General features: G+C 38.8%; 21 protein-coding genes and 3 pseudogenes across 22 annotated transcripts in view; 20 read left to right on the top strand and 4 right to left on the bottom strand.

Annotated features, from left to right (window-relative positions):
* LOC146475518 (V-type proton ATPase 21 kDa proteolipid subunit c''-like) overlaps positions 1-1,928 on the top strand; it is a 9,856-nt gene extending 7,928 nt beyond the window's left edge. Inside the window, exons 9-10 of the mRNA XM_085115918.1 lie at positions 71-136; positions 608-1,928. Coding sequence (XP_084972044.1) covers positions 71-136; positions 608-643 — 102 coding nt within the window. The 3' untranslated portion in view covers positions 644-1,928. The remainder of the gene's footprint in view (positions 1-70; positions 137-607) is intronic.
* Positions 830-3,871, bottom strand: LOC146475517 (uncharacterized). Its single transcript, XM_085115922.1, has one exon. The coding sequence runs from the start codon at positions 3,554-3,556 to the stop codon at positions 3,071-3,073; it is 486 nt and encodes a 161-aa protein (XP_084972048.1). The 5' UTR covers positions 3,557-3,871; the 3' UTR covers positions 830-3,070.
* A 4,195-nt stretch (positions 3,872-8,066) lies between these two features.
* Positions 8,067-9,252, bottom strand: LOC146475516 (uncharacterized). Its single transcript, XM_085115923.1, has one exon. It carries the CDS (start codon positions 9,066-9,068, stop codon positions 8,583-8,585), a length of 486 nt encoding a protein of 161 aa, XP_084972049.1. The 5' UTR covers positions 9,069-9,252; the 3' UTR covers positions 8,067-8,582.
* Positions 9,253-10,165: 913 nt separating this feature from the next.
* LOC146475515 (uncharacterized) lies at positions 10,166-14,595 on the top strand. The gene has a single exon (XM_085115921.1). The coding sequence runs from the start codon at positions 13,961-13,963 to the stop codon at positions 14,447-14,449; it is 489 nt and encodes a 162-aa protein (XP_084972047.1). The 5' UTR covers positions 10,166-13,960; the 3' UTR covers positions 14,450-14,595.
* Positions 14,596-16,448: 1,853 nt separating this feature from the next.
* On the top strand, positions 16,449-17,146 carry LOC146475514 (uncharacterized). Its single transcript, XM_085115882.1, has one exon. The coding sequence runs from the start codon at positions 16,463-16,465 to the stop codon at positions 17,144-17,146; it is 684 nt and encodes a 227-aa protein (XP_084972008.1). The 5' UTR covers positions 16,449-16,462.
* A 1,224-nt stretch (positions 17,147-18,370) lies between these two features.
* On the top strand, positions 18,371-19,479 carry LOC146475513 (BTB and MATH domain-containing protein 36-like). The gene has a single exon (XM_085115878.1). It carries the CDS (start codon positions 18,371-18,373, stop codon positions 19,247-19,249), a length of 879 nt encoding a protein of 292 aa, XP_084972004.1. The 3' UTR covers positions 19,250-19,479.
* A 5,978-nt stretch (positions 19,480-25,457) lies between these two features.
* Positions 25,458-27,859, top strand: LOC146475512 (uncharacterized). Its single transcript, XM_085115572.1, has one exon. It carries the CDS (start codon positions 26,420-26,422, stop codon positions 26,906-26,908), a length of 489 nt encoding a protein of 162 aa, XP_084971698.1. The 5' UTR covers positions 25,458-26,419; the 3' UTR covers positions 26,909-27,859.
* Positions 27,860-29,161: 1,302 nt separating this feature from the next.
* On the top strand, positions 29,162-30,260 carry LOC146475511 (uncharacterized). Its single transcript, XM_085115881.1, has one exon. It carries the CDS (start codon positions 29,162-29,164, stop codon positions 29,666-29,668), a length of 507 nt encoding a protein of 168 aa, XP_084972007.1. The 3' UTR covers positions 29,669-30,260.
* Positions 30,261-30,405: 145 nt separating this feature from the next.
* LOC146475510 (BTB and MATH domain-containing protein 36-like) lies at positions 30,406-31,521 on the top strand (annotated as a pseudogene).
* On the top strand, positions 31,304-32,938 carry LOC146475509 (TD and POZ domain-containing protein 1-like). Its single transcript, XM_085115880.1, has one exon. It carries the CDS (start codon positions 31,975-31,977, stop codon positions 32,842-32,844), a length of 870 nt encoding a protein of 289 aa, XP_084972006.1. The 5' UTR covers positions 31,304-31,974; the 3' UTR covers positions 32,845-32,938.
* A 4,507-nt stretch (positions 32,939-37,445) lies between these two features.
* Positions 37,446-38,327, top strand: LOC146475508 (BTB and MATH domain-containing protein 36-like; annotated as a pseudogene).
* A 4,647-nt stretch (positions 38,328-42,974) lies between these two features.
* LOC146475507 (kelch-like protein 6) lies at positions 42,975-44,198 on the top strand. Its single transcript, XM_085115877.1, has one exon. It carries the CDS (start codon positions 43,024-43,026, stop codon positions 43,912-43,914), a length of 891 nt encoding a protein of 296 aa, XP_084972003.1. The 5' UTR covers positions 42,975-43,023; the 3' UTR covers positions 43,915-44,198.
* Positions 44,199-46,519: 2,321 nt separating this feature from the next.
* LOC146475506 (uncharacterized) lies at positions 46,520-48,964 on the top strand. The gene has a single exon (XM_085115571.1). The coding sequence runs from the start codon at positions 46,766-46,768 to the stop codon at positions 47,783-47,785; it is 1,020 nt and encodes a 339-aa protein (XP_084971697.1). The 5' UTR covers positions 46,520-46,765; the 3' UTR covers positions 47,786-48,964.
* A 3,494-nt stretch (positions 48,965-52,458) lies between these two features.
* LOC146475505 (BTB and MATH domain-containing protein 38-like) lies at positions 52,459-57,913 on the top strand (annotated as a pseudogene).
* Positions 57,914-59,988: 2,075 nt separating this feature from the next.
* On the top strand, positions 59,989-61,111 carry LOC146475504 (BTB and MATH domain-containing protein 36-like). Its single transcript, XM_085115883.1, has one exon. It carries the CDS (start codon positions 60,150-60,152, stop codon positions 60,876-60,878), a length of 729 nt encoding a protein of 242 aa, XP_084972009.1. The 5' UTR covers positions 59,989-60,149; the 3' UTR covers positions 60,879-61,111.
* Positions 61,103-62,632, top strand: LOC146475503 (uncharacterized). Its single transcript, XM_085115879.1, has 2 exons — positions 61,103-61,578; positions 61,660-62,632. Exons 1-2 carry the CDS (start codon positions 61,413-61,415, stop codon positions 62,280-62,282), a joined length of 789 nt encoding a protein of 262 aa, XP_084972005.1. The 5' UTR covers positions 61,103-61,412; the 3' UTR covers positions 62,283-62,632.
* A 5,116-nt stretch (positions 62,633-67,748) lies between these two features.
* On the top strand, positions 67,749-68,632 carry LOC146475502 (BTB and MATH domain-containing protein 36-like). Its single transcript, XM_085115570.1, has one exon. It carries the CDS (start codon positions 67,824-67,826, stop codon positions 68,481-68,483), a length of 660 nt encoding a protein of 219 aa, XP_084971696.1. The 5' UTR covers positions 67,749-67,823; the 3' UTR covers positions 68,484-68,632.
* A 2,285-nt stretch (positions 68,633-70,917) lies between these two features.
* LOC146475501 (speckle-type POZ protein homolog) lies at positions 70,918-72,687 on the top strand. Of its 2 annotated transcripts, XM_085115569.1 has the most exons (2): positions 70,918-71,705; positions 72,246-72,687. In XM_085115569.1, the coding sequence occupies exons 1-2, from the start codon at positions 71,516-71,518 to the stop codon at positions 72,383-72,385; spliced, it is 330 nt and encodes a 109-aa protein (XP_084971695.1). In that variant the 5' UTR covers positions 70,918-71,515; the 3' UTR covers positions 72,386-72,687. The 2 variants fall into 2 exon arrangements, with proteins under 2 accessions (XP_084971695.1, XP_084971694.1); XM_085115568.1 differs by having other exon boundaries at positions 70,918-72,687.
* A 2,801-nt stretch (positions 72,688-75,488) lies between these two features.
* LOC146475500 (uncharacterized) lies at positions 75,489-79,027 on the top strand. The gene has a single exon (XM_085115875.1). It carries the CDS (start codon positions 75,946-75,948, stop codon positions 76,939-76,941), a length of 996 nt encoding a protein of 331 aa, XP_084972001.1. The 5' UTR covers positions 75,489-75,945; the 3' UTR covers positions 76,942-79,027.
* A 28-nt stretch (positions 79,028-79,055) lies between these two features.
* On the top strand, positions 79,056-80,135 carry LOC146475499 (kelch-like protein 40). Its single transcript, XM_085115876.1, has one exon. It carries the CDS (start codon positions 79,158-79,160, stop codon positions 80,064-80,066), a length of 909 nt encoding a protein of 302 aa, XP_084972002.1. The 5' UTR covers positions 79,056-79,157; the 3' UTR covers positions 80,067-80,135.
* A 1,266-nt stretch (positions 80,136-81,401) lies between these two features.
* On the bottom strand, positions 81,402-90,549 carry LOC146475498 (GPI ethanolamine phosphate transferase 2, catalytic subunit-like). Its single transcript, XM_085115888.1, has 8 exons — positions 90,249-90,549; positions 89,582-89,630; positions 88,812-89,021; positions 87,039-87,457; positions 85,865-86,352; positions 83,867-85,022; positions 82,786-83,025; positions 81,402-81,712 (listed from the first exon to the last, which is right to left on the bottom strand). The coding sequence occupies exons 1-8, from the start codon at positions 90,536-90,538 to the stop codon at positions 81,469-81,471; spliced, it is 3,096 nt and encodes a 1,031-aa protein (XP_084972014.1). The 5' UTR covers positions 90,539-90,549; the 3' UTR covers positions 81,402-81,468.
* A 194-nt stretch (positions 90,550-90,743) lies between these two features.
* On the top strand, positions 90,744-105,398 carry LOC146475497 (protein KRI1 homolog). The gene is made up of 22 exons (XM_085115896.1): positions 90,744-90,879; positions 91,028-91,107; positions 93,725-93,830; positions 94,370-94,472; positions 94,583-94,631; positions 94,814-94,863; positions 95,367-95,445; positions 96,185-96,262; positions 96,668-96,771; positions 97,492-97,531; positions 97,865-97,942; positions 98,062-98,157; positions 98,248-98,332; positions 98,773-98,858; positions 99,347-99,425; positions 100,012-100,083; positions 100,450-100,478; positions 100,596-100,716; positions 101,698-101,828; positions 102,860-102,924; positions 103,491-103,592; positions 104,710-105,398. Exons 1-22 carry the CDS (start codon positions 90,786-90,788, stop codon positions 105,149-105,151), a joined length of 2,169 nt encoding a protein of 722 aa, XP_084972022.1. The 5' UTR covers positions 90,744-90,785; the 3' UTR covers positions 105,152-105,398.
* A 932-nt stretch (positions 105,399-106,330) lies between these two features.
* LOC146475496 (uncharacterized) lies at positions 106,331-108,151 on the top strand. The gene has a single exon (XM_085115919.1). It carries the CDS (start codon positions 107,288-107,290, stop codon positions 107,825-107,827), a length of 540 nt encoding a protein of 179 aa, XP_084972045.1. The 5' UTR covers positions 106,331-107,287; the 3' UTR covers positions 107,828-108,151.
* An 848-nt stretch (positions 108,152-108,999) lies between these two features.
* On the bottom strand, positions 109,000-115,560 carry LOC146475495 (uncharacterized). The gene is made up of 4 exons (XM_085115874.1): positions 115,402-115,560; positions 111,603-111,875; positions 110,178-110,393; positions 109,000-109,731 (listed from the first exon to the last, which is right to left on the bottom strand). The coding sequence occupies exons 2-4, from the start codon at positions 111,635-111,637 to the stop codon at positions 109,620-109,622; spliced, it is 363 nt and encodes a 120-aa protein (XP_084972000.1). The 5' UTR covers positions 111,638-111,875; positions 115,402-115,560; the 3' UTR covers positions 109,000-109,619.
* Between the last annotated feature and the right edge of the window lie 4,440 nt (positions 115,561-120,000).

The raw sequence follows: 120,000 nt of genomic DNA, 5'->3' as shown, positions 1-120,000 counted from the left end.
ATTTATAGTGCATCTACATGTGCATTACAAGAGTGTTACTACTGCATTGATAGTAACTGTTGTGTTAAAGGTTTTGATTGTGGAAATCTTTGGAAGTGCTATTGGACTGTTTGGTGTGATCATAGCCATCATACAGGTTAGTTCATTCTTTTGTTTACCAAAGGAAAAAAAATGACACTAGCTTAATTTATGGAGAAAAGGAGAATTTTGCTACAATTTCTGTTACTTTTTTGTAATGAATAAGTGCTGTTTTTAACGTCAATTAGAGAGATTCAGAATTATGTTCATGGCAAACGGCTCCCTGTTTTCAGTTTCGCAGTAAAATTGAGTAGTTTTGCATTAGCATCAAAAACTTGAATTGTTCTGCACTATTCTTGTCTATGTACTCATTTTTTTCAAGAAAACAAAAACGCAAATGTCACGTTTGTTGTGTGCTGTAAATGCAATTTAAATCTCTCTAATTTTATGTACTTTAACTGCAAAATTTTAATGTCACCAAATGTTCCTTTTATAACGCTGTTTTGAGCCCTTCCTGTTAGTCATTGTTTTGCGACATAAATTTTTTATATTGTTACTTTTCTTAATTTTGTTCTCTTTTCTTACACAGACCAGCAGAGCCCAGATGCACATAAAACAGGAGTGACATGCCAAACGAATACTGATTTCTGCGACTGAGTGAAGTGTAAAGAAATCCAGAAATATGGGAAGATAATTATTTATAATTGATGATGTACACATGTAGACTTTGTTAGCCATTACCAATAATAGTATTCTTCAACTGATGATGCAAAATGATGCTGGTTTATTATTTTTCAGATAGTTGTTTTAATATGCTCTTACAATGCAATTGCTAAAAATATGTTGTAGTTAATAATTAAATTTAATTGTTCCAACTCATGAAGTGTTATCAACTAATGGGAAACAGTCATCCGCTTTTAACAATAATATTATTTGTGTTTTAGCACTGTGAGAGGAAAAGTATTTTTAATTACAGACCAATTCAAAGGTTATATATCATTATTTTTTTCTTGAAAATATTGAAAATTCCTTACAGCGTTGTTTTTGTTGTTGAATTATCCCTTTACATTGATGGAGAGAATATTAATATTTTAGCGAATAAACCCCTTCACACAGCTGGTATATCAGAGGATAATGCCCAAGGCTGAAAGATTGTCTGAAAAATGAACGTGCATTTTGCTGACGGGCTTGTGCTGGTTTGTTTGTTTGTATCACAATTGTGAAATTTTGTCTTTTTGCCTGACTACCACCCTCTTTTTGTCTGCTCCAAGTTGAATCCTCAAAGCTGAAGTATCAACACAGATTCTCCTCACTGCTTTGTGTATATTTCTTATGGCACAAGTTGGGAGAAGTTGTTTAAGAATCAAGACATTTCATATTAATTTTGTGATCATTTCCTGTATTCTCCTAACCTGTCGTTTGATCAAGTAGTGGTATTGTGAGGAGAAGTTAGATCATGAACAATAATGCTTTCCACAAGAATATGCCTGCAGCTTGTAATTATTGTTGTTATTGTAATAGAAGCTGCTATTGTTTTTAGCGTTGGGGGTATTTTTCTGTTGTTTGTTCTATTGTTATCTAGAAAGGTTGCACGCCAATCACATGAGACCTTTCCAGAGCTGCTACATTGCCCCTTCAGACTTAGGAAAGTGCGTATTCTGCTTATTCTTAAGCTCTATGAATTATTCTGATTAACCAGTGAGTGTGAAAGGGGTTTGAATATTGTTTATCATAGCCGAAGCTGAATGTTGTACAGATAAGCTATAAATATGGCTACCATTGTAGAATTACTCGTGAAAACACTGTTGATGTTGTCATTAACCTCAAATTGCTTGAAAGCAATATAATGTACCGTACTCATGGTTGCCATGGCAGCATATTGATCCAATAAAACAAACACTCTTAATATTGTTTTCAAGAGCCTTCTTTGTTAAAAAAAATTGTGTTAATATCATGATTTGCAATACAACTGTCAGGTTAGGCGGGAGATGTGCTGCCAAGCCTAAAATAAGATGGGATCTTGGCTCTGGACTCTTGAATTGAAAATGTACATGTATTATTGATGTGTTATTGTGGTGTTAAATTCTGACTCTTTGCAATCTTTTGTGATGGTTTAAATGTGGTAAACAAAATGGAAACAAATATCAAAATTAAGTAAAATAGCGCATCTTAATCATTGATATTAAAAATGTTGTAGAAACGATACCACTTGGATTCATGTGATGTCAAAAATGAAATGAAAGGAGCTAAAAAATGTTTTTTATGTTTTTGTTTTGGTGACGAGTTTGCAAAACTAAACTTATAGATTTTAAACTTTAAATAACACTTTGACATTATTGATGATCTGCAATGTGATTATGTACGAAACTCGACGAAGAGATAGCATTTCATTCTAAAACTGTTTTATGACCAATCTTTGAATTCTTATTTGCGAAAATAAGCTACAAATAACAACACTGTAATATGGAAATTTTTTTATTGGTTTATTTTATATGTAAATATTTATGAAAGTGATTGTAGAAGTTGTTTCATCTTCTTAAGTTTTCGATCTTGTCTGAATTAAGACCATGTCGTGACTACTACGTGCATTTTATTTGTATGGAACCGATATTTCTGCAAGTCTTTCCTCTCGTAATGTTTGGTGCTAAACATTTTCTAGTATTAAAGTTTCTTCTCAATAACAAAATGTTCCTTTCCAAATTAAGTGGGTTGTAAGTGCCCTTATACGATCCTGATTAATCTCAGGAAAAATATTGAACTTAACACTAAATTTTACTACAAACTTTACCTGAATAGAAATCTTGAAATGCAATATGAACAGTTCTGACTAGACTGTCGCATATTAGCATTTCGACAACGTATTGTTATTCAATGTTTTGTTTGTTCTTGCAGGAAAGCAGTCTATTGAACTATTAGTTCCCAGAAAGCGCTCTTTCTGGCCTAAACTCTAAATTCTCCTCAGTACAATTCTACTGAATTAATGTATAACGGTTTGAAGAATTCTGTTTGTTGGCATTTCTGGTATTCGCCGTATTGAGTTATGCGTGACTTGTTATTCGACGTGAACCCAGTTTAACCATTTCATCAGCTCCCAGAATGAAATCTTCCCATTCTTGTGCTTATCCAGGTATTCAAAAAATCTTTCCGCATCAACTCCGTGATATCCAAGAGAATCGAGCAACAGTTTAAGCTGCTCCTGGCTCAAACTATTGCTATTGTCCGTGTCGTAAGTTTTAAACAACTCCACCGCTTTGCAAAGAGTTTGAAACCGTCTTTGATCGTGAATAACTTCGAAACGCTCTCCACTTCGGAGCCACGCGAGAAATTCTTCAAACGAGATGCTTTGGTCGCCGTCTTTGTCCAGTAGAAGGGAATAGACCTTCGCTTGATCTTTCTTGAAGCCTAAATCTTGCTGCAGAAGGTCATTGATCTCGGTGGCGTCCAAAGTACCGCTACCGCTTTTGTCGTACTTGTCGAAGAGGCTTCGTATCACGATAGTCGGCGTGTTGTTATCAAAGAAACTTGTTCCTGCTTGCATTGCGAACGAAAGCTAACTTGAGACTTGCCGTTAGCTGAGGTTGCCGTCACTTTTAACTCTAAGCAAGAGAAGCAGGTGGCTTTATAATGCGGTCCTTTCGGTAAACTACTATAAATAAATTGCCGATATTGACGTCAAGTTACGGATGGGTACGCTTCTTTCGCGCCGAAGAACAATGCAAAAATTTATGACCAATCATTTGTTTACCAGAAATTTTTCTTGTAAATCACGCATTTGAGTCGTGAGGCTAACATTTTTGGTAGAATTTTCCCATTATTTGGGAGTTTGTTTGTAGAATGGTATGTTTTATGAGTGAGATGGGATAACGTTATTATATGACTTTGCGAAAACCAATAACTGTCACAATTGCTGTCTTGACGTCATTCACTATCCAGTTCAATTCCGTGTCAATGTCGTTTTCCATTTCATTGGGTCAAAAGAAAAGATAGGCGGTCATTCAGTCATATCATGCAACAAACCACTTAGAACTCGTGAAAGCCATCAACAAAACAAACGATTAAAATTTCCGGGTCTTTCAGGATTGCGGATAAAGCTTGTTTCAGTCTCTACCGAAGAGGAACGTGCGACCAAGATGAAACAGCACATTTTGTGTATTAAACGACAAGGAAAAGCGGGGAGAAGCGAATATTCTGTTCTTGCTCGCCGCTTTTCTTATCGATGACTTAATTTTTCGTACATTTGCATTGCTTAATGAAAACATTAATTTTTAATATGTATATGAAAGATTCGGTCCTAATATATGCTAGTTGATTGATTTTTTTTAAAAGGGAAATAAACAAGTCATTCTACGTAATTTAAAATGCAGGTGATCATCTCAGGAAATTTATTTGGTAGCTTTACAGGAGCATACGCCATGTCTACTTTCAGATCACTGACTTCACGATTAAAAAAAAAAAAAAAGGAAAGAAAAAATATTTCACGCAAAAAAGATATGGTATATGACCGACGCGGGAATATTTAAGCTTTTCTTATTAATGAAGAATGACTTGCTCTAAGCCTGCTTTATTATCTTAAACAGGAAGAGGAAAATAATCAAGAGTCATGAAAGCAAAGACAGAGAAACTAAAGAGTTATGCACCAGTCAATTCCAACAGTGCCCATCCCCCCCCCCCTCCGGGCCGACCCCCGGGAATTAGGATTTTTTGAAAATAAACTGGCAAATACCCCACCTTTCCTTCAACAACGGACACTATTTACAAGTACACGGGACAGCTATGGGAACCCGCATGGCACCTTCATACGCTAATCTATTCATGGGTAAATTTGAACAACACGCCATTGGAAACGCTCCTCTCAAGCCGTTCGTTTGGTGGAGGTTCATCGATGATGTCTTTATGATATGGACAGAAGGAGAGGAACACCTTAAAGATTTCATCAGATACTTAAACTCTATTCACGCGAGTATCAAATTTACCCATGAATACTCAAATTCCTCTCATCAGACACTCCCTTTCCTAGATGTCCAAGTCCACCTCAGCAACAACCACATCCAAACAGATCTCCACACAAAACCCACAGACAAGCATCAATACCTCCTCAAAACTTCATGCCACCCGAACCACACTAAACAAACTATTCCATTCAGCCTTTTCCTGCGAATCCGTCGCATATGCTCTACTGACGCTTTCTTTGATAAACGAAGCAAGCACCTGGTCCAACGTGGTTATAGCCGCTATTCCCTACAAAAAGATGCAAATCGCGTACGAGCCATCCCACGTCACGCAACACTACAGCCACAAGAACAGAAAGCCACAAAAACAGACAGAACACCCTTCGTCATATCCTTCAATCCTGCACTTCCCAAAATCTCATCTATTGTGAAAAAACATATCAACATCCTCCAGTCCTCCGCCAACTGCAAACAAGTTTTCCCTCATCCACCAGTTATCGCCTACAAACGTAACGCAAGTCTACGTGATCTCCTGGTCCATTCCGAGCTACCTCAAAACAAGCCCTCCAACCAACAACCCGCTGGAATTCATAAATGCAACCACCCACGATGCCTAACTTGCTCATTTCTCCAAGAAGGTCAAACGAACTACACTTTTTTCAACACTAACGAATCACGCAAAATTTCTGACTACATATCTTGTAATTCCAAAAACCTAATCTATTTAATTCAATGTAAGAAGTGCCACTCCCAGTACATTGGGGAGACAAAGCGCAAACTTAATGAACGTTTCGGGGAGCATCGCAGATCTATCCTGAATCACCATCAACTACTCAACCCCACTCCTGTCTCGCTACATTTCAACCAACCTGGCCACTCAATCAACGACGTCCAACTAATCCCGCTTGAACTTATACGCAGCAAACGTGACTCAGTTAGAAAGGCTCGTGAAGCTCATTTAATCAACAAAGCTAAAACATTGCACCCTCTTGGTATAAATAGACGTGACGAAACACGCCAATGACATGTCTCACACCTAGTCCTAAAGAACCAATCATTGTCACGCATTTTATATTTTAAATCTTCTTTGTAACGATCCTTTTATGTTTCTCACTTTTCTTTTTCGTTCAGCCCCCGAGGAAGGTTTGTATTGCAAACCGAAATATCGGGCAAAAAAATTTGTTTTTTTAAAAAACAAATATATTTCAGTTATTCTAGCTCTTGTTGTTTGCTCTCTCAAGCTTGTCACCTCCGCCGTTGGGATCAGTCTGCCGTTAATATTTTCTATTTGAGATAATTTGCTGATCCAGGTCTACAAGTGATCCGGCACCACTCATTGGTTTGTCGCTGTGGAATTGCAGATTTTATTGTATTCATTAAATACCCCACCGCCGGGACAAAATAGTTGTTCAAATGCCCCGGGGTGGTGGCTCAAACATGTCAAAAATGTTTTATTTTCTTCGTTTCTCGTCTTACTTTCCGTAAAATCTAAGCTATTTCAGGCCAAATTAAGTCCTGGATGGGTCTTGTTTCCTGTAGTTAGTGGAAAAATAGGTCATTCTACAGCTCTAGCGTCCCATTTTATGTCCTATGTCTCGCCGACCGGTTAGCTCAGTTGATTGAGCATCGGACTACCGTGCGGGAGGTCGTGGGTTCAAACCCCGGCCGGACCAACACTCAGGGTCTTTAAATAACTGAGGAGAAAGTGCTGCCTTTGTAATGACATCTGTAAATGGTTAGAGTCTTCTTGGATAGTCTAGTCTTCTTGGATGAGGACGATAAACCGTAGACCCCGTCTCACAACACTTCACTGTTCATAACCCTGTGGGACGTTAAAAAACCCAGACACTAATCGCGAAGAGTAGGGCATGGAGTTCCCGGTGTGCTGGTCTGGTCTTTGTGCTGTTTCATGATTTCATGGGTTGGGTGGGTAGGATGAGGTCGCCAATGGACATATGCTGATGTAAACCGCATTTGAATATATATGAAAAGAAAATGCGGTATATAAATGCATTACCATTACCATTACCATTACAAGAAACTTACTGTATTTGCCGATGAATTTGTCATTAAGGAAGCGACAATGCTGTAGGGTAAAAAAAGTGAGCTGGTCAAATGCCCTGGGGTAATTGGATTGAAGGCTAATGCCCGACCCCCGGGATCGACAGTGTGGGAAAATGCCCCACTATTGCCCGGGGAATGGGGGGGATGGGCACAGCTGGAATTGACTGATGCATTAAAATTAAACCGCATCTTCTAAAACCATTGTTTCCAACCCCTCGGTTTAAACAAAGAATGGCCATCGGCTAAAAATTATCATTCCTTGGTGTTTGAAATCAAATATTATGAACTGAAATCCTCTTCCAATTCCATATACTCTCATTTTATCGCTATAGAATCTTTTATCCAGTTTTTAAATTGTATTTATTGTGTTGGTGGCATTTGGCAGACAAAAATAGAAATAAATTAAGAAAAAAACAAAAAAACAACAAAAAACCCCAACTATTTATAGGAGCCGGTTACTGATGCATACGTGAGGAAACGTTTTCAAAAGGGATTTAAGCGGTCAGTGACAAAAACATTTCAATGAGCGGCTTTCATTTGCGGCGAGCCGGGTCTGCGTTTCGTGGTAGCATCTAGTCGCGTCAAGCTTCCAAACATTCAATCAAGTGCTTTGATCAGGATTTAGAAACAAAATACAGATGCTATATATATATTCCTTAATTCAAAGTGGTATTTGTTTTGTATTTTTATTGTTTACCTTGGTTTTCTTCTGTATTGTGATTCGTAAAGCTGACATACCTCAAACCAATGAGCCAATCAGGACAATCATAGCAAACAAACAGCCAATCAGGACCAAATTTGACTCTGCGTGCGTTTTCCCGCGCTTGGCAACGGGTGATTTTTTCCCGCGCTTGACACTGGTTGGAAGGTTTTGCATCAATAACTGATTGGCTCGAGAGCTTATATTATCTTCGCTTGTTGTTATTGGTCAAAAGGCAATAACTTTGGTTTTGCAATATTAAACCATATTGCAACCGGAATTACAAATTAAAATTACCCTGAATCTAAACAAGGGGACGACTTGAACAACACACATGATGTCAACAATTCGTACCATTTATTTTTGCGTTCATTTCGAGGAGAGAGCTTACTTTCCCCTTAAATATTATATACACTTTACGAACTCAAATATATATTACAGCAGTAACTGTTGAAGTTACAACATAATAAATAAGAGACCATATATTTCACTGCGATCTAGTTACGATCTAGTTTTCTTTATACACTTGTCATATAATAAATGTTCATCATTATTCCATTTACAACTGTCTTTTCCGAATAGATATTTACATTTGCGGCATAAATTTGAACGAAAAAGCATGAGTAAATGTTATCAATATGTACCAGCAAAACTACAATATATTCTCTTAGTTTGTACAATGCCCAAATAATGTTCAATGTTCATCAGTGACTTTCGTATCATACTGAATTGTCTTTCCTGTTCAGTAGACCAAAGAAACATCTGGCTACGGCTTTTTGTCATCGATTGATCAAGGCAAAGCTCGTACGTAACCTATCGTGACCAAAGCGAGCTTAGTGGTGCGACTTGAGTTATTGAATCGGCGCCCAGTTTAACCAGATCATGAATTCCCAGAATGAAATTTTTCCATCGTTAAGCCTGTCCATAGCCGCGAATGCTTTGTCCATGTCCTGGTCCCCATAACCCAGAAATTTCATTAGCTCTTCAAACTGCGTTCTATCCAAGGTACCACTGTTGTCCGTGTCAAAGTCTTTGAAATATTCGTAAGCTGTGCAGACGCTCTCAAACTTTTCACGATCGTTTAATTGCTGGAATTTTTCTTCGCTTCGTAGCCATTCTTTGAATTCGCCGTAAGAGATTCCCTGGTCACCGTCTTTGTCCACGAGGAAGAAGTAGATCTGGGATTGCTCATAATCAAGGCCCACAGCTTCCTCGAGGAACGATTTCATTTCTCGCTGGTCGAGTTTTCCATCTTTCTTCGTGTCGTATTTGTCAAAGAGGCTGTGGATGGCAATCGATGGACATCTTTTGTGAAAAAAGCTCATACCACCAGACATTTTTTCTTCCAATCTTCTTGTTCACCAAAGTCGAGTATTTTTCTTGACCTTTTTCTTGTAGTGTCTTTTGTTCAATGAGTCAAGGTGATGTCGCGTTTACCTTTATAGCAGGGGGATTGGATCATTTACATTTTAAGGGACCGCAAATTACATTTCATTGGGCAAATCACGTTGCTCAATTCTTGGAAAAATTTTAATTCGTATGTGATGAAAATTAAAGTGTCGCACGTAATCTGTATGTTTCATCAACTTGACCTTTAAAGCACTTCCGGTTGTTGTAAAGTACGTGTGTTGATAGGGGGCCGGGAAGGGGGGGGGGGGGGGGGGGTAGATGTGAAAACAAAGCAAAAACTCTCGATTTCAGCGTGTGCATCAAGATTTTCTCTCCCAAAGCACAAAATAATAGAAGACGAAGTTTTTTTACGTTAGGTGTTTTAATCACGTACTGCAAAAAGCCAGGAAATTCGACACGCCTTGCGATAACCCCGCGCAATAACCTTTCAAAACCAAATGTCGACACGCTTATGCTCATTCAGCTTGGCTTCCTTATTTTTAATTTTGTCATGGTACTAATTGGAAGAACTGATTTATTCAAACATCAAGGCATCTACCATTCTATATTTCTATGACTGCAAAGTTTGATCGACTGAACAGAGATCGTGAGGAGACATAAAAACATGCTTAGTCGCCAGTTAGGCTTGAAGGGTTATCTTGCGCAATTTGGAAGGTTGACATTTCGCGTTTTGCATATAATCAGCATGATGCCTAGATAATTTGTTTTAAAACATCCTGGTTCTAAACAAGATACTTCTTATCAAATATCGGATTGTTTTCAAAACGAAACGTGCCCTGGTACCAGAGATTTTATGCGATTTGCATAATCAACATGATGGCTAGATAATTTGTTGAAAACATCCTTGCGACTTATAATCAAATATTGCTGTTTCTAAAACAAATCGTGCTCTTTTGTCATGCATTTTCTTTCGTCTTTCTCCCGTTTCGCGGCTCAGTCTTGGTTGAGGAGGGTAAACAAATCGCAAAACACAGAAATGTCCCTTAACAGGGAATATTTACACCAGACCCCCCCCCCCCCCCCCCTGCCCACTCAGCCTTTCAATGAGAGACGTGACCAGACATAGCATGACGCCATTTCCGTTTACACTGAAACGTACTCGCCCACACCGGTAGTCGAGAGCAACTCAAACTTCCAGCTTGCTTACATGAATTTCCTCAGAAATTGCCGTTTTATAACTTGAATGATTTTCAATTCTCCTTTTTTTGTGTGCTCATGATATAACTTTTACTCGCCTTAATATATTTTTTTTAATTTTCTAAAATTTGTTAACAGCGCATTTCCTGTTATTCTCCGAAGCAAAGAAATTTCGATAACCACAGACTTACTTACATATCATAACCCGGCTTCTTAATTAAGCGGGAAAAATAATGCGTAACATGCCGCGGCTTACTTGGGGTGCGACCGGAATTTTCAAGTATGTTTATCCGGTAATTTCAAAAAAACGTAAATATTAATATCTACAATTGATTATCGAACAACATGACCGGTCAAGCATTTTATTTAGATACAAAAAGTCTTGCAAGTATTAGCCAACAAAACTCAAGTTTTTATTTCGAAGAAAACTTCAGGGACAGTTCTTTTAAATACGTAACGAATCTTTTGCTTTCTTTTGTCTCATCGCGCTTCAAATAAGCCAGAAGGAATAGAAAATTATTGACTGTATTGTTTTAAAGAAGTGTACGTTGAAATCTACAGCTTCGTGAAGTTTTTTAAAAATCGGCAGTCGAGCAAGGAATTTGATCATTGCGGGTTCATAACGAATTATAAACATTTATTGTTCTTTATTGATTGGAACATTTGTTGGGATTTTCATACTTCAAACTTTGGACTAAACGAGCATGCAAACTGGCTATGCTAGCCATGGTTCACAATTTATTCATTGGATGCAAAGAACTTGCCGGAGTCGATGAAAACAAACTAGGTGAACGATGGGTGAAGTGTGTTTCTTACTATAATAAACAATCTACCACTTTGGCAAGCTGATTAAATAAAAAGATTAGGATTATATAATTAACTTAGTGAGTATTAAACCTCGCTGTATTATTTTTTTAAACGATTATGCTTTGCTCTCAAGATGAAACTTGCGAATTTTGCCAAAACGAGAAGTCGGTAAAATCATGCAACTCTATTAAAATTAATAAACAATATCTGCAATTACTTTCTGAGTTACTTTCCTTCCAATTGATGTTTATTGACGTCAAAAGGGCTGTTCGACCGGGCTTTGCATGCTATAATCCAACTAAACCTTTCTGGGAGGCGTGTGTACTTCTTTTGTGACGTCATAAGCGCTATCACGTAGCCGGCTTGCCGCCACTAAATATTTGCCGATCAAATTGAGCTGGAAAAATGATCGTCGGAGTTGTAACCTTTCAGCTTATACTTCCACACGTTCTAATATAATATCTAGTAAAATTCAGCACTTGTTTATATAGCGCGTATTGATTACAGGATGTAAAACAACAAAAACACGCCATAGATCTTTGTTTATAAATGCACGAAGTTTTTAAGTGTAATAGCGACTCTAGTACAACTCGATATCCTGACAAATCCTAATAGGACACGCTCCGACGAAGGGCTAGCACTCGAAACGTCAGCTTTAGAGTCCCCTTGTGCCATGTGGCGGCCAGTTTACTCGGAGGGAGTCTCAAGGCAGCCATTCTTTTTGTGTGGGGAGGAGCATTGCGTGACAAGCGTTGCGTGACGACACAAAGAATGGCTGCGTGGGCAGTTAGGAGACTACTAGTTTACCTAATCAATTCAGTCGATAAAAGTAAACCAAACATTTGTTTTACTCCCCTGCCGACACAACATCGCAGTTTCTTTAAAAACTATCCGTCTTTGTCTAAATCCTGATTTTAGTTTGGATTTTTTAATTCCTGGGAAAGGAAGGTTGGCGCGAAGACAACCCGGTAGTTCATGGTGTTATTTTGAGTTACCGGCGATCTACTGAGTTCCGCACTGATTCAGTTGTGGTTGAATAGGAAAACTACAACAGAGCTCTTAGAACAGGTCACGGTGGGGAAGAACGGAAGCTGCAACAGTAGAGTAGCAATGAAGAAACAACAGAAACAATGCACCCCAACCCTGAACTGCGTCATACAGGGTGAGGTTCAACGAAATTAGAAGCTCAAAAGAGCTGCGAGCTACGGCTGGAAAATTCAGCCGAAACAGTTTTTGATTCTGCCGCGTGACATCTGACTTGAGAGTTGTAGCAGAGGCTTTTGGGAAATTTTTCTCCAGGTCTTTTATTGAAAAATAAAGGGCCAGTTATTTAAACAGAGTCTAACTTACGTCGCGGCTAAGACAATCAGTGGGCCTCCAAATCTGTTTATTATTGTTTTAAATTAAGTAGATAAATAGTTTTCTAGTCTGGGATGCAAGCCTTCTTGTTACAGTCAGAAACTGACAATGTTCAGATATGACTGTTGGCAAAATTGAAAATGGCTTGGAACGTGGTTTTGTTAAACACCGTCTAAACTGTCTTTTAATAACTGACCCAAAATGTTCCGTAACACAGCTGAGAAAAACTGTAGCCTTGCGCCGGTCCTGTACAGGAGATACAGGATAGTCTTGTTAGAAATATTGATGTATTTTAAAATTGTCAATTCATGACCAGACGTGGAAAGAAGAACGAATAGTTGTAAAACTCTGTCCTAAGTCCTTAAGTTAAAAACATAGGCTCACACAGCTTGGGTGGCCCCATCTCTCCTGATAAACCGGTTATTGTTCGTCAGCGAATACTTCCTTATTTCCTATCGTCCTCCTTTTTGTCTTTCGGAATAGATCCCAAGGAGTTCAAGATATCGCATCATAAAAGAAGCTGCTTGTTACTTTTTCCGTCTGGGATATGAGTAGTTTTAATAGGTCATACTCTTCAAACTCTTTGTAAACGGCCTCCCTGAATTTTGCAATTCTGCCATCATTTCGAACTTTGATGGAGAGAATGGGACTTCAAAATGTTGATAAATGCATCTCTGCAGAGGATTTCATAAGAAGCCAATTTTTATCAAGCGGCCATTATTTCGAACACGCTCTTTCCAAGTACCTCATGAAGTCTAATAATTTCACTCCAAATTCAATGCGACTTTACCAATCCTGATCTTAAGTTTTTAGTTCTCTATTGAGAAGAACTTTCCTTCTATGCTGTTTATTTTCACTTCTTTTCAAGGGCCGGCATAAATGCTTTATAATTTGTAATTATATCTAAAAACTAACACACCGCTTGAGCGTAGAATAAGAAAATTTTTAATGTTTAGCTTAACCAATTTATTCCTCTAACCGATTATCCATGCTGGGACTGAGCACTCCATGTTCAGCGAATCTGAAAGCGGACTTCCCGCTTTCAACAGTTCTTTCTATAAACAAAGAAAGTCACTTTCATTTTAACCATTTAAGGTTACAGAGCTCATATTGACTTAAAGTCCATCGAACCGTAAGTTTTGTGTGATTGGCCAATTTTAAGGCTGGGTTTTGAGTCTATTATTTTTATAATTTTTTTTTTCAATAGACAATGTTTGGGTGCGTTTAAGCGTGATTTCCGATTAAACAGTTTACTGGTCGGGTGTTGGTATTGTCTAATGAACAATGATTTAGTAAATAATTGTTTAAGAGAATTGCGTCAATCACGCCTTTTTACCGAGAAGTCAAGGAAGACAAACTTGATTAAAAAGTCGGCTTCTATTTATAAGATGAATTTTAATGAGTTGTGATGGTATATAATCGAGGAAAGTAAACGCAAGTACGCTCAGAAAACTTAAGTAACAAGATTAGAAGACCTTGATTAGAAGCGTTTGTTCAAAAAGAAACAACTTTGAAAATGCAAGCTGGACTCAGCTATTTCGACAAAGGGGTTCCAGAGATCGCTATTCGCAGTCTCTTCGATAGGTACGATGCAAACAGAGACGGCAAACTTGAGGAGTATGAAATGCAGACTTTGTTGGAAGAAGATTTAGGCCTTGACCCAGAACAGTCATGGCTTTATTTTTTGCTTCTCGACAAGAACGGAGATCATTTCATCTCCTTTGAAGAATTCAACGATTGGCTTCGCAGCGGAGAACACTTCGAGATTTTGAACGACAAAGCAAAGTTTCAGAGCCTTTCGAAGGCGTTCAATTATTTCAAGCGATTTGACACGGATAACAGCGATACCCTTGACAGAGTACAGTTCGAAAGGATGATGATTTTTTTCGGTTACAGCGCCATTAACATGGATAAAGCCTTCGCGAAAATGGATAAACACGAAAATGGAACTGTATCTTTTTGGGAGTTTATGGTTTGGCTCAAGTGGATCCCTCTTCTGAATTAACTGGCTGACAATGCAGACAATGGCGATGTAAAATTTATCAACTCTGCCGGCGCCAAGGGAAAGCGTTAATTGTACTTTTAACCTGTAGTGAGCGTTCTTTTTGAAACTTAAAGCTACTGCAGATCAGTGCGTTCTTCTAGGCTAGCTTTTTTAGTGAAAACTTAAGGCATGATGTGACTGATTAGTTGATTACATTTTCTTTCTTTTATAAGAGTATGGATTATTGTTTTTACGGCCCAGGCTGAATATTCTTATTTTTCTGCGATGTTAGGCTGAAAATATTCTTGTGAATATTCTTAGATTATAGCCATCGAACTGTCGTTAGCATTGAACATTTGGCTAGTGCAGATTTTTATCGTTTTTTTCTTTGGCTAGTTTTGCCGTTTAGAGAAAGGAAATTTTTTTTACGGTTTAGTTAAAAACTTACTTGTATTTATATTCTTTTCAAAATCTCAGCCTCGGATTTATTCTTAAAATATTCTTAAAATTTCGCAAATTTCAGCCTCGATATTCTTATAACATAAACTGATTCTTATACAAAACAAAGAGTGTAATGAGCATGTTCAACCGGAACGTTTGCTCAAGGAGTACCTCTGGGTATTTACAACAACCAAAAATATAGAAGAGAATTGTTCCACACGAAACTGACCCTGTCTAGCTTTCATTTACATTACCGCACTTTAGAATTAGCCTTCTATCATGACATAGTAATTTATTGGAACATGTAAATATAATTTATTGCAAATAGAATCGCTTTATTTTCACCTTATACAATAAAGCATAAACGTGATACGTATTTATTACCAAAAATATGGATGTTATTTATTTTATTATTTAATAATTTTATTTAATGTCAATGTCCAACAGTCTTACGCTTGTAGATAATTCATTCGACTGCATAAGGATATTAAAAATGGAACGGAGTTGCCTTCATTTGTTTCTACGTTTTCTTAGTTTTTTAGTTCTTCTCTTTCTCCCTTCTTCTTCTTCCTCTCCTTCTATTCTAAGACTCCCCCAGCTAGGGGCTTTTCAGGGTCAATGAACAATACTTTGTGGGGGACTTTGCCAGACCGCTTTATAAGGCGCAAATGGCAACCGTGCAGTTTACAATCTTAACTGAATCGGACAGGTAATTTACACAGGTGCCCCTAGAACAGTATAAGTAATGAGTAAAGCCAGACCACAACACCGGGAACTACGTCCCCTGCTCTTAGTATTCGCTAGACTTATGGAAGAATTCCTGTAATTCTCTGCTCAGAAACTGTTTTGCCGACTGAAACAGAAAACTGCGTGACGTCAGAGGGCAGAGGAAATCCCTTCAGTTTGTGTCACGTGGCCTACCATAAATGAGAAAAAATTATCTATTTTTAAAGCAATGCTATTCAGCGAAAAGTGACGTGAGGTTTTTTCCAGTTAAACCCCCAAAATTCGCAGAATCGATGTTATCTTCAATCAGCAAACGTGACAGGAAGATAAAAAAAATACCAATCATTGATGTAGCATGGTTTATCTTTGGTATGTGTTGTTTTAGACCGTTTCAGTGCATGAATCTTTCCTCTGCATCATGAAACTTTCCTCATTCACACATCATCCCATTTCTATTAACACAACGATTTTTTACAGTTAAGATTTCGTAAGATCAGGAGCCTCTGGTAAGATATAATGTTTGAACAAAAGAAAATTCATTCAAATTTTTTGATGAACATTGGAAAGAAAATTTCGATACAACCCATATATGTATACGGCGTTTGATCCAGGCGAAATTCAACTTGAAATCATGCAAAAACTTAAATCTAAAATAAAAGAAAATTAAATAAGAAGCTAGGTAATACAACTAAAATTGTCATGGGTTTTCTAAAGTAAAGAAGAAAGTCTACAAGAGAAGGTTTAAAGGGAATTTAAATTTCTCACTGTTTTTTTCATGTTGTTGCTGACATCAGTACTCATAAAAATTTAATGACAAACACGTGCAATCATGCACGCATGCATACGTCAGCGATCGTGTTGTGTAACATGTCGCACGTGACTCCGATTACGATTGGTATAAATATTTTTAGAAAGCCTGATTATAAAAGCAAATCAAATCGCGTATTTACCTTTAAGCTCGAAAAGGAAAACGAAAACGTGAACAAACATTCATCAAGAAGCAAGAAAAAGTTTCAGTTGAACGAACGCGGTTGTAAATTGTCGAAAATGCAGGCAGGGCATACATACTTCGCCCGCGATGCTCCAGAAATCGTCATTCACAGTCTCTTCGATAAATACGACGTTGACAAAAACGGAACACTTGACAAAGCAGAACTGAAGGAATTATTCGAAGGTGATTTGGGTTTAAGCCCTGAACAATCTTACATTTACGCACTGATGCTAGATCAAGCCGGCGAACACAATGTCACTTACGACGAGTTTTTCAACTGGTTGCGAAGTGGAGAACGGTTTGAAAATATCGACGACAAGTCGAAGTTTGGAAAACTGTGTCTTGCGGTGGAAATATTCAAGACTTACGACACAGACGATAGTGATACCTTGGACGAACGGCAGTTTGAAAATTTGATTTCGTCTCTTGGATATCACAGCGTGAATTCAGAGAAACTTTTCAAAGAGTTGGATAGCCATCAGAATGGGAAATTGTCGTTCTGGGAATTCATGAAATGGCTAAACTGGGTTCCTCTTGAAGAATACGACAAAATACTTTAATGAAATATAAGAGACTCGCGTATTAACTTTATCCCCAGCAAAAATGGAAGCTGATGTACATATACAGTAAAAGACAATCCCATGTTTAAACGGAAAGCAAAATCAGGAAAATTAACACTCATGTAGGGTCATATGTATATTTAAGGCACGAGATACCACTCATGTATTAACTTTATCCCCATAAGGATTATGTACATATTTAAGTTGATCTCAGATCAGTTAAAATTGTTTCGTTAAGTTGCAAGAAATGTTGAAATCATTACTCGTGTTCAAATAAGCAGTTACTTTCAAAGGGTGACTCGTCTCGGATCTCAGTTAATCTCAAGGTATTTTTTACTGTACAAAAATATTTGAGGAGAAAAAGGTTTTTATATGCGGTAGCTACTCCGCAATTGCACGACAAAAAATGACAAAATAAAACTAGGACATACAATGTACAGGAATAAGTATATGTTGTGATTCAATTTTATCCTATCACCCATGATAGTCATGGGTGGCAAATTGCGCTTTCAATCGTGGTCGGTTCCGTCTTGTTTACACACGCAGGCAAAATTGAGACCGCTCAAGTACTTTATCCAACTGCTCAGGACGAACCTTCTCAGGGTTTTTCTCAAGGACATTTTCATCACACCAGTTCTCAAAAAACCCTCACCCAGTTAATTGTGCTCTATTGCGTATTTAGAGTCTATTTAGGTTTTCTGCAGCGTCTTCTAATGCCGTAACTTTTTTCATCCGTAACATCATTAAACCTGGACGCCATCTTAGCACTGAGATATAGGAAACGTTGCCATAGCAATTTTGTGATCAGTTTTCACCTGTTAAATTATAAATTAACGCTGATTTAAGGAGTAATTTGTCTCCCATGATATAAAAATGTTTAACTAATACAGTTCGATCTGGTGCTTCAGCTGAAATCTGATTTAAGCTGCAGAAAGTTGCAGGAAACGGAATTTTAACAATTCCTGAATTTCCTAGCCGTTGTTGGTTCAGTTTTTAACGATACATTTTCCCCTTCGAAAATGAAAATGAAAGAAATTATATTTTCAGTGTTACGGAATTCTGCATGGGCAGCATTTTTGCCGAAGAAATATGCAGATTTTTTGTACGACTATAGAAAATCGGAATTCCTGCGGTAATCAACGCCATACATCCGAACAGTCTCTATCCGCGGAAATGAACTGCTGGTAGCCTGCCAGTGTCCTAGTTATTAAGTTATTATTCCAAATGGATGTGAATCAAAGGCAAGATTTTTCACAGCCCTGGGACTTCAGTGATGTTATTCTTGTCGTGGAGGACGAACGACTCCATGTTCACCGAGCCGTGCTCTCGATTGCTTCGCCTGTGTTTCGTAAGATGTTTACCTCTGAATTTCAAGAAAAAGACAAGAAAGAAATCCCTCTTCCCGGCAAGTCGTCGACTGAAATTAAAGAGTTGCTTTTGTTGATTTATCGTTCAATGGCAGTGGAGCAAATAACGTTGGGAAAGTGTTACTTCTTTGTGAAGCTTGCTCACGAGTATCAGATGGACGCCATTGTTAAGAAATGTGAAGGTGTCCTTGTCGACGAGTTGAAAAGCGGCAAGAGTTTACCGAAAGATCGTATCCTTTCAGACCTGGTGTTTGCCCAAACTTACAAGTTAGAGAAGCTCAGACAAGCGAGTGTTGATCGAGCACAAAATCTTTATGCCCATTGTCTGGAAGAATTGAAGCAAGACGAAATGTACGATCAAATCCAATCAGAGAATCTGAAAGAAATCATGGAAGGTATTATAAGGCGACTGCAGGGAGAATTGGAAGAATCTCAGCGAAAAAATGAAGAAAATAAAAACAAGAGTGATGATGTGAAACTCAAAATAGAGTCTGCTTTACAAGACGTAGATATGATCGCAAACATTCTGTTTGAACATGCTGTGAGCAAGAAACACACACCTTCAAACTTCGAGTTGTCTAGACCGAGTACAGAAAATTGCATTGGTGCATTACAAATGGATGAAACTCGAGGTGTTAATAGCAGCGATGGACAGTATTGGGTATGCTCATCCCTTCGTCAACCCGCTGGTTATTTGAAGTCACTCAAAGAAAAACTTGAGTCCTTGAAAGACTAATCAACTGTAACAGTTTCGAAACTCTGAATCGATGTAAGGTAATTCAAGGGAGTCTTGGCGCTTTTCATTCGGCCAAACTTTCCGGATTGAAGTTGCGTATTGAAGTTTTCTACCCGGAAACCGAAACAACACAACCATCTAACGTCGAAGAAACGGGTCCGAGAAAGAATGGCTGGATGGAACGATATTTTCCGGAACGTCAATACACAGCCCAAGCTCAACATAAGAGAACCGTTGAATTATAATAGTGCAGGAGCATGTGTGATGCCGTGGGAATTTCGTGAAGAAAACAAGCCACTATTCTGAATGTGTTAAGGGGACCCTAAATTACATGAAAAGTTTTGGTGGCAACTTTAGAACTTGCTCAGACGGGTTTTATGGGAGGTCGAAAATGTGACATGAATATCCCAACATGGAAACGAGGCTCAAACATATAATTATCTATAGCTATCCATTATTTGCATAAAATTGAACCAAAATCGCCACAATTATGCTAATTAATGTTTCAAATACTGAAACGCGTTTTTAAGAGGTTATTAGGGTCACGTGACTAAGCTAGCACGAAAACGAGGCTCACGCAAAAGCTGCACTGGAAGGCCCTTTTACGTCTCCTGACAAAGACAGAGATTGAAGAAACTATGGCAGATGGATGTCATCCGTGTAACCAAACATATTTATATGGTAAGGGTTATCATGTACCATGCTTGCATGAAAACGAGGCTGAAACAAAAATCACATTGTTATAAATGAAACCTTAGTAATTTTACCAAAATGACAATGTTTTAACGAAAATATTTTATGAATTGTTTAAAGATAGAAATATGACAAACTTTGGCCAGGCAACCAGTTTAATAAAAAATATTAATAGTCTGACATCTTGTCACTCTTCATAGCAGTGATACAATGTAGCCAAAACATTACAGTAATTCAGATAAACTTTCTTTCCCATATTAGAATCACTTTCCATTGGAGTTTACTGGTTTATCGAAATTTACCATAGCCTTCCTAACAAAATATCTTAGCATGGTTATCAGTAACTGTTACTGGTTGTCCGTGTGGTTCACTCGTGTGTATACAATGATTTACAATGTTCATTTGCACTATAAACTAGTCGACATCATCTGAAATGTCCTCTTCATCTAAACAGAGAAGATCTTCCTCCTAAACATCGTTATCACAGGTCTTCCCATTGTCCGAGCAGGTGCAGAGGTCTGTGCAGTTTAAACCAGCCTTGTGGCACTGACAGCGGTTAGTGGAACACCTTTCTTTGGAGCATCCATTCTTTACAAGTTGAAGTATCGCTTCAGGGGCTGGTGGCAGGTTTGTCATGACGGGTACCCAGTCATCTTGGTCCATTTACCATCCATACTGCTGCGGTGATGGTAGCGCTGGGTTTGTTATTCTGTCGCTGTTCCAGATCATCAACTGGTAATGCGCTCTCAGGATTGTCTGGTGCAATACGGCCTGTGGTCGTGGATGCCTGTCTGATTGTGCTTGTTTCTTCTTGAAAACGAATTATCCTAGCTCTTTAACAGTCGTTATTGTTGTTATCCGTTGATATAGAAGACAGACAAACCTTAAATTTCTTCATTTGGATGAGCAGCTTGCCCAAGTTCTGCAAGGGCAGTGATGATGGATAGAACCGCCTCTGCGAATACCTTCCAGCAGAGAAGCTTTCCCTTTCCAAAAAAAAAACTCCCTGTGTTGTTGGCCCCACTTAGGGCATGGAATGCTGGCAATGCTGCTATCTTCTCTGGCCAAAGAGTTTGAACAATCGATTTCAGCTCAATAATCTGATGGTGTTGCCCTCTTCCCGTGACAAACAGCGTGTTCTTGCACAATTTCGGATAACGCGTAAGAGCAAGGACGAAGACATCTGTATCCGGAGAGTGAATCTGTAGTTGGGTTGCACCATAAGCCGTAGCATCGAGGGCATGCAAGATCATCTTTGTTTTGGCTTCCTCTTGGTTGCTCCGTAAATGCCCCTTGTCCTTGTGTGTCGCTTGACGTTCACTTCCCCATGCTACCACCAGTTGCCTTCCACTACGATCAGCATACTCTTTAAACTTTTGGCCCAAATAGATGGTGAGGTCCATCTTGGCCTTCCTGTGTGACAGGAGTCATTTCAATGGAACTTTGGCAATGTGCGTTGTGTCGGTGATGTGGTAATAGGCTGGAGCTTGGCCTCCCTGCCGTCTAACCCTGGTGGCCGCTTTGAGTGAAAAAGGGCAAATCCTATCTGTCAACAATTAAACGCACTTCATTTCTTCCAGTGTATGTCGGCAAAACACGGTTGCTGAATTGTTCAGCCAGCTGTGCGCAATTTTTGATCCACTCTGGCTTGTCAAGTGACTGAACTTCTGCCATCCCATCTACAAGAGCGACTTGCACTTGATCTTCATTTGGACTAGCTAATCTCCTGTTGTCGTTCAGCTTCTCTCAAGTGTTCATTAGATTACTCTTGGATGAACAGTGAAGCATCGTACCAAGAATAGCAAACAATGATCACAGGACTATCGAAAATTCGTATTGGCCTACAGTCTCCTTAATATCAATTTCTGGCCTGGTCTTGGCACCATCATCATACACGCGAAAAGGGACCTATCCTCTTGAAGCTCCACAATCTTGTCTGCTGCAGTCACCTTTACCATCTTAATGCACTGATATTCCATGTTAGGAGTTTTCTCTTCTTTAAGGGCCACCAAAGGTTAATTTCACTGCACTGGACACGTCCTTTTACAAAACAGTCAGACAGTCTCCTGCCGATCTCACTTTGTTCACAAAAATCTTTCTTTTCCGTTTCTGGAATAACCACCTTGGTCACTAGGTTGAACAGGTCGGTATGTGCAGCAGAGAATGAATTCATGAACCTTTCAATGGTGGCTGTTAGCTGCGCTAAACCTCTCCCTTCACGTGCTAAGGGAGCTGTAGCTAAGTTATGATGACGACCTTGAAATTTGGAAGACACCCCTGTCATGTTCTTGGCTTGTTCAGCTAGGCTTGCAAACTTTTTACCTATTTTTCATGTTTGTGTGATTTTGAGAGCATCTAATGTATTTTTTTTGGAGGGAGAGAGAGGGCGATGTTTAATGTAAGCGCTTTTCAAATATTCTAATTAATTTTAAGTTTGTAACTTTTGATGTGTATGTTATCAAATAAATAAAAACATTATTATAGAACATAATTATAGAAGATATTATTATAGAAGATTTCATTTTTGTTTTCATGAATTATTTACATAACTTGTGGACACGGGTCTGGGCTAGTTATGTTACATTCAATCATTTTCATTACATTCAAACAGTTAATCTTATTATTATTATTATTATTATTATTATTATTTAGATAGTCCTTATTTATTTATTTTTTATTAACTTTTCGACGCTTTTTAAACTATTGAAAGTGAGAAATGAAGTAGAAAATAGAGCAGAAGAAAAGAGAAGAAGAATATCGCGTTGTATTTTTATAAGCTTTGTATTTTTAGGCTGGATAATGCAATGTAGACTGAGAATGTCTTGAGCTGTTATCCATTTCACGATATAAATAGTGTGCAAAAATTGATTTCCAATTATGTTATTGAAATTTATTGCATGCTAAATTATTATTATTATTTTTTTTTAAAAAAATATTATTATTATTATTATTATTATTATTATTATTATTATTTTATCACCTTTCCTTCATTTTCATGATAGCCTATTCATCTTAAGGCCCTACCCTTATAAACACATTTGAATGCATGGGTGTTATCAAGCAACAATACTTCATACCTCATCCTTTTGCAATGTTCCATGCTCGTCAGTGCAGCTTTTGTGCCAGCCTCGTTTTCATGCAAGCAAGGTCACGTGATAACCCTCACCATATAAACATGTTTAGTTACACGGATTACATCCATCTGCCATACTTTCTTCAATCTCGAATTTGTGTAAAATGGTGGAAACTAACATGGTTTTGTCAATAAAGTCAACTTAACCTGCTGCTTCTTGTATTCTCTGTCATTTACCAGCTTTTGAACCCGATTGGAAGCGATTTCGGCGAGTAATCGTCATTCGGGTTTACACTGCTAAGAGAAACGCAAGGCCGAACACTGTTTCAGACATGTGAAATCATCCAAGGTTTTATGGAGAACGTGAACACATGATGATTTATTTTCCTTTTCTCTTTCTGAATTTTAAGCCGCCCCTATGACGTCACCTGGAAACAATGGTCCCTTGACGGCCTTGACAAAAAGGACACGAGGGGACCCCGGGAACAAATCTGTTTGCCTGTCGACAACTGACCACCCGTGCCAGGGCACTTTTGTTACCCAGCGTGCTGTTCGAACGTTCAAAGTGTACGTCCATGGCGTTCCTGGTGCGGTTCTTTCGAAATGTCAGAAGCGAGCTGACTTGAAAGAAAATCTTTCTAGCAAACGTGATACGGCTTCAATTGTTGAGTTGCGCTGGAAGGATAGGAATTCATCTGTACTTTGATTCTATGAAGGAATTGGGACACTAGGGATGACTTTAACAGATTTATTTGGTTTCGTGCTTCGGGCATGGCTGAAACAGTGATCGGCCGTGTGTTTCACTTAGCAGTGGAAATCCGAATGACGCTAACTCGCCGAAATCTCTTCGAATCGGCTCCAAAAGCTGGAAAATTACAAAGAATACAAGAAGCAGCAGGGTAAGTTGACTTTAGTGACAAAACAATGTTAGTTTTCACTATTTTACACAAATCCGTTTTAATCCCATACAAATCCTTATAATTCAACGGTTCTCATGTATTGAGCTTGGGCTGCCTGTAGTCAATAAAACCACCTCGCGCAAAATTCCGAAATTTAAGGACGGTGCCTACTAATACCGAAGTATTTTTGTACGGTTTATGACTATGCGGGGAAAGCAGATCTTAGCAAGGGCTATTGGAATCCGAAAAGAAAATTGGGGGTAACCACGCATTTTTCAGAGATAATTAAGCAATAATATCTCTAAAAAGCGCCAAAATATAAAGCAATGTATGGGATTTTTTCCTAAATTGAAGCTTAATTATCTCTGAAAAATGCATGGTTACCCCTAATTTTCTTTTGAGATACCAAAAGCATTTGCTAAGTTCTGCTTTCTCCGTAAAGTTTTAAACCGCGCAAAAATATTCCTGTATTAGTAGTCACCACCCATAGGAAACCCGAGTATCTCGCGATGCGCAGAACGTATGCGCAGTAACAAAAGTAGGCACCGTCCTTAATTCCAGAAAATTTCTGTTCCATTCGACTCCTGGTCTCACCCTGAATTTCTGTTTGAATGGAAAGCGCCCGGATTGGATTCCGGATTCCAGTCACTGTTGCCACCACTGTTATAACCCAACGATTACTTTCCGCGCTTTCTGATTGGACAAAACATGTCACATGGTACAAAATTCGACGAGGGGGGGGGGGGGACTTGGGACTCTAGTCTCCCCACCCCTTCTTTCCCCCCTCCCCGATTACGTCTCCTTCGCAGGCTTGACAGTAACGGTCGCCCTACTTTTTTTCGACGAGAAAAAGGAAGAAAGAACGTCATATTTTTAGTTGTTGAAATCCTATCACAGTTTAACTAGTAAACTAGACAGCTAGCCGTGGCCATCACTGGCTGTTTTGTCTTTCCACAGTAAAGCGCGCACGTTTCAGAACTTAATCGAAGGGTTATGAAATCCGCTATAAACCACTATCTTATTAATTTGTGATAGTGTTTCGTTCAAACTAACCCCACGTGTTTCTCCAACGTTTTAGCTTTCAAAATTGTTAAAAATCGAATTTTTGACCATCAACATTGTGCGCGTAAAATAATTTTTCGAACTGACCAAAGTCCCGTAACACAGTAAAAGTGTAGCCTTACGCCGCGCCAGTGTACACCTGCAGGACATACATAATAGCACGTTAGAAATGTTGAGTGTATTTTAAAATCGTCAATTCATGACCAGTTATGAAACGATGAACGAGTACTCAGACTTGAAAAACCCTTTCAGTTCTTAAATCAAAAGCATAGCAGGCTCACCTAACCTGGGTGGCCCAATCTCTCAACAATCAACTGGTCAGATTGTTCCTCAGCGAATACTAGTTTATTTCCTGTCGTCCTTCGCTTGAGTCTTTGGAATACAAAGAGTTTAAGACATCACCAAGCATTTGGAAAGAGTATCGTAAAGAAACGTTTACTTGCGTAATCAGTGCTCCATTACAATTCGCGTCTGGGATATGAGTAGTTTTAAATTATACTTTAAATAAACTCTTCATAAACCTCCCTGAATTTTGCACTTCTGCCATCATTTCGAACTTTGATAGAGAAAATGGGACTTTAAAATGTCATGATAAATGCATCTCTGCAGGGAATTTCATAAGAAGCCAATTTTTATCAAGCGGCCATTTTTTTTACGCTCTTTCCGAGTACCTCATCAAGTCTAATAATTTCACTCCAAATTCAATCAGTTTTGTGACTTAATCAGTCCTGATCATACCTTTTTAGTTCTCTATTGAGAAGAACTTTCCTTCTATGGTGTTTATCTTCATTTCGCTTCAAGGGCCGGCATAAATGCTTTATAATTTGTAATTAAATCTAAAAAATAACCCACCACTTGAGCGTAGAATAAGAAAATTTTTAATGTTTAGCTAAACTAATTTATTGCTCTAATCGATTATCCATGCCGGGAAGCACTCCGTGTTCAGCGAATTTGAAAGCGGACTTCCCGATTTCAACAGTTCTTTCTATAAACAAAGAAAGTCACTTTCATTTTAACCATTTAAGGTTACAGAGCTCATATTGACTTAAAGTCCATCGAACCGTAAGTTTTGTGTGATTGGCCAATTTTAAGGCTGGGTTTTGAGTCTATTATTTTTATAATTTTTTTTTCAATAGACAATGTTTGGGTGCGTTTAAGCGTGATTTCCGATTAAACAGTTTTCTGGTCGGGTGTTGGTATTGTCTGATGAACAATGATTAAGTAAATAATTGTTTAAGAGAATTGCGTCAATCACGCCTTTTTACCGAGAAGTCAAGGAAGACAAACTTGATTAAAAAGTCGGCTTCTATTTATAAGATGAATTTTAACGAGTTGTGATGGTATATAATCGAGGAAAGTAAACGCAAGTAAGCTCAGAAAACTTAAGTAACAAGATTAAAAGACCTTGATTAGAAGCGTTTGTTAAAAGAAACGACTTTGAAAATGCAAGCTGGACTCAGCTATTTCGACAAAGGGGTTCCAGAGATCGCTATTCGCAGTCTCTTCGATAGGTACGATGCAAACAGAGACGGCAAACTTGAGGAGTATGAAATGCAGACTTTGTTGGAAGAAGATTTAGGCCTTGACCCAGAACAGTCATGGCTTTATTTTTTGCTCCTCGACAAGAACGGAGATCATTCCATTTCCTTTGAAGAATTCAACGATTGGCTTCGCAGCGGGGAACACTTCGAGATTTTGAACGACAAAGCAAAGTTCCAGAGCCTTTCGAAGGCGTTCAATTATTTCAAGCGATTCGACACGGATAACAGCGATACCCTTGACAGAGTACAGTTCGAAAGGATGATGAATTTTTTCGGCTACAGCGCCATTAACATGGATAAAGCCTTCGCGAAAATGGATAAACACGAAAATGGAACTGTATCTTTTTGGGAGTTTATGGTTTGGCTCAAGTGGATCCCACTTCTGAATTAACTGGCTGACAAAGCAGACAATGGCGATGTAAAACTTATCAACTTTGCCCGCCAAGGGAAAGCATTAATTGCATTTTTAACCTGTAGTGAGCGTTCTTTTTAAAACTGAAAGCTACTGCAGATCAGTGCGTTCTTGAAGTTTTGCCGTTTTCCAAGGTTTCAATACACGTGTTTTTGGCTAGGCTAGCTTTTGTAATGAAAACTTAAGGCATGATGTGACTGATTAGTTGATTACACTCTTTCTTTTTATAAGAATATGGATTATGGTTTTTTCGGCCCAGGCTGGATATATTCTTATTTTTCTACGATGTTAGGCTGAAATATTCTTGTGAACATTCTTAGATTATAACCATCGAACTGTCGTTAGCATTGAACATTTGGCTAGTGCAGATTTTTATCGTTTTTTTTTTGGCTAGTTTTGCCGTTTAGAGAAAGGAAATTTTTTTTACGGTTTAGTTAAAAACTTACTTGTATTTTTATTCGTTTCAAAATCTCAGCCTCGGATTTATTCTTAAAATATTCTTAAAATTTCGCAAATTTCAGCCTCGATAGTTCTTACAAAATAAACTGATTCTTATACAAAACAAAGAGTGTAATAAGCATGTTCAATCGGAACGTTTGCTCAAGGAGTACCTCTGGGTATTTACAACAACCGAAAATATAGAAGAGAATTGTTCCACACGAGACTAACACTGTCTAGCTTTCATTTAAATTACCGCACTTTAGATATAGTAATTTATTGGAACTTGTAAATATAATTTATTGGAAATAGAATCGCTTATTTTCAATAACAATAAAGCATAAACGTGATTTGTATTTATTAACAAAAATCAGGATGTTATTTATTTACTATTTAATAATTTTATTTAATGTCAATGTCCAACAGTCTTACGCTTGTAGATAATTCATTCGACTGCATGAGGATATTAAAAACGGAACGGAGTTGCCTTCATTTGTTTCTACGTTTTCTTAGCTTTTTAGTTCTTTTTTTTCCCCTTCTTCTTCTTCCTCTCCTTCTATTCTATGACTCCCCCAGCTAGGGGCTTTTCAGGGTCAATGAACAATACTTTGTGGGGGACTTTGCCAGACCGCTTTATAAGGCGCAAATGGCAACCGTGCAGTTTACAATCTTAACTGAATCGGACAGGTAATTTACACAGGTGCCCCTAGAACAGTATGAGTAATGAGTAAAGCCAGACCACAACACCGGGAACTACGTCCCCTGCTCTTAGTATTCGCTAGACTTACGGAAGAATTCCTGTAATTCTCTGCTCAGAAACTGTTTTGCCGACTGAAACAGAAAACTGCGTGACGTCAGAGGGCAGAGGAAACCCCTTTCACGTGGCGTACCGTAAAAACGAGAAAAAAAATTCTTGTACGTCATTCATCGAAAATAACCGATTTTTAAAGCAATGCTTTTCAGCGAAAAGTGACGCGAGGTTTTTCCAGTTAAGCCCCCAAAATTCGCAGAATTGATGTTATCTTCAATCAGCATATGTGACGGGAAGATCGACGAAAAATACCAATCAGTGCTGTAACATGGTTTTATATCTTTGGTATGTGCTGTCTAGACCGTTTCAGGACATGAAACTTTCCTCATTCACACATCATTCCGTTTCTATCAACACAACGAATTTTTTCAGTTAAGATTTCGTAAGATATAATGTTTGAACAAAAATGTTCTCGCGGAGAAAATTCACTGAAATTTTTTAGTGATCATAGGAAAGAAAATTTCGAGACAACCCGTCTATGTACACGGCGTTTGACCCGGGCGAAATTCAACTTGAAATCATATAAAAACGAAAATCTAAAATACAAGAAAATTACAAGAAAATGGAACAATAAGCTAGGTAATACAACTAAAATTGTCATGGGTTTTCTAAAGTAAAGAAGAAAGTCTATAAGAGAAGGATTAAAGGGAATTTAAATTTCTCATTTTTTTTCGTGTTGTTGCTGACAGCCTGAATCAGGCGTCAGACGACATTTATTGACATCAGTACTTCAGTATAAAAATTTAATGACAAAAACGTGCAATCATGCACGCATGCATACATCGGCGATCATGTTGTGTGACATGTCGCACGTGACTCCGATTACGATTGGTATAAACATTTTTAGAAAGCCTGATTATAAAAGCAAATCAAATCGCGTATTTACCTTTAAGCTCGAAAAGGAAAACGAAAACGTGAACAAACATTCATCAAGTAGCAAGAAAAAGTTTCAGTTGAGCGAACGCAGTTGTATATTGTCGAAAATGCAGGCAGGGCATACATACTTCGCCCGCGACTCTCCAGAAGTCGCCATACACAGCCTCTTCGAAAAATACGACGTGGACAGAAACGGAAAACTTGACAAAGCAGAACTGAAGGAATTATTCGAAGGTGATTTGGGTTTAAGCCCCGAACAATCATACATTTACGCGCTGATGCTAGATCAAGCCGGCGAACACAATGTCACTTACGAGGAGTTTTTCAACTGGTTGCGAAGTGGAGAACGGTTTGAAAATATCAACGACAAGTCGAAGTTTGGAAAACTGTGTCTTGCGGTGGAAATATTCAAGACTTACGACACGGACGATAGTGATACCTTGGACGAACAGCAGTTTGAAAATTTGATTTCGTCTCTTGGATATCACAACGTGAATTCAGAGGAACTTTTCAAAGAGTTGGATAGCCATCAGAATGGGAAATTGTCGTTCTGGGAATTCATGAAATGGCTAAACTGGGTTCCGCTTGAAGAATATGACAAAAAGCATGAATGAAATTATCGAGATACCACTTACGTATTAACTTTATAATCACCACAAGGATTTAAGGTTATGTACACATTTTCGTTAAACTCAGATTAGTAAAAATTGTTACGTTAAGTTCAAAGACGTATTATAAAAATCTAAGAATTTGCCCCTATTTTTCATCTGAGGTAGAAAATGAAATCCACTTTCTTTTTTTACCATCATCGATTTACATAAGCATAAAAGGAAAGTATTTTTTAATGATGCAACTTTGAAATATAAGTCCCGAGTTTAATACTGTTAGTGAACATAACAAAATATTATTTCTTTTCAATAACATAGACCCTTTTATTTGTATAAAAAATGGGTTATTTTGTTTGTGGGGCTTTCCAGAAAAGAAAACAAAGATCATGGCAGTAATTCATTGTTGCAAATTAATCTATTTTTATCACATTGCTTCAGTGTATTATTACCACTGTACTTTTATTATTATTCTTTTTATGCAATACCATATATGTCCGGCAGTATATTGGAATACAAAAACGTTGTTGTTAATCTTACACGTCCCCACCAGCTACGCCCATTTCTAGATCGTGTTTAAATAAAGGATTTACTTTGATAAGGTTACCGAGATTTAAACTAATCTTAGCCGGGTATTTTTATTAAACTGAATATTTGAGGAGAAAAAGCTTTCATATGCGGTAGCTACGTCGTAATTGTACGACAAAAAATGAAAAAAAATAAAATAAATAAATAAATAAAACTCGGAAGTACAATGCACAGGAATATGTATATGTGTGGTTCAATTTTATCCTTGGTTCAAATTTTTTCCATACTGTTTCAAACTCATTATCAAAGAGTACCATACCCGAGAACAATCTGAGGAAAATAAAATTTCAACCAAGGATAAATTTGAAATGTTTGAGCTAATACAGTTTGATCTGATGCTTCAGCTGAAATTTAAGTTGCAGAAAGTTGCAGGAAACGGAATTTTTATTCCTGAATTTTCTAGCTGTTGCCTGGTTTTACGAGAAAGCTACTTGATCATTTTTCGCATTCAGTTTTTAAGGATATATTTTCCCTTCGAAAATGAAAGGAATTAGCTTTCCAGTGTTACGAAATTCTGAGCAGACATTTTTGCCGAAGAAAGCTGCAGATTTTGTGTACGACTAAATCCGAATATCTGAGGCGATCAACGCCATACATCCGAACAGTCTGTATCCACGGAAATGAACTGCTGGTAGCCTGTGCGAGCAGGCGCTTTTACCTGCCAGTTTCCTAGTTATTGAATTATTGCTCCAAATGGATGCAAATCAAAAGCAAGATTTTTCACAGCCCTGGAAATTCAGTGATGTTGTTCTTGTCGTGGAGGACGAACGACTCCATGTTCATCGAGCCGTGCTCTCTATAGCTTCCCCCGTGTTTGAAAAGATGTTTACCTCAGAATTTAAGAAAAAGACAAGCACGAAATCCCTCTTCGTAGGAAATCATCGACTGAAATTAAAGAATTTCTTTTGATGATCTATCCTTTAGCGTCAGAGAAGCAAATTAGGCCGGAAAGAAAATTATTACTTCCTTGTGAAGCTTGCTCACGAATATCAGATCGACGCCATTGTTCAGAAATGTGAAGATTACATTGTTACCCGAAACTGGAGACGAAACCGAAAAATGGCGTCCTCGCAGACCTAATATTTGCGCAAACATATAAGTTAGAAAAGTTGAGGAGGACGAGTGTTTATCAAGCTTATAATCTTAGCCTTGAAGAACTGAAAAAAGACAAAATGTGCCATTAAATTCAATCGGAGAATCTAAAAGAAATCATGGAAGGAATTATAAATCGCCTTCAATGTCAACTCGACGCCAGGAGAGGCAAGAGAAGGTAAATGGCGTAACAAAAACCAAACAGAAGTTTTCTTTCATCTTTTGTAAAGACACAGACAGCTTCGATTCATCGATGCGTTACAGCGCGATCAATATTCCCAAAGTTGTAAACGCGGAGGTCAATTCAAGCAATCCATTCTCAACTTATATTCTGAAACAAGTATGCAAACGTTAGATTCAGAAATAAAATGCCTTTTTTATGTACTAAAAAATGGTCACACAAGTAGCCCTTTAGTCAAGCCGTCACACAAATAGTCCGCGTGCGCGCTGTTTGTTTTGTTGCACTCGGGTAGGGCCAGGGAGTGCAACAAAGGAAATAGGAGACAGCTGCAAAGAGGCTATAAACACAACGCAATCTTTGATCCCTGACTGCGTATGTTTTATACTCTCTCTGCCCTCAGATTAGTTTGTCGTTTCCCACGCAAGTTTTTTCGCTGTCGAAGCTAGTTCTTGATATGGATGTGAAAACTGAAGTTGAACTGCAAGATTTTTCACAACCCTGGAAATTCAGTGATGTTGTTCTCGTCGTGGAAGAAGAGCGACTCCATGTTCACCGAGCCGTGCTCTCGATGGCTTCGCCCGTGTTTGAAAAGATGTTTACCTCAGAATTTCAAGAAAAAGGCAACAACGAAATTCCTCTTCCCGGTAAGTCGTCGACTGAAGTTAAAGAATTGCTTTTATTTATTTATCCTTCAACTTCAGACAAACAAATAACGAAGGAAAACTGTTACTTCCTTGTGAAGCTTGCTCACGAGTATCAGATGGACGCCATTGTTCAGAAATGTGAAGATTGGCTTGTCGAGAAGCTGAAAACAAAACCGAAAGATGGCGCCCTTGCTGAGCTCATTTTTGCGCAAACGTACGAGTTGGAAAAGCTCAGACAAGCGAGTGTTGAACATGCTCATTATCTTAAGCTGGAAGAACTGAAAAGCAACGAGATGTACGATCAAATTCAGCCGGAGAATCTTAGAGAAATTGTGGAAGGAATAATTATTCGACTTCAAACAGAATTCGAAAACTCTCAACGGACAAGTGAGGAAAGGAGGAAGAAGATTGATGTTGTAATACGTTCAAATCAAAGCTTGAAGTATTTGGCCTTAACAAATGTGGATAACATCGCCAAATTTCTCGCGGAACATGTCCAGGCAAAACATAATTCTTTTTATATTGCTTCCCTTGATACAGACAACTGCATCACTGCCTTAAGGAAAGATGCCTATGACAAACGATGTAAATGCGGAGCTCTAACCTGTTATAGCCTCGGCAAAGCCGCTAACTATTTGACAGAACTCAAAACTCGGTTGGAGTCCCTCCATATTTCTTAAGAACTCAGTCTCGTCTATCACTCTTTACTACTAAAACGAAGTTGGAAAGAGTCGCAGGAAATTAGCCCATGTATGTAACTTTGTACATTGACTCTCTCCTCAGTTAGTTAGCAGGAAAGGTCCAGGTCGCCTACATTATGGTTTCAAACGGGATTTCAGACGCTTCAAAATCATATGTGTCGGTCTTTATCAAACAATTGTTATTGTTTCTCTTGTTGATTATGCTTAACTATAAAGCCGTGCAAATAATTTTCAAGAATGGCTTATGTTCAGAATAAACAGTGATAGCAAATGTTAATCGCTCCGAAGATCTCTAAGAAAATCATAATTATTGTTACCGTCGAATTAGCCCCCTCCCCCTCCCCTGCCCGGCGCTTTTGTCAATTGTGCTACATAAAATTAGCTGTTAGCTTGTTCAGTGCTGTTAGCGCAGTTCTAAATTTACAATATTACTCAAAATGGTGCCAGTTGTTTCGACGTCAAATTTTCAGCAATAGGTCTTATCACGGTTTTCGACTGACGCCATTTTGACGGGTAGGCAAACAAGCTTGAAATAACAGTGTTTGTATGGAAATCCGATGTCAAATAATTTTCATAAAACATCGCTTCTGAAAAATTCATGAATTGGAAACTTTCGGCACTAGGAAGAGGATTTTAAGGAAAGAATTGGAGGGATGTAGCTGTGACAGAAAGCGTCCAGTCGTGTTTTGAACTTTCCATACATTTCCCTGTATTTTTTCCCGCGAACTATTTTTAGTAGCAGTTCACGGCTGGTTCGCTATACAGACAAATGTATGGAAAGTTCAAAACACGACTGGACGCTTTCTGTCACAGCTACATCCCTCCAATTTTGTTCTTAAAATCCTTTTCCTAGTGCCAAAAGTTTCTAATTCATGAATTTTTCAGACGCGATGTTTTATGAAAATTATTTGACATTGGATTTCCATACAAACACTGTTATTTCAAGCCTGTTTGCCCACCCGTCAAAATGGCGTCGAAAACCGCCGTGATAAGGCCTATTAAACTGTAGTGCGTATGTTAGCCTGCGTAGCAAGCGTTTCCGTGCTGTTTCCGAGCAAGGACCGCGCGAAAAATGGCGCGAGTAAGCGGGGAGGGGGTGGGGTGGGGTGGGGTCCCCCCTCTTTCATTTTTTGGCTCTCGTTTCATTTCTCGCGCGGCCAAAACCGAGAATCTCGTTCCTCGGTCTTTCTTTGCTCCGAAACAGCACGGAAACGCTTGCCACGCAGGCTATGCGTATGTTGGCACTGTGAAAGAGTTGAGGCGGCTTCTGTATAACGCAGCATTACTCTTGCTTGTGACTGCTTGCAGATAGCCAACAAGTGCTCAATAGGGCAATTTTAGGTCCGCATAATTATGCTCGATTATGTCAGCAGTGCTGCTTTGAGAAACATTGTCGAAATTATACTCTCTTCACTATACCGAGATTGTAAATATTAAAGTAAAAGTAAATACTTTGCTTAGTACGTACTGAAAGTGTGAAGATGACAGAAAAATAGTGAATACAAACTAAAAGTACGACTGTTAATGTACATGACCTTTTAAACAGATTAAATATATTTCTTCATCCTTCATAAAATCTAAGTCCATAGGAAGGTTTTTGACTCAACCAGTAAAATATGTCAATTCCCCATTGCACGAAAAAAGGGACAAATGCACCCCAAACCCAAGGCAATTAACTTTGTTTGCAAGGACCACCGTGACAAAGTAAAAAGTACCGGATCCTGTAGTAAAGGATCTAATTAGCAAAAAATTATACAACAAATAATCTAAAAAAGGGCAAAGCTGATTTCATCAGCCTTGCCCTTTTTTAGTTTATTTGTCCCACCCAAGGCAGACTAGTTTGATGTAATGATATAACATGGTTAATTTTGCCATCTGTTGTTTTAACCATCGTGAAGTTTCTCCATTCAGTACATCCTGATTCTATTTGAGATGTTTTTTTTTCAGTTAATATTTCGTAAGATATAAAGTTTGAACAGAAATTCTCTGGCTGACAAAATTTCATTGAGATTTTCGAGTGCATCATATGTTGGAAAAGAAATTTTGATGCAACCAATTAAAATCTTCTGTTTTTGAAACTGAAGAAACCTTTAGACTTTAAGACTATTTGAAATATGTAACCTTAGTTTGCGGTCAGTGACCGTAGCCAAATGTGTGATTGTGTCTATGTGACAGTACAAATAAAAGCTATTGCTATTAATGCTTACTGTTATTATGCTGTAAAAGGTGGTTACAACCTTTTGTTTGTTGATGCAATCAATAGGTATGACCGTTCAAATAATTAGTTACAATACTGAGATGTATTCAGTATGTAGTGTTTGTGTTTTTAAGTAAACGTTTTCTAAAAGTTGTGTTATTCAGTTAAGCTTGGTGCTCTTTAGAGGGAAATGATAATAAATGTTTTGGAATGTTATTGTTGAATCAGAATGCATAAATCTTTATTTACAATCAATTATTATCAATCAAACGTCAACATTAGTTTTAATTTTTCTAATAAAGTTTTCAATAAAACCTCTTGTCATACGATGGAATTTTATTTCTCGAATTTACTTGCTGTTGTTGGGTTTACGACTTACCTGATATATTTTCCTTTCATAAACGAAATAAATTAGTTATCTAGTGTTACGAAATTCTGAGGAGACATTTTGCCGAAGGAAACTGCAGATTTTTTGTACGACTAAATCCGAATTTCTGAGGCGATCAACGCCATCGGATAGCCACCGAAATGAACCGCTGATAGCCTGCGAGCGCAGGCTCCTTTTCCGTCTTGGCAGGTGAAACAAACACCCCCTGAAAGGTAATGCTAACTTCAGACGTCAAAAACTTTGTACAAAATAGAAGCTATACTTTACAGATTTGAACTGTAGGTTTTGTGTGGTTGTCTGGACAAAGATACGCTATTTTTTTTCTTCGAATGTTAAATTAAAATTTCGCTACAATGTAAAAAACGTGGTGTGTTAATTTTTTTCTTTGAATTTGCTACAATTTTAAATTTCTTCCGGACCATTACCAATCGTAATCGCAGTCACGTGCGACATCATGATGTCACACAACACGATCGCTGATGCATTTTTTTTATTATTGTTCTTCAAAGTACAACAATTACAATTGTTATCGCATAACATACTTAGACATACACATAGATACATACGTACATACATACAAAAAATTATACAATCGATACAGTAGCTTATTCCAATGATATACTTATATTAATTGACAAATACAGCCCTACAACAGTGCTTTTCAAATAAAATCGGCAAAAAATAATGCATTACAAAGTCCACTTATCCATTTATTTTTTAAAGTCTTGTTGTTGGCGCAAATGTGTTTTCCTGTTTCGTACTTAATATTTACCTTAACTACAAAACTATCTATATCCCTTCTGCAACTCCATAAATAAACTTTCCCTATGAGTATAAGATAATTCAGTAAGGGGTTTTCAGAAGTAAGAACGCCAATCAGAATGTCCTGAACTTGTAGTTTTCTTAAAACAAAATAGTATATATAATTCAACATTTTTCCAGAATAAATTCGAATAAGGACAGACGTCACACAAAAAAAAATGTCGATCGCTGATGCATGCATGCTTACATGTTTGCACGTTTTGTCAGTTAAATTTTTATAAGCACTGATGTCAATAAATGTCGTCTGATAACTGATTTAGGCTCTCAGCAACAACACGGAAAAAAAATTGAGAAATTTAAACCTTCTCTCGGGGGCTTTCTTCTTTACTTTAAAAAACCAGTGCTAATTTTAGTTTTTCTGACAAGTTTAAGTATTAATTTTAACGTTTTATTACCCACCTTCTTATTCAGATGTAATTCAATTTGTGCATGATCAGCATAATTTCAAGTATTAAGTCGTATTAAATCATTTGTGCATGATCAGCATAATTTCAAGTCGAATTACGCCCTTGCGAAACGGTGCATATATTTAACAATTAGATTATGAGCTCGAGATTTCTATCGCATGATAGCGCCCGAATCAGCTATCACGCATAGAAATCGAGAGCGAATAATCTAATTGTTAATTAGTATAATTCTACTAGTTGTTCAAAACTTAACAAGTAAATTATCCAACTCCTCCTCACAGACACTTCGAAAACGCGAAGAAGCGGGCTGAAATTTTGTTGTCTATTAACAATTAGATTATGAGCTCGAGATTTCTATCGCGTGATAGTTGATGAGGGCGAAGCCCGAATCAACTATCACGCATAGAAATCGAGAGCGAATAATCTAATTGTTTTAGTATAAATCTACTAGTTGTTCAATACTAAACAAGTAAATTATCTATTTCCTCATCGCAGACAATTCGAAAACGCGAAGAAGCGGGCGCCATTTTGTTGAAAATCGCTACTCACTATCTATCACAGAATAGATAGCGAGTAGCGTAGCCAATCAGAGAACGGCATTCGTGATAGAACACCAGTAGATTTATACTAACACAGAATGGATAGCGGGTAGCGTAGCCAATCAGAGAACGGCATTCGTAATAGAACGCTAGTAGATTTATACTAAATATACCGGTATATATATATATTGTATGGGTTGTACCGAAAACGAGTCACAACTATAAATTTGTCCGCACTGAAATAATTTTTCCAATTTTCAACCATTTCAGTTCAGCCAGTGTCGTAGTTATATTGTTTCAAATGGATGCGAATCAAAAGCAACATTTTTCACAACCCTGGAAACTCAGTGATGTTGTTCTCATCGTGGAAGAAGAGCGACTCCATGTTCATCGAGCCGTGCTCGCAATAGCTTCGCCCGTGTTTGAAAAGATGTTTACCTCAGAATTTCAAGAAAAAGACAAGAACGAAATTCGTCTTCCCGGCAAGTCGTCGACTGAAGTTAAAGAATTGCTTTCATGATTTATCATTTAACGTCAGAGAAGCAAACAACGTTGGAAAATTGTTACTTCCTTGTGAAGCTTGCCCACGACTATCAGATGAACGCCATTGTTCAGAAATGTGAAGATATCCTTGTCCGGAAGCTGAAAACGAAACCGAAAGATGACGTCCTCGCAGAGCTGATATTTGCGCAAACGTACGAGTTAGAAAAGCTCTGACAAGCGAGTGTTAAACAGGCTCACAATTTTAAGCTGGAAGAACTGAAAAGCAACGAGATGTACGATCAAATTCAGCCGGAGAATCTTCGAGAAATTATGGAAGGAATTATTACTCGACTTCAAAGAGAATTAGAAGAATCTCAGAGAACAAGTCAACAGAGGCAACAAAAGATTGATGCTCTGGAAAAAACAACAAGTAAAACTCAAACTTTGAATCGGGCTACAAATTATCTCAGTAGATAAAATCGCGAGATATCTCGTGTTCCGTGTCAAGTAGAAAGAGAATTTCTGCTGATACAGACGGCTACATCGCTGCTTTAAAGGAAGATCGCTAAACCCAGTATATGTGAATGCGGAACTTCAAAGTGTAATAGTATGAGGCCCGCTTAACAACACTGGCCGTTTTTATACTAGAGGACGCATGATCCGTCTGGACGAAATTGGGCAAAAATTTGTTGTTCGTCTGGTTATTCGTCTGTAGTATAAAGGCGGGCACAAGACGGATAATGCGTCTTACGCCCGTCTTTATTCGAGAGACGAATAACCAGACGAACAATAAATCTTTGCTCAAATATAAATCACTGAGTAAATATTTAAGAAAACTGCGTGATTCGGTGAGAGAATTCAGTGGTCAACCAAAGATTGTGCTCCATAATAGTAGTAATATTTAACAATGATTCCATGAGCGCGCGTCGGATATGAGATGATGGATAGCCAACGAGACGCGTAGCGCCGAGTTGGCTATCCATCATCTCATATCCAACAAGCGCGAGTGGAATAATTGTTTTATTAAAAACAATCAAGGCATATTACTTGATTTTGCTGATTTCGCTTTGCAAGAACAATAACAAGACAATTTTTGATGTTTTCTATTTCTCAGGCATGGTATAGTGGCTCATATACCATGGCCGCTAAGCCAATCAAATCGCTCGAATTGCATTATACAATGATCCAGTTTTTAATAAAATATCAGTGATGATGCTGTTAGCAGTACTAAATTTGCACTACGGTCAACTCCCGATAACACGAACCTCGCGCTAACTCGAACCAACTTTCCTTTCCTTTCAGGTCATCTTCTATATAATTTTACTCTCGATAACTCAAACCCCCGATTTCTCGAACTTTTTTCAATTTCCCTTGAAGATTTGAGTTATCGGGAGTCTACTGTATTACACAAAACATCAATGATACCAGTTGTTTGCACGTCTAATTTAACTTAATTTTTAAAACTTCAATTAAACACAGCAAAAGTAAACGTACGACTGCTGATACACATGCTAGTTTTTCAACAGATTAAATCTCTCTTTTCAGCCTTCATAAAATCAAAGTAAACAGGAACGTATTTGACTCAAGTAGTAAAATATGTGAATTTCCCCATCGCTTAAAAAAAGAATGACAAATGTCCCACCATGGGGATCAACGAGAATAAATGCCCAATAAATGCTCGAGTGGGGAGGGGAGGGGGGTTAGAAATGACTGCTAAGTTGTCCACCTTCAAATTACTTTTCAAATCATCTCGAGGTTACTGTTTCAAATGGATGTGAAAAGTGAAGTTCAACTGTACAACCCTGGAAACTCGGTGACATTATTTTTGTCGTGGAAGAAGAGCGACTCCATGTTCACCGATCCGTACCGTTGCATTGTCCTCGCCCGTGTTTGAAAAAATGTTTACCTCAGAATTTCAAGAAAAAGATAGCAACGAAATTCTTCCTCCCGTTAAGTCGTCGACTGAAGTTAAAGAAATGCTTTTGATGATTTATCCTTCCGCATCATAGAAGCAAATAACGAAGGAAAACTGTTACTTCCTTGTGAAGCTTGCCCACGGGTATCAGATCGAGAAGATGAAACGAAACCGAAAGATGGCGTCCTCACAGAGCTGATTTTTTGCCGAAGAAAACTGCAGATTTTATTTACGATTAAATCCGAATTTCTACGACCATCCGAACAGATATCCACCGAAATGAACCGCTGGTAGCCTGTGAGCGCAGGCTCCTTTTCTGGGAAACGCCGTGAAAGGCGCCCTGAAAGGTAATGCGAATTTTAGGCGTCAAAAAGAAGCTATACTTCACAGATTTGAACTGTAGGTCTTATGTGTTTGTCTGAATAATTATACGCGTTTTTCTTTGAATATGCTGTAAATTTAAATTTTGTTGAACGATATGGCGTGTAAATTTTTTTTTCTAATTTTGCTGCAAATTTTAAATTTCGTCCAGACTGTGTGTCTGATAAACGATGTTGACGTCACTACCTGTTGTTGTGGAGATAAAGCCCTAAAATAAATAACCTGTCTTGAACACATAATAGCCCTGTCTTTGCTCACACTTAAAATTCAGAAATAAAATGCTTTCTTTATTCAAATTAGAAATGGTCACAATGCGATATGAAAAATTAAATGAATTTGTCCGCACTGAAATAATTTAATTGTTTCAAATGAATGCGAATCAAAAGAAAGATTTTTCACAGCCCTGGAAATGTAGTGATGTTGTTCTCGTCGTTGAAAAGATGTTTACCTCAGAATTTCAAGAAAAAGACAAGAACGAAATTCGTCTTCCCGGCAAGTCGTCGACTTTTGTTGCTTTATCCTTCAACAGCAGAGAAGCAAATAACGTTGAAAAACTGTTTTTTCCTTGTAAAGCTTGCTCACGAATATCAGATGGACGCCATTGTTAAGAGATGTGAAGATTTCCTTGTCGACGAGCTGAAAACGAAACCGAAAGATCGTATCCTTTCAGACCTAGTGTTTGCGCAAACTTACAAGTTAGAGAAGCTCAGACAAGCGAGTGTTGATCGAGCACAAAATGTTTATGCCCATTATCTGGAAGAATACAATCAAATACAATCAGAGAATCTGAAAGAAATCGTGGAAGGTATTATAAGGCGACTGCAGAGAGAATCGGAAGAATCTCAGCGAATAAATGACGAAAATAAAAAGATAATCTGTTCATGTTGTCCTTCAGCAGCATGGTTAAAAATATATAAAAACTGTTCAATTGAGGCCTTACACTGCTGTTTAAAAACTAAAAACTAAAAACTGAAATCCAAGCTTTCGCCGATCAACGGCATCATCAGCCGTTGATCGGCGAAAGCTTGGATTTCAGTTTTTAGTTTTTAGTTTTTAAACAGCAGTGTAAGGCCTCAATTGAACAGTTTTTATATAAAATAAAAAGAAGAGTGATGATGTGAAACTCAAAATAGAGTCTGCTTTACAAGACGTGGAAATTATCGTTAACATTCTGTTTGAACATGCTGTGAGCAAGAAACACGCAGTTTCAAACTTCGAGTTCTCTAGTAGATCTAGTACAGAAAATTGCATTGTTGCATTACAAATGGCTGAAGATAAAGATAATATCAGCGATAGTCAGTATTGGGGTATGCTCATCCCTTCGTCCAGCTGCTGGTCGTTTGCGGTCACTCAAAGAAAAACTTGCATGAGTCCCTGACGGACAAGAGAGAATCAGCTTATCCTTTCGGGCCTGACGGACGTTTTAGAATCATCGCACCCGGCCTTTCTGGTGATCATGAAAGACTACTCCGGGAAGTGTTTCTGAACTCTCCACCCATGCAAGGTAATTCAAGGGAGTCTTGGGACGCTTTGCATTCGGCCGATTGAAGTTTTCTACCGAAACCGAAACAATACAACCAACTTACGTCGAAGAAACTGGGCCCGTGTGAGAATGAGGGCTAAATAGAACGGCATTTTCCAGAACTTTAATAGGACAACCTCGCGAGGTATCAGTACCCAAAATTCCTAAATTTTATTCCGGACAATTTCTGTTCCATTCGACTCCTCACCCTTAATTTCTGTTTGAATGGAAAGCGCCTGGGTTGGATTCTGGATTCCAATTATTGTTGCCACTATTGCTATAACCCTACGATTAGTTTCTGAGCTCTCTATTGGACAAAGCATGTCACGTGGCACAACATCAGACAACAGCAGTCACCCGATTTTTGCCGACGAGAAAAACAAAGAAAAAACTTCATAGTTTTAGGTCTTAGTTTTGTAATCCAATCACAGTTTAATAAAATCTAGAAAACTTGACTAGCCCTGACCATCACGGGCTGTTTTGTCATTCCACAGTAAAGCGTGTGCGTTTGAGAACTAAATCGGAGGGTTACGAAATAGATAAACCCTTTTTTTTTCATTAATTTGTGATAGTGTTCCTTACAAACTAACCCCATGTGTTTATCCATCTTGTAAAGTTTTCCACGTTTTAACTTTCAAAATGGTTAAAAATCGATTTTTTGACAATGAACATTGTGCGCGATTTCATTAGCCTGATTTCATTAGCCTTGATCTTTGTTAGATTATTTGTTCCACCCAAGGCAGACCACTTTGATGTAATGATATAACATGGACAATTTTGCTATCTGTTGTTTTAAGCATCGTGAAACTAACTCATTCATACGTCATTCTATTTAAAATGATTTTTTTTCGAGTTAAAATTTCGTAAGATAAAAAGTTTGAACGGAAATGTTAGAAGAAATTAGTTTTCTAGTGTAACGAAATTCTGAGGAGACATTTTGCCGAAGAAAACTGCAGATTTTATTTACGATTAAATCCGAAACCGAACAGATATCCATCGAAATGAACCGCTGGTAGCCTGTGAGCGCAGGCTCCTTTTCCGGGAAAAGCCGGAAAAGGCGCCCTGAAAGGTATTGCGAATTTCAGGCGTCAAAAAAGAAGCTATACTCCACAGATTTGAACTGTAGGTTTTGTGTGTTTGTCTGAATAATTATACACGTTTTTCTTCGAATATGCTGTAAATTTAAATTTTGTTGGACAATATGATGTGTAAATTTTTTTCTTCGAATTTTGCTGCTAATTTTTAAATTTCGTCCAGGCTACGCGTCTGATAAACGATGTTGACGTCACTACCTGTTGTTATGGAAATACAGCTGCCCTGAAAATAAATAAACTGTCTTGAACACATAATAGCCCTGTCTTTGCTCACTTTTAAAATTCAGAAATAAAATGCTTTCTTTATTCAAATTAGAAATGGTCACCATGCGATACGATACGGAACGAGTCACAGGCTGACTGGTATAAATTTATCCGCGCCGACATAATTTTCCACGCCAGTTTATTCAATGTCGAAGATAGTTTTTGAAATGGATGTGAAAGGTAAAGTTGAATCGCGAGATTTTTCACAGCCCTGGAAACTCAGTGATGCTGTTCTTGTCGTGGAAGATGAGCGACTTCATGTTCACCGAGCCGTGCTCGCAATGGCGTCGCCCGTGTTTGAAAAGATGTTTACCTCAGAATTTCAAGAGAAAGACAGCAACGAAATTCCTCTTCCCGGCAAGTCGTCGACTGAAGTTAAAGAATTGCTTTTGATGATTTATCCTTTAGCGTCAGAGAAGCAAATAACGGAGGAAAACTGTTACTTCCTTGTGAAGCTTGCTCACGAGTATCAGATCGACGCCATTGTTCAGAAATGTGGAGATTTCATTGTTGCCAAACTGGAGACGAAACCGAGCGATGGTATCCTCTCAGACCTGGTATTTTCGCAAACGTACAAGTTAGAGAAGCTCAGGCAAGCGAGTGTTGATCAAGCTCATAATGTTAGTCTGGAAGAATTGAAGCAAGACCGAATGTACAATCAAATCCAATCAGAGAATCTGAAAGAAATCGTGGAAGGTATTATAAGTCGACTGCAGGGAGAATTGGAAGAATGTCGGCGAATAAATGAAGAAAATAAAAGCAAGAGTGATGATGTGAAACGCAAAATAGAGTCCGCTTTAGAAGACGTATACATGCTCGCTGAAACTCTGTGTGAACATGTTGTGAACAAGAAACGCAATCACTTTCAAAACCTCGGTTACCGGCCTGGTACAGAAGTTCGCATTGCGGTATTACGAATGGACGACGATAAAGATTTTGATAGCAACAATAGACGGCATGGGCAATGCTCCAGCCTTTATCCAGCCGCTAATTATTTGAAGTCACTCAAAGAAAAGCTAGAGTCCCTGAAAGATTAATCCGACTGTTTCTGAACTCTCGCCCCTCGTAAAGTAATCTAAGGGAAGCTTGGGACGCTTTGCATTCGGCCGAATGGTCCGGATTGAAGTTTTGTACCGAAACCGAAACCGAAACAACACAACCAACTTGCATCACAGAAACTGGGCCCGAGTAAGAATGACTGAATGGAACGGTATTTTCCGGAACTTTAATAGGACAACCTCGCGAGGTATACCCAGAATTCCAAAATTCTATTTCGTCTTCTGGACTTTCACGAAAACGGACTTTGAGAAAGTCTGTTACTTAAGGGGGTGTTTACATGTGAAAACTCGCCCCGGTGCGAGTTTGATACCGGTATGACATTGTGATTTCATACCGTGTTTACATGAAGGGATACTTTTTGTCGACCGACGTGATTTGGGCGCCATATTGAATTGAATATCGACGACTGCTCATGCGCTATCCGTTCCAGACTCCCAGGAGAGTGATTTCATGCTGCAGCGAACGGCCGTACCGCGTTTACATGACATCGGAATGAGTTTTCGTACCGGAATGAAAATCTCGCCCCGGTGCGGTTACCGGGGTGAACTCGCACCGGTATGACTCGCTTCGGTACAAGAATTTGTGCTGATATCATGTAAACGAATACAGAGCCATCAGAGGGAACTGGAGTGAACTCGTACCGGAATGAAAGTCGCGCCGGTATCATGTAAACACCCCCTAAGTTCTCGTTTCTCCACATAGTTTAAAACCGCGCAAAAATATCCCTGTATTAGTAAGCACCACGGCCACCCATAGGAAACCTGAGTATCTCAAGATGCCCAGAACATAGGCGCAGTAGCAAAAGTAGGCACCGTCCTTAACCAGAGGGCTATGAAATATACAAACCTCCGGCCTCCTTATTAATTTGCGATAGTGTTTCCTACAAACTAACTCCATGTGTTTCTCCATCTTGTAAAGCCAGTTCAACGTTTTAGCTTTCAAACTTGTTAAAACATGAACATCTTCACGTAAAATAGTTTGAAGCCCAACAATTGTTCTTATGATTTATGTTCAAGGTATTTTATTAAAAATACTTGAGGAGAAGAAAGTTTACAAATATGGGTGCTATACTACGGAGGTGTTCAAACAAAATACTTGAAATGATGTCAACTGTGTTACAAGATCTTTTACTGATCTTTTAAAAGCTCAACCTCGTTCCCAGGGTCTCTCATCTTCCCGCCCCAAGAAGCGAGAGAGAAGAGACCATGGGAACGAAGTTGTTGAAAGCTAATATAGTTTGATCTGTACAATCTACAATCTGATGCAATCTGTCCGGATAATTCAGCTGAAAATTTAAGTTGCACAGAGTTAAAGGAAACGGAATTTATTCCTCGAATTTCAGTACTAGCTGTTGTTGGTTCACGAAAACACTAGCTAACTTTTTTTCTCATTCAGTTTTTAACGATATATTTGCCCCAAAGAAAACGAAAGAAATTAGTTTTCCGAAAAGCTGACATTTTGTCGAAGAAAACTGCAGATATTGTTTGTACGACTTAATCCGAATTTCTGAAGCGATCAACGACATCCGAAAAGAAATCCACCAAAATGAACCACTGGTAGACCGTGAGGGCAGCCGTTTTTTCTTACTTTGGTTTCACAATAGTTAATTGAGTGACTGGTTATGAAACCTTGCCTTGTTCTAAGTTGATAACAATGGTAATGCAATTTTATGTTGGAAGGGTCGCGACCGTGCACAATCCTTTACTTTAGCGTTCACACTGCTCCACTGCAGTAGAATATCTTAAACGATTCTATTGGTCAGTTGTTCCAACACATATCAAAATCTATTGTGGTTTGTGCACGGTCAAGGCCAAATATGCCCCTCCCCCCTCCTCCAAAAAAAAAAATTTGACATATATTGGCATATATTGACATATTCAAAAACCATACCACTGACATTCTCCTTTGTTAATAACTTCGGTTTCACTCGCGAAAAGTAAAAAAAAAAGGCAGAAAACGCGCCTGCGCTTGCAGGCTAAACCGCTGAGTGCCCCTGAAATGTAGAGCGTACTTCAGGCGTCAAGAACTTATAAAGAAAGAAGCTTTTCTTTGTAGATTTAAACATTAGGTTTTTTGTGTTTGTCTGAGCAACGATACGCTATATTTTCTTCAAATATGCGGTAAATTCAAATTTCGTTGAACAATAGTGTTAGTTTTTTTCAACGAATCTGCTGGATATTTAAATTTCGTACAGACAACGAGTCTGATGACAATGAAGAAGAAGAATCGATGACGATTATTAAAGTCATGGCTTTCCGGTTGTTATAGAAATACGGCCTCAAACTGAATAAATAAACTATCTTGAAGACCGGTAGTGTCACTGAAACTTTGATCACGTTCCATCAGTTATAATCAACAATTGAAGAAAACTGGTGATCGTCGTGAGGAATAGAACTGAGTGTCAGAAACTTGGCTGGCTGGCTGGAAAACGGCCACTGATTGCCTTTTTTCCAATTGTCGCCACACTGAAGTCGTCATGCGTTTCTCAATGTAGATCTTTGGCGATCATTGGTTTATTCTCATCAGGAACTTATCGCTTTATCATGTATTGACGTTACACTGAGGGCATAATCTCTTGCACCCTGCTACCAGAGCAAGCTACTCAAGCTGCAAGGGAGGCCTCTTCTCAGTTGTATGTCACCTGGAAAGACGTGAAATGTGACGCTGATTCAAGCAGATTCAAGCTACCCATTCTGAACACCGAAACAAGCGTGAAGACGCAAAATTAAGAAATTCATGCTGAGTGTTTTGTTTAGTCGCTAAAAATGATAGTGGCCCTCAGGCAGCCGTCACACACGATGCACTCTTTGATCAGTGAATGCAGTATAAATGCGACATATTATTTTATGTTCAGTGACGCGAGTCAAAACTGTTTGCCAGTCGGTTTGCTTTACATTCGTTCGCTCAGAGTTCCGCCCTCAAATACGTTTGTCGTTTTCCACGCCAGTTTATCCACTGTCGACGATAGTTTTGGAAATGAACGTGAAAACTAAAGTTGAACCCCGAGATTTTTCACAACCCTGGAAATTCAGTGATGCTGTTCTCGTCGTGGAAGAAGAGCGACTCCATGTACATCGATCCGTGCTCGCAATGGCTTCGCCCGTGTTTGAAAAGATGTTTACCTCAGAATTTCAAGAAAAAGGCAACAACGAAATTCCTCTTCCCGGTAAGTCGTCGACTGAAGTTAAAGAATTGCTTTTGCTTATTTACCCTACATCCTCAGAGAAACAAATAACGAAGGAAAACTGTTACTTCCTTGTGAAGCTTGCTCACGAGTATCAGATGGACGCCATTGTTCAGAAATGTGAAGATGTGCTTGTCGAGAAGCTGAAACTGACAAAACCGAAAGATGGCGCCCTTGCAGAGCTCATTTTTGCGCAAACGTACGAGTTAGAAAAGCTCAGACAAGCAAGTGTTGAACATGCTCATAATCTTAAGCTGAAAGAACTGAAAAGCAACGAGATGTACGATCAAATTCAGCCGGAGAATCTTAGAGAAATTGTGGAGGGAATAATTATTCGACTTCAAGGAGAATTAGAAAACTCTCAAGGGACAAGTGAGGAAAGGAGGAAGAAGATTGATGTTGTAATACGTTCAAATCAAAGCTTGAAGTATTTGGCCTTAAAAAATGTGGATAACATCGCCAAATTTCTCGCGAAACATGTCCAGGCAAAACATAATTCTTTTTATATTGCTTCCCTTGATACAGACAACTGCATCACTGCCTTAAGGAAAGATGTCCGTGACCAACGATGTAAATGCGGAGCTCAAAAATGTAGTAGCCTCAGCTACACCGCTGACTATTTGACAGAACTCAAAACTCGGTTGGAGTCCCTCCGTATTTCTTAAAAAAATCGGTCTCGTCTAACACTCTTTACGTCTAAAACAAGGTTGGAAAGAGTCGCAGGAAATTAGCCAACGTACCGTGTAACATGAAAATTTTGCGGGTTCTAATTTTTGCGAATTTTGCGGATTGGCCTCGATTCGCAAAAATTAGTTCCCGCAGAAAAAAACACCCGCAAAATAAAACGCCGCAAAAATTAATTCCCTTCAGTCAAATTTAAAACTCCGCTTTTAATAGACTTATGCCACTGGAGCGATATACATTGGACTTAAACAAGAACATTAACATGATTTTTCATTGCTAAAAAGCAACTAGAGCTGTCAAGAGTAAGGCAATTCAGTACATTAGATTGGCACGAATGGGTCATCTGAAGGAACGGACAGACTTGAATCGCGCAGCAGACCAACCGCGGCGGCCTGCACAGAAGTGCAGAAGTTCAACTAAACAAGAATTATTATTATCGACTGAGTCTGTCTCATTGCGTTACAATAGGGCATAGTTAGCAGGCCGCTCCCAGTAAGGTCTCAAAGTTGTATACTAGCTGAAAGCCCCTCTGTATGCCTAGAAAGGTTTCAGCTACGGTAATTCAAAAATTCATACTGCTTTCTTATAAAATTTTATACGGTAATACCGGTCGTGGTGAACCATATTAACGAAACAGTGTTTGGCTGTGCTTGGTAGGGGTAGGCTTTTTGTTTTGTTGTTGTTCATTCCCTTTACGCAGTAAGGTATTACAGTGATATGTCTCCAATATGTAACAAGAACTGTGACTCAATTGACCGTCCAATAAAAGCTGAAAATATTCAGGTTTCTTCCACTTAAATAATTATTCTGCTGCTTGAACCAGAGCATCGCAAAAATTAGTTCCCAGTAGAAATTTTAGTCTTCTCGAACCGCAATAATTTGTACCCGCAAACCACAAAAAATCGCCAATCTGCAAAATAAAACTCCCGCAAAATTTTCGTGCTACACGGTATGTAATTTCTTTGAGATTTTCTTGTGCATCATATATTGGAAAAGAAATTTCGATATACCCCATTAAAATCTCCAGTTTTTGAAACTGAAGAAACCTTTAGACTTTAAGACTAGTTGAAATATATAACCAGTTAGTTTGCGGTCAGTGACCGTAGCCAGATGCGTGACTGAGTCTATGTGACAGTACAAATAAAAGCTATTGCTATTAATGCTTACTGTTATCATGCTGTACAAGGTGGTTACAACCTTTTGTTTGTTGATGCAATCAATAAGTATGACCGTTCAAATAATTAGCTACAATACTGAGCTGTATTCAGTATGTAGTGCTTAAGGGTTTTCAAGTAAAAGTTTTCTGAAAGTTACTTTTTTCAGTTAAGCTTGGTGCTCGTAAAAGGAAAATAATGATGAATATTTCGGAATGTTGTTGTTGAATCAGAAGACATAAATCTTTATTTACAATCTTTGCACACTCTGGCCCGTGCTACATTGAAGCTTTGTATATTTTAAAAACATACACCTGGGCCCAGTTTTTTGCAAAGCCCGATTAAGCTAATCCTGGGTTAACGTGGACTTTGATTCGAGTATATAAGGATTCGTCCAAAAGATTTTTTTTTTTCTTTACCATCAGCTTAAAATGAGCCTTTAAACTCATTTTTAATGAGCGAGACGAGAACCTTGGTAAACTTTTAATCGTGGATTAGCGTTAATCGGCTTTCGAACAACCCAGCCCTGATGTATTGGATGTATTGCATACCGTAATCCAATAAGAAATCATGCAAGAACTTACATCTAAAATAAAAAATTACAATAGAATTGAATGAGAAGCGAGGTAATAAAATATTACAATTATAAAACCTAAAAATTTTCATTGGTTTTCTCTAAAGTAAAGGAAAAAGTCTCTTAGAAGTTTTTCAGTCAACCTCTAATCATGCGATGGAATTTTATTTCTCGAATTTGCTAGCTGTTGTTAGTTTTACGACTTAGCCCGGCGAACTTTTTTCGCAATTTAACGATATATTCGTTTCCCTTCAAAAACGAAATAAATTAGTTTTCTAGTGTTACGAAATTCTGAGGAGACATTTTGCTACAGATATTTTGTACGACTAAATCCGAATTTCTGAGGCAATCAACACCATCCGAACCAGAAGAAGACTGATGATGTAATACGTTCAAATCAAAGCTTGAAGTATTTGGCCTTAAAGTGCCCATAACGGAATTTTTTTATTACCTCATCTGAATCTTTACATCACGCGAAGAACGTCCGCGAAAAAATTTTTCGATTTGCATGAAACGCGAATTTTTTATGAATTTTACAAATCTTTAAAATCCTATTACCCGCCCCGCTGATGAGAATGCCGACGGGCTCACAATAGGGCCACGTGACATGGTCTGTGACGTACATTCAGGAACTCTCGAGTCTATGCACTCACTTGACCTTCAGTAAAGTACATTCGCGGCAGAAAGAAAATCGTCAGATTCACCGGTAGGAAGGAAAATTTTAGCTCCAAATAAGTATATTCCATGGCAGAAAACTTATCTGACACGGAAAGTGAGCAAACCGCTGAAGAAAGCAGCTAGGACGAATTTGAAAGCGTCGAAGTCGAGGCGATAGATGGCGTCCACGAAACAAGTAATACGTGTGAAGATGATGATACACTCGAACCGAACGCGGACGAGCCGATAGCAGACGAGGAATGGCTAAAAAGATATCGCAAGGAACAAGAGGAGAAGCGACGACTCGAGGAAGATTTAACGAAACGCTTGGAGAATAGAGTGCGTGTTAGTGGATGGTAAAGTTCTCGCCTTGCATTTTGCATACGCGCTCTTCATTATCATCTGTCAAAACTATGGCCAAGTACTCACATACATTCGAACGAATTATTTTCCATGTAGATGTACTTGTGGTAACTGTAGCCGTGATCTGCTAGCAAATATCAGCGAGTGCTACTGCTGCAAGGAACTCGAAGGCAATTGGGAAGCGCTGACTAGCGACATTGTTCTCGCGGAACTACAGGAAGGACACGTGTTGAACTGTGATAATAACAGCTTGTCTCGTTCTCTGAAATTTCGGCCGTAAATTTAATTGTAGGATGGAAGTTGTTAGCTTGTCCAATGAACAGGTTAATTTTGTTTCTGTCACTGTCCCACAGTTTACGAAATCCATTGTATCTTTTAGGCGCATACGTCTTGCGAAATGTTCGAAGTCTGTTGGCGTCATTCGTGTCTGTCACCGGTGTCACCAATTGTTTTCTGCGCTCTTTACGCTTGTTATTTGTTTTGTGCCCTTTTTTATTTTGAACCCCTGTTGTGGTGGTTAGGTTTTCAGAGATAAAGCTGTTATACTTTTCAACATTTTTATTGTTTGCAGAATTCTGCAACACATGTGTCACTGTGTACAATATTTGTTTGGGCTCGTTGAATTCTTGCTGCAGTATATCTACCTTATCTACATCGTGGTTTACAATGTTTTCTGTGTTCGCCGAGTGCGAGCGTTCTCGCATCAATCTATTTACATCAGTGCTAGTATTTTTTGAGGGCTTGGTCTCAACGAAACTTCGCGGATCTCACGATCTATGAGAATAAATACCAAAACAATTACGCCATATTTTATTAAACTTGCCACTGAGTTAACAGTGAGGTCAAACTAAAAACCTCAGAAGGTTACGACGCTTAGAATGTCACAAGCGGGTGTGAATATTCAGTATCGAAAGCTTACCATTCGCCTTTCCCTGCTCCTCTTCGAAGGTGGCTCTTGGTCTTCGTCTTCCTTTCACTTAGCTGTTTTAAAGGATAAACACAAACGCGATGTCATCCTACTTCAGTTCACGTTTTAAGTTTAAACCTGAATTCATCAGCCTTGTGAAATCCTCGTCATTAGAGTGCATCGAGCACAAGGACGAGGTCTTTCCAGGCGCGCGTCCACATCTTTCTCCGCTCCAGCATAAAATCGATCCATTTCTTTCGCCTCTTCAGTCTTTGCGGGCATGTGGTGCCAAAGAAAGGAATCCTGTGCATGCTTATTCCATTCGCATCGTCTTTGATGCTTCCAAATGTCGCTGCAACACATCTTTCCGGCATTTTCGAGAAACGTGCAGAAATACCGCGACTTGTTTTCAGTGAGATCGAGGGAAAGGCTGAAGTCACGTGTTCCTGAATCTACGTCACAGCTCTTGCTAAACCGAGAGGAGACTAATGCGAATGGTGGGCCAAAATGGCGGTAAATTTGAACGTCTTATAAAATTCATAAAAAATTCGCGTTTTATGCAAATCGAAAAATTTTTTCACTGAAGTTCTTGGGGTGATGTTTAGATTCAGATAAGAAAATAAAAAAAATTCCGATATGGGCACTGGATAGCATCGCCAAATGTCTCGCGGAACATGTCCAGTCAAAATAAAATTTTGCCTACATTGGTTCCCCTGACAGAGTCAGCTACATCAGTGCCATTAGGGATGATGTGTATGACAAAAGATGTAAATGCGGAGCTCAAAAATGTAATAGTCTCGGCAAAGCCGCTGACTATTTGAAAGAACTCAAAACTTGGTTAGAGTCCCTCCATATTTCTTAAAAACTCAGTCTCGGCTATCACTCTTTCCGTCTAAAACAAGGTTGGAAAAAGTCGCCGGAAATTAGCCAACGTGTGTAACTTTGTACATTGACTCTCTCCTCAGCTTGCGAGCAGGAAAGTTCCAGGTCGCCTACATCATGATTGTTTTGTGAGAATGGTTTGGAACAGGACTTCAGACGCTTCAAGATCATTATGTGTCGCTTTTTATCAAAACAATTGCTACTGTATCTCTTGTTTCTTATGCTTTGACTATAAAGCCGTGCAAATAGTTTTCAAGAATGTTTTATGTTCACTATAAATAGTGATAACAAATATTAATCGGTCCGAAAATCTCTAAGAAAATCATAATTTTGTTACCGTGAGAATTAGCCCACCCCCAGTGGAAGAATAGCGACTCCATGTTCACCGAGCCATGCTCGCAATGGCGTCGCCTGTGTTTGAAAAGATGTTTACCTTAGAATTTCAAGAAATCAGGCAACAACGAAATTCCTCTTCCCGGCAAGTCGTCGACTGAAGTTACAATCTCGTTCCCAGAGCCCTCGTTACCCTTGTCCAGCGGAGCGGGAAACGAGAGACTCTGGGATAAAGCGTTTCGGATCGCATTCTCATTGGCTGAATATCTGAGCATGCGTAACCGTTTTCGGCTCTGACGGGGCTGGGAACAAACAACAAAATGGCGAAAAAGATCAGGCCGATTTCTGGCTTCGCAAACCACCCGATTGATTTGTTTGGAGCCAAAGCAGAGAGTGAGAATCTATTAAGTCTTATAGAGAGTGTAACGGGTCTAAAGTATTGTGACGGCGACGCGTCTCTCCGGAGAATTTGTACAAATTTCTAGCAGAGCAACGGGAAGCCAAGCCAGGTAAACGCGATCACGTTGAGCAGGCCGAATGAAAATTAAATCTGTCCTCGATAATTAAGACAAAAGTCTGGCCAAGAGACGAAGGTTGTATTTGAGAACTTCGTTTTCAGAATTCTGGCCAACATAATTCTTCGCAACCATCGCAACTCTGAAATGCATTAGATCGCTCAGTTTGTCACATTTGAGAGAGTTCCAACCAGCCAACTTGATGATTCACAGCCAATTGTAACCGACATTAAGGACTTTGATAATGTCAACTTTCTGATGAGTAAGACCGAGCTTGATCAGCAACGGAATAATTATATTATCCTTGTTGTCAGTGCTCATATATAGTTAAATGTTGCTTAATGCATGATATTACACAAAAATTGGTTTAACAGGCTGCAATTCTATCTGTTCAAGCTTTGTTTGGATGCAAGATTTGTTATCATTCCTAGTATATGAAGCAGTGATGTGTACAGAGTACCCAGCACCTAACTATGCACTGTTTATACAGTTGTTTGAGACAAGGATTTTGATGGACTGTCCACATAGTGATACTTATTTTGAATGTTTAATAAAAATAATTATATTGTTTCCTTTGAGGTACCTGAATGAAATGGCTCGAAATTCTTGTATTTTGTTTTCCTTTATGTCATTTTATGATAATATTTGACAAAAAAAAAAAAAACAAAGAAAAAAAGAAATCAAACTAGTTTCTAATCATTTCCAGTTTTAGACTATAACATTTTCATTAAACCTCTAAGTCAACATTGACCAGTGGGGAAAGGGGTGCATGCTAAACAAAAGGTGCTATGCACTCATGTATGTTTGTCTGCACTGGTTTTGCTGAAGATTGCATGTTAAAATGGAACCCAAACATCCTCAGACAAAGTCACAATTGTCTATAAAATTTGAATTACAAGCCCCCTCTCAAAAAATATCACAATATCATTCTTTTAATCTGCCAAGCACAACCAAGGACTGTCAGAGATAGCTACATATCTTAACCCCCCCCCCCTCCCCCCCCCCCCCAAACCCTCTGGCTGTGCACAATTAAGTCCTACAAATATAAGCCTAAGGGTCAGGCCTTAAAATTAGAATTTCATGGTCAATCATTTCTACCATAATTATTCAAGGTTGCCAGAGGTGTTCTTCTGAATAATACAGAAAATATCTGTAGCAATCTCATGGCTATAGACAGGTAAAATGGTTTGCACCTTTTCAACAGAAGTTAATTGTGTTAGTGAAGTGTTGTAGGACTAACTCAATCAATTAAAAAGAAAATCCACTTGAAAGACCCACACTACCTACAGTACTCCTGCCTAGTTGTTGTTGTAGGTTGACTCGGTATTGAATAAGGTACATTTTGATTTGGGTCTTGACTTCAGCATCAAAGATAGTTTCCTTCAGCTCTTCACCTGATTGATCCTGGAGAAGATGAAGAGCACTTGGTTGCTCCTGGGGAATGTCAACGACTATGTCTGCAAGTGCTTGTGCAAACTCAGTCATTACACCTGCACTGACGACTGTGAAAGTCACAGCACATGGGCAGGATCATGATTGTTGAGGACATCATGGTCAAAATTGCTGAGAATCATTTTCCCTTTGTACTGTTTTTATTGCACAAAGTTCCTCATTTCATCAGACATGTTTTTTCTGATTTGGAGATATTGTTCAGTAGGAGTTGTAAAAGATATCTGCCCTGGCTGAGAGACCATCTCTTCCAGCCCTGGCAGTAATCCTTCATTGTGTGGGGGACTCCAATGTGGATTACTTGTCTGATGTTGTTACAGTCGATCTTAAGGTCGAATGCAATGGTCACAAAAAGTATGCGGTGGATACATGTTTCCTTCATTAATTCTTCAACAATGAGATTTTGTTCATGCTCAGGGTACTGTGCATGGTACTGGCTGAAAAGCCTGTTTTTTTGTTTTTATTTTGCTAAAGGCAGTGCAGTAGAAGGGTAGTACTGATCTTTTTAATTACCCATACTGTTGGTGAAGTAAAAGAAACATTCAGCACCAGTTACCAGATTCCCATAAATTAAGATAAGTGGCATTTGATTATTTTTAGCTTTCAGTTCAACAACAATGGGTTGTAAAATTGATTCAAGTTTCCCATCTCTATTGGGGCGAACATGATACGCATAATATAGGTTTGCCCTGTTTGGGTTTGATTCAGCATTAACTGGATCAGAGAGCCCCAGGGAATCTATTATACCACCCTTGGTGGCTCTTGTGGCAGTTCCTGTGAGGGCCAGAACTGGTACTGCAGAGAATAATAATTTAATAATAATTTATTCGCTTATATTGCACATTTTCCATGACAAGATGATCAAATGCGCATTACAATAATTACAAAAGCACAATATGTATTTTAACAATAGGAGTATTACTTCGATTATAATAAGTTATAATTAAAAGTAAAAATATATAATAAAATGTAAAATGTAAAAATAAAAAAAAAATTAAAAAAAATGTATATAAAACTACTTAAAAAAGAAAAATCAAAAAATCAATCAGGAGCGAATGCCATTATGATAGTAAAAAGGTGTGTCTTAAGTAGCGCCTTAAATTGGGTGAATAGAACTACAGGAACAAATTGGACAGAACCCCAATCTTCCCTTAAGCTGGCTTAAATCAGTATCTTAGAACAGAAAACAAAAGTATTTGTTAATTCACTTAGTTCATTCACAGACATGTACCTCACCCACTATTGGTTACTCAAGGGTGATTTGTTACAATGTTTAAGCGTAACTAAGAGACTGATATACTACAAAAAAATTCCAGTAACAGTGGTGATTTCAAGAGGTGTTCCATGCAGGTGTTAAGGCAGTCTATTGAAGCAGATAAAAAATTACACAACCCTTGCAAAATGTTAAATTATCGGTTTTTCTAACATCCGGGTCATCATACTAACATTGTACAGGGAAACCCTGAATGACAGATTATATTTGCTATCCAAAACCAAATGTATTTTTTCAGTAGGACTAGAGTTTGAGCTAACAGCAAACATCTAGATCCTGGACGGAATATGAAAGTGGCTAAGCCGGATTGCTCATCAAGGGACTGTCTATAATATAGCAAAAGCCACCATTGATTGTTTATAGAGTTTATATTAGCTTAGATTAATTCCTTTTCCCCAGGGGTGGAAAAGGGCCACTTTTATAGAATGTATCGAATACAGAATAATCAAGAACTGTGAATTAAATGATAACTTTATTCTGAGGCCTACATTGATTAATGCAGATTACTAAAATAAAAGATGATAACTCAACAACATTCTGAACAACATTCTTATTTTTTAAGTAAAATATATAAATACCATTGTAGAACCAAATGAGCCTCATCTATGACTATCGCTCGTACTCGCCTCTGAAATTCCTAACATCTTCGCTACGGTTTTGTTGTCCACAAAAACCTCGGGATAACCAAACAGCAATCTACATTTGTTAACATCTTTAGGGACCGTAACCTTTCTCCGCTCTCCTTCGTCTTCCACTATACTTTTTTAGAAACACAGACATACACACAACCTTTTAACTTCTGCAACTGATCCCGGATCATTGCATTTAACAGCGACGCAATGATGACTATCGAGTCTTTCTATTTACCTTCACTTTCAATATGTTTCAAGTTTGCAACAGAGCGATTTGCCAAAAGCCGTTGGCGACACAGTCCGGTACATCCCTTTTCTCCGGACAAATGGCCCCAATCTCATCGTACTGCTCCTTTTTCAATTCTAGGTTAGGATTTCCTAATTTTGTAACAGAAAATTCAATTCCATCGTGGCATATACTTTCTCTGCATTCGTCGCCATTTTGTCAAGATGCTCACGCCTGCGCAGTTGAACCCATGACAAGAATCTTGTCATCCGAAAACGCTTTATCCCAGAGCCTCTCGTTTCCCGCTCCGCTGGACAAGGGTAACGAGGGCTCTGGGAACGAGATTGCTGAAGTTAAGGAATTGCTTTTGATGATTTATCCTTTAGCGTCAGAGAAGCAAATAACGGAGGAAAACTGTTAATTCCTTGTGAAGCTTGCTCACGAGTATCAGATGGACGCCATTGTTCAGAAATGTGAAGATTACATTGTTGCCAAACTGGAGACGAAACCGACAGATGGTATCCTCGTAGACCTCGTATTTTCACAAACGTTTAAGTTAGAGAAGCTCAGGCGAGCGAGTGTTGATCACGCTCATAATCTTAGTCTGGAAGAATTGAAGCACGACAGAATGTACGATCAAATCCACACAGAGAATCTAAAAGAAATCATGAAAGGTATTATAAGGCGACTGCAGAGAGAATTGGAAGAATCTCAGCGAATAAATGAAGAACAAGAGTGATGCTGTAAAACGAAAAATAGAGTCCGCTTTACAAGCTCGCTGAAACTCTGTGTCAACATGTTGTGAACAAGAAACGCGATTTTCAACGCATCGGTTACCCGCGGCCTGGAACAGAAGTTTGCATTGCGGTATTACAAATGGACGACGGTAAAGAATTTGATAGCAACAATAGACGGCATGGGCAATGCTCCAGTCTTTATCCAGCTGCTAATTATTTGAAGTCACTCAGGAAAAGCTAGAGTCCCTGAAAGACTAATCCACCTGTTTCTGAACTCTCAACCCATGTGAGGTAATTCAAGGGAATCCTTGGACGCTTTGCATTCGGCCAAATCTTCCGGACTGAATTTCTGCCGAATCCGAAACAATACAAGCAACTTAGATCGAAGAAACTGGGCCCGAGTAAGAATGGCTGAATGGAACAGTATTTTCCGGAACCCAAAATTCCGAAATTTTTATTCCGTCTTCTGAATTTCTACGAAAACGGACTTTGAGAGTCTATTACTAAGTTTTGCTTTCTCCGCATAGTTTTAAACCGCGCAAAAATATGCCTGTATTAGTATCCACCACCCATAGAAAACCCGAGTTCTCGAGATGCGCAGAATGTATGCGCAGTAGCAAAAGTATCATTCTCGACCCCAGAGTCGCTCGGCTTTGACTACGTCATGCGCCGTCAGTCATGCGCAAAAGGGAAGAGCTCTGGAGTCCAGAATACGTCCTTAATCAGATAGTTAAGAATTATACCAATCCCTTTCTTATTCATTATGATAGTGCATGTTTCCTACAAACTAACCCCATGTCTTTCTCCACCTTGTAAAGCCAGTTTTACGTTTTAGCTTTCAAAATTGTTAAAACATGAGCATTTTCGCGTAAAATAGTTTGAAGCCTAAAAACAATTGTTCTTATGATTTATGTTCAAGGTATTTTATTAAAACTATTTGAGGAGAAAAAAGTTTTCAAATATGGGTGCTATACTACGGAGATGTTCAAACAAAATACTTGAAATATTGTCAACTGTGTTTCCAGATCTTTTACTGATCTTTTGAAAGGTAATATAATTTGATCTGTACAACCTACAATCTGATACAATCTGTCCGGATAATTCAGCTGAAAATTTAAGTCGCACAGAGTTAAAGGAAACGGAATTTATTCCTCGAATTTACTAGATGTTGTTGGTTCATGAAAAGACTAGCTAACTTTTTTACGCATTCAGTTTTAAACGATATATTTGCCCCTAAGAAAACGAAAGAAAATTAGTTTTCCGAAATTTTGAGCTGAAATTTTGTCGAAGAAAACTGCAGATATTTTTGTACGACTTAATCCGAATTTCTGAGGCGATCAACGACATCCGAAAAGAAATCCACCGAAATGAACCACTGGTAGACTGTGAGGGCAGACGTTTTTTCTTACTTTGGTTTCACAATAGTTAATTGAGTGACTGGTTATGAAACCTTGCCTCGTTCAAAGTTGATAACAATGGTGCCGCAATTTTATGTTGGAAGGGTCGCGACCGTGTACAATCCTTTGCTTTAGTGCTCACACTACTCCACTGCAGTAGAATATCTTAAACGACTCTATTGGCCAGTTACTCAAACACATTTCAAAATCTATTGTGGTTTGTGCACGGTCAAACCCAATGAAGGCCCCCCCTCCTAAAAAAAACATACAACAAAGAAATTTGTTTGGCTTCATAACCATTCACATTCCCTTTTATTAACTTTGGTTTTACTCGCAAAAAGTAAAGCAAAAGGCAGAAAACGCGCTTGCTTGCAGGCTAAACTGCTGAGTGCCCCTGAAATGTAGAGTGTACTTTAGGCGTCAAGAACTTATAAAGAAAGAGGCTTTTCTTTGCAGATTTAAACATTAGGTTTTTGTGTTTGTCTGAGCAACGATACGCGTTATTTCCTTGAAGTATGCGGTAAATTTAAATTTCGTTTAACAATAGTGTTATTTTTTTTTCAACGAATTTGCTGCAAATTTAAATTTCGTACAGACTACGTGTCTGATGGAAATGAAGAAGAAGAATCGATGACGATGATTAAAGTCATGGCTTCCCGGTTGTTATAGAAATACGGCCTCAAACTGAATGAATAAACGATCTTGAAGATGTATAGTGTTACTGAAACTTTGATCACCTTCCATCAGTTATAATCAACGATTGAAGAAAGCTGGTGATCGTCGTGAGAAATAGAACTGAGTGTCAGAAACTTGGCTGGCTGGCTGGCTGGAAAACGGTGACCGATTGGCCCACCGATTTGGATTTTTCTAAACGTCGGGATACTGAAGTCGTCATGCGTTTCTCAATGTAGATCTTTGGCGATCATTGCTTTATTCTCATCAGGAACTTATTGCTTTATCATGTATTGACGTTACACTGAAAGCATAATCTCTTGCACCCTGCTACCAGAGCAAGCTACTCAAGCTGCAAGGGAGGCCTCTTCTCAGTTGTATGTCACCAGGAAAGACGTGAAATGTGACGCTGATTCAAGCAGATTCAAGCTACCCATTCTGAACACCGAAACAAGCGTGAAAACGCAAAATTAAGACATTCATGCTGCATGCTTTGTTTAGTCGCTAAAAATGATAGTGGCCCTCAGGCAGCCGTCACACACGATGCACTCTTTGATCAGTGAATGCAGTGGAAATGCGACATAATATTTTATGTTCAGTGACACGAGTCAAAACTGTCTGCCAGTCGGTCTGCTTTACATTCGATCGCACAGAGTTCCGCCCTGAAATAAGTTTGTCGTTTACCGCGCCAGTTTATTCACTGTCGAAGATAGTTTTCAAAATGAATGTGAAAGCTGAAGTTGAGCCGCGAGATTTTTCACAATCCTGGAAATTCAGTGACGTTGTTCTCGTCGTGGAAGAAGAGCGATTCCATGTTCATCGATCTGTGCTCGCAGTGGCGTCGCCCGTGTTTGAAAAGATGTTTACCTCAGAATTTCAAGAAAAAGACAACAAAGAAATCCCTCTTCCCGGCAAGTCGTCGACTGAAGTTAAAGAACTACTTTCGATGATTTATCCTTTAGCGTCAGAGAAGCAAATAACGGAGAAAAATTGTTACTTCCTTGTGAAGCTTGCTCACGAGTATCAGATCGACGCCATTGTTCAGAGATGTGAAGATTTCATTGCTGCCAAACTGGAGACGAAACCGAAAAATGGCGCCCTCGCAGACCTAATATTTGCGCAAACGTACAAGTTAGAAAAGTTGAGGAGGGCGAGTGTGTATCAAGCTTATAATCTTAGCCTTAACGAACTGAAAAAAGACAAAATGTACGATCAAATTCAATCGGAGAATCTAAAAGAAATCATGGAAGGAATTATAAATCGCCTTCAATATCAACTCGACGCCAGGAGAGGCAAGAGATGATAAATCAAGGTAACAAAAATGAATCAAAGGGTGACAACTCAGGCCTTACAAATTGTGGATTGCATCGTTAGACTCATTTCCAATGCCCAGTCGAAACAGAAGTTTTTTTTTGTCGTTTGTAAAGACACAGACAGCTTCATCAATGCGTTACAGCGCGATTAATATTCCCAAAGTTGTAAATGCGGAGGTCCTGAATTCAAGCAATCCATTCTTAACTCATTCTGAAACAAGTATGCAAACGTAAGATTCAGAAATAAAATGCCTTTTTTATACACTAAAAATGGTCACACATGTAGCTCTTTAGTCAAGCCCTCACATAAATAGCCCGCTTGCGCGCAGACATCTCCTGTTTCTTTTGTTGCATTCGGATAGGGCCAGGGAGTGCAACAAAGGAAATAGGAGACGGCTGCAAAGAGGCTGTAAACACAACGCAATCTTTGATCCCTGACTGCGTATGTTTTATACTCCTTCTGCCCTCAGATTAGTTTGTCGTTTCCCACGCAAGTTTATTCCCTCTCTAAGCTAGTTCTTGAAATGGATGTGAAAACTGAAGTTGAACTGCAAGATTTTTCACAACCCTGGAAATTCAGTGATGTTGTTCTCGTCGTGGAAGAAGAGCGACTCCATGTTCACCGAGCCGTGCTCTCGATGGCTTCGCCCGTGTTTGAAAAGATGTTTACTTCAGAATGTCAAGAAAAAGGTAACAACGAAATTCCTCTTCCCGGTAAGTCGTCCACTGAAGTTAAAGAATTACTTTTATTTATTTATCCTTCAACTTCAGAGAAACAAATAACGAAGGAAAACTGTTACTTCCTTGTGAAGCTTGCTCACGAGTATCAGATGGACGCCATTGTTCAGAAATGTGAAGATATGCTTGTCGAGAAGCTGAAAACAAAACCGAAAGATGGCGCCCTTGCTGAGCTCATTTTTGCGCAAACGTACGAGTTGGAAAAGCTCAGACAAGCGAGTGCTGAACATGCTCATTATTTTAAGCTGGAAGAACTGAAAAGCAACGAGATGTACGATCAAATTCAGCCGGAGAATCTTAGAGAAATTGTGGAGGGAATAATTATTCGACTTCAAAGAGAATTAGAAAACTCTCAACGGACAAGTGAGGAAAGGAGGAAGAAGATTGATGTTGTAATACGTTCAAATCAAAGCTTGAAGTATTTGGCCTTAACAAATGTGGATAACATCGCCAAATTTCTCGCGGAACATGTCCAGGCAAAACATAACTCTTTTTATATTGCTTCCCTTGATACAGACAACTGCATCACTGCCTTAAGGAAAGATGCCTATGACAAACGATGTAAATGCGGAGCTCTAAACTGTTATAGCCTATGCAAAACCGCTGAGTATTTGAAAGAACTCAAAACTCGGTTGGAGTCCCTCCATATTTCTTAAAAACTCAGTCTCGTCTATTACTCTTTACTTCTAAAACGAAGTTGGAAAGAGTCGCAGGAAATTAGCCCACGTATGTAACTTTGTACATTGACTCTCTCCTCAGCTAGTTAGCAGGAAAGTTCCAGGTCGCCTACATTATGGTTTCAAACGGGATTTCAGACGCTTCAAAATCATATGTGTCGGTCTTTATCAAACAATTGTTATTGTTTCTCTTGTTGATTATGGTTAACTATAAAGCCGTGTAAATAGTTTCAAGAATGGTTTATGTTCAGTGTAAATAGTGATAGCAAATATTAATCGCTCCGAAAATCTCTAAGAAAATCATAATTTTGTTACCGTATATACGTAAGAATAAGGGACCGTTCATTTTTTATGAGCATGGGGGGGCTGGTGGGATTTGGTTATTTACCACTACGAAACTGTATGACCCCCCCCTAGCATGTAATTTTTTTCCACATGGGCCCCCCAGCAGAAACAATTTTTTTCTGATGACCCCCCCCCCCCCTCCCGCCCAACCAGAAACAAATCATACTCCTAACTTTAACAAAACGCTTATGTACTGTTTTTATCAAAGATAAACGTAATTGTTACTGTGATTTCTTTACAGTACTATTAAAAAGTTACCGTTCTCTGCTTAGGTAAAGATTTCTCTTGTTTAAAAAAACGTTCTATAGATAGCAACACGTTTACGACAACGGCAAACCCTAAAGATTCTCAAATGAACTAGAAAAATTAATCAAGCAAATGGTTAACGTGAAATAACTCCCCTTCGAGTAGAAACAATTAATACACGTACAAATCTGACTAACAAAATACGGATCGAAGCATACCAATCAACGATTACGAGTCATATTAAACAGAAAAAAACAGCGGACACACAGATATCAGGCGCGTAGGTAAGGGTTAGAGGCGCTGGAGGCGCTCTTACTAGGGGGGTCCGGGGGCATGCTCCCCCGGAAATTTTTGAAAATCTAGGTTCCCAGAAACCTCATTTCCTGCATTTTTAGACTCATTTTAGGCGAATCACAAATTTGTTTTACAGCAGCTTTTTAAGCTATATACATCATTTCTGCGGCATAATTGCAACTTAAACAAGAAAATTCAATGTACATTCCGCACCCTGCCAAGTTCTGATAGCTATTCGATCTGCTGATAGTCATACACCAAGCTGGTAAACTGCATTATTCTCGGGTGTAGGCCTTCGAACAAATTGACTATCTCGTCAAGATTAACAGGCATATCATATTTGATATGCATTTAGAACCAGGGCGGACATTCTACTCTCTCGCATGGTACACCTCATGTAGTTGTTCAACCTCCTCATTGTGCTTTTTCTTCCGCCAGTATTGATCTTCAAAGGGGGTTCGTTCAAACCCCTCGAACCCCCCCACCTTCACACCTGGATATTAAAGTACTGCTGTTAAAAATGACAGTTACAAGCTTTTCTGAAGATGGCCTCTGCTCAGATTTACAGTCAACTGAAGTCACCAACAACAGTTCTATTATTAAAAACTAATCTGGATGTTCACACTAGGCATACTACTGAGTCTACTGATACTCCTGGGTTCAAATAATTTACCAATCAACAGTCTTTATAAAAGTGAGTACTATTAAACAGAACATTAAACAATCTATTGATATAGTTCTGAGTACAACCACTTAATAGAAAACTACTCCCCCACGGATGATTCAATAGTGAGACTGTTACGTTTTTATATTGATTTGAACTTGTACAAACATAGGTGTCTACTTCAGTTTATATTCATTATTGCTTTTCCAACAGATATGCTTCATTTCCTCAGTTGTTGTTAATATGAAATGCAGATTTCGACCTCAGTATGTAAAACAAATTAAAAGTGGTTAGGAAATTGAAATAATATTCAATTTTTTCATCTGTTTCTGTGTTGAGCCACTTTCAATTTCCCCTACTAGCCAATTATTGCTGGTGACCCCCCCTCTTTCACTCAATTTTTTTTGGTAGCCCCCCCTTTAGTGCCATTTTTTTTCTCGTGGCCCCCCCCCCCAAATCCCACCAGCCCCCCCATGCTCATAAAAAATGAACGGTCCCTAAGCCCCCCTCCCCCGTCCCGGCAATTTTAGTCAATTGTGCTACATGAAATTAGCTGTTAGCTACTTATGCTGTTAGCAGTGCTAAATTAACAATATTACAAAAAATGGTGCCAGTTGTTTCGACGTCAAATTTTCAGCAATAAAACCACAGTGCGTATGTTGGCACTGTGAAAAAGGTGAGGCCCAGGCTTCTGTATAACACAGCATTATACTTGCTTGTGACTGCTTGCAGATAGTCAACAAGTGCTCGATAGGGCAATTTTAGGTCCGCATAATTATGCTCGATTATGTCAGCAGTGCTGCTTCGAGAAACATTGTCGAAATTATACTCTCTTCACTAGGCTGAGATTGTAAATATTAAAGTAAAAGTAAATGCCTTGTTTACTACGTACTGAAAGTGTGAAGATGACAGAGAAACAGAGAATACAAACTAAATGTACGACTGCTAATGTGCATGACTTTTTAAACAGATTAAATATATTTCTTCAGCCTTCAAAAAATCCAAGTCAATAGGAAGGTTTTTGACTCAAACAGTAAAATATGTGAATTTACCCATTGCAGGGAAAAAGGGACAAATGCCCCACCCAAGGCAATTTTAAAACTTTGTTTGCAAGGACCACCGTGACAAAGTAAAAAGTACGGGATCCTGTAGTAAAGGATCTAATTAGCAAAAAATTATACAACAAATAATCTAAAAAAGGGCAAAGCTGATTTCATCAGCCTTGCCCTTTTTTAGTTTATTTGTCCCACCCAAGGCAGACTAGTTTGATGTAATGATATAACATGGTTAATTTTGCCATCTGTTGTTTTAACCATCGTGAAGTTTCTCCATTCAGTACATCCTGATTCTATTTGAGATATTTTTTTTTCAGTTAATATTTCGTAAGATATAAAGTTTGAACAGAAATTCTCTGGCTGACAAAATTTCATTGAGATTTTCGTGTGCATCATATGTTGGAAAAGAAATTTTGATACAACCAATTAAAATCTTCTGTTTTTGAAACTGAAGAAACCTTTAGACTTTAAGACTATTTGGAATATATAACCTTAGTTTGCGGTCAGTGACCGTAGCCAAATGTGTGACTGTGTCTATGTGACAGTACAAAAAAAAGCTATTCGAGGTGATTACAACCTTTTGTTTGTTGATGCAATCAATAGGTATGTCCGTTCAAATAATTAGTTACAATACTGAGCTGTATTCAGTATGTAGTGTTTGTGTTTTTAAGTAAACGTTTTCTAAAAGTTGTGTTATTCAGTTAAGCTTGGTGCTCTTTAGAGGGAAATGATAATAAATGTTTTGGAATGTTATTGTTGAATAAGAATGCATAAATCTTTATTTACAATCAATTATTATCAATCAAACGTCAGCATTAGTTTTAATTTTTCTAATGAAGTTTTCAGTAAAACCTCTTGTCATACAATGGAATTTTATTCCTCGAATTTACTTGCTGTTATTGGGTTTACGACTTAGCTGATATATTTTTCCCTTCATAAACGAAATAAATTAGTTTTCTAGTGTTACGAAATTCTGAGGAGACGTTTTGCCGAAGAAAACTACAGATATTTTTGTACGACTAAATCCGAATCAATGCCATCAGATATCCATCGAAATGAACCGCTGGTAGCCTGCGAGCGCAGGCTCCTTTCCCGTCTTGGCAGGTGAAACAAACACCCCCTGAAAGGTAATGCTAACTTCAGGCGTCAAAAACTTGTACAAAATAGAAGCTATACTTTACAGACTTAAACTGTAGGTTTTGTGTGTTTGTCTGGACAAAGCACTGCACGTGGAGCTACATTGGAGAAACGAGCAGATGTTTAAACACTAGAAAAAAGGAACATATTCGAAACACCAAAGCTTTTAAAAGTGGTTCCAACGTCGCCAGCCATGCGTGGCTCGAAGGTCATACTATTGATTTTGAGAATGCACGTGTCATCGACAGAGGCAATTCACGCGTAAGAAAAACGCTGGAATCTTGGCACACTGCGATAACTAGCCAGGCAGACAATAATGCTAAACATCTGCCAAGACAATACTCAATTTTATTATAACATTATTCATGTCATCAATATTTTTTTCTTCACACCAGTGTTTCCCTTATATTATTGTATTTATTCATATTCGTCATTTTTTCTCACCTCTTTGTATATATATTTCTGCCTTCGTTTTTACATCTCACGTTTTAAAGATTGCAGACTGGCAATCGAAAGCTCAGTGTTTTTAAACTTTTAACCAGAGAACGTCTTTAAATTTTTATTATTATGCCTGGTTACTCACGATTTTTAATACAAAAAATTATACAATCGATACAGTAGCTTATTCCAATGATATACTTATATTAATGGACAAATACAGCCCTACAACAGTGCTTTTCAAATAAAATCGGCAAAAAATAATGCATTACAAAGTCCACTTATCCATTAATTTTTTAAAGTCTTGTTGTTGGCGCAAATGTGTTTTCCTGTTTCGTACTTAATGTTTACCTTAACTACAAAACTATCTATATTCGGTAGTACTTCATCCCTTCTGCAACTCCATAAATAAACTTTCCCTATGAGTATAAGATAATTCAGTAAGGGGTTTTCAGAAGTAAGAACGCCAATCAGAATGTCCTGAACTTGTAGTTTTCTTAAAACAAAATAGTATATATATAATTCAACATTTTTCCAGAATAAATTCGAATAAGGACAGACGTCACACACAAAAAAATGTCGATCGCTGATGCATGCATGCTTGCATGTTTGCACGTTTTGTCAGTTAAATTTTTATGAGCACTGATGTCAATAAATGTCGTCTGATAACTGAGTTAGGCTCTCAGCAAAAACACGGAAAAAAAAAATGAGAAATTTAAACCTTCTCTCGGAGACTTTCTTCTTTACTTTAAAAAACCAGTGCTAATTTTAGTTTTTGCGACAAGTTTAATTTTAACGTTTTATTAACCACCTTCTTATTCAGATGTAATTCAATTTGTGCATGATCAGCATAATTTCAAGTATTAATTCGTATTAAATCATTTGTGCATGATCAGCATAATTTCAAGTCGAATTACGCCCTTGCGAAACGGTGCATATATTTAACAATTAGATTATAAGCTCGAGATTTCTATCGCGTGATAGCTGATGAGGGCGCAGCCCGAATCAGCTATTACGCATAGAAATCGAGAGCGAATAATCTAATTCTTAATTAGTATAATTCTACTAGTTGTTCAAAACTTAACAAGTAAATTATCCAACTCCTCCTCACAGACACTTCGAAAACGCGAAGAAGCGGGCTGAAATTTTGTTGTCTATCACAGAATAGATAGCGGGTAGCGTAGCCAATCAGAGAACGGCATACTAAATATACCGGTATATATATATATTGTATGGGTTGTATCGAAAACGAGTCACAACTATAAATTTGTCCGCACTGAAATAATTTTTCCAATTTTCAACCATTTCAGTTCAGCCAGTGTCGTAGTTATATTGTTTCAAATGGATGCGAATCAAAAGCAAGATTTTTCACAGCCCTGGAAACTCAGTGATGTTGTTCTCATCGTGGAAGAGGAGCGACTCCATGTTCATCGAGCCTTGCTCGCAATAGCTTCGCCCGTGTTTGAAAAGATGTTTACCTCAGAATTTCAAGAAAAAGACAAGAACGAAATTCCTCTTCCCGGCAAGTCGTCGACTGAAGTTAAAGAATTGCTTTCGCTGATTTATCCTTTAACGTCAGAGAAGCAAACAACTTTGGAAAATTGTTACTTCCTTGTGAAGCTTGCCCACGAGTATCAGATGGACGCTATTGTTAAGAAATGTGAAGATATCCTTGTCCGGAAGCTGAAAACGAAACCGAAAGATGGCGCCCTTGCAGAGCTCATTTTTGCGCAAACGTACGAGTTAGAAAAGCTCAGACAAGCGAGTGTTGAACATGCTCATAATCTTAAGCTGGAAGAACTGAAAAGGAACGCGATGTACGATCAAATTCAGCCGGAGAATCTTCGAGAAATTATGGAAGGAATTATTACTCGACTTCAAAGAGAATTAGAAGAATCTCAGAGAACAAGTCAGCAGAAGCAACAAAAGATTGATGCTCTGGAAAAAACAACAAGTAAAACTCAAACTTTGAATCGGGCTACAAATTATCTAAGTGGATAAAATCGCCAGATATCTCGTGTTCCGTGTCAAGTCGAAAGAGAATTTCTCCTGATACAGACGGCTACATCGCTGCCTTAAAGGAAGATCGCTAAACCCAGTATATGTGAATGCGGAACTTCAAAGTGTAATAGTATGAGGTCCGCTTAACAACACTGGCCGTTTTTATACTAGAGGACGCATGATCCGTCTGGACGAAATTGGGCAAACATTTGTTGTTCGTCTGGTCATTCGTCTGTAGTATAAAGACGGGCACAAGACGGATAATGCGTCTTGCGCCCGTCTTTATTCGAGAGACGAATAACCAGACGAACAACAAATCTTTGCTCAAATATAAATCACTGAGTAAAGCTGAGTAAATATTTAAGAAAACTGCGTGATTCGGTGAGAGAATTCAGTGGTCAACCGAAGATTGTGCTCCATAATAGTAGTAATATTTAACAATGATTCCATGAGCGCGCGTTGGATATGAGATGATGGATAGCCAACGAGACGCGTAGCGCCGAGTTGGCTATCCATCATCTCATATCCAACAAGCGCGAGTAGAATAATTGTTTTATTAAAAACAATCAAGGCATATGACTTGATTTTGCTGATTTCGCTTTGCAAGAACAATAACGTATCAAGAAATGGTCCATTGTAGTGAGTCAAATTCGTCTTCACAAGTCCAAACAAAAGCCTTTTGTTGTTTATTTCGCTTAGGGAATTGTTCCGAGTCTCGGCGAAGATGAATTTCAAATCGCCACAAAATTGTCGGCGTGTCAAATTAGCGGCAATAGGGGAGAGGGGTTTGGAAAGTTGCGGAAGGTTTACTATTATTGTTATTCACCCCAAGCACTAAACCTGGAAATGCTAAATTCTTTTATACGATTTTGGATCAGTTGATAATAGCGCGCAGCACTACGCCGCACAACAGTGAAGCTTTTATCGATGGTTTCACTTGGTCAAGAGTTGTGAATTTCAAAACTAACTTGTAAAAAAAAGAAAGGAAAGAAAAGACTTCGTTTATGAAAACGCGCGCTTTGGATTGGAAAAATCGCCCGATTAGACCGTTTGATTGAAAAGGATCAATGTGGTTGTTGTCATTTAGTATTAAAACAAAAGCATCGGTTGCTAGCGCAGCTCTTAAAGAAGAGATGTTAGTTTTAAAACCATCACACTTTCACTCGCGACGCGACGCTTTCACCAAATATGCAAATTTCGAACTCGTGCAGTCATCGGCTTTTTTTGAATTTCCCTCGTGAATTTCGCTATTGTAATAACAGCGAGTTTGAATTTCCCTCCTGAATTAATAAGCCTTTGTTTGGCGCTAAAGCTATTGTTTCAAAATCTCCTTTTATGGCCCTATTTGCGACGCTAAACAAAGAGCATTGTCTTTGAATTTGATCAGCTTTTCTTGATACGAACAAGACAATTTTTGATGTTCTCTATTTCTCAGGCATGGTATAGTGGCTCATATACCATGGCCGCTAAGCCAATCAAATCGCTCGAATTGCATTATACAATGATCCAGTTTTTAATAAAATATCAGTGATCATGCTGTTAGCAGTACTAAATTTGCACTACGGTCAACTCCCGATAACTCGAACCTCGCGCTAACTCGAACCAACTTTCCTTTCCTTTCAGGTCATCTTCTATATAATCTTACTCTCGATAACTCAAACCCCCGATTTCTCGAACTTTTTTCAATTTCCCTTGAAGATTTGAGTTATCGGGAGTCTACTGTATTACACAAAACATCAATGATACCAGTTGTTTGCACGTCTAATTTAACTTAATTTTTAAAACTTCAATTAAACACAGCAAAAGTAAACGTACGACTGCTGATACACATGCTAGTTTTTCAACAGATTAAATCTCTCTTTTCAGCCTTCATAAAATCAAAGTAAACAGGAACGTATTTGACTCAAGTAGTAAAATATGTGAATTTCCCCATCGCTTAAAAAAAGAATGACAAATGTCCCACCATGGGGATCAACGAGAATAAATGCCCAATAAATGCTCGAGGGGGGAGGGGAGGGGGGTTAGAAATGACTGCTAAGTTGTCCACCTTCAAATTACTTTTCAAATCATCTCGAGGTTACTGTTTCAAATGGATGTGAAAAGTGAAGTTCAACTGTACAACCCTGGAAACTTGGTGACATTATTTTTGTTGTGGAAGGAGAGTGACTCCATGTTCGCCGAGCCGTACCGTTGCATTGTCTTCGCCCGTGTTTGAAAAAATGTTTACCTCAGAATTTCAACAAAAAGACAGCAACGAAATTCCTCGTCCCGTTAAGTCGTCGACTGAAGTTAAAGAAATGCTATTGATGATTTATCCTTCCGCATCATAGAAGCAAATAACGAAGGAAAACTGTTACTTCCATGTGAAGCTTGCCCACGATTATCAGATCGAGAAGATGAAACGAAACCGAAGGATGGCGTCCTCACAGAGCTGATATTTTGCCGAAGAAAACTGCAGATTTTATTTACGATTAAATCCGAATTTCTACGACCATCCGAACAGATATCCACCGAAATGAACCGCTGGTAGCCTGTGAGCGCAGGCTCCTTTTCTGGGAAACGCCGTGAAAGGCGCCCTGAAAGGTAATGCGAATTTCAGGCGTCAAAAAGAAGCTATACTTCACCGATTTGAACTGTAGGTCTTATGTGTTTGTCTGAACAATTATACGCGTTTTTCTTTGAATATGCTGTAAATTTAAATTTTGTTGAACGATATGGCGTGTAAATTTTTTTCTAATTTTGCTGCAAATTTTAAATTTCGTCCAGGCTAAGTGTCTGATAAACGATGTTGACGTCACTACCTGTTGTTATGGAAATACAGCCCTAAAAATAAATAAACTGTCTTGAACACATAAAAGCCCTGTCTTTGCTCACACTTACAATTCAGAAATAAAATGCTTTCTTTATTCAAATTAGAAATGGTCACAATGCGATAAAAATACAAAACGAGTCACAGTCTGACTGGTATAAATTTATCCGCGCTGAAATAATTTTCCACGCCAGTTTATTCACTGTCGAAGATAGTTTTTGAAATGGATGTGAAAGGTGAAGTTGAATCGCGAGATTTTTCTCAACCCTGGAAACTTAGTGATGCTGTTCTCGTCGTGGAAGAAGAGCAATTCCATGTTCACCAAGCGGTGCTTGCGTGGTCTTCGCCCGTGTTTGAAAAGATGGTGGCCTCAGAATTTCAAGAAAAAGACAGCAACGAAATTCCTCTTCCCGGTAAGTCATCGACTGAATTTAAAGAAATGCTTTTGATGATCTATCCTTCAACCTCAGAGAAGCAAATAACGGAGGAAAACTGTTACTTCCTTGTGAAGCTTGCCCATGAGTATCAGATGGACGCCATTGTTCAGAAATGTGAAGATTTCATTGTTAAGAAGATGAAAACGAAACCGAAAGATGGCACCCTTGCAGAGCTGATATTTGCGCAAACGTACGAGTTAGAAAAGCTCAGACAAGCGAGTGTTAAACATGCTCATAATCTTAAGCTGGAAGAACTGAAAATGAACGAGATGTACGATCAAATTCAGCCGGAGAATCTTAGAGAAATTGTGGAAGGAATAATTATTCGACTTCAAAGAGAATTAGAAAACTCTCAACGGACAAGTGAGGAAAGGAGGAAGAAAATTGATGTTGTAATACGTTCAAATCAAAGCTTGAAGTGTTTGGCCTTAACAAATGTGGATAACATCGCCAAATTTCTCGCGAAACATGTCCAGGCAAAACATAACTCTTTTTATATTGCTTCCCTTGATACAGACAACTGCATCACTGCCTTAAGGAAAGATGCCTATGACCAACGATGTAAATGCGGAGCTCTAAACTGTTATAGCCTCAGCGAAGCCGCTAACTATTTGACAGAACTCAAAACTCGGTTGGAGTCCCTCCATATTTCTTAAAAACTCAGTCTCGTCTATCACTCGTTACTTCTAAAACGAAGTTGGAAAGAGTCGCAGGAAATTAGCCAACGTATGTAAGTTTGTACTTTGAATCCCTCCTCAGCCAGCGAGCAGGAAAGTTCCAGGTCACCTACATTGTGGTTTTAAACGGGACTTCAGACGCTTCAAGATCGTACGTGTCGGTTTTTATCAAAACTATTGTTACTGTATTTCTTGTTAATTATGCTTTAACTATAAAGCCGTACAAATAGTTTTCAAGAATGGTTTATGTTTTTTTTTTTTATTTTTTTTTTATTTTTTTTTTATTCATAGCAACGACACGTACAAACAATACTACGTTACATGACTATTTGAGTTACACTACTATTACTACATTACACTAGTAATAGTTTTTACTAGAGCTGCCCCCACTTTTGAAGATCTGTTTAACACCTGTTTATGGTTTTTACTGGATATAAATACTGTGCATACGAATGTTAAAAAAGAAACGTTTGAATATTTATTGAAGTTAACATCCATGTAACTGGTTAGCATATTTCTCTGTAAATTTGACCGAGACCACCGTGCGCGCCTAGTTTGATCAAATCGAGATTTTTTTCGCATACCCTACTAACAAATTTACTTACAGTACTTACTTTCTTACATTTTGGAATTCCTTATATGTATACACGCGGGGAATCCTAGGGTGCCTCCTCGGGTTTTGGCCCAGAGGCCAAAAACCCTGCGGGGGCAATAACATTGCTTGACCTACTTACAGAAATTGTACTTACATTGCCTGTATTCTGTTTAACTAATTACGAAATAAATACACGTGCTACGTCATCCTGCATACGATGCTAACACAACACACACACACATACACACACACGCACCCCACCCACACATACAAGAGATAATAAAAGATTCCCCTTACTCAACTTTCATACTTAAAGTGCGTCACGCATCGTAGTTGCTGAGAGTGGTCCACTTAGCTCTATATTTTTCGTAATTGGAATTTCTAATGGCTATTTGTCTTTCACATTTGATCTTGCTGTCTAGTAAGGCAAGAAAGACCTTTAAATTTGGAGTCTCAGACTGGTTTCTTGCAAGAAAAACATGATATTTAGCAATAAGAAGATAATGGTTTAACGCGTAGAAGGTGGTCGTTTCAGGTTTGTAACCGTACAGGATTTCAGTATTCCTAGGACTAATGTTGTCAGAGCGCTTAGCATTCCACCACATCATTATGTCTTTCCAAAAGATTTTAACGTCGGGGCATTCGCAAAGCATGTGAATAAGCGTTTCGTTCGGAAAGAGGCAGCGTTCACATTCTGGAGAAGCCTTTATATTCATTTTGTAAAGAGAGTGATTAGTGGGTATGATGTTATGAATTAGTTTGAATTGGAAGCTCCTCAGTTTGTTTTCGACTGTGACTTTAAAAGGAAGCTCGTATACATGGCAGTATAAGAATGGTTTATGTTCAGGATAAACAGTGATAGGAAATATTAATCGCTCCGAAAATCTCTAAGAAAATTTTACCGTAAGAATTAGCCCCCCCCCCCCCCCCCCTGCACCCGGCGCTTTTGCTTTCGTATCAGGCATAACGTTCTTTGTGAAACCACTTGTAAATACAGCTTGGTACCACGGTTATTGGCGGATTATTTAAGAGACCATGATTTCGTGAGCCCGCGAATAGTCCGTTTTCCTCTTTGGGGTGATCGAGTAAAAGCAAAACACGCGTGTGTGCAAAGTGCCCTTGGGAGATGGAAAGTCATGTTTCCTTGAGGCAGTAGGCTGATCTAGCAAAAGAACAGGAACGTCATTTGAGGACGCCAGGGTGCGCGGCAAAGTCCGGATGCGAGTTTACTTTGACTACCTTATGGGTATGCTACAGGGCCCATTTGCTCAAAGCATGGTTAGCGCTCACCCGGGTTAAATACCATGACAACCTATAGGTTTTAATACCTCTTAACTAATGGTTAGCACTAGCCATGCTTCGAGCAACTCAGCCCTGGTTATTTGCGAGAACTCAAACGGTCGTTGGAGTCCTTCCATTAGCCACTCAGTCTCCGTCTGTCTACGAGATAGAAGAGGTTCAAGAAATTTGACGACATAAGTAACTTTGTACAGCGACTCTCAGCAGAAAAGACCTCTGAAGGTCGCTTACAACATTCCGTGACAATGGTTTCAATCAGGGTTCAGTTGTTGAAAGCCTGATTACGTAAGCTAATCCTGGGTTAACTTGAAGTTTGACTTAAGTTTAATTACTTATCAATAAAGATTCTTCCAAAAGATTTTTTCTCCCTTGGTTTTGAGTTAGATTCTTCGCTACTATACTGTAAGGGCAGACGTTTTTTCTTACTTTAGTCTTATCATAGTTAATTCAGTGACTGGTTATGAAAACCGGCTTGCCATGTTCAAAGTTGATAACAATGGTGCTGCAATTTATGTTGGAAGGGTCGCGACCGTGCACAATCCTTTGTGTTAGCGTTCACACTGCTCTACTGCGGTAGAATTTCTTAAACGATTCTATTGGCCAGTTGTTCCAACACATTTCAAAAGCTATTGTGGTTTGTTCACCTTCAAGGCCAAAAATGCCCCGCCCCCTCTCCTCCAAAAAAAAACCAATTGACATATATTGACATATACAAAAATCATAACCATGGCACGTTTTCTGCCTTTTGTTTTACTTTTCGCGAAAAGTAAAACAAAAAGCAGAAAACGCGCCTGCGCTTGCAGGCTAAACCGCTGAGTGCCCCTGAAATGTAGAGCGTACTTCAGGCGTCAAGAACTTACAAAAAAGCTTTTCTTTGCAGATTTAAACATTAGGTTTTTTGTGTTTGTCTGAACAACGATACGGTATATTAATTTCTTCAATTGTGCATTAAATTTAAATTTCGTTTAACAATAGTGTTAGTTTTTTTCCACGAATCTGCTGCATATTTAAATTTCGTACAGTCTACGAGTCTGATGACAGTGAAGAAGAAGAATCGATGACGATGATTAAAGCCGGGTTCCTCTTGTTATGGAAAAACGGCCATAAACTGAACACTGAAATAAACGATCTTGAAGACGTATAGTGTTACTGAAACTTTGATCACATTCCATCAGTTATAATCAACGATTGAAGAAAGCTGGTGATCTTCGTGAGGAATAGAACTGAGTGTCAGAAACTTGGCTGGCTGAAAAACGGCCACCGATTGACCAAACGATTTGAATTTTCTAAACTTCGAGATACTGAAGTCGTCATGCGTTTCTCAATGTAGATCTTTGGCGATCATTGGTTTATTCTCATCAAGAACCTATTGCTTTATCATGTATTGACGTTACACTAAAAGCATAATCTCTTGCACCCTGCTAGCTGCAAGGGAGGCTTTTCTCAGTTGTATGTCACCTGGAATGTCACGAAATTTGACGCTGATTCAAGCAGATCAAGTTACCCATTCTGAACACCGAAACAAGCGTGGAAACGCAAAATTAAGAAACTCACGCTGAACTTCTTGTTTATTCGCTAAAAATGTTAGTGGCCCTCAGGCAGCCGTCACACACGATGCACTCTTTGATCAGTGAATGCAGTGCAAATGCGACATAATATTTTATGTTCAGTGACGCGAGTCAAAACTGTTTGCCAGTCGGTTTGCTTTATATTCGTTCGCACCGCACAGTTCCGCCCTCAAATAAGTTTGTTGTTTTCCACGCCAGTTTATTCACTGTTGAAGATAGTCCTCGAAATGGATGTGAGAACTGAGGTTGCACCGCGAGATTTTTCACAACCCTGGAAATTCAGTGATGTCGTTCTTGTCGTGGAAGAAGAGCGATTCCATGTCCATCGATCCGTGCTCGCAATGGCGTCGCCCGTGTTTGAAAAGATGTTTACCTCAGAATTTCAAGAAAAAGACAGCAAAGAAATCCCTCTTCCCGGCAAGTCGTCGACTGAAGTTAAAGAACTGCTTTTGATGATTTATCCTTTCGCGTCAGAGAAGCAAATAACGAAAGAAAATTGTCTCATCCTTGTGAAACTTGCTCACGAGTATCAGATCGACGCCATTGTTCAGAAATGTGAAGATTACATTGTTGCCAAACTGGAGACGAAACCGAAAAATGACGTCCTCGCAGACCTGATATTTGCGCAAACATACAAGTTAGAAAAGTTGAGGAGGGCGAGTGTGTATCAAGCTTATAATCTTAGCCTTGAAGAACTAAAAAAAGACAAAATGTACGATCAAATTCGATCGGAGAATCTAAAAGAAATCATGGAAGGAATTATATATCGCCTTCAATGTACAAGCCAGAAAAGGGAAGAGAAGACATTTGACGTGACAAGAATGAGTAAAATTGTAAGAAAAGAGGCCTTAGAAAAGCTGGATGACATCGTAAGAAATCTCGTTTCCCATGCTCCGTCAAAACAGAATTTTTCTTTTATCGGTTGTAAAGATACAGACAGCTTCATCGATGCGTTGCAGTACGATTATTCCCATAGTTGTAAATGCGGAGCTTCAAAATGTGTAAACCTTGCCGAAACTGCTCGATATTTGCGAGAACTTAAACGGTCGTTGGAGTCCCTTCATACAACTTAGCTACTCAGTGTCTGTCCGTCTCATTCAAGATAGGAAAGAGGTTCAAGAAACTCGACGACATAACTAAATTTGTACCGTGAGCTACACTCTCCTCAGCTAGCAAGCAGGAAAGACCCTGGTCGCCTACAACATTCCGTGACAATGGTTTCAAACAGGATTTCAAGGTGGTCGCTTCTTATCAAACAATTTGGTGACTGTGCTCAGTTGCTTATTAAATGACCCTTTAAATAAATAACCGAGCAATTGTACTTAAGGGTGAGTAATATTCAAGATAAATAGCTATAGCAGACATTAATTACTCTGAAAATCTTTTAGAAAATCATAATTTTGTTACCGCGAGCGCGTCACCCCCCACCCCATTCCGGCGCTTTTGTCGAGTGTAAAAATAGCATATATTATGCAGTTAGCAGTTCTAAATTAACAGTATTACGGAAATGATGCCAGTAGTTTCGACGTCCAATTTTCAGCAATTAAACCGTGCGCTGTTAGTCTATGTGAAAGAGGTTAGGCCCAGGCTGCGGTATAACGCAACATTACACTTGCTTGCGATTGCTTGCAGATAGTCAACAAGTTCTCTATCTTGCTGATCGCTGGGTATTATGCTCCTAATAGAGCAAAAGTCCGAATAATTTAATACGCTCGATTATGTCAGCAGTGCTTCTTTGAGAAACATTGTCGAAATCATACTGTCTTTACTAGGCTGAGATTGTAAATATAAATATTAAAATAAATACTTTATTTAGTATTACAACGTACGAAAGTGTGAAGAACGAAGATGACAGAGAAACAGTGACGTATGTTACTGTTTGAACAGATTAAATATCTTTCTTTAGCCTTCGTTAATCGAAGTCAATAAGAAGGTATTTGACTCAAACAGTAAAATATGTGAATTTCCCCATTACAGTAAAAAAAGACAAATGCCCCATCCATCCATTTTATTGTACAGTTCTCGATTCTTAGTTACACTTAGTTAGCTGTCCCCTATTAGCTGAGGGCTTACCCTCAGCCAGATATTTTTCTGACTCGTTAATGAAGTTTATTCATTCATTCTTGCTATCCGTTGTTTTAATTCATTCCAGGTAAATATTATTGCTTGCGGGCGAAACAATTTGGTAATCGTTTCCTTGTATCAGGAAATTTTCTCACTAACACATCATTCTATTTGAAATGAATTTTATTTAAGTTAACATTTCGTAAGATATAAAGTTTGAACAGAAATATTTTGGCTGAGAAAATTTCATTGAGAGTTTTTTATTCATCATTGGAAAAGAAAATTTCGATAAAACCTGCCAAAATTAAATTTCCAGTCCTTGAACTTAACTAGATAAAGAAGCCGTTAGACGTAAAGACTAGTTGAAGGCACTGTTGAAGGCACTTCCTGTTGTTATGGAAATACAGCCATATAATAAATAAACTATCTTGATCACATAGAGCCAGTTATTTAAACAGAGTCTAACCTAGGACGCGGCTTAAGACAATCAGTGGGCCTCCAAATCTGTTCATAAGTGCACGTGGTTGATTTTGAGTAGATAAATAGTTTTCTAGTCTGGGTTGCAAGCCTTATTATTACCTCGGCAGTAGACAATGTTTAGATATGACTGTTGACAAAACTGAAAACGGTTGAGAACGTGGTTTTGTTAAAAACCGTCTCAATTGTCTTTTAATAACTGACCTATAGTGTCTCTGAACCTTTGGACACGTTCCATCAATTAGTACTAAAAAAGTGTCAGAACGCTAGCTTGGAAAAGACAGTTTGTTGTAGAAATTTCTCTCTGGCTGAAAGCTATAAACATTCTAAAGTTAGATTTCTTTGTCAGACCAGGCATCTAAGTTGAAGAGTGGTGTGACATTGATTTGCATTTTCTCTTTGAAGTTTCTTGTAGTTATAAAAGATGTTTTCAGTAATTAAGGGTAAACGGGATATAAAATATCTTAGTACGACGCGAAATTTCATGCCGATTCAAGCTATCCATGTCAAGTCATATTCCGAAACAAGCATACAAGCGCAAGATTCAGAAATAAAATGCCTTGTTTATAATCTAGAAATGGTCACACAAGTAGCCCTTTGGTCAAGCCGTCATAATGAGTGCAACAAAGAGTGAAACACGAGACGGCTGCACGTAGGCACACAATGCAATCTTTGATCCCTGAATGCGTCTGTTTTAAATTCCATCCGTCCTCAAATAAGTTTGTCGTTTCCCACGCCAGTTTATTCAATGTCGAAACTGCTTTTGGACGTGAGGGAAACTGAATTTGAACCGCAAGATTTTTCAGAACCCTGGAAATTCAGTGATGTTGTTCTCGTCGTGGAAGAAGAGCGACTCCATGTTCATCGAGCCGTGCTTGTATTGTCTTCGCCCGTGTTTGAAAAGATGTTTACCTCAGAATTCCTAGAAAAAGACAGCAACGAAATTCCTCTTCCCGGCAAGTCGTCGACTGAAATTAAAGAATTACTTTTGTTGATTTATCCTCCAACCTCAGAGAAGCAAATAACGGAGAAAAACTGTTACTTCCTTGTAAAGCTTGCTCACGAGTATCAGATGGACGCCATTGTTAAGAAATGTGAAGACTTTATTGCTGCCAGACTGAGATGGCGGAATCCGACAGATGGTATCCTCGCAGACCTGGTATTTGCGCAAACATATAAGTTAGAGAGACTCAGGCAAGCGAGTGTTTTTCACGCTCATGATCTTGGTCTGGAAGAATTGAAGCAAGACAGAATGTACGATCAAATCCAAATAGAGAATCTGAAAGAAATCATGGAAGGTATTATAAGGCGACTGCAGGGAGAATTGAAAGAATGTCGGCGAATAAATAAAGAAAATAGAAACAAGAGTGATGATGTAAAACGCAAAATAGAGTCCGCTTTAGAAGACGTATTCATGCTCGTTGAAACGCTGTGTGAACATGTTGTGAACAAGAAACGCAAGCACTTTCAAAACCTCGGTTACCGGCCTGGTACAGAAGTTCGCATTGCGGTATTACGAATGGACGACGATAAAGATTTTGATAGCAACAATAGACGGCATGGGCAATGCTCCAGTCTTTATCCAGCTGCTAATTATTTGAATTCACTCAAAGAAAAGCTAGAGTCCCTGACTGAAAAAGAATGCAACTGTTTCTGAACTCTCGCCCCTCGTGAAGTAATTCAAGGAAAGCTTGGGACGCCTTACATTCGGCCAAATGTTCCGGACTGAAGTTTTCTACCGAAACCAATCTCGTACCCAGAGTCTTCAGGCCTTTTGGTCAGCGGGGCAACGCCGGGAAGACTCTGGGGACATCGAATTTCATTACCGCAGGATTTCTGCGGTAAAACAAGGGAAACCGTTACGGAACAGCCAATCAAAAAAATTGAATTTTTTCGATGTCCCCAGAGTCTTCCCGGCGTTGCCCCGCTGACCAAAAAGCCTGAAGACTCTGGGTACGAGATTGTACCGAAACTGAAACAACACAACCAACTTACGTCGCAGAAACTGGGCCCGAGTAAGAATGGCCGAATGGAACGGTGTTTTCCGGTTATTCCGATTTTCCGTAATGTTTTAAAATAGGACAACCTCGCAAGGTATACCCAAAGTTCCGAAATTTTATTCCGTCTTCTGGACTTCCACGAACACGGACTTTGAGAAAGTCTATTACTAAGTTCTGCTTTTAATTCTTCTTTTATTTATTGATGTATTTAGAATGTCAGTCATTAATTGATCATGTATGTTTTTTTATATTTTTCTCGGCATATTGTATGTACTGTATTGCTAGGGTCCTAATCAGCTTCATCAACCCGAGTTGAAATAAAGTTACTTACTTACTTACTTTCCCCGCATAGTTTTAAACCGCACTAAAATGCCTGTATTAGTAGGCACCACCCATAGGAAACCCGAGTATCTCAAGATGCGCAGAATGTATGCGCAGTAGCAAAAGTAGGCACCGTCTGTGAAATATAGTGTTATCATTCACGTGACTACCGGCCATATTGGTTTACAGAAACAAAAGAAAGTATTTGCATAAAAATACAGTTCAATTCTCAGAGGTTTAGTTTGGGACACCAACATGGCCGCCATTGCTTTGTTTTGGGACACCAACATGGCCGCCGTGACGTCATGTGAAAACACTCTATACAAACCTCCTTATTAATTTGCGATAGTGTTTCCTACAAACTAACCCCCTGTTTTTTTCCGCCTTGTAAAGCCAGTTCAACGTTTTAGCTCTCAAAATTGTTAAAAATCGAATTTTTGACAATGAATATTGTGCGCGTAAAATAGTTTTTCCAGCTCGAAATGCGTTGGGGATTTTTGAGAAATATTCCCTTGCAGGGCTGAAATCTTAGCCACCCCAACCGGTCTGAAATTTGCCATGTACTCGGGCCCTTAAATCACTGACAGCTATAATGTGACTAACAAAGCCTTTTCTTTCTCCCTTTTTTATTGTGGGTTTCTCCTTAAGTGCTCAATACCAGTATAAAACACTTTAATTAGCCAACATTTTTTATTCTAGAGATTAAGGACGACAAACAAATTCGTGAGAAGGTACTTTTCATTCTTTCTTCTCGAGGCCAAATCGTTTCGTTCTTACAACAAAATGCATCAAACAAAGAACAGATACAACGGAAAAAGAACACAACAAAGTTTTCGCCGTTTCGTACAACAGCTTGGGCGAGAAGACACTCCAAACAAACAGGTGATACCGCTGACCAAATACCAGTGTACAGTAGACGCAGAGAACTAGAACTTGACAGAGGGTGATGACGTAACACGCTTGGCAAAGAGAATTCTGCAACCTGCAGAGAACAATTGATTGCAAGTACAGTAAAGTTAAGATTCACATTTGCGCATTTGATCGTTTAAAATTGCGCCACCGGTTTTTAACCCAACAAACGTTGTTGTGGCAATGTACTGCAATACAGTTCTTAAACAACAACAAACAACAACACTATATTAAAAACAGAGAGTTACAAGGTATATACCTACCTGTTCTTAATCCACCTCACCGCAGAAGATGGCGAATGGTACATCTACCTATAATTCTTAGCTCATAAAAACGCAGAGAAAATTTCTAAAACCTTCAAACTTAGCATACACAATGTTGTTTGTACAAGGACGAATTTCGCAATGTTTTTCTATGTCCCTTTTGGCTGTATTAGATTCTAAAGGTGTTGTGGTAAAACGTACAGCGGCCACGTTTTTCCGTACGCTGGTTAGTCTTCCCCTAACTTCCCCTCAAGGGCGATTTACACGGTACGACTGTCGTGTACGTCACAAAAAAATGTCGTACGACAATCGTAGGTATAGGCAATGTTCAGTGACGAGAGTTGTGAGCGATTTTTTGCATGACGCGAGCAGCGCGCGCTCTAGAAATCGCATGTGTCAGTCTTAAGTTGTACCGTCTAAATCGGCCTTAAGTATAAGAGCTTTCCAAGACTAATTAATTTGCAAACCTCATAAGATGGAAAAACCAATGCTGATTTACAATAATGATCAGAGAATGCAAGAAAATGCAAAATAAATTAAGGACGACGTTCATTTGAAACAAACCAAACTTGCTGCGAGGACAAGGATGCCTAACAGTAGGACTATTGCAAGATCAATCGAGTTGAGTGGTTAAAAAAAAATGTATTCTAAAGGGGCTGCAGTGGGTGGGACTTGTGGCGGAAATAATCTCTTGCATGATAAGTCGATAACCGTCTGCACATGCGTACTTCATCTGCATCTTTCAAGAAAGCGGACGCCCTCTTTGCAAGGCTCATGTAGCTCATGTGTCCTAGTTGCGGCTGACACTTTGTCATTTTTGGGTTCTTATATAAATTGAGATGACTTGTACTCGATAGCACGATGTTCGTCGCATTTCTCTCACCTTGTAACATCCCTAGTATATCGGACGATGGACAAAACTCCAGCTGTGAGCCACAGACAAGGTCCACAGTAAGTGGCTATATATGTGAGGGGGATCATAATACCAGGGACAAAATCCTCTAACCCCACATAGCCCGCAGAGATGTCGACCGAGGCCAGGCTGTTGGAGTTCCCCAGAAAAAAGTACATAGCATGGCCCATCCACAAGGAACTGAGAATGACGATCCATGGCTTGTCCTCGCTTTAATGAAAACAAAGTAAGAGGAATGATGGTTATATACAGGAGCCTTTGAGCTCCTCAAACTCGTTAATAATTCATCTGATTCATAAAGAGAAAACAAAGGAAATCACTCTCGTGAAGGAGGTTTGGAAATCTTAATTGGTCGGGAAGACGCACTCAGAACGCCTCGTGCAAACGAGTTCAATCCCCAACCCTCCGACGGTCACTCCACGTCTGGAATAGAGTACCATACGTTTATCCGACCCGTGAACAATAAATTCCATAAGAACAGGACAGGCTCCCTTCCAATCGGGAACTCTCATTTTTTTTTCTAATCAGGCATAACGTTCTTTATGAAACCACTTGTAAATGCAGCTTAGCGCCACGTTTATAGGCGGATTATTTAACAAATTAAGAGATCGCGATTTCTTGAGACTGCGAGAAATCCGTTTTTCTCTCGGGGGTGATCGAGTATAAGCAAACACGCGAGTACAAAATGTGATATGTATCACCATTTACAGTTATATTTATGTGTTCGATATATTTGTACGTAATTAATGACCCGCCTTGTAATTCAGTTTATACTTCAAAAAGGTTGAATAAACGATTATTATTATTACAAAATGCCCTTCCATGCGGGAAATCCTCGCGTGTGAGAAGGAAAGTCGGGTTTCCTAACGGCAGTGAGACTTGCGCATGCGATCCGCGCGCGATCATCTGTTCAGCTTCAAGTTCGTCCCCAGACACCACGCGCGTCTTGGTGCTGACCAAAAGGAACGCAGCCTCTGGGAACGAGATTGGTTCAGCTTAAGCTCAACTACAGCCATGAAAAAGGGACTTTATAATGGACTATTATGCCTACCTTTTCCAGAATATTTTGCTCATAATATGCTCTTGAATAACAAAGTCAGCAAGGAGTACAGCGTTATGAGGTCGCTGTACAATAACTTCCAGAAGCAAGAAACCCGAGAAAAATCCTTCAAGCGATCCACAAACCTCATGAATATATTCCTTGAAAAGCTGTCTCTTGTCGATGCTTCTGTTTATCTTGCACAAACGAAAAGCATTCCATACCACCATGGTTGCCACGCAACAGTAAGTAGAACGCGCCTCGCTGATCCCTTTTGTGATTTGCTCATTTGGTAGCCATGGTAGCTGTAGACTCCCCGTGACCGTGCGATAGAGGTGCGCATGCGCAATACCAATGATAAACACAATGGAAGTAAGAATATCCTGACGATGGTAGCGAAAGCATAAAATGACCAATAGTGAGATGACATAAGTCATGGATAGCGCTGTCTTGTTTTCTGGTTTAACCAGCCAATCTCCAATATCAGCCCTGTCTGCCCATTTTATCCCAGTTTGATTCCAAGCTCTAGACAATCTTCCTAAGGCTAAAAGAACTACAACAAAAAAGCAATTCCACAAGACTCCATATTTACATGTAACTCTCTGTGCTGCTTCCCTTGAAAAATACGCTTTTGTGCTTGAAAGCGATTTTACGTTTTCTTCTTTCGTTGTAGAAAGACTATCTAAGTTTACATCTGTGAAAGTGTCAGGAATTTCTGCGTTCCTGAAATCTTTGCCAAGATCAAATGTTTTATCATTTCTATATCTCCGGGAGTTTTGGTCCTCCAAGCTTTCCGACTGAACAGCATTTTGCCCGCTTACTCCTGAATCGTTGCGTTTCTTTCTCACGCAAAATATTGCACTCTTCTCGCAGAAAATTATTATGAACAATGTCGATGTAAAAAAGTACCACGTTTGATGTTCCTCTTCTACGAAACTACTTGACAGAAGGCTGAATGCGTGAATCAAAACGCCTACTGCGAGAAAGATGTGTGTTCTTCTTTGGAAAAGCGAAGAAAAGCTTGATAAAAGAGACGATAGGGAAGAAATAATCGGAGAAGAGTAAAACATTATGACCGATGTAACTGTAATTCCTGTCTGCATGGCAAACACTGTTGTGTAAAGAAACGATTCAACACTGTACGCGGAACACAGAATGTCACTTCCACCTGAAAACAAAAGGCATGAAAAAATATTAATCGCAATCCTTTAGTTAAAGGTTTGAAGTTAGGGATAATTTTGTCTGGTGTGCTTGTCAGAGTGAGAGGCCTAAAAACAACGCTTTGAGAAGGAACGTTACGTTCGGGCGTTACTGAATTGTAGTGAAAAAGCAGTACGCCGGATGTTTGTCACAATAGCCTTGTTTAATTGCTTTAGCTCCTACAGGTCTCCTGTAGCTCAGTGGTAGAGCACCCGAACTAGTAATCGAAAGGTCTTAGGTTCGACTCCTGATAGGAGTACTCGGATTTTCTTTTTTTCAAGTATGCCTGTCACATACTGAATAATACATGTTATGAAACAAGTAGGGATTTCATGTAACACTGACTTTACTGGAAAGGTTACTAACATCTTTCCATTTTACTGCACACTTTCAACGCGACATTTTCAAAACGTTATAGCCTTTGAAAAGAAGAGAAGCGCCTAAGCAAGCGTAAAAACTCCAGTTTCTTCTTTTTCCTGTAAAATACACAAGAAAAAAGTGGCATAAAAGTCGTCGTTTTGTGCAAAACAACTCAACCGCCAAAAGCTTTCATTTTTTTCCAAAATTTTGAAAATTGGAACGGAAGAACGCGCGACGACCTGACGCAAAAAGCCAACACTCGCGAGGATACCTCGCTCGTGAAATTCGAAAAACCACTACTTCCCACCATCTCCAGTCCCATTCTACGCGTTACTGTTCTTTCAGAATTTTGTGCTTATGTTGTGAACGTTTGTGTCACGAACCAAGTGAAGCAAACTGGAGATTATTTTGAAGTCTTAGATTTTCATTTATTTATTTGTTTTCTCTTACCAACCACTGTACTGGAACAAGCTGACAGATGAAGAACTGCGACCACTAAAACAGCGCCACTTATAACAAAAACACTGGTCACAGACACGTCCAGAAAATCTTCCTCCTTCTTTTTATTTGAAAGTCGAAACAAGCCACCGGCAATCCAGTACAGTGTTTGAACAAGAATAGCTATACCATAGATCATTGCATGCAGATCATAGCTTGAAAGCGAGGCAGTCATGAGACTACTCATTTTCTCAAGTGCCACGATGTACTGCTTAACGACCTTCCCTGCCATGGTCTCCAGGTTTTTAATATTTTGATTGGCTGCTGATTTCGACCAATCAGAATGCAGCTTATAAGCATGTTGGGGTTCCCACATACTGTCAACCAAGTGTCCATTTGCAGTGAGTGTCTTAGATAGCTGATGGGTGTTGAGCTGTAAAGCTCTAAGCTTCTCCCTTGATGAATGAAAGCTGAAGAGGCTTGGAATGGCAATGCCTATACTGTGAAGACAACAAAATATGAGAAAGAAAATATGAAATTTAACAAAGAAAGAAAGCCAGCCTTGCAAAAACCCTGTGCTACAACTTTGAGTCTGTGGACAAAATCCAAAAGTTTGCCATTGAAATGAAAATTATTTGAGCAGGGACTTTATTGTGGTGTTGTTTGTGCTGCTGGACAAGGTGGTTAATTCTAATGTTTGAATCTATCAGAATGGATGAGAGCATTAAAATAAAAGGTATTAGGGAGCTTTAGCAAAAGATGACGACGACTGGAACAAGAATGTCAAAAAAGCAAGAATAATAAAAGCTTAACAACCAAAACAACAACTCTACACGTGCATTACACTTCTTGTTACATTTCTTTGCCGTCACTGCACGACTAGGATGTGAAATTTCCTGATGGGACGTTTTATGGAGAACATAAACTCACCACGACAAATTTTTCATACACTTTCTAAGCTTGGGTGCGGTCTCCAAGAATTCAACTCCAGGAAAATTTCACCTACATTTGACACTTAAAGCAAGTTGGAATAATTGTGACGATGATTGAAAAGACGTGAATTCATTTTCATAGTGACATTTTCATTGCCGTTGCTGTGCCGTCGTTGTTGCTAAAGCTCCCTATTGTACTTTTGTCTTCATAGATCAGTGAACAGTGTAAAAAGGAAGCTTGCTTCACACTTTACCTATTCTGAGGTATTGGAAGCCCCAGAAGAAGACTCAAGGTTGGTACTAAGTCAATTTGCTGCACTTGTTTCTTGGAAAATACCTCCCCTCCACCATGTTCAAATAACGGGCTCATAAACACAAGGGGTGTGCTCGTCTCTGCAGATGAAGCACCACCATGACTCCCTGCATCACTCATTCCATGGTCGCCACAGAGCACCAGCAAAGAAGGGGCCTCACTCTCTTGATTCCATCTCAGCATTGCACTGTAGATAGTCCTTACAATATGGTCCATCTCTAGAAGTTTAGGTCCCACTAGGGGACTTGATGGCCCTGCAATATGCCCTATATGGTCAAGGCCCAGATAGTGAAGAATCATTACGTCCCAATCACTGCTCCCTAGCTCTTTATCAATGTGCCTTGTGACATTGTTATCAACCTAAAAAGCAACAATTTGAAAAGTAGCTGGTTATTTAAAGTGCACCTAACCCCCAAATTTTTTTTCACTTAAATAAATCTTTGTACCTGTTCGAAACGCATTGAGCCTTTTTGCACCTTTTTTTCAACCAAATCTTGACTTTTTATAGACTGTAAAAGGTTTTGAAATCTAGCCATCATCTGTCCTATGACCGACCTAGTAAGAGGCATGGGTCTATTCCTTACATGACTTCACAAACTGCTTTGCATGCATTTTCACAAAGACTTAATACAATGCAAATCAGTTTGTGACGTCAAGTAAGGAATATACCCATGCCCCTTACTAGCTCGGTCGTGGGACAGATGATGGCTAGATTTTGTAACTTTTACAGCCTTTAAAAAGTCAACATTTGGTTGAAAAAGGCACCAAATAGCGCAATATCTTTCGAACAGGTGCAAAGATTTATTTAAGAGAAAAAAAAAATTGGGGGTTAGGTGCACTTTAATATTCCCTAGGGTTGGTACTCCATGGAATTTTGGTGGGGTAGGGCTAACCTAGTTTTCCAAACCCTGACCCTATTTGAGACCACAAATACGTCATTTTATAGCTGTGACATCAACACAGGGTTGCTGCTTTCACGGCTTCTCTATTCCTTAGTTAATAGTTGTTTTATTCAAATATTAAACATTCCCATTCCTAATTTCATCCACACAGTTTTCTTCCTCTTCACACGGAAAACAACTGAGGAATAGAGAAACTGCTCCTGTATTGACATCATAACCCTACTATCCTCAGTCTCCCATCTTGTGTGGTACTGTACCCAACCAGAACTAAAATATTTGATGATTTTATATGCCTCAAATGCAGTGAAGAAAAATTGATAGGGAAATGTTTTATTTGATTTTCATACAAGAACAACATGAAGATTTGATTAAGCAATAATTTTAATTTTATCCTTTAATAGTTGTAAGACTGGCCTGCCTAGATTAGCTCTCACTACCTGCAGGCCAGTCTATTTTGCTTCTTTTTTCCTTGCTGGATTTTTTAAGAAATTTAGAGACAAATAAAAAAATTCTGTAACATACACTTTAATCCTTTAGCCCTAACAGTGATCAGCATCAAATGTCTCCTTGTAATGTCAATTCTTATTCAACCCCTGAGGTCATGAGAATTAAGGATATGATCACCCAAGGTGAATTTTCTTAATATTTTAAAAACGTCTCCCAGTACTTTTATAAGAAAAGTATGGGGACAAGATAGGAGAATTTGTTTTTTGATATTAGGGGTTAAAGGTTAAGGTAAGATAAGAGTGTACCCCCACCCCATTGGGGTAGAGGTACACCATTATTTATGATTGCCCTCTTTATTGTCACACCTCAGTATAATCAGTAACAAAGAATGAAGTTGTTCCATCTGTTCGAGTAAAGTGTTCTGGAAAAAGCTTTATCCAAGTATCGTCACCATAGAAAACAAGCTTCTTATCTGCAAACTTCATCTGACTAATCAAGTTGTCCTCTTGTAAGAATTTTGAGTCTGCGTTGAAGACTACATCAACAAATCCTGGTATCCCTCCTGTGGTAAGTGCCTACAAGACAGAGAACTTCAGTTGATTCGTTTAAAGCAGCCAGCTTGAAAACTTGGGAAGACAGGGGAGGACTACTTGCATTTTGAAGTGATTGGGAGAAATCCAGTACCTCAAAATTCCGATACATAGAAAACTAACCCCTGCCCCCCACTCCCCCCCCCCCCCAAAAAAAAAAAAATGCTAATACCTCCACAAATCCTACCAGAAACTTAATAATGCCTTTGCAAATTCAGTCAGTAAGTTACAATACCGGTAAATTATTATTATTTATAAATACAATAAGCAGTATGACCATCCATTCTCACAGTCAACTTTTATAATTTATTTCACTCAGTTCCAGTCCCACATGTCCATTATTCATTATCATCATCATCATCATCATCATCTTTATTTAAAAACACGGTAAATACATCAGGCATTACCAATTTAATATAAAAGCTACAACTTATCTGACGAGAGACTATGTATACAGATTAATCTTCCATAATTTAAAATATTATTTGCTAACTATTAAAGAAAAGTAAACTAAATTAAAGCCTGTTTTTCTTATGGCTACTCACCTTTATTCTTGGCATGGTAACTGTTGGTGGGTGTGCCTTTGCCAAAAAGCTATCAAAATAAAATTGATGTAACATCATGCAGGGAATCTACAAATTATGAGTGACATTTTTTAAGTACTCAAGCTACAAGTGTAGCATGTGGCACATCAACATGTATTTTGTTAATACAACTCCAACTACTCGAAAATTTTTTAGTTGAGTCTCTCACTCCCCCAATTCAATATTGCACCACTGAAAAGGCCATTGGTTGTGAGTTATAAAGACAAGAATTGGTTGTGATGGCAGTGGATGTCTACTGCTGTCAAAGGGGAGGGGGGGGGGTAGGAGGGGGAGAGGGGGAGGGTCACAAGAAAGAAGCAAATGCAAGACATCATGTCATACCATTGGGGGTGGGGGGTGGGGAAGTTGAGGTACTGAGAGGGGGCCCGTTGATGATTATAACTAAGAACTGAGATATTACACAGCAAGACAAATGGAGCAAAACCAAATCAACAAAATAATTGCTAGAATTTTGTTTCCATTCCTTTGGTTTCTTGTCTTCTTTTTCTTTTTTGGGGGGGAGGGGTGGGGTGGTAGAGGTGGATCTGTTTACAATTTTATAGAACTGTTAGCCCATGATGCAAGGCGGTATAGCAGTTTTACATAAAACTAGAGGAAGTTCTGTTACCTGAGTGTCTTGTTCTTTTGGATTATGTCTTGTGTAAAAGGCATTAGGGATTGTTCATTGAAGACGAAATCTGCCCTCAAAGCATCAATCAACATTATTACCACTCGGCCAAACTTTGGCGACAGAGGATCCCCTGGTTTATCCACTGATGGCTCCGGTGGGAGGTTCTCGTTCGTTGCCCTTCCTTGTATAGCTTTCTTTAAAGGGAAGAACCCTCTCAGAAACAGCGTAAGGCCCACGCTTTGACAAAATAGGAGAAGGACTAAGAAAATGCTGTGACCAAAGGACATCTTGATCCACGATTAAAAAGTTTGCTGTCCTGAAAACTATGAAAAAAAGTGTGTTGAGAAGTTATCCTATACAAAAAATATTTTTCTCAAGATCAGAAATCATCATTTCTGAAAGATCGCCAGTAGAAAATTGACTTAAACGTCTTTACTAAATTTTTCCGCTCCCGTCCGCCATTTTGAAAATGCTACCACGATACCTAAGGCTTGCGGTGTTAGGCAGAGAGCATATTCAATCGAGACAACCAATATGGCGGACGGCATGGAAGATTTAAAGCTCACCGTAAACAAGGATTTTGCCAAGAAACTCCACAAACAAAAAGAAAAAGCTGAGCTTGACCAATGTAAGTACTGCAACAACGCTTTTTGAAAAGTGTAAAAACTCAAATTTTATGACAAAGAGATGGTTTTAAAATCGATAGTCGGTGACATTTTCCAAAGCATGCATACAGCGTGGCTGTATTTACGAAAGCTTGTTTCTGATTTTGGCAGTGAAACAAAAGTTTGGGGACAAGGATCTTGATGAGGAATCGGAATCGAGTTCTTCTGAATCAGAAGACGAGGATGCCAGAGTGAGTTAGTTTATGTATGATGGTAAATTGAATTTAACGGAGCTAGGTGTAGCAACCAGGAACAACAGCATGTCAAATAATTATTGAATTATATATCCAGTAGTTGTGTCCAATAGTTATTGGATTGTGTATGCAGTAGTTGTATCCAATAATTATTGGATTGTGTATCCAGTAGTTGTATCCATAATTATTGGATTGTATATCCAGTAGTTGTATCCATAATTATTGGATTGTGTATCCAGTAGTTGTATCCATAATTATTGAATTGTATATCCAGTACAGTCAACTCTCTCGTAAGTGACCACCCTTGGGGCACGACAAAGTGGTCGCTTACGGGAGGTGGTCGCTTACGGGAAAGATCAACAAAATAAGCCATATACTGAATTGTTTAATTAATTACATAAAAATATTACCTTAGCAGCTGAAATAAGGCAAATAGACACTGATTTATTTGATTTTTTCACATCTATTCATTCTTCTGATGAAACTTTGTATAACATTTTGGAACAGACCACTGTGACGATTCCCGTTTACCTACAGATCTAATTATAGCCATCTTCTCTGTCTGTAAACTGTTATTATCTGTCCGCAGTCTGGGGTAGCGTAATTAGAAATTGAACTTTTGTCACTTCTGAATAATGATTTACTAACAATCATACGTGATTGAGTTGGGTGGTCGCTTACCGGAAACAGAAAACAAAAGAATATGTGTAATTTCTGGCCTAAAAAATGGTCGCGGTCCCTTAAGAAATTTGAGTGGTGGTCACTTACAAGAGAGCTCTTGAAACAGTATTTTACTGAGAAACAAAACAGTCGTTTACAAAGTGGTCGCTTACAGGAGGTGGTCGCTTACGAGAAGTGGTCGCTATGTGAGAGTTAACTGTACAGTCGAACCTCCCTTTGCGACCACCTCTCGTAAGCGACCACCTCCCATTAGCGACCACTTTTCCAAAATACCAAAAGTTTTCAAGTCAAATCACTATAGATGGAACCTCTCGTAGGCGACCACCTCTCGTAAGCGACCACCTCCCGTAAGCGACCACGCTTAGAGATGATTGTTTAAAATTTTCAATTGTTTTTGACCTCTCGTAGGCGACCACTTGACACACAATCTGCTGTATCTCTCACGGGGGGAAATTGCAAAATGTGTCGCTCTAACATATTGGCCCACATCATTACAGCAGATGTCGTATTAAAATCTCACTGCCGAAGCTACCGGAAGTGTCTTCCGAAATAGCTTACCATTGAAACATTTGATAACATGCACAAGCACCATAGTGTACACTGAAATAAACTTTAATCCTTGTAGGGAAGAAACTCTCTTATCTTGTAAATAGCATGCAAATGTGCATGACCGGTGATGCCTCTCTCAACCTTGTATTATCCAACAGAAAAATTGTGGCGATAAAGAGTGTCAACTGAATTATGTAACAAACAAACAAACGCGAAAGTTGTGGATGATTTACGCTTCAAATGTAACATTGCAAAAATGCAGTTTACTGTCTGCTCCTAAATCAGACAGTCTAAGGATAAGTTATTACTTTGGGTTTCGATAAGCACTGGCAAAAGGGTTTGGTCTCCGCAATTACCATATGTAAATTACCCGAAATTTAAACCCCCTGTGGTCTGACCTCTGGTAAGCGACCACCTCCCGTAAGCGACCAGATATCCTTGACATTATGGATGGTCGCTTACGGGAGGTTTGACTGTAGTTGTATCCAATAGTTGTTGGATTGTATATCCAGTAAGTTGTATCCAATAATTATTGGATTGTATATCCAGTAGTTGTATCCAATAATTATTGAATAATTGTATATCCAGTAAGTTGTATCCAATAATTATTGGATTGTTTATCCAGTAAGTTGTATGCAATAATTATTGGATTGTATATTGAGTAGTTGAATCCAATAGTTACTGGATTGTATATCATTGCTTAACCTAAAATAGTATAGAGAAGGGTGTAGACCTAAATAATATTGTTCGTTGCTTAACGCTAACTTTTGTAGATGGGGTAAAATTCAATGTTTGGTTGTCGGCATTCTGCAGAATAACCCCTGCCAGATGCTTGTGGTATTTCGTTTGTTCTTAGTGTAGCATTGGGAAAGATTTCCACACAGCCTTCTATGCATTTTTTGCGACACAAACTCAATTCATGCTCGCCATTTTTGTGGAAGGGCTAGTATGATGGCGGTACATGTATAATAATGTATGGGCTGTGTGGAAATCTTTTATAGCATCATAGCTTGACATTCTGGGTATCCAGTCTCCAAATTTAATTCTGTGGACCTTTTCAGCTTCAACAAGAAAAGGAACAGTTTTGCATAATTTAGAGAGCGTCCTTTAGAGTTAGCAAAATTTGTAAAGTTGAGCGTTTCTTGTTGTCTACAGTGGTATTGATGGATTTTCTTGTTGATGGCAAATAACATATTTTTTTCAAAGTTTCCAAATTATTGCTATCATTATTGATTATGTTGTCCATAATATTCGCTTGAGATTTACAATACTATACAATACTAATGTTTTCGACTAATCAAGTCATCCTCATGTACGTACATACACTATACAAGTTGTTTTCACGACAACTGATTAGCTGTGTGTCTGTGGTTCTCATTTTCAGGAACTTACATCACGGAAAGAAAAGGATTTCCTGACTGTCCTTTCTATGATAAAGAACAAAGACCCTAAGATCTATGCGGAGGATGCAAATTTTTATCACGAAGATGGTATGAGAACACATGCAATACTACATTACTTGAAAGAAAATAATTTTTTTCTCTGGTCAAAGTTTACACTGGTTGATAACATTTTTAAACAGCATGGTACTACAACTACTATTTCCCATTGCTCATCCTAGAGCATTGGCCATCAGTAATGTCTCTCAACCATTCTCTGTCCTGAGCTAGCCCCTCTAACAGTGTCTAGGTATGTCCAACCTCTTGATAACCTTTACAAGGTCATGTGTAATCTCTCTCTCTCCCTGCAACCTTGCCCGATGGGTAGACTGCCTGAATTAGGTTTCCATAGCATGTGGCTGACCCACTTCTATCTCCTGAGTAGAATTTCTTCATCCATTGGAACTTTCTTTGTGCTATAGAAACACCAATGATAAAAAAAATGATATGGATAATTAATTTTGTAGTGACACATAAGCCATTGAATGATTTGTTTTTTCAACTCATTAATTTTTTCTGAATTGCCTGTAATGGAGGATCTCATTTTCGCTTTTAATTATGTTTACTACTACACTGCTTTGTTTTAATAGAAAATAGTTCTTCGTCCGAAGAGCTCAACAGAGGACATACTAAACCTGACAAGCCCATGTATCTGAAGGATTTTGAGAGAAAGGAGTTACTTGAGAAGGGAAGGTTAGTACAGGTTAGAGGAGTACTATTTGCAAGTGAATTTATAAGGATTGCTGGCAATAGATTTTTCCCTCTAAAAATATCTGTTTTCTTGATTTAAATTAACTTGACAGTAAAGCATTCCTAAGTGATGAAGAAAGTGACGAGGATGAAGCGCACAAGGTAAGCAAGTGTAAAACTTTTAATGGTTTGAATCCAGGTCTCATGTCATAAGTACATAAATTATTATTATCTATGTGAATGTTGTCCTGAGAATGAATCATTGTTTGAGGTGGCATTGACTGGTGTTTTGACAACCCGAACGGAAGTTATCGTGATCATGACTCTTGACTATTTTGTTTTAGGGAAGATCATCTCCTACCTTTGAGGAAGAACAAAAATTACTTAAGGAAAGGTATGAGTCAATATAAATACTGCTGTGCAGGTTAGTTTGTTACAAAAGTAAATAGTCTGTACTTGGACAATGATCCTACAATCCAGGTCTTTGTAGGGTCATTTGAAATCCCACAGGATCAGATTCTATGATGGTATTAGTTTTGTAGTCTTTCTTTTTCTACCAGGAAACTGTTGTATTTCTTAGTCAGTGTGTTGGCCATTTGTCACCAAGAGATGCAGTGCTGACGTTTTGAGTGTTATCCCTTCATGAGAGCGAAAATATGTCAGCGCTCAAATCTCTTTACGGTGGCCAATTTACCTTTAGTTATCAACTCTGTTGATACACCAAACATTTGTGATAATCACTGCTATATAGTATATATAAACAAACAATTGACAAACTGATGATGAGACAGTTTTGCTTGTGATATCTCTAGTGATGTTTTATATTTAAAATTGGATTGGATACAAATATTATTGTTTTTTTAACATGCAATAATTATTGATTGTAATCTCTGCCAGTTTTAAGAACATCATGCAGGATGACGATGATGGTGACGATGACTTTCTGAAAGTCAGGGAAAAAACTACTGAAGAGAAGGTAATTTTTGATCCTTACAACATGACCTAATGTTTCTATATTGGTCTTTCAGATTACCGTTATGTGGCTCACATTTTATTTTTTTACTGACAATAACTGTCAAAAGTTTGGCCACATGCTGATCAGCTTATAACTATTGTCTATGAGAGTACAGACAATAAAAATGATGACGGACTAGTTAACGTGCACACTTTCTCAACAGAAATAAAGCCAATTCTTTTCCATGTTATTGTAAAAAGAAATTGACAGCAGTTTTCTATGGTCTAATTATTCTTATAGACGATGAATTGAAACCATAAAATGTTCAAAACTTGGCAGTGAAAGCACTCGCCTGCGGCTCGTGGTGCCACTTGAGTTTTGAACATTTTATGACATAATTTTATGGTCTGTGAGAGTACAGACCATAGAAAACTGCTGTCGATTTGTTAAAAAGTAAAAATTATTTGAAATTAATATTATTACTCTGGTTGTTGGAAGTACGCTACAAAATGCTTCGTGAAAAAAAAGAAATCCATTAGTTCTCCCAACAGGAGTTCAGCTGAGCTACAGGAGACTCATGGGAGCTGAGGCCATTAAACAAGCATACTGCTACGATTGGAAATTATGTCAATGTGTTGTGTATGTGCAATGGAATAAATGTGATGGAATAATATGTTAAGCCTGGTGAACAAATGAGAATGATGTATTATTCAGTGAGTGACACAGTTTCCTTTGTAGTAAACCTGTATTTTTTTAAAAGATGGAGGAGGAGAGGGCATATGCAGACTGGCTGAGGGGACAACAGAAGACAAAAGAGACAAAACCCACCATGGAGATGGTAAGCCAAAATCTTACTTAAAACTTTAAAGAAAATTTAAATGTTTTTTTTTTAAGTGAAAGATCACACACTAGAGATCATGTGATTGTTTTAGATTTTAGATATTAGAATGTTAAGTTTATTTGGCAAAATTGTTTTATATAGGGCTAACCTCACAATTTCCCCTTTCAGGAAGTGCTTTAATTTTGTTGATTTCCTGAATAAAATATTATGTTATGTTATGTTATTGTATGCATTCACTAAATCATCTAGTTTGCAGGTGCACTAATCTTAAACTTTCATGCCATATTGATATTTTTTCCCAAATTGCCTACTAAAGGAAAAGTACCTTTAGTTAACAAAATTACATCAAGTACCAGGGAACTGTGTTCCCAGCACAAACTTCAACTCTGTTTGCATTTAAAGGAAGCATTGCGGAAGTACTGGACAGACCCTAGTTTGGACGAGGGGGAACAATTTTTAAGGGATTACATTCTCGACAGGAATTATGTAGAAAAAGATTCCGACAGGTACAGTTTATGGCATCATTTCAAATTATTTGAATTGAAGGGCTCATAGCATTTATAAAAAAATATATATTTAATATGTTTAATATATAAATAATATAATTATATTATTATATTATTTTGTGAGTGGCATTCAATTTCTTTAGGAACTGTGCCCTAAGATCTTTTTGCTTTTTTTGTGATAAAAACGGAAATCTTGCCCATAACCATAGGTTTTTATTACAAACGGAGTGCAAAGCAATATTGGAGCAATGTTCCTGAAGGAATTCAAGGCCACATGCAAAAACTCTGGCGAATCTAAGCTAAAACAACAACAACAACAACAAAAATGCGATCTGATATGCACTGTGTATAGGTCCGTTATGCTTTCAGCCCTTCAAATGTTGTGCTGTGTCTATGGGGAGGAAATGCTTTTTTTCAGTTAATAATAATATATTAAAAATTTATACAACTACATGTACATGTATAGAGCATATGCAACCAATCCCAAGGGATTCCAATGACAATGGCGTGGTGACCATGTTGGTTCACCATAACAAACCAACTCTTTTGTTGCAGTACACCAACATGGCGGCGATGACGTCAAGTGCATACGCTCCATTTCTGTTTCCCTGACTTGCCAATTCTGTTCATGCCATACAGAGATCATTAAACAATATTAAATAATATATTAAACAATATAATATTATAATATTATTCTTCTGTTCTCTGTTTTGTTTTCAGAATTCCAACTTATGATGAAATTGTCGCTGATGATGAAGAGGTACTGAGGTTGCTAATATGTTACAGTGCATTAAAGCATAATATGCATCTTCTCTGTCAAGTGGTGAATTTCAATCTGGGCTGAAAGTTAAGCTTGGTTTGCGGGGAGCAGAGATTTTGTTCCAATGATAACTATTACAATGTCACAATGAATTTTAGCCCCAGATGACAAATGACATACATACAATAAACTCTGCACCGAACATGTAACTTTGTTGAATCATTGAAAAATGATGATATTTTTATATACTCAAGTCTGCTTTTAATTAATAGAGTTTCTTTCAACAAGGGCTGAAGATTAATATCAGTTCAAACTAATTGTTTGTCCTCGTAGGATGAATCAGAAGTGGAAAAACAGGAAGAATTTGAGCGCAAGTTTAATTTCAGATTTGAAGAACCAGACGCAGAATTTGTAAGTTTGAAAATCCTCTTACTTTATCGGGTTTCATTTCGTATTCTTGGTGTTGTGGTAGTTAGATAGAATTAACGCTGATGGCCGAAATATTTTGTTTTCTTGTGTTGCAACCGTAGATCAAAACCTACCCTCGTACTATTCAAGGATCGGTGCGTAAAACAGATGAACGAAGGAAAGAAAAACGAAAACAACGAGAGCTAAAGAAAGAAAAGGTTAGTGTAGTTTTGTCTGCCTCTTTTAGCAGTTACAGTTTGGAGGTGTTTTGTGACTTTGCATTAATGATAATTTATCTGCCAATGCAGGAAAAGGAACAGAAAAGGGAAGAACTTAAAAGATTAAAAAATCTCAAGAGGAAAGAGATCATGGAGAAGCTGGAAAAATTGAAAGGTTTATTGGCTTTTATGTATCACCGTTATAACTTAAAAACATTGAACAAGGTCATCATTTATACCCCTTTTGATCCAGACTTTTCAACTTTATTTTCTGTTTTCTTTATTTTTCGCAGTTCAAAATATATGTTTCAGATATTTACATTCATTTATTCATCCTTTACGGGTATATCACGAACTCACAATATGTCCAGCTCCCAGTTGGCTTGATAGCTCAGTTGGTAGAGCGCTGCACCGGCATCGCAGAGGTCATGGGTTCGAATCCCGTTCAAGCCTGAATTTTTTTCAGGCTTTCTTTTCGCAACTGCTTAAGTTGCGTACTAACTGCGAGGATCTTTCTTCTATTTGATTGATTTTCTGTTTTACCTAAACTTCAAACCTGTTGGAGGTGTATTTAACATTATTTTTATTGATAAAATAATCCATTCTTCTTTATAGAAATCACTGGAAACCCTAATGTTGGTTTTAACGAGGAAGATATTGAAGGCGACTTTGATCCTAAGAAATATGATGAGGCAATGCAGGTAAGTGTATGATGTAGTATAATCTTTATTTTCATTAGACTGCGAGCAGTCGTACTTTTTCCCTCAGATCACGCGCGCAAAGTGACGGTAGAATTATGCAAATTAGAAAAGTGACGTTTCTCGCTGTTCTTGGCTTGTGGCTCGCCGCGCGCTAGTTCCATCGCGCACGCTACAGAGCTTATAAGAAGAAACAGACTGTTCGCATTCTACATGAATGAACCTAGTTTAATGGCCTTAGCCCCCAAGAGTCTCCTGTAGCTCAGTGGTAGAGCAACCGAACTAGTAATCGGAAGGTCTTAGGTTCGACTCCTGATAGGAGCACTCTGATTTTTTTTCGAGTATGCCTGTGTCATTTACTGATTAATACATCATTCTCATGAATGATACCAGTTAGTAAATAATTATTATAGATTCAAAAGCCTCTGGGTTGTCACTCAGTTCCTGTAGGCTTCCTGCTCACAAATCTCTTGATTTTAATCCTGTTACAGAGAGCCTTCAACGAGGAATTCTACGATGAAGGTGAAGATGAAAAACCTGTGTTTGAAGATGACTTGGATGACGAACCAGGTAACCATTGGATCTGAAACTGATACAAACCGACCTTAACTAGAGGTCTTCGTTGCGGTTTTGTCACTGGGCAGTTTGTGGACTTTTACACTCTGACGCGTACATGTACAATCCTGGCCCCGGTTGTTCAAAGAGCGGATAACTCTATCCAGTGGATAAATCGCTATCCAGCGGATACAATGTACTCCAACCAATATATTTATCCGCTGGATAGAGTTATCCGCTCTTTGAACAACTGGGGCCTGTCCAGTTGAGTTAAGGACACCCTCAGGGTGGGGAGGGGGTCTTTACTACAGTACAACAATGATAGGTGTCGTTATTGTACCTTTTTCTTGGGAGTGCGGTTGGGGTGAGGGGGAGAGGGAGATTCTAGTTGCTTTCGCCACAGAATCCAGGTTACAGGTAACTGTAAACTCCAGCCGTTCTGGTCCCGATTGTTCAAAGAACGAATAACTCTATCCAGTGGATGAAATGTACTCCAACTAATACATTTATCCGCTCGATAAAGTTATCCGCTCTTTGAACAATTTGGGCCTGGTCACTTGAGCCTTACTGTGTCTTTGCCTTTTCCTTTCATTCCATGTAGAAAACTGGGACGAGTGGGAAGGCAATAACGATGAAAATGGCGAGGATGAACAGCAAGATGGAACATGGCAAGGTAGAGGTTTTTTTTTTAATTCGGAAATTTTTTTTCCATGGAAATTGCAATTTCTACTTCTAAAGAGAAACCAAGACGTAGAAGGCATTTGAAAGTCGGGCTTAAAGTCGCTAGAAAAACCGCCGTGGAAGTCGTTTCACAAATCTGTACCTTTATAAACGGCCTTTGAGAAAATTAATGTGCTTAGAACAACTTGCCTCTGACGAGAATGACATTGTTATCGACATCATATGGCTTTAAGCTCTACACAGTGCCTCATATCGCACTCATCTTGGCCTCAGTTTATTTATTTATTAGTTTCCGTTTACAAACTGTTTTTTTCTCGGTGACCGTGTTTTGAGTATAGTATATGTTTTGCTCTTTCAGAACCTCACTGTGAAGATCCAGGTTTCAATGTAAGCTCTTTTCCTGTATTCTTCGCATTTTCCAAGTATTTTGTAGTTTCGTATTCACTAAGTTTTTCGCCGTATGCGGCATATATCATGATAAGGACTGATGAAGTTGTTTTCCAGATGGATGCGGATTACAGTGAAAATCAAACTGTTGATGAAACTACTTTTGCTGGAAGAAAGAGGAAAGGAAGGTCAAGATTCGCGCGCGTCGTTGCACAGAAAAAGCCAGTGTTTGATCCAGGTCTGTTGATAGTTAAGGAACTTCTTTTAACCCTTTAAGCCCTAGCACTGAGTGATATACATCAAATTTCTCCTTGTAACATCAATGCTTACTCAACCCCTGAGGTCATAACAGTTAAGGATATGATCACCCAAGGCGAATTTTTTCTGATGTTTTAATAACTTCTCCACATTACTTTTATAAGAAAAGTATATGGACAAAGTAGGAGAATTTGTTCTTCGATATTAGGGGTAAAAGGGTTAAGGAGCTTCTTCTAAAACAATCTCAAACAAAATCTTTCGAGTTGGAAACGATATCTTAACGGTTGATATCGCTGCTCTCCTCCGTTAACAACAAATCTCCGTTTTCAAAAAATGTTCATTTTGATCGGTCTATTATTTTGATAACCCGACATGCACTTTGACCAACATTTTTTGAAAATATTCGTTTTCGATTCATTATTGAACGTTTCGGCGCTTAGATATTTGAGTGAGAGAAAACGAGAGGGAAAATGGACTGTTTTGCAGCCTATCAAAGTCAGAACCACCTTGTACAGCACAATAAACAGCACCACAGAAAAGTACTGCTCAGTAGCTTTCATTTGAATGGTCACACTTAAGGATTTCGTCCACAGACTCAAAAGTTAGAGCCACCTCAAACAGTATAATAAACAGCACCACAGGAAAGTACTGCTCAGTAGCTTTCATTTGAATGGTCACACTTTAGGATTTCGTCCACAGACTCAAAAGTTAGAGCCACCTCGTACAGTATAATAAACAGCACCACAGGAAAGTACTGCTCAGTAGCTTTCATTTGAAAAGGTACACTTCATCAACAGATTAAAACGTTTAATTGCACTGGTCACTCCAGGCTTGAGTCTATGAGTAAAAGAGCTGTTAACCGTCATAAAAAGACGACTCTAACTTATAAATATTTATTGAACTTCCTTTTTCTGTGAGGAAGTATTAACTAATAAGTTGTTAATTGTGTTCCATTTTACAGATGAAAAAACGTTTGAAGAATATTTCGACGAGTACTACAGACTGGATTATGAGGACGTCATTGGAGACACACCTTGTAGATTCAAATACCGACAAGTTGTACCTAATGACTTCGGGCTGACCACTGAAGAGGTAATTATATTTTCATCAAAAGATCCAAATTTAGAGAAAGTAATGAAAGCAGACTGCCGTGGGTTTTTATTGTTTTGGAGTGTTTAAAACCTGTGATGAAACACTCGCGCCCATTAAGCCCGGTTCTTTTCCGTTCTACAAGTCACTTTTTGTTGAAAAGCTAAAGAAAACGTAGACCTGTTGTCGCATTTAACGACGGCGACGGCAACAAGAACGTCAAAAACGTTATAGACAACAATTCTGCACGTGCATTACACTTTTTGGTACATTTCTTTGCCGTCACTGCACGGCTAGGACGTGAAATTTCCTGATAAGACGTTTTATGGAGGACGTAAACACACGACGACGAATTTTCTTTCTCTTTTTAAACTTGGGTGCGGTCTCTAAGAATTCAACTCCAGGAAATTTCACCTACATTTGACATTTATAGCGAGTTGGAATAATCACGACGACATTTGAAAAACGCGAATTCATTTTAATAGTGACATTTTCGCTGCCGTCGCCGTCGTCGTTGCTTAAGCTCCCTAATAAGCTGACGGTATTAACTATTCCTATTAAGGCGGGGGTTCACCTGAAAGCCGTTTTCACGCCGCTTAAAATCGGTTCAACGGAAATATCTCGTTCGCGTTTCAAGCAACACAAAAACCCTATGCTCATTACACAAATCAATGTTTTGGGGTGTTTTGTAAATGTTTTGGGTGATTTTTAGGTATATTTGGGAGGAGATAGTTTTTCTCAAAAGAGTAGTAAAATTAAGAGAAATAAGAAATATTGAAGATTTAGTGAAGTTTTAAAATTAGAATTTGTGGTTAATAATTAATAGACGGATACCAAGTTAGTCCACTAGAAACCTGGGGTGCTCTTGCGTGGGTATCAACTGTCTGTTAGTGTTCCAAAAATCATTTTCTTTCTTCTATCCATTCTTAAAACCTCTTCAAATTTCACTCAAATTCGGGTGTACCCCCGCCTTAAATATCCTCTTAAATGATGCTCTTAAACAGCATCATTGAAGTCTCCTTGCTTTTCTTTAGATCTTAGGTTGTCCTGACAGAGAATTGAACCAATGGGTGTCAGTCAAAAAGATGTCCCAGTACAGGTAAGCCCGGCGGTTTCGTTTCTTTGTTTGTTTTTTAGAGAAAAAGTGTACGTGCACATATTTTTAATTTCTTGATCGTGTCGCGGTGAATGCGATTCGTAAATTTATACGACTTCTGAATCTTCCCTTCACTGTCAATTGCCAAGCGCGCGTAATTTTCCCGCGTTTGCCAGACGCGGAGAAGTCCAAGTGTTTTCTGATTGGACAGTTTAGGATATTTCGCTTGCTAATTGGTCAGAATGTTTTAGTGCGTTTATCGATAATTTTGAATGAAAACTTTCTGATTAAGAACATTTTAACATTTTTCTTCGAATATATTTTCGAAGAAATATTCTCAGTATACACTTTTCAATAATACAGATAACTGCTTGTAACGGTAAGGAATATTTCACTTAGTCTCGGAGAGGTAACGAACTATATAACCTCTACTTCGGTCATACAGAAACTTCCAAACTACGGACACATCCACTAAAACTGTTGTGAACATTGCTATAAAGCGGATACTTTGCTCTGCCCTTCAGTTTACAACTACACAAACAAATCATGTTTATTTTAACTGCCTTTAGATCTGAAAGTGAAGAATATCAAGATTTAAAAAAGTACCGTAGGCGCGGAAGGGACTTGGGTAGAAAAACGAGGATTCTTACTTCACTGGAAGAAAAGGACAGGTGGGTTGCGTGTAAGAACACTGCTGGTTTTGCGTTTTGTGCTTGTGTACGTGCGGGTCCAAAGATTTAAACGTTCCTTAATATTAGATAACGGGTTGATTTCAAAAGAAACTGTCGTGCTGCGTCAATGGTAGAGTGGATACGAATATTAGGTTGGAGTAACTAGGGAATACCCCGCCACTCCAAAAGTGACCCTGAAACCAGTGGATACGTGGCTACGCAGTTACAGAGGTAAATACCACCCCCTCTCCCCCACTTAGCTTCGTGGCTACGCAGCTACGTGGCTACGTGGGTACGTGGCTACACAGCTACTTGGCTACGCAGCTACGCGGCTACGTGGCTACGCAGCTACGTGGCTACACAGCTACGTGGCTACGCAGCTACGCGGCTACGTGGCTACGCAGCTACGTGCATGGCTACACGGCTGTGTAGAGCGCTTGTTTCGGCTCGTGCGAGTAGCCGCGTAGCCGCGTAGCCACTATTTTCAGGATTACTTTTGAAGTAGCGGGGTATTCCCTAGTTAAGCCGTCAACAGATATCCTGCGATATACGTAATTTCGTGTGTCGGAGAGAAAAATGGCAAAATTAAAGATCGTCTCCAGTTTTTCTGCAATAAAACTGTGCTTTGTTATCATTGTGTTGAATAATAAGACAATTATCCTGCTCAGTCTTGCGGATATCCCCTGATTTTAGCCAACTCGGCCGCTAAGTGTCAGGCTATATTCCGCGCGATTTCGCAGGATAAATTGTTCATTATCAACTGAGCAGTAATAAGACAATTTGGTCAATTCGAGAGCTGACGTTTCGAGCGTGATAGCCCTTGTCCATGACGGACAAGATTCAGCTGAAGATTTCGTAATTCGCGGTTCCCTTGTCTGTGACACATCCATGACATATGCGTGACGTGTGTGACGGTTTCAGTGATAATCTTGCAAGGAAAATCATGGAATTACATTGATATCTTCATGACTTACTAAAGTTTCGAGTTATTGGGGATTTCTGGACATCTTTGATAGACTGAAAATGTGTTCGATATTTTTCTTCAGTCGACTTTCAGTTTCTTGTTGATGTAGTTGTTTTCTTTTCAAGTAACGTACCTATTTTTATCTTTTTACAGTACTAAGGAAGAAAACACCAACAAGAAAAGGTTCTCCGATAACAGTTTGCCGCAAAAACAAAAACCTCTCGAAAAAGGTCTTGATAATATTGAAAGAGCTCCTGAACAAAATAACAACACAACTGGATTGAAAAATCATTCCACTGAAACAAGAGATGAAAGCGGAATTACCTCAGAAAGCAAGAAGGTTTCAGAGCAACGAAACGCGGAGAAAAGGCAAGAAATCAAACATCAAAAGTTTAAAGGATTTGGAAAGAAGAAACTTAACAGAAGGAATAAGTCTGGAAAGAGACTAACGTTCAAAGAGATGAAAGAATTGGCGGTCAAAAAACGGCTGCAAAGACAGTTTAGAGGAGCTAAGAAGAAACCGCTGGCTAACCTGTCTGCGGCGCGGCTAGCGTCATACGGACTGGCGAACAAGAAGAAAAAGAAGAAGTCGTAGTTCTGGTTTTGGTCACTGACTCCTGAGGTCATTGACGAGTAAGCTATCAGCGGTCCCCCTTCCTCCCCTCCCTGGCTTATTTCCGAGCCCTCATAGCAAAGTATGAATTCGCTACGGGAACTCGGCACGAGAAATGCATTGTGGGTCAGCTTTCCCACCCCTCTCCACTCGGAACAATGTGTCTCACCCCTCCCTTGCATAGGTGATTGTTGCACTTTTTACTGTAATCAGCCGTTTTTACGTCACTCATAGAATACACATGTACATTGGGAATCACCCCACCTACCCCTCCCCCTTTGTATCAATCAGCTTTTCTCTTCTTTACCCAGAAAGGTTCAATTTATACTGACAATCATGAGAACAATTGCAAAAAACTATGGGGGTTGGGAGGCTGGGAGTTGTATCTAGAGAGAATCTAAAAGTATATTGAGAAAGAAATATCTTGCGCCCTGAAAATTCTGCTAAATGGTTTTAACTGTAACAGCACATTTAAGTGCGCAAACGGCATCCGCAGTTCCTGGTTTATCATATTTATCATGTTTAGCTTTAAAATGGCATCTGTTTGGCACCTTAATTTGTGGTTAATGAAACCCTTTTACTCACGACCCATAATTACTTACTTTTGCGTCGAACAAGACTAAACCAAGCTAAAGGGTAACTAAACTTTTTTGGTTTAATATGCTGGTCTCTGAATATGACTGACTTAGATGTACACAGTGTAAAATTAGCTCCTAGATGTGCTAAAGGGAGACATGGTACAAAAGCCCAAAACCCTCTATGCTTGGGCAAAAGAAGACTAAAAACACTGATTGCTGTGGCCAAACTTGTAGTCGAAATGTAGACAGCCGATAAACCGAAGGTCATTGGCGATTCCTTAAAATCGTGTCAGCATTCTTTTGAGGAAGTCAATGGACTTTTAAATGGATGAAAAGTGACATTGCAGCAACTAAAACTTGGGAAGGGTTACAAATTTGTGAAAAAGAAATGATTCAAAATCTATCAAAATAAATAACTAAGAAACGAAATAAAACATTCAGATGAATCCCACCATTCTCCTTTTTCAAGCCACTCTCTAATTGCTACGACAGTGAATTGGCCAAATACAAAATATATCTGCTTTGCGCGCGCCGAGCATTGGCAAAAAATGTCGAGAGCTGATGTACTGTAAGTCACAATTTTTAATTGCATTTACCCGATGAAAACACAAGACCGAGCTTTCTGAAATTTGTTTGCAGCTTTGATTAAAACCGTGTAACTAATTACCACGTCTATGTGAGCTCGGTGCGTCCGTAAGTGCTGGACACATGGTGCGGCCTTACACGTAGCATTGTGTCAAACTTCTTCATTTCACAGTATGTACACCACGCTGCGCGAAACAATTCCGAAGTTAAAACAAAGACATACACCACAAGTGGTTATGTGTCTTGTTCAGTGTGGCATGAAAACAACCGATACTGAACATCGGTATTTTTTTAGAAGTATCGTTGATATGGCGTATTTGATATCGATGTCCGCCCAGCCTACTTCTCGAGTATTGGTTCCCAGTTTTCCTCGGATGTTTTCACTTGTCAGTCTTTCTGATGCCTCGATTTTCTACGGAAATCGCTTAATCAGTTGGTATACGCTGCAACTTTGTCAGGTGCAATGTTGCACCGTGTACTCGGACCTTAAGAGGCCGGAAAAACTGAGAAAAGTTTGAAAGATTTGAAACGCAGCTGGGAAGATTATCGAAATCTCCGCCTCTTTTTTATTACGTTTTAAAAACTTGTTTCCGCGGTCCGAAGCCAATACAGATTGAAATATGTTCGTCTTTCACGGTTGGTCGAGAGAACAAAAAAACGAACAACAGAACAATGCTCCCAGCCCTAAAAAAAGTGCAGCTGCAGGTTATAAGGCTCCAGTGAAAATAGAGCTTTTGAAAGAGTGCAGGTTTACTGAAACTTGCTGCGCGTGTCATAACGAAATGATTTCTAAATGTTGAAATTAGCGATTACTGGGTTCAATTATGACGAAATAAGCAAACGTTGACGGGAGAATGCTAATGGCAATCAGCGAATTTCGTCATAATGACGTAATTGCACTGCCGTGACTTGCCATTTCATCATGTTAGTTTAGTTTGTTACATAACTTACATCAATGGCTGAAAAAAATCGCTACCGGGAAAGTTCATGCGTAGAAGACGAATACCCTGATGGCGTAGAATATCGCGATTCTCAAGAGGAAATTTTTTATCCGACAAGTAACGAGGTCTCACGAGTGGATATCGATCGCCCACGGAAAAATCGAGAGGGGTCGGCGGAATCCGAATTTTACCGTAACCATTATGCAGAAACACGAGACGCGCTGTTACGTGTTCAGCAAGACGACTATATTCAAGAATTGCACCTAGCACTGGACAGGCAAGAACAAGAGATTAAAGAACTTGATTCACATCTAAAAGACCTGAGAGAGGAATGCCGCGAGTATTTCACGAATTTGGAGGAGAAGCTGACGAACTTCGAAGAGAAAGTAGATTTAGTTATAAACTTGGTTTCATCCTGGGTGAATCATTCGAGCAGGGATCGGAGGTGCCGCGGGATGTGTACCAAACATGTTCGAACCGAGAAATGCTTTTGCCGAGGTCTAAGGGAACCACACCGCTGCTGTGGTCGAATTGGGGGAATATGCGACTGTTAACTGCTGGGAAAAGGTAGTTTCGAGAGGCATGCTTGGGCCTCTAGTAGTTGTCCATGGGGCAGTTGTTTCATTCAAGAAATTGTTTTGATTCAACAGAGTTATAATGAGGTGCGCATGCGCACAACTAGGCAATCAAATCAACTCCTGTGGTCACGTGACAAGTGACCATAAACTGTAACTTAATCGTAGTTGATCTTGGTTGTTTAGCTGTTGAAGACTTTACCCTGTATTCGTGTTCAATTGTTTTCAAGTGGATAATTATTTAAACAGCTCAATTTCTCGATATTAAAGTTTGTTTTTTCAAGGTAAAAGTAGTGTTTCTTGGCTTTTGAAAGTCAAAAACTCGACTGCCTGTGTATCGATTTATAAAACCAAATCCCTGCTAATGAAATAACCTAAACCAATCAAAATAAAAAAAACCGGAAATATTAAAGACATGAACCCCTCACAGCCGAGCTGGAAAAACGTAAAGGTGGGAACACAGGCGAAAACGTTTGCTTACGACTGTCGCATGCGACTTCTGCAGCGCACAAGATGCAAAAACGCGGGTGTCCATAAAGCGGGGTTTAAGTGAATATCGCATCCCAGTAATTGTAGGTCATTGTGTCACAAATCTGACGCTTGAAATGTTTGGTACAATTCGGGGGGCGAACTATCCAGGACATAGATTCGTACGAACGGCGTCCAAGTTAAGACAGACAATGAAAACTTCACCGTTGTGTGCTTACAATCTCCACAAGGGGTCTCACAAAGCCTTGAATCTGGTCATTTGATGTTGTTTTGTTGAGGACAGCAAACAAATATACCAATATCTATAAACGCTCTTGCAGAGGGGGCTAAGAAGTTGGGTTAGTGGAAGGTCTGATACTCAGGTTATACCCCGCGCTAAGGGCTGGCGAGAGCCTTGCAGTCAAGAGTAACTAGGAGACAGTTATCGTCGATTTACGGCTTCCCCATGGGGGCTTAGAGAAAAGGAAAATGGGCCATTTCCGAGTTGCTTTGAGCCTCATTATGAAAGCGAGGCCTCGTGTATAGTTTTTATTATGAAAATCAGTTTTCATTCATATGCAAACAAAACTGATTTTGCATTTAGCCTCGCTTTCATCATGATAAGGTTTAACACATCTCGGAAATGGCCTATTGTTTAGTAATTTTACGGCAACACAATGGGATCACATTTTAACGGAATCTATTTTATTGCACCTTTCTTACATCATCCGCGCACAAATTTGTTCCACATCTTTTCTTTGGTGGTTCCGTTCATGTGCGAGTAGACTGATTAAAATTTCAGAAACTTGCAAATACGCTTTACTACAAGCTCGTCATACAGATCAGCAGCTGAACTCGCCATGAAATTTCACTTCCTCGTTCTCAATCAGAAATCGGTGACACCGCATCAAAACAAACAGTTGGACGGTTTTGCTGCTTGTCCTTCATAAGTCATCGTATATTCTACAGCTGGAACGTTAACATTCTCTTTCTGTGCTGTTATTCATGCCTTAGATTAAATGCGTTTAAAAGGCAATAAGATTCCACGCGTATACAAGAAAAAGAAAACAAACAAAAAAACCTTAACAAACCCACTTACTTAATTTCTATCCTAAATCTGTTGTGATTTTGTTTCTACTTCTACTAATTCCGGTCTTAATCGTAAGAAAATTCGATGCTATTCAGTATTTCCTCAGAAACGTAATCATGCATTTTAAACTCATTTTCATGTGATTTCGGAATCAGCGAAACTCTACACAAAACTACAGACCTAAATGTCGTTATACTCAAAAGACGTCACGTTTTAGTTTGGCTCGTTGCCTTTCGAGAGAACTGCATTGGTGTCGACTTCAGGTTGAGGCTGGGTGGTTGGCGTTGGATTGCACTGCCTATTGTAGGCTCTCCTGATGACTTCCCTGTTGACGAGAAAGGAAGAATAACGTTTTTCATTAAATAAAAGCTTGCAGATAGGGCTTGTAATCGTAATGGGGACCCAACGGCGTTGACGTTTTTGGCATGAAGAAACTAAAACCCTTTCGGCTCCAACCTTGGTGCGATGCTAGTTCATTCAGGGCGATTGGGAGTATTACAAAAGTTCACCAAGTTTTATGATAATTACGATCTTATTTTCATCACGATGGGATATCGTAATCCCTTGTTTCTCCTCATCAATTATTTATGAGTTTGAGAAGGTATTATAGAACTGCACTCTTCGAAAGCTCTATATTCATTGGACCCTTATAACCTGGACTGGGAACATTGTTCTGCTGTTCGTTCTTTTGTCCTCTCGACCAACCATGTAAGACGTTGCATGCAAATGGGTGCAGACCGCCCCTCTCTCTATCGAAAATATATTACTAACCATTCATAGGTAAGATCCTGAAGTTTTGGGAACATCTTGAGTTCACCTTCAAGCTGACCGCAGCGATCGTAAACGAATATTGCGTTTGGTTTGCAGCCCAGGAAATCAGACACAACACCATGCTGAGGTTCCTCAAAGAAATCATCAGTGGCATTCCATGGATGCGAGAACAACCTCTGAGGAACCATTGTCATGACAACAATGTCCTCCATGTTGCTATGGAAACAAACAAATGCGTTACTCGTCTTCACTTATTCGGCCCGCTTTGTAATCCTGTAGCCGCCGAGGTGAGCTGTAGGAATTTTATTGCGGTGTCGAGGTTAGGATATTTGATTCCATGCTTTACAATGTCCACAGTTAGCTCTGCTGGCCTGAATACTTGAGCACTTCAGTTAAGTGTGGTGTATTCTTTCTAAATTAAGTTTGAACAAATTTGCGTTGTATGACCCCTGTAACCAATTTTAATACATATGTGACGCATGGAACATCCGAATTGAGTCATGCATGTCCCTAAAGGACGGTACCTCGTTTTGCTACTGCGCATGCGTTCTGCGCATCCCGGGATTCTCCGAGATACCTGATTTCTCACGGAAGATGCTTACTAATTTAAATATGTTTTCGCGCGGTTACTGACTATGCGGGATGAGAAGCGCTTAGCAAGAAATCCAAAAAGGAAACTGGGGTTAAGGCGGGGGTCTACATGAAAGCCGTTTTCACACCGCTAAAAATTGGTTCAACGGAAATATCTCGTTCGCGTTTCAAGCAATACAAAAACCCTATGCTCATTACACAAATCAATGTTTTGGGGTGTTTTGTAAATGTTTTGGGTGATTCTTAGGTATATTTGGGAGGAGATAGTTTTTCTCAAAAGAGTAGTAAAATTGAGAGAAATAAGAAATATTGAAGATTTAGTGAAGTTTTAAAATTAGAATTTGTAGTTAATTAATAGACGGTCCACTAGCAACCTGGGCTGAGTTGCTCGAAGCATGGTTAGCGCTAACCATTGGTTAAGAGGTATTAAAACCTACAGGTTTTCATGGTATTTAACCCGGGTTAGCGCTAACCATGCTTCGAGCAACTGGCCCCTGGGGTGCTCTTGCGTGGGTATCAACTGTCGGTTAGTGTTCCAAAAATCATTTTCTTTCTTCCATCCCTTCCTTAAACCTCTGAAAATTCCATCCAAATTCATGTGTACCCCCACCTTAACCACGCATTTTCAGAGATAATTAAGCTTCAATTTTGGAAAAATGCTTTGTGATACATTGTTACGTATTTTAACACTTTTTTTGAATTATCGTTGCTTCATTATCTCTGAAAAATGCCTGGCTTCCCCCAACTTTCTTTTTGGATTTCAACTGCCTTTCCTAAGGATCTGGCGTCGTAATAAGCGCATAAGCTCATACACAAGAACACAACTCTATTTACCTGAGACTTGCAATTCTTCGCCTCTCCGCCATCATCTTAATGGCCTTGACGCGAAGACAGGCTTGTCATCAAGACTTGCCCAGTTGTCTCGACTGTCATTTGGATTGGATCATTCCCATGACCACCACGGACCCATGTGTCCGCGCGTCGGACACTGGGCCCAAGGAAGGCCGCTGTCATCGTCATCGTCAGTTGCTAGACGAATTGGTCAGCGGCAAAGCAAGAAGTGTCACAACGAGAAGAGTCCATATTCCCATCGCCATAATGAAATATCTGCCGGATTGAAACAATGCAAAGGTGAAACGTAAAACCACACGCACTTCAACCACACCGCCGTGTATATACGTATGTCGAGAGGCACGTAAAATATTTATACTGATATTTGTTGAAAGCTTCATAAACTTATTAATAATTCATAAGTCCATTGACCTATCAAATGGTCGATAATACATCACGTGGAGTGATTTTACATCGATAAACCTCCTTATTAGTATGCGGTGTTTTATCAGCTGATAAAACACTCCTCATTAGTATGCAGTATTTTCCTCGTATGCGTTCATAAAAGTATAATTGTTATGAACTCTATTACACACGCTTTTCCCGGAATATTTTTGAAGCCGTTCAAAAAACTCGCAGCACGTGTTTTATCGGGTCTTAAACCACTCGGCTGCGCCTCGTGGTTTTCAAACCCGATAAAACACTCCTACTCGTTTTTTAAACATTACGTGAAAATTAAACCAAAATTTTTCCTCTCCCACTTATACTACGTTCTGCATAGCCTGTGTAGTAATGCACAGCTGTCAGTTCTCCTTGTTCTACGAAGGATTTATCACAGAGAGTGGTAAATTAGAAGTAGTCACGCACAACGAGATATGCGTTTCTCACGCGCGTAACGATTTATATGCGTTAACTCAGATAGCATCAACAGGGCATTTAAACTGGCGTTCTGTCATTCTACTTTCGCTCTTCACTAGACAATTTGTTAAGCGGTTAATTTTAATTCCTAATGGATAAGATACAGTGGGACACGAGTCGCGCGTGTGGGAGTGTTAGCAAAATAGCGTGACATCCACTCAGTGTTCACACGCGCGTACACACGTAGGTAAAAGACGGATGAAGAGAAAGCCTCGAGTGCGAAAAATAAAAAAAATGCAACGCGAAAAAATACAAAGTGGTAGTCTTCACTAGCGTTTTTGTTATATAAATACAAAAACGAATGCAGTACTAACAATTTTTTTTCCTGAACGTTTGACAAATTCCAGTCCTGGGGAAAATGACTTGGGACTTTATAAACTGATACACTGTACAACCCACAGTAATTAAAATTATTATCATTCTAAATGTTCTTTATTTATTTAATCTTTTTCAATCCAAAGTCTAGATTATGCTCAGTATCGTTTGTCAATTCCATACGTGTTTATGCTATCGAATTTCCAATTCCACTCGTGTTCAACACGCACTCAAATAATCATGATCATAGAGCACTGCTATAATCTAAGAATGCAAGTCTAGCTAATTAGTTCCATTCTTAAGAGACATGGCACAGTATCAGGCCCGTGAAACTCGGCACGTGTAAGTTACTGACCGGCCAAAGAGTCAGGGGGAGGGGGTAGGGGAGAATGTAAGGGGGGGGGGAGAGGTGGGGGCGAAGAAAGGGGAAAGTAGGGGAAAAGATACGAACCCTAACCTGAGCATACGTGCAGAGGCTAGACGTCCCCTATTTCCTATGCAACCCAAGGAAGGGATGTGAAATTATAGAACTCGTATCCCGAGATTCAGGTTATATAATACAAGACCGACACTGTAAAAACTACAGCCTAATGCTTTCGCTCTTATGTGCTCATAAAGCTTAGAGAACGAGGTCAGCTAAATCCAAGCATCCGAGACTTGACCTAAATAAAATCTTGAAAGGCTATTTTAATTTTGAAGCACACTCTTGTCTTTTTATAAGAATTTATTTCGTAAGAATGTCGAGGCTGCAATTTGCGAAATTTTAAGACAATGTTAAGAATATAAACCTCGAGGCTGAGATTTTGAAAAGAATATAATTCTGTGTGTTGAAAATTTGTACATACAATGCAATTATATGTTTTTAACTAAACCGTATAAAATTCTTCCTTTGTTTAAACAGCAAAACTTGCCAATAAAACGATAAAAACCTGCACTAGCCAAATGTTCGATGCTAACGAAAGTTCGATGGCTATAATCTAAGAATATTCAAAAGAATATTTTCAGCCTAACATCGGCAGAAAAAAAAGAATATGCAGTCTGGGCCGGAAAAACAGTATTCTTATAAAAAGAAAAGAGTGTATTTGGTATCCTAAAGGAACTCAAAGCGTTTACCGATGCCCTAGTACTATTACAGACCCATTACATATTATTTGGTAAGTTCAGTTCCCACCCAAGTCCCCCAGTACGGCGGAACCTCGATTTAACGAACCTCTATTTAACGAAGTCCTCGATATAACGAACGATATTCTATGTCCCGGCCAAAGTTACAGTACGTAAAATGTATGGAATAGAACCTCCATATAACGAACCTCGATATAACGAATTCTTCGATATAATGAACATAATCCGGAAGCCCAAACGTAAAATCTACCTCGATATAACGAACTACAATGTCAACACGCGACAGACGATAAACGCTGAAGAGATAATAACCTCTATGTTGCAACATTTTTAAATCGCTACTCTGAAAGTGTCGTTTTTTGTAAACAAAAGCTGTGCGTCTGTTCAAAAGTGAAAATAATTGCTACTGAAAGCCACCATGCTCAAAACGCGGCACTTCTGGGTCCCGGAAATTGCATTGAATTGCTTGACAGAAGTCACCTGTGCTACAAATCAATCATTAACTATGACCTCGGTATAACGATATTTTGGTCGTTTCCCCTCAAGTTCGTTATATCGAGGTTTTCGATATAACGAACCCTCGATTTAACGAACAAATTTGGCCGGTCCCCAGCGACTTCGTTAAATGGAGATTCCACTGTACCAGGCTAGCAATCCCTTGGAACCGCTAGGGGGCCCTTTTTGCGGTTTCCCGTTTCGGTCAGTCTTTTATTGTCTGGATAGCGATCAAAGTTCAACGATTGACAAAGAACGGTAACTGATAGCGTGCCGGAACAGAGCCTTTGTTGAGTTGGACTTTGACCGATCACCACGCACGCCTGAGACTTCTCTCCTCCCGGGGACTTCCCGAGGGTTGTAGGGGGTGGAATTAGTTGGTGCAGGAGGGGGGGGGGGATATGAGGGTTATAGAGCAGGAGCAGAGACACCTCTGCTCTGCAGCTGTAAAGTGCTTGAACTGAAAGGCAAACGCTGAAAATTCATTAAGGTCACAAATTATGGTCATCTTTGATGTATTTTCTGGCGAATCTTTACTCCGTTTAACACAACATCCGGCTTTCGCCTGCATTAGGGGCATATCCCCCGTCTCCCTCTCCCCCCCCCCTTCCTCGGAAACTGCCTGCTCGCTCGTCAAATTGAAGACGAAGTAGAGCGTCAGAAACAATAAAGTTCTCTTTCTATGTCTTTTTTCCTAGCTGGAGCACCCGCCTTGCACCAAATCGGCTAAGAATACAAATACAGTTAAATTACTTAGTGGTAGAATAAGATTGCGCTATTCTTTGAAGAAATACGTCGACGATAATTTCGTCAACGTTATGTCACCGTCGGCAAATGCAAAACGAGATTCTTCTTGATGTGGAATATGGTCCTACAAAATATCCAAGGCGACCTTATGCATACAACTAGTGAGGAATCTCAAACATATATACAGGGCGAAGCTTCTACTTACGGCTCAAAGCGTCGCTCTGAATTGTTTTCTTCTCCTGCTCTGTGCGAAGCACGTGAACATACGATTCCCTGCCGGCCAGAGCAATTGAAGCTTCACAACCAGGGGTCACCGATATAACAATGGTTTCATGGCGCTTCTATATTCGGTTACAGTAAATATATCTCTCGAGAATTGACACGCAATTTGCAAGCCGGCACACGTAAGGCACGAGTTCCTCGCGTGCTTGTGTAGAACAACGTGGCTAGAGAGTTGCAATTGCACGTGACAAGCTTCTCGTGTGTTCTCCGCAACGAAATCGTGAAATTGCCAATAAACACCAGGAACTGAATGCGCCTTTCACCAGCTGTTTCGAAAATGTTAATGTTCACTTTTTATGACACTTTATTTGCACCGGCCGTGCTAAATCATTAGTAGCCGCGTAATGAGAGTTGAGCCGTGCGTTAAGACTCTCTCTCCTTAGTTGACCAGAAATTTTTTATACTTTCATGAGTCATGAAAAGATTGAAAATTTGAATTCTCGTAAGCCGAGAATCGATCGGAGTCGATATTCTGGCCTCGACTCGCCTTGCAGTCCAACTGGCGTGTTGCTTTCATTTTTGCGTCGTGTTTTTTGGCAGGAAACATTTTATGGTTTCCTTTTGCATTCTACGATGTCTGTCGAAGGAAGACCCTCAGTTATTTACGCACCTTCTAAAAAAAAGTGCCAGACGTTTTCAAATTTCAGCCCCTCCCTATCGTGATCATCTGCCGGCAAAAATATCCGTGGATAGTTTCTTTACATTCTGATAGTCTTTTAATGGAATTTTGTCATTATATCGTGGCTGCTATCAACCGAATAGCGTCTTTCCGATTTCCAATGTGTTACTAAAAATAGCGTGATACTGTCCCTTTAAAAAATCCCTAAAAGAAAAGTTATTTGATATGGCTTGAAACCATAGACTCCTATATTGAAGTGGAAACGATAATTGACCAAATGAAAAACTGTTCATCCATGTCCTTCTCTTTGCCAGTATAATCTGATTCTCCTTTTCCCTTTTCATCTCTTTTCTATTGTAATTTACTTTAATATAATTTACTTTAATTTTGATCCATAGCCTTATCTAAATCTGCGTGATTATGTAACTTTAGAAAGTTTTTCTGTTTTCCAGCGTGTTTGTAATTTACTGTAATTTTTTTCCCATTATGTTCTCCTGCTCGTCTTGTCCCGCCTCGACTAGCTTTGTGGCTATTAGCGGGACAAGCCCGTTATGTAATCTGAATTAAATCTATAAATAAATTGTTGTCGTTGTTTGTTGTTCAAAGCAGGTGCGAAAATGGAAAGGCTGAAAATATTCAGGCCTTCCTCTCGCAACTTCTTTTAAGTTGCGTGAATAACTGCGAGGATCTTTCTTTTATTTAATCTGTTAACCGCAGTTCAAATACATGTTTCATTTATTCAAATCCATTTATTCATCCTCCACGGATATATTACAAACAAGTTGGCTCGACAGTTGCTCTGGCATCACACAGTGGGCATCACAGAAGTCACACACACACTCGTCACACACAGAAGTCATGGGTTCGAACCCGTTCAAGCGTGGATTTTTTTTCAGACTTCCTTTTCGTAACTGCTTTTCGTAACTTTTCCTTTTCGTTACTGCTTTTCCTTTTTCGTAACTGCAGTTATTCACGCAACTTATAATTACTGCGAGGGTCGTTCTTCTATTAAATCTGTTAACCGCCGTTCAAATATACGTTTTATATATTTACATTCATTTGTTTATCCTCCACGGGTATATTACAAACTTACAATGTGACCAGTTGGCTTAATAGCTGCACCAGCATCACAGAAGTCATAGGTCCGAACCCGTTGAAGAGTAAATTTTTTTTTTCAGACTTCCTTTTCGTAACTGCTTAAGTTGCGTGAATAACCACGAGGGTCTTTCCTCTATTTATTCTGTTAACCGCAGTTCAAATATATGTTTAGTATATTCATATTCTTTTATTTATCCTCCACGGGTATGTTACGAAATTACAATATGACCAGCTCCCAGTTGTGTAACTGCGAGGGTCTGCTATTTAATCTTTGTACTTTAAGAAAATGCTATTTTTATGAGATTAAAAACGTTTGAGATAACAGCTTTATTATGAACGGAATACTAGGCTTATACATTTATGTTTAGGCTGACACTCAAATAGTCTGAGAAATTAAAATGCAATTGTCTCTCATCTGAAAGGCTGATGCTACCCAAAGCTCTTAGCTCTGTATGGAAACAAACGGGGCAATCAGAAACCTATTGTAAACACAGTCAGCGCTACAAGAAGGAGAATTTCATGCTGCATGCAATGGATGAAAAGTTAAAGATCTTTTATGTCCCTCAAAATTAAAAGTCTCATCATTACAGATGCAGCTTCTACCGAAAACTCTGGCACTGACATTTCCACACCGGTCATACATTAATAATGAATACATTTTGCGACTCAAAACTCTATTCATGCTCGTTCTTTGTGTAAGAGGGTTAGTATAACAGTGATGCATGTATAATTAATGAATGGGGCTAACAGAATTTTTTTCAAAACTCTCACCATTTTGCAGCACAATAGGTTCCCTTTCTGAGGAGAAATAAAGCCGCCAATTCAAGGCGAGTACTTTTAATCATCCTCTTTTCAACTGCCATGAAACCCTTCAATTTAGTTTGATAATGTATTCAAGATCGCTGGCTTTGCAGTCACATTCCTCACGGGCACTTTGCCACTTGGGGATAACCGAGTCTTCGCTACCTTTTATTTATCACTCCTTGCACAATTTTCTCCGCTCGCACCATTTACAGCTGCGTTTACCGTCCTTCAGAGAGCGTCATACAACCCCAAAAAAGTCTAAACATTATCGTTTTAGCAAGGAAATAGATTTACATATGTCAAGAATCGTCACCCAAAGTGGCAAAATGCCCGTGAGGGATGGAACAGCAAAACCAACGATCTTGAATATATTATCAAGCACAAAAGGGAATTCACTGCGGTTCGACAGCAGATGTTTAAAAGTACTCTTCTTGGCTACTCTTCATCTTCTCAGAAATGGAACGGCTGCGAAACTGAAAACTGGTAAGGAAACTATAAGGATCTTCTGTCGAAGCTGTGTTCTGAAACGGATGTTTTTGGGAAGATATTTTAGGACAAAACGTGATAATTCGAATTAATATTACCATATAAAACTTTTACCTTGAGTGCCGCATAAAATTCTGGCCCAAGTTGTTCAAAGAGTGGGATACGGCTTCATCCAGTGGATAAATCGCTATCCAGCGGATAAATTGTACTCCAACCAATACATTACATTCGCTGGATAGCAACTTATCTACTGGATGAAGTTGTCCATTCTTTGAACAAAGGAGCCTGGGTTTTTTTTGGATAATTAATTCAGATTTTTTTTAAAGAACGAGGCGTGAAACTGTAAAAATGCTCTAAACTTATTCAATGACCTGCAAAATAATGATTTGAGTGTTTTTTTCCTGCAATTCTGCACCTTAGACTGAGAAATTGTGCTTCCTTGTTAAGCGTTGACTGTGTTTACCACAGGCTTCTGGCTGGCAGCACTTTTCCACTATTTGTGCGTCAGGTAAGTCAATTCTATTACGATAGCATTTTTAGAGTAAATTTAACCCATTTGTGTAACGAGCTGCATGGGTATGATTGCCATGAAATTTTCCTTACGCAACTGAAACTTTACAGCCCTGCGGCTTATTGATAAATTAAGGGTAAAACTCCGTCGGACGAGATTCAGATAAAATTATTGGAATTTAATTTTTCCAAACTGAATGAGGTTTCAAAAATATTCTGATAACTTCAAGCACAGCGGTTTACACTCTCACTAATAAAATAAACAGCATTACCCTGAAATTCAAACATTCTTTATTTTATTTAGGATATGTAACTAGTATACCGGAAGGGCAGTGAATGCTGCCTTGGGGAGGGAGGTAAGTTAAGAACCTTTGCGTTGAGGATAGGAAGGAAGGAAGGAGGGAAGGAAGGAAGGTTGAAGATGGCCCATTGTTCCTATGTGAAGCAAGCAAACGACAAAAAAACGTGTATAACAACTTAACGTCTACTTAATGGAACGTTGAAAGTCGCGTAAAGAAAAATCTGAAATGAAACAAAATGTTGACATGTTAAGCTTGTTTTTTGAAAACGATTAATATCCAGCAAAACATTTGAAATGTCATTCAAAAATTCAGCTCAAATTCAGCTCAGCTGAAATACACTTTTAACTGGCTAAACAAAAAATAACAACAAACAAACATTGCAATCAGAGACGATATGGAAGATTCCGTAATTGGAAATACACTATCTCCGATTTCGACACGGCAGCCAGCGTTTTTTGGTCTGTCGGCCAAAAAGTTCTGATTTTCTACAAACACAGATATCTATTCCTTGTTTTTCGGGTAACTAGTCTTAAAACTATAGTGAAACTGAACCTGAGTGCCTAAGTTTTTCGCGTTTTGAAAGCGTGTTTTGAACGCGTTTTAAACGCATTTTAAACCCATTCAAAACGCATCTTGTACTCTTTTTAAACGCAATTTGTACACGATTGATTTGATTTAATTTATACAAACTATACTGACAGGG

This window comes from Pavona decussata, unplaced genomic scaffold (assembly GCF_977016875.1).
Source record: "Pavona decussata unplaced genomic scaffold, jaPavDecu1.1 SCAFFOLD_84, whole genome shotgun sequence".
In the NCBI taxonomy this organism is placed as follows: domain Eukaryota; kingdom Metazoa; phylum Cnidaria; class Anthozoa; order Scleractinia; family Agariciidae; genus Pavona; species Pavona decussata.
Note: the sequence above shows the minus strand (reverse complement) of the source record. Positions and strands in the feature narration are given on the sequence as shown.

Bases quoted from the DNA above. Each gene is read 5' to 3' on its own strand.
- LOC146475514 (XM_085115882.1), top strand. From the start codon at position 16,463: ATGTCGCACGTGACTCCGATTACGATTGGTATAAATATTTTTAGAAAG.
- LOC146475509 (XM_085115880.1), top strand. From the start codon at position 31,975: ATGGATGTGAAAACTGAAGTTGAACTGCAAGATTTTTCACAACCCTGG.
- LOC146475511 (XM_085115881.1), top strand. From the start codon at position 29,162: ATGCAGGCAGGGCATACATACTTCGCCCGCGACTCTCCAGAAGTCGCC.
- LOC146475507 (XM_085115877.1), top strand. From the start codon at position 43,024: ATGTCGAAGATAGTTTTTGAAATGGATGTGAAAGGTAAAGTTGAATCG.
- LOC146475503 (XM_085115879.1), top strand. From the start codon at position 61,413: ATGGATGTGAAAACTGAAGTTGAACTGCAAGATTTTTCACAACCCTGG. The intron at 61,579-61,659 runs GTAACAACGAAA...CTTCAACTTCAG, and splicing joins TTCAGAATGTCAAGAAAAAG to AGAAACAAATAACGAAGGAA.
- LOC146475501 (XM_085115568.1), top strand. From the start codon at position 71,516: ATGGATGTGAAAGGTGAAGTTGAATCGCGAGATTTTTCTCAACCCTGG.
- LOC146475506 (XM_085115571.1), top strand. From the start codon at position 46,766: ATGCGACATATTATTTTATGTTCAGTGACGCGAGTCAAAACTGTTTGC.
- LOC146475495 (XM_085115874.1), bottom strand. From the start codon at position 111,637: ATGATGGCGGAGAGGCGAAGAATTGCAAGTCTCAG. The intron at 110,394-111,602 runs GTAAATAGAGTT...TTGTTTCCATAG, and splicing joins CGAAGAATTGCAAGTCTCAG to CAACATGGAGGACATTGTTG. The intron at 109,732-110,177 runs GTTAGTAATATA...TCTCGTCAACAG, and splicing joins CAGGATCTTACCTATGAATG to GGAAGTCATCAGGAGAGCCT.
- LOC146475500 (XM_085115875.1), top strand. From the start codon at position 75,946: ATGCGACATAATATTTTATGTTCAGTGACGCGAGTCAAAACTGTTTGC.
- LOC146475517 (XM_085115922.1), bottom strand. From the start codon at position 3,556: ATGCAAGCAGGAACAAGTTTCTTTGATAACAACACGCCGACTATCGTG.
- LOC146475516 (XM_085115923.1), bottom strand. From the start codon at position 9,068: ATGTCTGGTGGTATGAGCTTTTTTCACAAAAGATGTCCATCGATTGCC.
- LOC146475502 (XM_085115570.1), top strand. From the start codon at position 67,824: ATGGATGCGAATCAAAAGCAAGATTTTTCACAGCCCTGGAAACTCAGT.
- LOC146475513 (XM_085115878.1), top strand. From the start codon at position 18,371: ATGGATGTGAATCAAAGGCAAGATTTTTCACAGCCCTGGGACTTCAGT.
- LOC146475504 (XM_085115883.1), top strand. From the start codon at position 60,150: ATGCGACATAATATTTTATGTTCAGTGACACGAGTCAAAACTGTCTGC.
- LOC146475497 (XM_085115896.1), top strand. From the start codon at position 90,786: ATGGCGGACGGCATGGAAGATTTAAAGCTCACCGTAAACAAGGATTTT. The intron at 95,446-96,184 runs GTAATTTTTGAT...TTTTTTTAAAAG, and splicing joins AAAAAACTACTGAAGAGAAG to ATGGAGGAGGAGAGGGCATA. The intron at 102,925-103,490 runs GTAAGCCCGGCG...AACTGCCTTTAG, and splicing joins AAAAAGATGTCCCAGTACAG to ATCTGAAAGTGAAGAATATC.
- LOC146475499 (XM_085115876.1), top strand. From the start codon at position 79,158: ATGTCGAAACTGCTTTTGGACGTGAGGGAAACTGAATTTGAACCGCAA.
- LOC146475496 (XM_085115919.1), top strand. From the start codon at position 107,288: ATGGCTGAAAAAAATCGCTACCGGGAAAGTTCATGCGTAGAAGACGAA.
- LOC146475515 (XM_085115921.1), top strand. From the start codon at position 13,961: ATGCAAGCTGGACTCAGCTATTTCGACAAAGGGGTTCCAGAGATCGCT.
- LOC146475512 (XM_085115572.1), top strand. From the start codon at position 26,420: ATGCAAGCTGGACTCAGCTATTTCGACAAAGGGGTTCCAGAGATCGCT.
- LOC146475498 (XM_085115888.1), bottom strand. From the start codon at position 90,538: ATGTCCTTTGGTCACAGCATTTTCTTAGTCCTTCTCCTATTTTGTCAA. The intron at 85,023-85,864 runs GTAAGAGAAAAC...TTTTGTTTTCAG, and splicing joins TTGTTCCAGTACAGTGGTTG to GTGGAAGTGACATTCTGTGT. The intron at 83,026-83,866 runs GTAGGCATAATA...TTTTCATTAAAG, and splicing joins AGCAAAATATTCTGGAAAAG to CGAGGACAAGCCATGGATCG.